The following is a 107,562-nucleotide window of genomic DNA, read 5'->3' as shown; positions in this document are numbered from 1 at the left end:
TAGCTGGGACTACATCCCATGTTCAGACAACAGAAGACAGTCTTCAAGATGCCTGCTTCCTGTCAGAGCCACAGCTTCCATCCAGACCTTTATCAAAACCCAGTGACATGTTACACACAAACTCTCCTAAAATAATGTGAATCTGTTGATACTTTTTTTTTCAAATTAGCTTTTTAATGTGTTTTAGTTCTCTGATGAATTTGACATCTTATTCTATTTTTTGAATGTCTAGATAATGACTGTCTGAAAGTCTATAATCATTGGTATGCCTAATAACTTGATTGCATCATGGAATTGTGCATTTAGCAAGGTAGACGTTCTAGACAGGGTTTTTTTTCTTCAAGGATCTTTTGTTTTTTTCTGAGACATTAGTGAGGAAGGGAAAAGAGACAGGAAAAATTAAAGGGATGAGAAAAGACATCTTACCTGGAGTCTAATTTGTTTTTTCTGCTGATAAAAATCAGGAAAATATAGATCGTTGGCATATATAATACTGGCTTTTTAAAAGACATCTCTGAACAAAATTTAGTACCAGGATGTTTGGGACCTTAAATTTAACATATTAGCAATCCACTCTCATCAGTGTTAGAAATAGGAAGAATGGGCTGTGAATGCTGGTTTGTAGGCATGAGCTACCATTCTGCTGACCAGGTCTTTTAGCAGTGCTGATTACTAGCAGGGATTCATCAACAATCTCTCTAGAAAGACTCTAAGTAGTCAAAACGAGAAAAAAGTTAGAACTCATTTGAGTAAACATACTACAAAGTAGTAATAATGACATTGTGGTACTGTCATAAAGAGAGTAGATCATAAAAACACAGATCAATGGAACAAGGTACACAACTCTGAAATAAAGCCTTTTATATATAGTGATACGTAACTGTTTTGAGGAAAAGGATTATCTCCAACAGCCTCTGAGAAAATGTTAGTATGTCTAGGCTAAAGTCAGACTCCACATTATACTACATTAGAAATGTATTGGAAACATCCACTTTTAAAAAGCCTAAATATAAGACCCCTAAACTATAAAACTTCAAAGTACATGAAAAAGTCTTCAGTACCACTAACCGTTAGGGAAACACAAATGCAAACCAGGGAGAAAACACTACTGCACACCCATTGGCCAGGCCAAACAGTGCCAGGAAGTGGGTGAGCATGGGGGTCAGTGTCAGCCCTTCCCATGCAGTGCGCCTGTAAGGTATCTGTAGTGTGCTTGCCCGATATCTACCATGCATGGGGATAGAGAAAACATGCCTTGCTGCTTAGCCTGCTTAGTCTGCTTAGTACTCAGGTGATCCTGTCTTGCTTGAGGAAAATCACTGACTAGTCTGAAAAGCTGTCTTCCTCCATATTTAATTTTTTTCCTAAAGACACCAACCTTGTTTGTAAGAATTTAACTTCATGTTTAGTCTTTTCTATTCCTGAGATTTAGTGCATAAAAAGAAAAATGTTTGTAACCAGAAAATCTATTTTTTTTAACTACGCTATTTTGTTCACTAGATCTAGATTTGTTCTCTAGATATGTCTGTTACCATGTCACTAATACAGTGGTCTGAAGTAGGGTTTGTTTCCATCAAGGTAACATCCTGCACAGAGGGATGGTGTGATGGCTAGTCTTGATTGTCAACTTGACTCCATTCGGAATTAACTAAAAAACAAATGGAGGGCACACCTATGATGCAGTTTTTTTTTTTCATAATTTGAAGTGGGAAGATCTACTTCTAATCAGGATTTTTGAGGTGGGAAGACATACCTTTAATCCAGTTTTTTTTTTTTTTTTTTTTTTTTTGTTTGTTTGTTTGTTTGTTTTTCGAGACAGGGTTTCTCTGTGGCTTTGGAGCCTGTCCTGGAACTAGCTCTTGTAGACCAGGCTGGTCTCGAACTCACAGAGATCCGCCTGCCTCTGACTCCCGAGTGCTGGGATTAAAGGCGTGCGCCACCACCGCCCGGCTAATCCAGATCTTTTGATGTGGGAAGACCCACCTCTAATCGGGGCCACACCTTCTGCTGGAAGCCGGTATAAGGACATGGAAGAAAGAGGTTTTTGCTCTTGGCCTGCTTGTTCTCACCTAGCAAATCCATTCCTTCACTGGAATTAGAAACCACTTATTTGGGATTCCATCATATACTGAAAACCAGCTGAGATATTTAGCCTTGCAGACTAAGCAATACTTGGGCCTTCTGACATAGACAACCATTGTTGAATTAGCTGGACCACAGTCATTCTAATAAACCCCCCTTGTATATTATATAAAGAGAAAGATTCATTCTAAATGTTGTTACTCTAAAGAACCCTAACTAATACAGGTGAGGAATGTAGCATGAATAATAAAAACCCAGAGACAGATATTGAGGTTCAACCTGAAGATCAGGAAAGCAAAGCAGCCAGCCACTGGCTCTTACCTCTGCCTGTGACCGAAATGGCTATCCTGCCTCCACAAATCCTCAGAATGAGACTGAGCAGGGATTAAAGACATGTACCACCACTGCCTGGTCTCTGGCTGGCGTGGCTACTGGGATTAGAGGTGTGTACCACTACTGCCTGGTCTGTATGGCTGACCAATGAGGCTGTTTTACACTGTTATCTTCAGGCAAGCTTTATTTAGTAAAATACAAATGAAATATCACTACAAAAGAACATAGCTTACATGGTCTTGGCAGTCACAGCCATCTTGTGTTTTGCATGTAAGGATGGAGTGTGTGAGGTAAGTGCTGTCCACACTTCAGGGAAGAAGCTGTTTAGGGAGAATAATGATTTGCCATAAGCCTCAGGATGTCAGAGGCAATGGGCTAGGTTCTGGGAATTCCAGATAGAAAAAGCCACTGAAACTAAACTTTGTAACCGGACAGGGACATGCCAGAGACAATTCTAATGTCAGAATCCCTCTACTCCAGCTGAGGCTCTGAATTCATTGTGGGAATGACGACCCCAACTTAATGAAGAATTAGGATACTTCCACTTGATGTTTTTAATTTTCAAGAAAATTAATTGCCTAAGCTGGGCATAATGGCACATATCTTTAATCCTAGCAGGGAGGCAGGGGTGCGGGGATCTCTGGAAGGCTAGCCTGGTCTACATAGTCTAGGACAGCCAAAGGTACATAGTGAAACTATTTTAGGAAAAAAAAAGATTATCTAGTATAACTACAGATAGCAAAGGGTTTGAGAAGCAATGGAATAGAAGTTCTTCATTATGCAAATAATGAAGAGAAATCAGTGAGGTAGATTTTTCTTTTCCAAATTTCCTGATGACTGAATCTTTTAATATAATTTGCATAATAAATATGAGTTTTAGTCATTATTAATAAGTATATCCATAATAACATTTACCACACAAGTTTACTCCTTGATCTTTACTAAGGGACATTAAACTTTGATTTTTGTCATTATTTCATATGTACAAGACAGGCATTTTGTGCTGGGGTTCAGCACTGTCTGAGGTAAAAATACAGCAGAAAGTAACTAACTGATCATGCTCATTAGCTCCACAGATAGTCCCTGTAAAATATGTGGACCCAATGAAAACTAACAAAGTTCTTTGTTTTCCATATTAACCCTCATACACCATATGCTTGTAATCGCCAGGCTCAGAGGTTGCCTGTAGAGCCCTGGACATGGTGAGAAGTGAGTAGAGGTCCAGAGGGAGAAATGTGATACCACCAGGTAGGGGGTTTAGGAGAAAAATAACAATTTGCATACATGGCAGGTGACAATTTTTAAGAGATGGAGAGAAAGCCGGGTGCACACCTTTAATCCCAGCACTCGGGAGGCAGAGGCAGGCGGATCTCTGTGAGTTCGAGGCCAGCCTGGTCTACAAGATCTAGTTCCAGGACAGCTAGGACTGTTACACAGGGAAACTGTCTCGGGAGGAAAAAAAAAAGATGGAGGGAAAAAAAGCAAAACTAAGTGCTTGAATTTTAGTTTAATACAAACAATGGGAGGATATTAGAGCTCACTTTCTCTAATGCATGCCATTCTAACCATGGATTAGTTATGAGCCCTACTTTTTGTTTTAGATGTTTTAAGTTTTTATGTGTATGAGTTATTTGCTTCTGTCTGTATATACAGCATATTGTGCATCCCAGGTACCTACAGATGTTGTAAGCGTGTGTAAGGTCCTCTGGAGCTGAAGTTATGGATAGCGCGAGTCACCATACAGATTCTGGGAATGGGACTTCCGTTCTTTCCAAGTGCTCTTAACTGCCAAGTCATCTCAACTCCAATCCCTTCTGTGAACATTACTTTTCCATATTGCTCACAGTCCATATATTTTGTCATGCTCAATGAATGGAGACACAGCCTCCAAAGTAAGCCACCAAGGGAACAGGAAGCCTTCTATGATGGTTCTGAACCACGGGGTGATCTTCGCTTCTTCAAGGGCTCCCCCGTCCAGGAGCTCCTGCAGGTCCTCCTGGCTCATGTAGCAGTAGCTTCTTACTTCCCTGGCATCTGGGTTCAGCACAAGGTCTTTCCTCACCAGCAGAAGATAGCCAATCTCGTGGTCTCCCCAGATGTCATTAGAAGGACTCTTGTGGTAGATTCGGTTCATAAAAATTACGTCCTTTATGGAAATCTGTGTCAAAGTTGATACAATATTAATTCAATAAGAGAAAATGAAAATTTAGATAGAAAAGCGTTCACTCCTTTTCACAGTGCCACACAAAGCATTTAAGCTTTAGTTAAATGTTAGGCGGCACATGAAGTCCTGGCCATTCACGTGAAGACCACGTGTATACAGACAGGACATGAGGCTAAACAGGTGTTGGGACATAGAGGAGTGGGAAAGATTTCTTTTGAGAATGGAAATGAGAAATACTTGAGCTCCAGTACCGTGATTTGTTTCACAGCCTGTCCTGTGGGCCAGACTTGAGGCCCTTCCACAGGAAAGGCAGAAGCCATGTTAGCCTGACAGCCACCCCTGAGTCATAGCATCTTGATGGATGAAATTGATAGCAGTCATGTGACACTATAACTATTAAACAGACCCTTGAACGCATGACAAATTTCACTGAGTCCCATACTGTTTAAAGTCCCATACAGTTGTTTAAAGACTTTAGTATTCTAATATGAAGTCTAGTTTTTAAGCTATATAGGTATTAAGAATCATAGGTCAAGACAGGGTAAGATGGTTTTGAAAATTTTCTTGCCCCTGAAAATATGGTCTGTCAGTTACTCTAGGCCTTAGCCAAAGGTGGTTGCTCCAACATTGCAAATGAGACTTTGGGTGATTGCCCAGATAGTCAGTTGTCTCTGCCATTTATTGCACATTTTGGAAGTTACTTGATTGTACTTCCTGTTTATTCAAGTAATATTATTTCCCTTCCCAGGTCTTCGATGGGGTTGAAGACTAGATAGTCGTAGGTACTTTCCTCTCATGACTTGGCCAAGCCATTTCTAATCCAAGACTTAGACTACTTAGACTAGGATAATTATTGAAACATTTAGCATATGTTTCTTGTTTGATATTGTTTATGCTGGTTGTAATTCTATTTTTATACTTGATATTTGTTTTTATTGTGTATAGTTTTGTATTAGGCTTAGAACTCTCTTATTTAGACAAAATGGGGAGGTGCTGTGGTAACTTTCAGCCAATAGCCCTTAAGATACCAGCCTACTTGGGCATGTTCTCTTATAGTATAAATACAGGCATAAAGCTTGGACTCTCTTTCTCCCAGCTACTGGATTCAGTTTCTGTTTCCTGTTCTTGCAGAGATCTGTGATCTTTGAGTCTACCCCTAAATAAATAACCTAAATAATTGCCCCTATTTTACTCAGTTCTCAGCTAGAATGGGATTACTTTATAGTGTCTATCTTCATTAACCTCTCCAGTATCAGTGACAAAAGTTGCACGAGAATTGAAGTATACTGGTTGTGGAGAAGGATGAAGGTTTTATTTATTTATTTATTTTGGTTTTTTGAGACAAAGTTTCTCTGTAGCTGGTGCCTGACCTGGAACTAGCTCTTGTAGACCAGGCTGGTCTGGTCTCAGCCTCCCAAGTGCTGGGATTAAAGGTCTGCGCGACCACCGCCCGACTAGGATGAAGGTTTTAATTATCAGTCAGACAGTGAGTTACACTGGCAACTTGGAGCATGCTCACGAGACTGAGTTTTATTCCTGAATGGTTTTTAAATCCCTGCGTTGAAGGAACTGTCTCATGAAGTCAATGATGAGCCTGTCCTGTATCTGCATCTTTGGTGCCGGTGGGGTAGGTATTTCAGCTTATAATAGTCAGGGAAGTCTGAACAAGAGAGGTAGAGACCTGAGGACAGGAGCCGAGGAAAAGACCATGGAAGAGTACTGCTTATTGGCTTGCTCATGGCTTACTCAGTCCGTTTCCTACAACCCAGGATCACCTGCCCAGGGTTAGCACCATGCACAGTGGGCTGAGTCCTCCCACATCAATCATTAATCAAGAAGACATCTGACAGACTTGCCTGTAAGCCAATCTTATGGAGGCATTTTCTCAGTTGAGCCTCCCTCTTCAAGAATGACTGTAGTTTAATGTCAAGCTGACAAAACAACGGGAATAGCTCACTTCCTGTCAACTTGACATACAATCTTTCCTTTCTCCTTTGTTCCCAAGATATCACATTGATACAAATATCACAATAAAGCATATTCCAGCTTTTAAAAGTTTTAAACATTCAGTTTCTTTAAAATATTCAAAGTACCCCTCACACTCTAAATTTTCTCTTAAACTTCAAAGTCTCTCTGAAACTCCTGTCTCTTTAAATATACAAAGTCTCAACTGTGGGTGCCTGTAATTTTTTTTACTTTTAGTTTTTGAGATTATAATGTAATATGGGAAGGTTTGGAGTGCAGAAAGGGAAAGGAGAAATGTTTCTTTCGATTTCATGTTCTATTTTTTCATTAATTTCTATTGTATGAATGTATGCATATATATATATATACACATATATATTCCTAAATATAACCTGCTTAGTCCATATAATGTTAGTTGTATGTTTGTTTTCAGGATTGATCATTTGGTATTTGAAAACCAATTGGTGTGCCATGTCTGTGCCTTTCTTTAATTCATTATTTTTTTTTTTTTTTGGTTTTTCGAGACAGGGTTTCTCTGGAGTTTCTAGAGCCTGTCCTGGATCTAGCTCTTGTAGACTAGGCTGGCCTGGAACTCAGAGATCCGCCTGCCTCTGCCTCCCGAGTGCTGGGATTAAAGGCGTGCGCCACCACCGCCCGGCTCTAATTCATTATTTTTCATATGATACTTACCTTGTCCACAAAAGAAGTCAGGGAATATGTAGTATTGGAGAAATCAAACACACCAGGGTTTGGGATATAGTTCAGTGGAGAGCATTTGTTTAGCATGAGCAAAGCCCTGGGACCAGTCCCCAGTACTGTAAAATATGTAAATAAATATTCCAATAAGCACCAATGCAACTCAATTCCTAATAGAAGGCGATTTTTTTCCCCTATTAGGTGTTTTGACACAGGGTTTCTCTGTGTGACCCTAGCTGTTGTGGAATTCACTTTGTAGTCCAAGTTAGCCGTGAACCCAGAGATTTGCCTGCCTCTGCCTCCCGAGAGCTGGGATTGAAGGCCTACCTTACCACTACCCAGTCTAATAGAAGGTTATTATTCTAAGGAAGCCAGGAGATAAGAGCGCGTGGTTTAGAGAGATAAACACAGCACTGACAGCAAAGTTCTGAAGTACTACCTACACAGTTGGGCACAAAGACCTAGGCTCTCACCTCCTCTAAAGATGGGTCTCCCACAGCCTCTGAAGCCTGGAAGTAGAGACGGCCATCCCATCTGCCGCTGCCCTATATATGCCATTACCCAAGCGGGCATTCTGTTTGATGATCTTTTCAGATTTGGCTGTCTGACATGACAATCTACATTGTCTCATCCCACTGCGGGAGGGTGTGCTTGTCTCATGCATCAGCATGAAGTGATGGACAACAGTGGCAGGTGTGCAGTTTTATTCCTGGAACCCATACATTCAATACGCAAGTGTAGTTGATCTTGTGTGTCATCCCTGAGGCCTAACAGCACCACTATAGAGCTGTCCAAGAAGACAGTCTTGATTGTACTAAAAACCAAAAGTCAGGATAGCAATTTGAATCATCAGTCATGTGCCCAGGATGGGGTAATAGAGAAAAACAGTGATCAGGGAATACTTTTCATGTCAAATATGATTAGTTCAAATATAAAAAATAAAATTGGAAGTAAGTTTAAAAACAAGGTAACAGAGCAGAAGTGTCTGGAGCAGACACTATGGTGGCCAACTGCACTGCTCACCAGGGACATGGATGTCCATGGCTTTCCCCCAGTTCCTGGTGTATGATGACCCTCGCTTATGCGGCTGCTTTTCTCTATGCAGCCTGAGATTCTGATGTGACTCCTCGTACTTCAGAAGATGCAGGGACATCCAGAAAAGATTTCTAACGTACCTCCCTCTTGTCCTGAGGTAAAGGATATCCCATCCACTACAAAGGGTCAAATTAGAATCTGTCCAAAAAAGATACCTCCCACCCCACCACAGTGTGCTTCAACCCGCTGCTGGATTGAGCTGGGTTGTGGCAGATGGCTGACGTCTCACCAAATGAGTGTCTGCATGCCACAACATTTTGTAAGTTTAAGCGGTCTACCTCCTTTTTCTGGAAAGGAGAAGAGCTGCTACTGTTTTAGAACCATACAAGCAAAATTGCAGTAAATATTATGAACTTCAATTGTTTTTTAAAAAAAGGCCATACCTATTTAGAAAAGTTAAAAATGGACCGACCCACTTTTTCCTGTTTCTACTTTACTTGTTTGTCTATTTACAAACCTCAGCTCCTGGAAGCCACTCTACTATATAAAATAAGAGGTTCTTGAGTTCATTGTTCTATCCCTTCTGCTCCAAACCTCCTTTAAAAATGAGCAAATATGAACATAACACACAAGGGATTTTTTAAAAATCAGTTATCAAATGCTACACATGAGTATCTCCAACAAGAGAGTCAGCTATCAAATGTTTTCTGACTTACTTTTGCCTTAGCCCCTTATAGGCTGAAACTACAGATGTATTCCAACTGTCTGGTTCATGCAGGGATGGGGACAGAACCCAGGATTCATGCATGTCAAGCAAACACACTAACAACTGAGCCATATCCCACCCTCTCCTGTATCTTTTTTTGTGGTCTATTTTTTAAAATTTATATATTTTATTTTTTTGTTTATGGGTGTTTTGTCTGCATATGCATGTACATTGTGCAGTACCCACAGAGGTCAAAAGATGGTGTTGGATCCCCAGAAACTGGAATTATAGTTATGATCTACCATGTGAGTGCTGGAAATTGGACCCAGGTCATTTGGAAGAGCAGCCAGTGCTCTTAGCTGCTAAGCCATCTCTTCAGCCCCTGTCTGTTTATCTAACTTCTATTTTTGAGACAGTGTCTCACTATATTGCACACTGGCCTCATATGCACTGGGTAGCCTGGGCTAACCTTGCACTTGGCTAGGATTACAGGCATGTGTCACCATTCTTGGTTTCAATATTTTTTTATATATATTTCTTGTAATTTTACTTTTCCCACTGTATTCTGATGCATCTCCTCTGTGGAATGTTCAATTTGAGTTAAATTTACCTCCACCCCATTTTCCCGCCAAATATCTACTGTTCCACTAAACATCTAAGCTCTCATTTTCTTTCAACAAGTATATTTTCAGACCTAGCAGCGAATTTCTAATGGTGTGTGATGCCATTTTCATCAAGTAAGTAAGAGATACCCCTCAATATGTTTTATTCTGTTTCATTTTATATTTTGAGACAAGACTGACCTCAGATTCATTATGTAGCTGAGGCTGACCTTGCTTTTTCTGTCTCCACTACGCACACTATGCTATGCACTGTTCCCATTACTATGCAGATGAACTGAAGATGAACCATACATATTCTTTACTTTAGCTTAAATATCACATGGGGTAGGTTACATGGCCATGGCTCGGCCAGTTCTAGAAAAGGAATGATCTTACCATTGTTGGTTTGAACTGGCCAGACTTAAACTCTAACGTGTGAGTGGATCATTGTCCCTGTGAGACTCTGCCTTCAAAGAGCAAACATTGCATGAACATATATACGCCAAGGTTTTTAAATATCTTTTAATTTTTTGTTTTTATCTGTATAGGTGTTTTTCCTGGATGTGTATCTGTGCACCATTTGTATGCAGTGCCCTTAGAAGGCAGAAAAGCATATTGGATGTTCTGGGACAAGAATTACAGAGTTATCACTTTGTGGGTGTTGAGAATCAAACCCAGTGTGTCTGGAAGAGCAGCCAGTGCTTTCAAATGCTAAGCTCTCTCTCCAGGCCCACTTTTAGTTTTCAAATGTTTTCATTAGCATATATTAACTAGGCACAATTATGAGTCATTTTTATATTTTCCATATGTGTGCGTAATGTATTTTGATCATATTCTTCCCTCCCCCAAAATTACTCTGTTGTCCACCTTCCCTTTTCGCTGATCTCTTTCCTTTACCATTTCTACTTTCCTGACATTTTTGTTTTGTGACCAAGTGGGTTTAAATAAGAGTGGCTTACAGGGGCCTGGGTAGTTTTCCATAGAAAAAAATCTCTCTCAGCAATCATTAACTGTCTATCAATTCTCGGGGGTGGGTAGGACTTCATGGCAGCATCTTATAACACTCTTCGCCTTTTTATCTGGCTTTTACATCCTTTCTGCTCCCTCTCCTATGATGTTTCCTAGCCTTAAGAGGATGATGTAGATGTCCTCTTTAGAGCTGAGAAATCAACAGCCACTGATTCTCATCGATTTGATCAACTGAGTCTCTGAAGTTACCCCACTGAAAAAGAAGCCTCTGATTAAAGCAGACATCAACAATAATTTATGAATATAAACATAATTATTTAGAAGGCAATTTGATATGCACATCATTTATAAAAGCAACCATTACTGCAGCATATAGTTTTTGATAAGTTTGCAATGCAGTTATGAGTTCCTTCCTATAAAGTGAGCATCAAATCCAGAAAGCAGTTGGGTCCCTCTATAAAAGGTTTGTGCCAATGGCGTATCTTGCTTGCTGGTCTATAGTATTACTCTCAAGATCCACAGACTAGTCCATGAGTTCAAGCCCACATAGTAAAACCTCACAAAACAAAATGAGGAAGGAGAGAAAAATCCAGCCAAAATGAAACATGAAAGAAAATTCCTTATAAAAACCTGTTACCAGCCGGGCGGTGGTGGCGCACGCCTTTAATCCCAGCACTCGGGAGGCAGAGGCAGGCGGATCTTTGAGTTCGAGGCCAGCCTGGTCTACAAGAGCTAGTTCCAGGACAGGCTCTAGAAACTACAGGGAAACCCTGTCTCGGAAAACCAAAAAAAAAAAAAAAAAAAAAAAACCTGTTACCAGCCGGGCGGTGGTGGCGCACGCCTTTAATCCCAGCACTCGGGAGGCAGAGGCAGGCGGATCTCTGTGAGTTCGAGACCAGCCTGGTCTACAAGAGCTAGCTCCAGGACAGGCTCTAAAGCTGCAGAGAAACCCTGTCTCGAAAAACCAAAAAAAAAAAAAAAAAAAAAAAAAAAAAAAACCTGTTACCTTATAAACTAATTTGAGAAAGAAAAAGAAACATACATAAGATATTTAAAGTATGAACTTATAAATAATGTATTAATGTCTATAATGTGTCTTTAGTGTCATAACAATTGTTGGCTCTGAGGACAGGAACGGAACTTTTCTCAAAAGGAAATAAAATTCATAAAGAAAAATAACAGTTCAAGGACTGCCAGCACCTGGTATGTGTGTGTGTGTGTTTAGGAGCTCTTGGGATGATGCAATAGATAAGTATTCAAGCATTAGAACCTGTGTTCAGCTGCTTATAGCCCATGTAACACCAGGAAGGACAGAGCACATCTACAAGTCCAGCACTCCAATTAGTATGGCGTCCACAGTAGTAAATAAGAGATTTTATCTTAAAACACGTGAAAGATGATGTCCTGTACCCAGTGTTGTTCTCTGACCCCCACATATACAGTGTGGGATATATGTGCTCCCCATCCCTCATATCATACTTATAAACATGGGAGTGTAAGTATACACACACACACACACATACACACACACAAACAAAACATTGAGACAGAGAGGCTCAAGGTAGTAATTTAATAACAGTTAATGTTATCCAGGCATAGTGGCACACACCTTTAATTCCAGAACTTGGGAGGCAGAGGCAGTAGGCAGAGTAAACTCCAGGCAATCTGTAAGTTCAAGGCCAGCTTGACTTACGTAATGAGTTCCAGGACACCCACAACTACGTAGTGAGCCCCTGTCTTCCAAAACAAACAAATAAACAAAGAGTAGTAAAAAAAATATAACAGCTAATGTATGCTAGGGACTTGTGTCTGGCACTGTTAATTTGTGTCTCTCCTCACACAGCCTTAGGGTGTACAGTCAAATACAGAAGCGAAAAAAGAGACCCAACATCAAACAAAAAACCGAGAGCAGGGATTCGAGGCTACCTTGTCTTCTCTACTTCTGAGGTGTGGTCCTTGTATGACTGTAATTCAAATAGCTTAGTCCAAAATCCCCATTGAGACAGTCTTCCTTTTTTACATTAATTTCCCAACATTTTCCCATGAAATACAGTGGAGTCAGGCATATGAAGAATGAATTGCTTCATCCTCTCATCAGGTGTGGCTCAGTATTACTAAGAGTACTATCATTTTTTCACGACAAGAAGGCAGCTGATTGAAAGGGGCTGTGGCTACATTCACCTACCTCACACCGGCCTTTATCTCCTTGGTTCAACTCAGAAATCTCTAGAAGCACCCCTGAGGCATGTGGGTGTCACTGTGCTCCTCTTCCTGCTGTGCCATTCCTGCTGGGTTGATGTGTTATCTGGAATTTTGACAGCCTGAGAGCTCCTCCTAGGTTTCATTGACCACTTCCAGGTAGCTGGGAGGGATCTGAGCAGGAGAAGTATCAGAATGATGAATTCTCTCTGCAAATTGTCAGAGCTGTTGGACCTGCAAGTCGCTCCAAGACCTAGTAGCAGGAGGTGGCATCTTTTGGCTTTCAGCTTTGGTCTTTCTTTACATGTCTGATTTTTATAGCAGCTACAAGCTCTTTGGGAAGCTATTCCTTCCCAGTCTTCTGGTGCACAGGCCACTGGGGAGGTCTCATTGCATAGTTATAGGGCATGATGATTTGGTTGCTGTAGAGTCTAGCGAACCCTGGAGTACTCAGTTTCATGGGTCTCAACGCTTCAAAGTGAAGGGTGCTGAAGAGATGGATCAGTGAGGACGCATGCTTGTGGTGCAAGCATGTGGACCAGATTCCAAGACCCCAGCACCCTGTAAAAAAGCAAAACATGCCTGCTCCCTCTTCTGTGTTCCTGTAACTCTAGCATTGGGCAGGGGCAGGGATGGAAGATAGGAAGATTGATGGCTTTGTTGGCATCCAATCTAGCTCAGGCTCAGTGAAAACCCCTACTTCAGATAACCAAGTCAGAGCATGACAGAGCAGAACATTCAACATCCTCGTCTAGCCTCCACATGTAAATAGATATGCACACCTGCACAGACACATAGGATACACATACACACTGTGGGTGGTACTATGAATGAAGGCTTCAGGGAAGATTGCCCCTGTAACCATTGTGTTACTAGGGCCACACACAAAGTTTCTGGAAGCATCGAGTAATAAGAGGAGATCCAGATTGGATGTGAAACAGACAAGGATATGGCCAGTTTAACAAAGGCCCACACACCTGACTAAGGTCTAAAGTGGAAGAGAGATGGATGCCTGGATATGTGGATAAACAGGCAATTGGAAATATGCATGGATAGAAATATGGACAAGTGTATGTATGTATAGGTAGACTGATGGACAGATGGGTGTAGGGTCCAGTGAACCCTAGATGTATGGATGTACAGATGAATGCATGGATGGATGTACAGACAGACAAATAGCTGGATGGATTTATGGATATATGGCTAGACAGATGAATACATGAATAGACAGATGGACAGATAGATGCAAGGATGTTCATGTTTCTGGGCAGACAGATAGTAGGATGAATGGATGGATGTGTATGAACGGATGGAGACTGAAGTGGGAGGGCTCCTTGGGGATTTTAGAACAAACAGGACAGCAGAGAAATAGCTACCTCAAAAACAAAACCACAGTTCTAATTCCTTGCTTAGGAATCATCCCATTTCTTCTGCCACGTATGTTTGCAGCCTTGTTTTGGAGTACTGCATCAGGTGGGGTGGGGAGAAAAAGTTTAAAGATATGTAATCATTTTGCTAGAGTATGCCTCCCAGCAAGAATTGCATATTCTTCTTGTTAGTGTTCTTCCTCATTGACATCTACAAGAAAACCATGGAAATCTAGTGGAGATGCATACTAGTGAGGGCATGTGAGCCTTGCTTTGTGATTTTACCGCTTCCCTTAAATTTTTTTAAGATGTGTATCTATAATATATTTCTGTATATGTGGATGCCATTTGTGTGTGGATTAAAGGTGTGTCTCCCCAGCTCAAACAGGATTAAAGATGTGTTTACCTAACTCAAAGATCTGAACTGGATGTAGTCAAGTTGACTACAAGAATAGTCATTACAAGTCCGCCCTTGTCAACTTGACATATAACCTTATGTGGTGATTAATTTCCAGATGAAAATAATAACCATGCCATAATAATACCTAAACATGATATAACTATCCCTATACAACCAAAACCGCATTATAAATTTAGGATAGGTGGCAATGTCCCTTGAGGAACATTTTAATACTATCTCAAATTTAAATATGTTAACTATTGATATTTTCTTAATTGATGTCACATCACATGATAAAGAAATTCAGAAGGAAAACACAAATATCTTCACAAACAGATTCTTTACAACTAGGAGATAATCATGTGTCAAATTGACAAGGTGGTTGACTTGTAATGACTATTCTTGTAGTCAACTTGATTATATCTAATCCAGATCTTTGAGTTAGGAAAACACGCCTTTAATCAGATCTTTTCAACTGAGAAGACACAACCTTTAATCCAGATAATTTGAGCTGCAAATGAAACACCTTCAATCCAGATCTTGAGGTAGTAAGACACACCTTTAATGCAGATATTTAATCCAGATAAAATCTGGGCCACGTCTTCTGCTGGAAGCCTCTGTAAGGGTGTGGAAGAAGGAAGCTTTTGTTCTTTGCCTGCTCTTACCGTGCTAGCGAGTCCATTCCTTCACTGGCATTAGAGTCTACTTCTTTAGGATTCCAGCATATATTAAAGACCAGGTGAGACATCCAGTCTTGTGGACTGGGAAAGTACTAGATTCTTGGACCTTCTGTTCACAGTCCCCCATTGTTGGATTATCTGAACCACAGCTTGGATGGATGGATGGATGGATGGATGGATGGATGGATACAGAGATAGATACAGAGGTAGATACTTGGATAAACAGACACACACATATGGAGAGAGGTTCATTCTATAAGTTCTGTTACTTTTTAGAGAACCCCACTACACACATTTTCTCAAGCTGGCCATGAATGAGACTCCTCCTATCCCCAGACAGACCACCATGTCACTAAGAGAAAGCAGTCCTCCTTGCACAGCGCGTCTCTTCATAGCTTGGTCCTGACATCACCACTTGTAACAGTACAGCACATCAATTTTTGTGCTGAATAAATGACCCGATCCAAGGCATTTTGCTGGAGAGCAAGGGATGTGCTGCATCCCCCGTGCCCTTAACAAGAGCACTCCTAGTTACAGGTTTCTGGGCTGACAAGCTTCTCTTGATATCAACCAGTATCTGAGCTCTAGGATTTTTGATGGGACAAATAAGGGTTCTCAGGAGGAAGTTCTGAGGAAACTGCTTTCTCTCAGGTCCCAGATGTATGCAGGAGAGACCGTGGGAAAGCATCTCAGTGTCAGTTAGGGGCTACAGTCCTTTTAAACCAGGAGAAGAAGTTTAAACCCAGAGGGTTTGAACATCCTCCATACTGAGACGGTAAGGACTATAAAAACAATTGCAGTTCCAGAATTTTAGGGCCTAAGTCCTAAGGGTGGTGATGCATCATAGGTTTAGATTCTAGCCAGCAAATGCCTGTGTCCATAACCCAGAGAGGCACAAAGTTTCCTGGGTCCAAGCGCTCGGTGTTCAATCACTTATTATTATTAAGTGGAAAATATCTTTGGTAGGCCTTAGATATGACATGACCTGCACTGAGAAGCCAGAAAACCCTAGGATGTGTGGCTTGGATGAAGAAATAGAACCTTAGGTGATCCAAAAAATTGTCAATGCAATGAAAGCAGTTACTCCATGCCCTACCTCCAGTCCTACCAGCTGAGCCCACCACCATGCTGTGCCCGGTCCTCCGAAAACCTGAGCCAAAATAACTTCTGCCTATCTTAAGTTGAGTCTTGGCATCAATTTGGGAGAAACCATGAGCAAAGAATTCAAAAACTGCGATGGTTTTTAGCTATCTGTGATTGGCCCATGCTCCGTGACCTCACAAGGAGCCATTGTGTAGAATGAGAGTGGCCCACCCATAGAAGGCACCAGCTGGGCCTGGATTTGTCCTTACACTGCAGTGAAGCCAATGGTTGGCTGCAGAGAACTTGACTCAAGACTTTGGTCCTGAGTGCTTTTTATTTATGTTGTCTGTCTTTGGAACTGATCACCATGATCACCGCTGAACCTTGTGAGTGTGCTTACCTGTGGATCGGGTTTGTGCCTAAACTTTCACTTACTGTTTTAGATTTAGTTTGTCCATGTGCTTCAGTTTATTTTTATCACCAACCACTTTCTCTTATTTTCTATTCATTTAGCTTTGGCACATTGTACATTGGTTTAGTTCTTTACCTTAGTTTTTGCTAGTATAGATTATGTGTAAAAGATAAGGAATTTGATTTTGTAATGTGCTTGGAGAATACCCACCTGCTTGGTTACTCCCCTTAGCCTTTCCCTGGGATTAAAACTTCCTTTATCTTGTTAAAGGGACTTCTGTTCACCGTGCCACTCATTAGACAAAATATGCTCTGTGGAATTTTGAGGGGCAACAATTTCCTCACAGTTTCACAGACAGGTTATCATTCTTTTGATGATCATAGATTTTGATGGTCATAGAGTTTGAGAAAAAGGATTGAGAATCATGAGTGTAGAGGTGGAGAGGCCTGCATTAACTAAAGTTATTTGAGAACTTGAGGGTCTAAACAAAAAGGGCCTTGAAGAAGCCTGTGTGTTCACTCTGTCTAGTTCATAGCCATTTCTCTAACCCAGGCTAGCCCAAAGCTGACTGAGATTACTCTTGCTGTAACTGCTGCTCTTATCAAAGTCCAAATGTCCTCCTCAAGGTTTGGATGTGAGAGGTTTCTGAATTTTTGGTCTCTGGCAGAGGGTGCTGTTCAAGGAGTTGTAAAACCCCATGGTGGTAAAACCATTAGGGTCATTAGAGGCAACAGGACATGCAAAAGCCATGCAAGCAGCTACTCCAGACCCATATTCCCAAGTCCCCAGACATGGCTTCCCTGTCCTCTGAGAGCCTGAGCCAAATTAAAACCTATGTATCACATGTTGCTTCTTCTCAAGGAATTGGTGTGGCAGAAAACTAATGTAGTCCTTGGAGACAGAAGGTGAAGAATTTAGAATTTCTGTTTTTTTTTTTTTTTTTTGTGTGTGTGTGTGTGTGTGTGAACAGCTGTGATTGGTTCATTTCTTTCTATGACCTCACTGGAGCCTTTATGAGGAGTTGAAGACTCTGCCCACATGAGACTCAGGCTAAGGCTGGGCTGTCTCACTCTGGAGAGAAGCTATAGCTTGGTTGGCTGCAGAATTGTTAGACTCAGACATTGGTTCACATGAACTTTGATATTACTGATCTCCTAAAACTGCTATAGAGATTTGCATTGGTATGGATCTTGGTTTACTGAAGCAAATTTAAGGTCAGTTTTGTTATATGTATATTTCTGATCTTAATTAAGGTATTGTGATTGTATAGCTCATTTAAAAATGTAATGTATAATTAAGAAATATTAGTTAATAATCATCTATAATAGTCAAGATTGTAGTCATGTTAGTTAGGTTTTCTAGATATATAGAGATATATTTCAGTTAGTTAGGTATTCTTCAAATCTTTCAGAGACCTTCAGAATATGGCATTTAAATGTTTTAAGAATTTAGGACTTTTCATGACAGTGAGACACATCTGCCCCTGGCAGCACAAGTTACTTCAAGAGGATGATGGGCATTGAAGAGGCTCATTATGGAGTTGGTTAGCCATTTGTGCAAGAAACTGCCTGGACTGCTTCACTGGAAATGCAGGACCCACAGAGAAATGACTGCTGAACTTGCCTAAAGGTGAGACGATCCTTCGGGGTTTCTGCTTTGAGACATTCTGCAGGATACAGAAGAAAGTGACTGGCAAACTGCCAGTATAGGCAGAACTGTCTTTGAAATTTCCTGCTTCATGGAAAAGTCTGCTGGATACTATGGGCTTGTAGGCTAAAGATGGATGCCCCAATAGTACAGAAGAACTTTTGGTAACTGTCCAGGCAGCAAGATGTCTCTGTCATTTCTAGAGTTTTGGAAGTTGTTTACAATGCACTTCCTGATTACTTAGGTAATATTATATCCTTCTGGAGTCTTTGATGGAGTTGAAGAATAGCTAGATAGTTATAGTTTAGTTTTCCTTAGTTATGATTAAAGATAAATAGAAATATTGTAACTAATTCTTGCTTGATACCTGTTTTGTTATATGTAATTTTACTATGTTAAAGTTAAAGCCGTCTTTTTTACTTAAACAGAAACGGGGAGGTGATGTGGGAGTCCTCTCTGTGTGCTGTAATTACCATTAATGAATAAAGAAACTGTCTTGGCCTGTTGATAGGGCAGAATTTAAGTAGGCAGGAGGACTGGACTGAATGCTGGGAGAAAAAAGGGTGGAGTCAGAGAGATGCCACGGTGTCACCAGAGTCAGGATGCCAAATCTTTGCCAGTAAGCCCACTGCCACGTGGCAATACACAGATTAATAGAAATAGGTAAATTAAGATGTAAGAGTTAGCCAATAAGAAGCTAGAGCTAATGGGTCAAGCAGTGATTTAATTAATATAGTTTCTATGTGATTATTTCAAATTTAAGCTAGCCGGATGGCTAGGACGAACAAACAACTCCCACCTACATAAGAAAGACACTGATTATCTATTTTGACATCCAAATAGTGAGTTTCTGGTATGTTGGTTTTGATTTATATCTCTTAATTGGTTCTTGTACTTTCAGTTTAGTTTATTTTTCTTTCTTTTCTTTTTTTTTCTAATCCCATATTTCTATTCTTAAGCATGATTCTTGGACAGTTTTAAATTTTATTTTTTATGATTTTAAAAGTTTTATAGTAAGGACAAGTTGTAAAAAAAATCTCGTTACTATGTACACTTTAACACTTCCTAAAAATCTTTGAAACACTTAAATATTCATCTATCCTGGTAACTATCTTCCATACTTTCTATGTCCCACCCAAACACCCAGCACAAAGGACTAAAAACATGTCATTTGTATCATGAGGTACAGTCCATTTCATTACAGCATCAGAGTGTCAGGGAGGGTCACCATCCTTTAGATAACCATCTATATGACTATTAATGAAGGATTTGAATATCTTAAGTTTAAAGGTGATGTCTGTAGTTAAGAATTATTAGAGAACTTAGTGTCTTAATGCAAAGGGCATTGGCGTAGACCACAGGTTCATTCTCTAACTGGTCCCTAGCAGTGTTCCTACCAAACTCAGCACAGAGTTCCTGAGTGTCTACCTTGTTACTATGGCACTTGTTACTGTTACCTAGTTACTACCTTTTTACAGTCAAAGTGTCCTCCTCAAGGTTTGGTAGGAATGATCTCACGCCTTCTCCTGTGTCTGAATGCTTGGGCTCTAGCAGGAGGTGTAGTCTGGGGAGGTCATAAAAGCCCTGGGCTGTAGAAATTAGCAGGAGGAACTGGGTGAATGGATGCAGTAGGGACCTGCCAAAGCCAAGTACCCACCGGCTTCAGACACATCTTCTCAAGTCACCAGCTCCTCGTCTGCCATATCTCTCTGTCCCCTGAGAGCCTGAGAGTAGCATTAGTTTCCCTTTGTCCTTCCAGTTGCATCTTGTTGGGGATTTGCTCACAGCCATGGCAAAGGTTATGCAGTCCCTGGAGCTGGATAGAGACACATCTTTGGGTTATTCTCTAATACTGGTCCATTCCTTCCTGTGACATCACAAAAGGTCTTTGTGAGAAATTATTGAAATATAAGGCCCTGCACTGGGCTGGAGTTTGTCCCAATACTGCAGAGAAACTTTTGTTGTATGGAGAGCTATTGTGTTTTTACATTGGCACCAAGAAACTGGACTATCCTAATCTTTTGGACCTTGACACTGGGAGATTTCCTCTTTGTTGGTTGGATTTTATGTTCTGTTTTCTTTTAGGTTCATGCATTCAATGCTTTTGATGCATGAATATCTGCTTATGTGTTCATTTTGCTTAACATTTCCATTTAAAAAATATTGTGCAGTGTTTTACTTTGGTTTCTTTTTTCTATTTTAAACCTTAACCGTGTCAAGTAGGGAATTCCCCTGTAACACTTCTTTAAATGCATATAGTGAACTGGGATAATTTTCATCTGTTCTGTTATATTGCAGCTACCCCTTGTATGTGACCCTAAAATCCCCCATTTCATTCAAGGTTCCACCTGCTGATCCATGGCTCTAACTAGGCTCACCATATTTCTGGAATTGGGGTGTTATAGACAACAGTCCTTATGTCCAGTTCTACTTCAGAAAATGACAAAATGTCATTCCTCATGTCTGATCATTGAAGCACAATTAATAACTCAGAGAAATTAGGGTTCAACCTGAAGATCTGAAAAGCAAAGCAGTCAATCACTGGCTCTTACCTTGACCTCAGTCCAAAATGGTGATCATCCCTCCAGGAATCTCAGAATGAGATTATGGTTGAGAGCTGTTTCCTCCTGTTTTATAATCCTCTCTAGGGCTGAGATTAAAGACAAGCACCACTGGGATTAAAGCATGCACCACTCAGTTTCTATGGCAAACTAGTGTGGCTACTGAGATTAAAGATGTGTGTCACCACTGTCTGGTCTGTAAGTCTGACCAATGGGGTTGTTTTACTCTCAGATCTTCAGGCAAGCTTTATTCATTAAAATACAATTGAAATGCTACCACAGAGCATGTGCCTCTTCACTTGATCTCCTTACATGTTTGTTGTCAAATACTTTCCCCATGGATTTATCCTAGGGTTCCCTGTTGAACTCACTGGAAACTCTGTCATGTGTTGTTGAACTTTGTGTGAAGTACCAAGGAGTCTGATAACAGATGTACAACGGATGTTCATCAAGGACACGAATATACTAAAGCATGTATATGTATATGTGTGCATACGCACGTGTATGCCTATGTGTGCGCGTGGATGTTGTTATGGGGTCAGCTTCAGGGCAATGCTGGATTTCAGGGCTAAGGTTGAAATGACCTTTCTCATGTCTTTGATGATGCAGCTTGAGGAGCATTAGTCTCCAATATTCTGTAAGGCCAGTAGGTAATATCCATCATACAATCTGTCAGTCCAGAGCTTTCCATATTGTCCCTGTATTGATCACTTTACATGTTTTGTAACAACCAGAATTGATTATCACAGCCAGGGCGTAGGAGCTGGAAGGTAGGACGTGGCATGCATGTTTCTACTTTTTATCAATGTTGGTGTCTGGTTTATGGTTAAGAAATCTCTTTCTTTTAGGATTATCAACACTCTAGAGTTAGTCTGAATGACACACACACCCAGGTTTACTCTCATACTTTATTTCTTGCCTCTCATTTCAATAATTTGTATCCTCTCTGGGTAATACAGGTCAATGGTTTGTCAGATTTGTTCATCCTTTCAAATCATCATATCTTTGTGTTGATCTTTGTTTCTTTGGTCTTTGTTTCAACCTCTAAGAGACCACTTATTTCAACACATATTTCGTATGCTTTGTCATAATTGCTTTGGGATTTGGGTTGATGTTTTTTAATCTCTGACCCCAAGATGCATCATAAGGATGTTTGAGGTAGCTATGATTTATGATGTAGAAACTGAGAAACATGTCTTCTAGACCTGCTTTTGTTTTTCTATCCTAGCATCTTGTGGTGGTCCCATTCCCCACCTGTCACAGTGGTGATCATGGAGGAATAATTTCCATGGACCAGTCTCTGTGATGTAGATATACCACCAGCATCCAGAGAAATAGGATCCAGGCTATCCATCCACCATTGTAGATGCTATGTGTTTTTTAGGCCACATGGGTGAAGAAACCTTGGAACTCATAGGAACAAATAGGCTTAATGATGCCCTGACAAAAACATTATGTTCAAGAGGAGAAAAAGTGGAGTAACATCCTTGGTGAAATAAGGCATGTTCCGAAGATCTGTTCTACCAGGAGTCCTGCACATCCTCCCACCCTCTCTCCCATCCTAAAGAGGAGTGAACCTGCCTTGTCCACATTTGTGGCATCTGAGGACAACAAAGGGCAAGAGGTGAATGAAGAGGGAAATAGCAAGAGCTCCTCTCGGTCCAGCTCTCTAGGTTTATGCTAGCTCCTGGATCTCAGTTGGCCTTGGAATTCTGCCCCACGGTTTTATGCTGTGCAGGTCTATAATATCGGCAAAGATTCCGAGGAGACAGAGATGACTAGCTCATCTGGTGACAGTGACACCTCCAAGGGTGACCTCTCCTACCTGGAGGACATCCCTTCTGATTCTCAGTCAGCCCCACAGGATGATGGTGTGGAGGTTGTCAACTTTATATCCCTTGAGGTCTCCTTTTCATTTGTCCATCTCAGATAATGTCTGTTTTGCTCCCACAAATCAAAGCCCCGTGATCCTAAGAACAGAAGGCTTTCCTAGCTCCTTCCTGTGCTCTCATGTTAACACTGTGAGGAAGCACTGGGTATCCTTGTGGCCATGCTTCAGATACAACTACCAATATGCCATAGGTGCCCTGACCACAGAGCTGCTCCAAGTATCAGTGCCAAAGCTTTGGGGTGGAATAGCTCCAGAAAGTACATGCCACGGTGAGGAGCACACAAGATTAGAAAATTCTGACTGAGAACTTGTGCTGCAAAGCTTTAATTCCCTTAGGATTGGGCACCATAGGTTTCTTTCAACCAGAAAAGATGGGTCAGGATAAATATCAAGGGAGCATTTACTAAAATAAAGGAATTTCCATGTCAGGAAAACTTTGCCAGTTTCATAAATAGTTCTGGTGTGTCAACATCAGGCAGAAATGAACTGTAGCATCCCCAGTACTGAGTTGCTGTAGGAAAGGCTCCCACACAAAGCTAAGCTGCTGCTCTGTGGTGATCCCACAAAGGCAGCTGACAAGGCACACACCTGCTTCTCGGCAGACTCATCTCAGCAGACAAAGATCAAATTGAAAGCACAGTTATTCAGGAGCCTTTTGTTAGAATGCCTTTCACAAACATTACAGGTTGAGAAATAGATCCCACACGTAAGAACAATTGTTTATGAAAGATGAAATCTTTTTTTTAAAATATATTTTTATTTATTATGCAAACAATATTCTGTCTGTGTGTATGCCTGCAGGCCAGAAGAGGCCACCAGACCTCATTACAGATGGTTGTGAGCCATCATGCGGTTGCTGGGAATTGAACTCAGGACCTTTGGAAGAGCAGGCAATGCTCTTAGCTGCTGAGCCATCTCTCCAGCCCCGAAAGATGAAATCTTGATCAATGCTTTTTTTTTCCTGTTTCCTCTTCTTCATGCCTCCTATCTTTCATGTGTGTGTCTGGGTTCATATGTGTGTTCTGGAGCACTTGCACATGTTCGCTCGTGTGAGTGGGTTTCTTGTTTTCTGAGACTCTCTCCTCGAAGCTGGCGGTTGTCAGTAAGACTAGACCATCTGTACAAGGATCAAAGGAAGCGCTTCCCTTCCGTCTCATAGAGGTGGGATTAAGTGCTTACACTGGCATGCGAGGCTTTTATGTGTTGGTTATGAGCTCAAGTCCTCATGGTTGCACACCAAGCACTTGGTGTAGAGAGTTATCATCCCTGCCACAAGGACGACAGTTTGATGGCTAGATTCTCATTCCATGACATCTCTCAGGAGCTCAGTTTCCTGTAATATCGAGGTTTTTTTTTTTTTTTTTTTTTTGGACACATGAGAGCCTGCACACTAAGGATAACTAATGGTTATTATGTATTTCCTGCCATGGTGAGCAGTCTGGGGAATCAGGAAGTCTGGCAAAAAAAAATTTTCTTTGACTTGTGTGAAGATGAGCAGTGTGGATTTGCTGACTGAAAGGGGCAGGAAATTGGTCACATGCTTTCCTGAGCAAAGACCCCAGAGCAGATGAGGTTTGATGCCTTTGAGGCTTTGAAAGGTCTGGCTTATTGGATGTATCCCTAATGGATTCTGTAACCTTGTCTGTCAGGGACAGATTTCTCTCACACTGGCACTGGCTAGACAGCCCTTGCTTTGAAGAGAGATGGCTAGGCATATGCCTCGCTTTCTCTGCTTCCTTGGGCACTCAGCCTAAATTCTCTGGCCACTCCTCCATTCTACTTCATTATGACAGGAAATAGATCGTGATGTAAGAATCACACAGAATTTGCCCTTTTCCCCACTTCCAAGGCCTCATGAGCAAAACTGTGAAAATCAGCCATTGCTTGCTTATTTTCCCAACCCACAGAGCTAATTGACAGGCCACTCCCTAAACTCCAGGGTGCCCTGCACAGGCCCGTGACTTATGTTCACATTGTGCATATGATAATCAGGGACTGGAAGACAGAAGCTATGGCATGGGTTGTTTGATGGGCTGCCACTGTGGGCAGGCTTCATGTCACTTAGGCAGACCACTGATGGTTTTGTGTGTCAGTGAGATTTGTGGGGTGTGCCTGCTATTTGCTCTTTTCCTGAGACATAGTCTCATGATCTTGCCCATTCTGATCTTGTTGGATGGTCACGATCCTCCAGTGTGGGTGCGAGGACCCAAGCAGGACTCCTGGGTGTGAGGGGCCCCACAAAAGAAGCTTCTTGGAGGTAAAAGTGGAGTGCCAATGTCTCTTATATCTTCCTAAGATTTTCATGGAGGCGCAGGTCTGTAACTCTGTGTTTTCTAGAACATCTGCATGAGAAGAGAGACATTGGTGTGATATATGCCCTCTGAAAATGCAGAAAGAGCAGAAGGGTGGAGATATCAACAGCCCGAAAACAGTGCAACACTACGCAAGGGCGTCCTCTTCCAAGCTTGCAATTAATATTTGGTGTTAGTGTGAGTGAGATTGGCCCCATAGATGAACATGTTTGGATACTTATCCCCAGCTTGGAAATTGTCTGGGAAGGAACAGGAGGTATGGCCTTGTTGGAGGAGCTGTTAGTAGGAGTCATAGGGCAGTAAGGATTCAAAATCCCAACCCATTCCAAATAACGTGTGTGTGCGTCTCATGCTTGAGCATCAAGGTAAGCTATCAGCTACAGCTCCAATGCCATGCTGCCCTGCCTGTTGCTAGAGTCTCATCACGATGGTCATGTACTGTCACCCTTTGAGTAGTGGACCCCTCTTGCTCTCATAAATTGCCTTGGTCTGAGTGCTTTGTCAAGGCAATAGATTAGAAACAGAGCCTGAGTGAGCAGATTCAGTAAGTGAATGCCACGAAAAGTAGGTTGTGTCTGTCTGCACCAAGTTCCTATCTGGCAGGCCCTAGGACATCTGGGAAATGTTAAATGAAATAGGGAGACAAAGGTCAAGCTCTGTTTGTGATGATCTGGATGACCTACTGCACCATCACTGCCAGTAAGGCTGGGCAGTGTAGGCTGTCATGGAGAGCTGTGTATGCAAGCTGTCCTCAGCTGTGACTGAGGAAGTGCAGTGCACTCCATTCGCCAAACTGACACGAAGGCCCTTGTTCCTTTAGACCAATGCCAGCATATTCAGAAGAAAAGAAAAAGCCCAGTTTCATTGGTGTATCATGTCAAGATTAGGCTTCAGAACTTTTTTCCACAGCAAAGAGGAACTCAAACTACCTTATCTAAATCAGCAGTTCTCAACTTGTAGGTCTCAAACCCTTTGGGGAATGGAATGACCCTGTCCTAAATCAGTGCTTCTCAACCTGTGGGTCTCGAACCCTTTGGGGGTGGAATGACTCTCCATTGGGTCCCCTAAGACCATCAGAAAACACAGACATTTATATTATGATTCATAACAGTTAGTACTTATGAACTAACAACAAAAATAATTTTATGGTTGGAGGTGACCATAACATGAGGAACTATATTAAAGAGTCACAGCGTTAGGTAAGTTGAGAACCACTAATCTAAATGATTCCCTCAGATAAGACCCCTGGATTCCCTGTCAGCTGGGCAGTTCCTGCTGACTCAGAGAGCTGTTCACACCCTGCATGGTGGTCTTAAGGACTCTGCAGACACCTCAGTCAGCAAGAATGTACTCAGTACCACTGCCTGACATCTTGTAGCTTTATGACAAGGGTTTCCTTCTAATCCTGATTCCAAATGTGGACATCGAATACAAAGTAGTACAAGGATGCTGGCCTTGTCAGGCACTGCTGTTTGACAGCAACTTTTTTACCTTGCCACTGTAGACAGAAACATACTGTAATTTTAATCAATTAAAATCAATAACTCACTGAATTAGAATACTACACCAGGTTCTAGACTTCTGAGACAGGGGAGAACACCATGGGTGCCAAGTGGAAGGAGGCTGTGAAGAAAAGGATACAGATGTTACCAGATCACCCAAGATTGCTTAGAGCAGAAAGAGAAAGGCCCTGAGAAGGGTTTGGCTTGAACTCCCCAGGAAGGCGTGCTTTTCTTCTCCTGGGGACCCATGCTCTGTACCCCACAACTCCTTTTTTCACTGAGTTTGTTCCTGATCACAACTGTCTATGGTCCCTGTCCCTACGTGCTGCCTCCCTGGAACTGTAATTTCCTGTGGTCAGACTCCTCCCATCACCCAGTTTCATGCCCTTTACTCCTCACTCTCTTACTGATTTTCTTCTCTCTTGACATGTCCCACACACCCCTGTGATTTTTCATGATGTAGAAATCGAGAGCCATCAACCTGGCTCCTAGACCTGCTTTTGTTTTGCTTGTTTTTTTTTCTTCTAGCATCTTGTTGTGGAACCATTCCCCACCTGTCACAGTGTCATGGAAGAAGAATTTTATGGACCAGTCTCCGTGGTGTGGATAAACCACCGGCATCTAGAGAAATAGGATCCAGGCTGCCCATCTCCACCACTGTAGATGATAAATGTTGCTTAGACCACATGACCGAAGAAACCCTGGGACTCATAGACATAAACAGGGTTAATAATGCCCTGGCAAAAACTATGTTCAACAGGAGAAAAAGTGATGGCAACATCCTTGGTAAAATAGGGCATGTTCTGAAGATCCGTTCTATTAAGAAGCCTACAGGCCCCCCTACCCTCCCTCCCTCTGCTAAGGAGGCGAGGGAGTGAACCTGCCTTGCCCGCTTTTGTAGCAACTGAGGACAACAAAGGACATGAATGAAGAGAGATGTAGCAGGATCTATCCTAGGTCCAGCTCTCCAGGTTTATGTAAGCTGTTGAATATCAGCTGGCCTTGGAATTCTGCCCCACGGTTTTATGCGGTGCAGGCCTATAACATCCATAAAGATTCTGAGAAGACAGAGAGTACTGTCTCATGTGGTGATCATGACACATTCAAGTATAACCCCCCCTACCTGGAGGATACCACTTCTGTTTCTGACTCAGCCCCACAGGATGATGGCGTGGAGGCTGAGATTGAGGAGACTAGCAGCATCGTGCTCATTCAAATATCCCTCAGTGTGCTGTGGTTTTGGAAGACATCGACCGCAAACAGGTCCCAGAATCACAGGACGATGCTAGGGTTACGATACTATCAGCACTTCTAGAGACCTGAATGAGAGAATGCACAATCATATTGACTCTTAAAACACCAACCGCAAACAGGTCCCAGAACCACAGGATGTTGCTAGGGTTACCGATAGTATCAGCATGTCTAGAGAGAGACTGATGTACACTTCAGTGAGAGAATGCAAGATCATATTGACTCTGTGGACTCTCCCCAGAATGAGAACAGTGAATATGAAAACAGCAAGGTCATGACCCTTGAAGTGCCACCACCTAGCTCTAGCAAGGACTAGCCCCAGGAGGTAGCCATAGCCTCCAAGAAGAAACAAAGAAGGGGCTGGAAAGGGCTGAGGAGGCAGATTAGTCACATGCTTTCCAGTTTATTCTGTTGACTTGTCAACCCAAAGACAGGAGATGCAACCCCCAGGTAAGGGACAGCAAGGCATGGGAAATGGAGTCCCAAGGAAAGCAAGAGGGTATAGTCAGTGACTTTTTCTTGTGTGTTTGATCTTTGCTTTTGCAAGGCCCTTTGGTATTTATGTGCTGCACCCCTTTATGGGTCATGGACTCTAAGATGTTTGTGGCCTTAGAAGGATCTTTCCCACTCTATACCTTTATGTGGATTCTTGGGAAGTTGAGTCTGAAGTAGACAAGAAAAGGATGCAACCAGGCATGACGGCAGGAAGAAGAATGGACTTGGGCTTGGAGGAAGGGGAAACAGGTTAGGGCAAGAAGAATCATATGGAGAGATAAGACAGGAGTGGAGTTCAGTGTTAAGTTACGCTGATGTCAAAGTCACTAGCAGAGTCATTTGTCTGTGTCTCCTTTCCAGAGCTGATTTGTTTTGGTTTTGGATTTTCGAGACAGGGTTTCCCTGTAGTTTTGGAGCCTGTCCAGTAACTAGCTCTTGTAGACCAGGCTGGCCTGAACTCACAGAGATCTGCCTGCCTCTGCCTCCAGAGTGCTGGGATTAAAGGCAAGTGCCACCACCATCCAGTTTACAGTGGCCTCTTACTGACAGATAAGATCAACAGTTTGCAACAAGGTTAATTCTTGGTGCACACTCAGAGTTTAGGTAGATCTATAATGCCATGTACTCCCCATTGGAGTACCACACACAGGAGTTTCACTGTTGGCCTGATGAGTGAATCAGAGTTTCACTGAACAGCCAGAGAATTCCACATCAAAGTCACCCTCTATGCTTACACCCTCCCTTATTTCCACTCTGTCACTTCCAATCTTTTAACTGTCTCCATTTAAAAAATTAGATTTATTTTATGTGTATGGGTATTTTTCCTGCATTTTATACATAGACCACATGCATCCCGAGTGCCCCATTGTCAAGAGAAGGCGTCGTCAGATCCCCGAAACTGGAGTTATAGATAGCTGTAAGCTGCCAAGTGAGTGCCTGGAACCAGGTCTTCTGGAAGAGCAGTAAGTGCCTTTAAAAACTGCTGAGCCTTCTCTCCAGCCCCTTAACATTCTGTTTAATATTTTAAATGTATTGAGAATCTCCTACTTGTAGACAATGTATTTCTATCCTGCTCGCCCCCTCACCAACTCCTCTGATGGAGGACTCTCATTTGCTAATAAAGAAACTGCCTGGCCCATTTGATTGGCCAGCCCTTAGGTGGGTGGAGTAGACAGTACAGGAAGAAGGAAGTGAGGTAGATGGCTCAGTCAGATGACACGCCTCTCCTAAGTGAGATAAATTGCCATGCCTCTGCTCTCTGAGCCAGACTGCCGTGCCTCTCCTCAGGGAGACAGACACGATGGAGCCAGCCACCAGGTCAGACATGCTGAATTTTTCCCGGTAAGACACCATTTGTGGTGTTACACAGATAATTAGATATGGGTTAGTCAAGATGCTAGTAAGAGGCTGAAAATAATGGGCCAGGCAGTGTTTAAAAGAATACAGTTTCTGTGTAATTATTTCAGATAAAGCTAGCCAGTGGCTGGGAGCTGGGTGGCGGGAAGCCAGGCCACAGCTAATCACTACACTCCTCATGGATTCCTCCCTGCAAGTTCCCCTTCAAACCTCATGCCCTTTCTTATTTTTATTATAGAGCCCTGAGCCACCCCTCTTTTTCAAGAATGTCATGTAGTTGGGATCATGTGCTGTGTATCTCTTCTAGATTGACTTCTTTTCACTTGAAGCTAAATCCATGTCTTCTTTTGGTTTGATGGTTTCTTTCTTGTTAGCCATTGACCAGTATTCCACCGACTACAGAGAACACAATAGATTTATTCATTAACCTCCTGGAGGACTCACTCCTTGCTTCTAGATTTTGGCAATTATGAATGGAAGTGCTTATAAATATCCATGTACAGGCTTCTGTGGGGGATGTTTCCAACTTATTTGAATAGACACGTAAGCACACAGTTGCTGGGAGGCTTGGTAAGTATACGATTAGTTTCAGAGCTTCACAAACAAGACTAGAATCCAGATTCAGAATCCATGAAATGCCAGGTGAGAGAGTGTATGTGTGTGTGTGTGGGGGGGGGTCTGCCTGTAATTCCTGCCTCAGAAAGTGGAGACAAGGCCGGGCGGTGGTGGCGCACGCCTTTAATCCCAGCATTCGGGAGGCAGAGACAAGCGGATCTCTAAGTTCGAGGCCAGCCTGGTCTACAAGAGCTAGCTCCAGGACAGGCTCTAGAAACTACAGGGAAACCCTGTCTCGAAAAACCAAAAAAAAAAAAAAAAAAAAAAAAGAAAGTGGAGACAAGGGATCTTGCAACAAACTGGCCAGTGAGTGTGGCCCTATCAGTGAGCTCTGGGTTTGAATGAGAGACCCTGCCTTAAAGAGTAAGGTGGTCTTTAAGTCATCACTGTTGGGTTTTCTGGCCAATGATAAATAAATGCTAACTAATTCTTTGAAAAAAAAAAAAGGTAAACTAAGGTGGAATCACAAGTAAGATTCTTCATATAAATCTCAGACTACCACATTCATGCACATGTTCCCAAACACACGAGAACACATACACACATGCATATGCAACTCACACACATACACATGAAAAGACAAAAAAAGAAAAAGAGAAAATGACGTTTTGTTTCACACAGAATGAATGTACATCCTGTTGTGCACATCCCCTCGAGTCCTGGGTGTGGCCATTCTAATAGACGGTACAGGTTTCTCTATTGTCCTCAGTTGCAGCGTTCTCATGGTATAATGTTGAGTTTTTTGTTCTTTTGTTTTTTGGAACAGGGTTTCTCTGTGAAGCCCTGGCTGTTCTGGAACTCACTCTGTAGACCAGGTTGGCCTTGAACTCAGAAATCTACCTACATCTGCCTCCCAAGTGCTGGGGTAAAAGGTGTGTGCCACCGCTTCCTGGCTAAAAATGAGAAGTTTTAATATTTTTTGAGATCTTTCCCCAGATATCTTTGACCCTGAAATAGGCCATAGCTGTGTTTTTCTTTGATCAAGAATTCTGTCTTGGGGCTGGAGAGATGGCTCAGAGGTTAAGAACACTGGCTGCTCTTCCAGAGGTCCTGAGTTCAATTCCCAGCAACCACATGGTGGCTCGAAACCATCTGTACTGAGATCTGGCGCCCTCCTCTGGCGTGCGGGCATACATCAAGGCAGAATGTTGTATACATAATAAATAAATAAATCTTTAAAAAAAAAGAATTGTCTTGATTAGAGGAAAGAATGGATAGGCACGGTCAGAGAAGCATGGACGAAAGTAGACGGTTGAGTCAGGCGGTGGTGGTGCATGCTTTTAATCTCAGCACTGGGAGCACTTGGTAGGCAGGCAGATCTCTATGAGTTCAAGGCCAGCCTGTGCTACAGAGTGAGTTGCAGGACAGGCTCCAAAAGCTACAGAGAAACCCTGTCTCAAAAAAACAAACAAACAAAAAAGAAAAGATAAGAAAGTAGGCGGTTGATAACAGATTTTTCAGAGTTTGTCTTTAGCTTTGACATGACCTCTAAGTTTTTCTTAATTTCTCATTTATTTTTTAACAGATTCCTTAATCATTTTTCTTGATAAGTTTTTAAATTGTAATTAAAGCAGTTTGTTCATTTATGACCTTAAATTATACTAAAACTTTCAGTATAGTGAGAAAAAGATTCCAAAAATACAGACTCAAATGTCCCTCACTAAGAGGATAGTAAAGCCAAGTTATTTTAGTTAGTTTTCCCATTTTTCTCAAATAGGTATGAATTGAATTAACATAATTATAATACACAGAAGCAGTTAAAGTACCAAATTGCAGTATCCCCCCTAACCATTTTCCTTTTTTCAAATTAGACAACAGAAATGACAGAAGAAAAAGACTAAATAAGTATACAAACAAAATGGATACCTTCAACCACATACTGAAAGCAAATGGAAATGATAAACCCAAATAAACCTAAAAAACAAGCTTAGAGTAAACCAATGGACTATCAACAAAACCAAGGGAGGTCCCAGCCCAGGAAGAACTCCCTAACAATCCACCTGGGAAGGTAATGTCAGAGGACTGAGCACAAGGGCCCATTCTGGTATCTGGTGTCTCGATTGTCCTTAGGGGCCCAGATTTGTCAGCATAAAACGTTCAACACAAAAACACAACCCTCACCTCAAAGGGAATAAGAATCATTATGGAGTCAAATATGAGTGCTTATGGCCTGGGAATAGAAATGCAGGTGGTTTCAGATTCCATGTTCCACTCTGGAAGTGTGGTAGCATGAGATTTTTATTAGTTATGAGCAAAGAAAGAAAAAAATCAGGATATTTACCAAATACATTGGTGAAGTACAATGAATAGGTCTCTGTTAAATGACTTAGATGTTTCTGGTGGCATTGTTAGACTTTCAAAGTACTAAAGACTAGTATTTTTCTAAGAATACATTTTAGAGTCGGATGGTAACAAAGAAGTATTGGATACTTCAGGCAAGTATTATTTATACAAACAAGATATCACTGCAGTACATAAAACATACCAATAATGAATTTGTTGACTCCTAAACAGTCACTTTCTTGTCCCAGGACACAGTCAGCTGTCTAGAGTGAAGAGTTCAGTCTTGTTTTCCATCTCCCCTCACCTCTCTTTCTGAGAAAGAGTCTAACTAGCCTTGGCTGGCTTGGAACTCGATATAGAGACCATGCTAGCCTTAAGTTCTTAAGAGATTTGTCTGCTTTTGCCTTCTGAGTGCTGGACAATGATCTGTACCATCACGTCCAGCTTTAGCCTTCAGTCTTGGCATTTTAGATCCACAGTTAGAGGATACTCATATTCTGCTGAGATTCAAACCAGATATCCTGCCTCTAAGCTATCACACCCTTCTCCTTGTACACGTTCATGTGGATGTGTGCACATGGGCATGTATGCACATGGGCATGTGTGTGCAGGCTAAATGCTGACATTGTTGTCTTCAGCTGTTCACTTCTCTGCCTTATTTGTTGAGACTAACTCTGTCACTGACTTAGAAGTTGGTTGGCTTGGTTAAGCAGGCCAGTCAAGGAGCTCCAAGATGCCCTCTGGTACCCTACCCACCTCCCAGCACTGCCACTAGGGTTACAGGTGCTCGCTGCTGCACTTGACTTCTACCTGGTGCTGCAGATCCGGGTCCTCATGCTTGCAGGAGAGACACTTTGCTGACTGAACCACCTCCTCAGCCCCTAAACTGTCACTTTTCTAAATCCACATTCCCAGCTCCCCACCTCAGAAGGAACTCAAGCTAGTATGAATTGTCGAGAATGTCCTTGTAAATTAAATTCTTTGTTCCTATGACTGTCTAGAAAAATTCTAGGTCAAGCTTTCCTTGAAACTACATTTTTTTAAAAAAAATTTGTGTGTTTATTACCCTGAGGTACACTTACCCTAATGTTTCCTTCCAGCTGATTCTACTCTCAGTGACCAAAGGGTAACTTTGTTCTAAGTAGCTACAATTGGAACACTTTATCCCTATAGAAATCGAGATAATTATTGAGTATATAAAGTTGCACAAACATGGAAGGAGGAACTAAAAGAACTAGTATTGATGCAAATCAATGCACACAAAACCAGAGTTTACTTGGCAGTGGCGTTAGCATTTCAGTAAATTAAACAAAGGCAGAAGAAATGTAGTCATTAGGACCTGGAGCAAGTGCTCAGCGACTTTCAGACTTTCAGATGGGATTAAGGAAGGCTTTGTTAAATAGTACATTAAGTACTTGAATGATGGAATGGTGGCTACACAAGGTAGGCTAGTTCTCTTGGTGTACTGAAGGAGCTGTTTTCACCCCGTTTCTCTTAATAACTCAATCATGTTTTATGTCAACTTGACACTAGCTAGCCATTTGAGAGCAGGGAGCCTCAATTGAGAAAACGCCTCCATAAGATCTGACTGTGGGTAAGCCTGTAGGACATTTTCTTAATTAACGATTGATGGGAGAAGGCCCAGTCCATTATGGGTGGTGCCATGCCTGGGTTGTTAGTCTGGGTTCTGTAGGACAGCAGGCTGAACAAGCAAGCAATGAGAAAAAAGCCAGTAAGCAGCACCCCTCTATGGCTTCTGCATCAGCTCCTGCCTTCTGTCCCTTGAGTTCCTGTCCTGATCTCCTTCGATGATGAACTGTGTTGTGGAAGTATAACCCAAATAAATCCTTGCTTCCCCAAGTTTCTTTGGTCACAATGTTTCATCACAGCAAAAGTAACACTGGGCAGTGTTACTGGCACTTAACAATAGTGGCTGACTTTTTCCAAGCATTGCTGCAGGAGCAGATTAATGATTCAACCATCATCCGTAAGAAGAATTTAGACAAGTAGATTGTTAGTAAATTTAGTTTAAGGTATTTTTGTTAATGGCTTTGAGACAGAAAATCGTGTGGAACAACAGTTTAGAAAAGCTCATTTTTAATAGTTGAGGTCAGGGAATAAAAACGGCAGCCTGGTTACTGCTGGCTGCTGTACCTTTCTTGCTAGGATAGGCTGATAATCAAAGGTGATGGTTAATTCTTGTACCAATTTTCCCCCTCAGCTTACTGATAAGATTTAATAAACTGTTGATGAGTGGGTATGCAGTCTGAGGACATATAGTAGAAATGACTGATTGTTTCTCATATATAAAAGTTGATAAAAAGAATTTCTTTTATAAGAATTTGTGATTCTTTAAGATTTTTTAAAATAAGATTATCTTTTGAGTTAATAACAAAATGATTTATCCTTTCTTTGTAGCTGTAAAATGCAGCTTGCCAGTAAAAGAACTGGCTGAGAAAAATACCCTGCTTGCTTACACTTTGCTAGTAATCTATAACAAGTTGCTTGGATATGAATGTATGTGGGTTCTTGGGGATAATTCGTTTTTCACCTGAAGTACATAAAATGTTTAATCATGTAAGGGAAATGAGAAACACTGTTTTTTACTTGTATTTATTGTAATCATTCACTTGAAAAATAGAATGTAACCACATTGTAATTTTTATATTGATTGAAAGATTTTGCTGGGGCATATAAGCTGTAAGAAAAAAATAAAGACACACAGAAGGGATACATCTGAGTAGAGATAAGAAAAGGTAGAAAGAGCCTGACATGTTGAAGATTTAAGTGTGTTTTTCCCTTTTTCACTGGCCCCAGAGAATTTAGTTTTACTCCCTTAGATAAAATGTCAACTGAGTGATTAGTCCGCCATTTTCCTTTCCATTTCTGAGCAGCTGAGGGCTGTTGCCTCCAGCAGCAGGGGTATAGTGCATGGCTAAAGGGCGGATGGAGGGGCTGGGATTAGGGCGCATGATGGAAAATTCCCAAAGAATCAAGTTAAAAAAAGGTTAACATGAGAACCTAGGAGAAATCTAGTTTCTCAGTAAGTGAGTGACTTCACAGCTCAAGAATTATGGCAGTGGTTTGCATAATGAAGGCTACAGCCTGAATGAGAGCCAAGATTAAGACACGGAAATCAAGTCAATCTTCCAGGCAGGTCTCTTACCAGGCAGGACTTGAGTACAAACGTGTTTCTCACGATGCAACACATACTAGTCAGGGTGGTATAACTTTTCATCCTGTCATTATGTGGTAAGGTCAATCTTTTAAATTTGGATTTTGTTTTGCTTTGTATTTGAGACAAGGCCTCACTCTGTACCCTTTGATTCCATAGCCTGGAATCATGGAGTCTGCCTGGGTGTTGGGATTAAAGGTATGTATGTATGCTCGCTTTCTCCACTTTATTTTTTGAGGCAGGGTCTCTCACTGAACCTGGAGTTCACTGACTTGGTTAGGCTGGCTGGCCAATCAGCTCCAGAAATCCAATTTTGCTTGCTCTCAGACAATACTGGGTTAAGGATATATGCTCAAGTACCCAGATATTACATGGGTACCTAGGATGCAAACTCAAGACCTCATGATTACCAGCAAGTACTTGACTGAATGAGTAACTTCTTCAGCCCCTCCACAACACATTTCTTTATTACACTGGATATTTATCTAAATGTTCCAGTTTGTTCACTCATTCAGTTTTACCAACGTTAACAAATTTGTTCTAAAATTTACATTTGGGAATCTAAAGCTTGTAGACAATAAATTCAGCATAAAGAATGGGAAGATGGGGAAGATGGCTCAGTGGGCATAAGCTCTTACTGTGAAAGCCAGAGGAGAGCTCAACCCTCTTGCACCCATGTGAAAGCCAGGCATGGTCCACCGGTCCCTAACCGCAGCACTCAGGGACAAGAATAGGTGGATTGCAGGAGCTTACTAGCCAGCCAGCCTACCTTCACGTTCAGTGAGATAACCTACCTCAAAAAACTGAGGTGAAGACAGATTGAGAAAGTATCCGAACATCCTCCTCTACTCTTCACATGCATGGCACCCATGCACACACGTGCATACATACATGAATATGAAAATTGCATGGCAGAAAGCTGTTTGTCAGCATACACAAGAATAATATGCTCAAATTCATTCTGTAAAACATACAACCTTATGGTTAAAAAAAATCTTGAAAAAAATATCTTTGTAAGGTATTCAAGATACCTCATCCCACAAGGACCCCTGGTAAGGGTCTGACAGATGGGGCTGATCCCTGTGTGGATCCCACTGCGCCAGCATCTCCAAAGGAATAAAGACAACTTTCACCATTCTAGGCATGTCCTGCTAACGTGTCTCTTCTGTTCAGAAAGCCACTGTTCCCACCCCCATCCAGTAGGGTCAGGAACACAATAAACAACTAAACAATCTTAACTATCCTTCAAGACACATCTTTTAAGTCACAGACCTAAGGGTCAGAGGTAGCTAGATTTTGGGGCAGGGATATATATAATTCCTTATTTTTTAAAGGACGTTGGGGTTGCCCAGAAATTCATTGGGTCGAAATATTTATACACTCCACATCCTAAGCAGCGCAGCACTCCCCAACACTTGATTGCCTTTACACAGTCCCAGGTCGCAGTCTAAGACCACTGTTGAGTGTGACAGCCACTAGATATATAAAGCTACTGAGAAACAACTATATGTAGTCAGTCCCCAATTCGTATAAAATAAAGCTAGAAGTTACTTTAAATACATTTAAGGTATACAACATTTATCATTTTAAGATAAAATATGCAGACTAACCTATTATATCCAGATTATTAACAAACCAGACAATATTAAAATACTTTATTTTTAATTTTCAATAAATATCTGCTACATAGCTGTATCTTCAAAGATAAATCAATTGTCCTGAGTTATCAAGAAATTAAAATTTATAAAGTTTTTGTAAATAAAAAGTATTTATTATACAGCACTTAAGTCTAAAGTTGTCTTAAGATCTCAAATTTGACACACCAATGGCAAGTTTTAAACAGTACATTAATCAAGACACAATCTCAACATATGCCTGTTCTATAACATCAAAATCTCAGTCTAATATATGCTTATAACATCTACCTATTCCTCGTCACCTTCCTCACTGCTATTCCCTTCCGTTTCCACCTCTAAAGTAAGCCCGGCCTACAGAACAGTAAGTGGTTCTCTACCAGAGGGGTCTCTGCTCCTATCGGACACTTGGTATTATCTACTGAAATTCTGGTTGTTGCTGGGCATGATGGTGCATGCCTTTAATACTAGCACTTGGGAGACAGAGGCAGGTGCATCCTGAGTTCCAAAGCTAGCCTAGTCTACAGAATGAGTCTAGAAAAACCAGAGCGACACAGAGAGACCCTGTCACAAAACTCATCCCCCTCCCTGTTTTTTCTGTTGTCTTAGCAAAGGGGTGCTAAATGCTATTGAGTTTAAGGGTGCAGATATGCTACTAAACATCCCACCCAGGTCAGACCCCTATAACAAAATTATCCAAGCCCAGTGCTGGTGGTGCTAAGAGTCTTCTCAACTCCTGTGAAGAACTCGCTCCCACTTTGTGACTAACATCTCTTCCACCCTAATGACGAACAGATTTTGTTAAATGGTAAATAACTATTTAAAAGAATTAACCAGTTACCATAACCACTAAAAAATAATAGTTAACTTTAAGCAATAAAATAATTTCAGGACGGCTAAAGCATAAAATCACCCCAAAATGACAGAAATTAGCATACAGAAAAGGCTTTTCAAAACTGTGGGCCAAGCACCCAAGGGTTCAAACCAATTGTATATTAAATTTGATGTGCACTGATCACAAAGCATAGTATAACCATACACATTGGCATTGACACTGTGTTCAGTGCTACAACCAACCCAGAGATGAGGTGACGTGTGAATACATCAAATACAACGTCATATTGTACAAGACTCGAACTTCCCGAACTTTAGTTTTGAAGGGAGTCCTGAGATTAGGAGAGATGACTGGATACCATTTACTCCCCCTTGAACCTGCTCTGCCTGTTCTTACTGTTATAATTATTTTAAGGACTAGGAACTCAACAACCCATGACCTCATGCCTGCAAGGCAATCATAGTACCACTGAGTGTATCCCCAGCCTTGACCATTTAATCTATTAGTGCTGTTTTGAAGCAACTAAGCAATCTCTTTTGCTCATTTTTTCTGGCCTATAATAAAATTTAACGGTATAAAAACACTTAGGAATAGCAAAGTGTTCTGAAAATGTAAAAAATGAAGAGTTCTACTTATTTCTTCATCATACAAATACATCATCATGTATTTGGACAGGCTAAATTAAGTTTTATTTATGGCATAATTTTGCAATAACCTCTCATATCTTTTATAAACAGCAGTGCATACATACACACTACAAAACTGAAAGACAATTGGGTTTTTTTCTCAAATGAATTTTGGTTGTAAAATACCTATGTATTATACAAGGGAGTCCAGTTCAAAACAAAACAAAACAAAAAAAACCATTCTTACAAGGTAGAAAAATTTTCAATTCATTTATACATTTACATTCTATGTATTTTCTCATGGTCAACAAACTGACTCAAATGGTTTAAGTTATCCCACCATTTAAAGAGAAAAGTGTCTGCAATAATTTTAAACCATGGTGTTAACTTAATTTCACCACTGGCTGCTTTCTGCATCATTTCTTTGAGTTCTTCCTTTGATACATAGCAATAGCTTTTAATCTCATTGGGATCTGGATTCAATGTTACATTCTTCCTTAGAAACAAAATATAATCAATTTCATGTTCACCCCATATACCATCAGACTGAGCCTTGTAGTAAATTCGTGTTAGATAATGCATTTCCTTTGGATCAACCTACAACATAAAAAGAAAACTCGATTAATAAGACTATCAATGAGGTCAGGCATAGGGGTACATGCCTTTAATCCCAGTACTCATGAGGCAGAGGTAGGTGTTTCTGAGTTTGAGGCCAGTTTGATCTACATAGTGAGTGCTAAGCTAGTCAGGGATACGCAGTGAGATACTGTTTCAAAATATTAAAAGATAAACTAATGACAAAAGATAACCTAAAACCAACACATTTCAAGAATGTCTTTGTCTTTTAAATTGTTTTTGTGTACGAGTGTCTTCCTCCATATGTGTCTGTGCACCACCGTGGTTCCCGGGAGACGAGATGAGAACAACGGATCCCTTGGAACTGGAGGTAGAGGATTGTAAGCTGCTGTGCTGGTGTAGAGTACTAAACATGGGTCCTCTGGAAGGCAGCCAGTGCTCTGAAGTGCTGAGCCATCTCTCCAGCCATTTAACAATATCCTGAATAGCAGCAGTGTAGCTTTATAATCAGAGCTTTTAAAGTAATATTCTCCTATTGATGATATATGAAAAATTATTACTATTTTGAGTGTCTAAATTTTTTATTCCCCAGACCAAACATATGTCAAATTTTTTCTAAGTATTAAAAAATAGTTACTCAAACTAGAATGTTACTCAATATAGAAAAGTTTCTCAAAATAGAATGCATTCATATTTTGCTATTAATATTGCTATTACAAAAAAAGTTTTTTTTTTGTTTCAATAGATGTGAGATACTTCGTCTTAATTTTCAAAGAGAACAATTCAGTAAGAAGGCATGGTGGTGTGCATCTTTAGTCCCAGCATGCTGGCTGGAAGCTGAGATAGGCAAATCTCTGTGAGTTCAAGGATAGTATGGTCTACACAGTGAGCGCCAGGCTAGCTAGCCCTATATTTTGGTTTCTTAAAATCACAGTCCTAGTTTTGCTCAATATTGATATACCAGTCTATTATAATTGAGCAAATCAGAGAAGAATGCTGCCTTGTAGACATCCTTAGGAACATGAACCACAAATCTAAGTGAATTGAAACAACTTTTTCCTTCCTTTGAATTGTTTCCTTAAATTATACACACACACACACACTTTATTTTTATTTTATTTATTTTTTTCTTTTGAGGCAAAGTCTCTCCAAGTAGCCCTGGCTAGCTAGAACTTGCTATGCAGATAAGTCTGGCCTGAAACTCGGAGCCACCAATCTCTGCCTCCTGAGTACTACGATTTAGCTCAGTGACTTGCCAAGCATGGATGAAGAGCTGGGTTCCATCCTCAGCACCACATAAACTACACAAGGTACATACTTGTATTCTCAACACTAGGAAAATGAAGGCAGGTGGATCATCAAGATCTTCAGCTACATGAGATCCATCACATCTCAGGAAGAGGGAGGCTGGAGAGAGAGCTCAGCAGTAAGAGTACTGGCTTGTTTTTCCACAGGACTAAGGTTTGAGTCCTAGCACCAACATGGCAGCTAACAACTAGCCTTAACTCTAGTTCCGAGGGACTGAACTCCCTCTCTTTTGGCTTCCTCCGTACTGCATGCACATGGCACAAGAAAAACAGAGACAAAATAAAAATAGATATTAAAAAAGTTTTGAAAAGAGGCTGGAGAGATGGATCAGCAGTTAGGAGTACCACCTACTCTTCCATAACCCGGGTTCAGTTCCAGCATCCATGTGGGGCTCAAAGCCATTTGTTACTCCAGTTCCTGGGGCTCTAACACCCACTTTCTGGTCTCCTTGGGCACTAGGCACATATGTGGTGTACATCAATGTAGGCAAACCATAAAATAAAAAGGTTTTTTTTAAGAAAGAGAAACAAAAATTTGGCTGAGTTTGGAAGGCATGCCAATAATCCCAGCATTTAGGAGGCAAAAACAAGCATATTGTTTGTTGGAAACCAGGATGGGCTATAAAACAAGACACTGTCTCAACAAAAACAAAACAAGTCAGGCGGTGGTGTACACACCTTTAATCCCAGCACTTGGGAGGCAGAGGCATGTGGATGTTTGTGAGTTCGAGGCCATCCTGGTCTACAGAGCGAGTTCCAGGACAGGCTCCAAAGCTATAGAGAAACCCTGTCTCAAAAAACAAAAACAAAACAAAACAAAACAACAAAATGCACATAATATTCTAATATTCCTTATTGAAGGGCTAATTCTATAAATTAGGAAGCTATAAAGCACAGACCTGTACTACTGTAATCACAGCAATTTGGGAGACTGAGGCAGGAGGATTGGGCTATATAGTGAAACTCTGTCTCAAAATAAAATTCTTGGCCTGGAACTGTAACTTAGTGGAAGTGTACTTGTCAGGAATGTACAAAACTCTAGGTTCTACTCAAAGCATTGCTGAAAATTTCTTTTTGGTTATCAGTCAATATTGAAAGAGTGATTTAGATTTAGGCTGCAAGCTATCTGATAGACTAATTACCTCTTCTAAGGGTATTCCCAGTTCCTCTTTCAAGCGCCTCTGTGCAGCTCGTTTTACACCAATGGCATCGTTTTCTTCAAGTTCACCTGGATTACTTAATGGATGACTACAGCAACTATTGGTGAAACAACCTGGAAAATATTAATATGAACCAAGATAAATTTTTCTTCAAATTAGATCTGAAAGATCATGGAAGTTTTATAAGTAGTCAGATAAACAGAGTTTTAAGTCAGTTACAATGGGCTACCTATATTGTTTTATTTGTTTTTCTTCTATATTATTTTCTAAAAGACAGTTATAAACAAGTTTTAGTGCTTTCTTAAAACCAAGAAGATGAAAACATAGAGATAATTCAGATATTAAGGTTATACTCATTGGGTAAGTTTATTAAAGTAAAATATAAATAAAGCCATTTACCAAGCTATTCCTTTTGGACCTTGGCACTAATAAGCTCAATCAGATTAATATAGTTCCCAGTAGAATCTACCTTGTGCATTAAATATACTAACCTGGAAAGGTAATTTTAGCATCTGATCTCTGCTGTAACAAGAGCTTATTTTCAGTATTAAATAAGAAGACACTAAAAGCTCGATGTAATAATCCTAAAAGCAAAAAGAAGTATGACTGGTTAGAAAATGCCCGTTATTTGTCCAGTTTTCCCTCTTGCAGATGAGAATATGACTAGGAATTTGCTGAGAGTTGTGTTATTAACAGGAATTTCTGTACGGCCGTTATGGAGAATAGTTCCAGCACACCAGTAAGACTCGGTCACCAAGCAAAAGGAATGGCAGCGTCGGCAGCTTTGAGGCAGGCCAATCGCTTTTGGTAACCACTAACCCAGGTCATTTAGTTTCCTGCTGTGAGTGTGGTGTGTGGTGTGTGTGTGTATGTAGGTTCATATTTCCCTTCAACACCTAGTCTTCAGAATAAGAGGCTTGAGTAGTCTGTTAATAGTCTAATTCTTCTCTATGTGCCCAGAATAATTCTCAAGCAATTTAGTAAGATACACAAAGTGGAAAGAAATATTACAGGAGAGGTAGCAAGGCAGATTTTATTACTATACTGCTTAACTGGAATGAAATGTAAAGTATCATTAAGAAATGGATCTCTCAGCACTCGGGAGGCAGATTTCTGCAGAGTAGCCATCCAGAGCTACACAGTGAGAACCTCCCCAGCCCCAAAGGGGAAAACATTCCTTTTATCCTAATATTTTTCTCAGCTAACTGGAAAAGTCTAGACAAATCACTTTATAACAAAGACTATATATTAAAACAGTACCTTTGTCAATGTTTTCATTCAGGTGACAATTTTTCTTGGTATCAGCCCCAATTTTATTGTCATTTTCATCAATAAGAATACACATCTCTGCCAGAAGTTGAACCTGTTGTTCATCGAGATGGCTGGTATTTATTTCAGGCATTGTGAGAGAATGTCTGATCTGACCTAAAACACTGACATTGAGAAAGGTCATCATATTAGCATTTTCTAAATAGTATATATGTAGTTAAGAATATCAAGAGTCGAGCTGAGGAACTAGTTCAGTAGTAAGCTTGTAATTATGCTTACTGTTCCCATCTGCCACCTCACCATTCCATGGCCCTTAGGCTTCTTCAAGGATGCCACTGGCCAAACATTCGCCCCTACCTTGACCCGTCATTTCTCTTACAGACAATCACAATTAGCATTCTACGATAGCTGCTCTAACATGGCAACTCAGTGTTCTATGCAAATTACTGAGCAGACGCCTCTTGGAGCATTGGAAAGCCAACTCTTCTCTCTTGGAGTATTTTTCTGTATATATTTTCCCATGCGTGATCTGGCTCCAACCTAACATTTCATTCTATTTTTCCACAACAGTCTCTGGATTCTTTATTATATGTTCCCACAGTCTTCCCGAGTACTTTTACCATTCACTTCTCAGCACAGCTGCTAAAGAACACTACACATCAATGTTCATTAAAATCCAGTTTTCAAATTCCAATTCACAATCATATAGACAATGTCCCAGTAAGATTTTACCCAATTTTCAACCTGGGCTCATAGTTGGAAAAGATTTATGCAACTATTTTGTCAGTTCTCCTATTGGCAATATATAGATGATATTTTTGATGAAGAGGCAAAAACTTTATTCACTATATTCAAGTGGATGCCTTAGAACAGTTCCTGGCATTTTTTTTTAAAAAAAGGCTAATTAATATAGTGTCAATTCTGTCTTTATAAGTGCAAGAACTAGGCAATGCCTAAACTAGACAATGTGAAATTAAGTGCAGCTATGTTCCAATCAGTCTTTAATTTATGGACACTAAAAATCTAAATTTCACTTAATCTCCATATCACAAAATGTTTTAAATTTTCTCCAGAAAAATATTTATAACGTATTAGGTTATAGTTCAAACATCCTGACCTTAGTGTAGACACTTAATTTTCTGAACTCTAACTCCTTAAGTATTTTGGTATTTTAAATATTTCTGTATTTTAACATATTTTGCACCTCTTTATCCAGCACTTTCTAACTTTTGTAATGCTTCTAAGAGTATCTTACATATCTTCCCAGTTTTTTTTAAAATAAGTTTTCCCACACTATTTTGAACAATCCACGTTCTCTAATTTCAAACATACAGATTACTGGAGTTGAAACATACCACTGAACGGCTACCTAATATAACTTTCTAAAACTAAATACAGTACAGAATAAACTAACTGGGGGAAAGGGGAATATCATTGATGACAATGAGGCTAAAATATAGAATACTAAATAAACAGAAAGGAGGTTAATTATTACATAAAAGGACAAGCACTGTAAGAAGTAAAAATGGACTTGAACTCACAGGATATATTTACAATGTTCATAGACTAATTTAAAATCCTAAAGTAGATTTCATTCTTGTGGAATTATTAAACTTTTTGAACAACGTCTTTAACTCATAATGCCGGGATATTAAGAAACAACAGATTACAGAATAAAATTATTCATTTAAAGATAAGAAAAATACACATCATCGAACTCAAAAAAAAGATAAAACCCACATGGACATTTAGCAACTACAACACCTGCAAGTCCTCAAACTAGAAGAAAGCAGCTTAGGAATTGACCTATTTATTCAGTACTGGACGAAGAGGGGTGAGGTGCTCCAAACTGAAGCAAAGACTACATTTTCTCAAGTCAAGTCAGATCCCTTTTTATAATTCAGCGTCCCAAGGGCTATGAGCCGCAGTATTTCTTGTACTTTGGATCGCTCCTCAGGGCATTTCCACGGAAAGCCCGTGGACCCGATGCACTGCCCCTGGGACACAATAGACCACCCACGCCCGTCCAAGTGGATCAAAGCCTAGACTGAGGCAACGGTACCAGGCGGCCAGAACTCAGGTCCCAAATGGCGAGCAGAGGTGGGAAACCGCGTCACCTCAGCCTCATCCTGGCACCCGGCCCCTCCTGGTACCCTCGCTCCATCCTTCACCGAAGTCACACTTACCAGAGATTCCTGCTAGAAATGCTGTGAAGTCCTGAGCGCCTTATTTCAACGCTCTTCGCAGCAAGCCCCGCCTCCAGGCCCCGCCCCCTAAAGGCAAGTCCAATCACTTGCGCCAGCCCTCGTCCGCGCCACATAGCCTCAGCCAATTGCCACTAGTGTAAGCCTGACGTCTACGGCCTCGCCAGGCTTGCGCTCGGTGGCACCACCTCCCTGGCGCTCGGCTCCGAAAAACTTTCCGGAGGTTTCGAGAAGTGGCTGCGGAACTGGGCCGCGGTCGAGGGTGTTGGCGGTTCCTGGTGCACAGCTGGAATGTCCAGCACGTCTGGCTGCCTCGCGGAAGGAAAGCTTTTATACCGGGAAGGCGTCTTGAGGATGGTGCGACATCCTCAATCGCATCAACCAATCGATCAACCAATGGCACCTTCGACCATGCCCGGGCTCTCCAATCAGCTGGCGGCAAGGTCAGGGCGTGTCCCAGACGCTGCTCGGGTGTGTGTGCGTGATGATGTCAGACGCCTTGAGACAGGAGCCCTGGCGAGTGCAGTTCTTTACACCGGAACGTCTCAGCTTTTTTACCTTGTGACAGGGAACCTTGGGGGCACTGCCCAATCCAATGTTCTGTCCTTTAAAATCCGATCTAGTAGGACTTGATGAAAATTATGAAAAATCAAGAAATCATTGTTAATAATGTTAGTTTGGAGGATTTTCCCCTACCTCCCCAATATGCTATTCCAGAAAGAAAAGTTTGTACATTTGCAATGCGGAATAAATTGGAAAAGCTGCTTTGCAATGCGGAATAAATTGTTCAGCAAAGTTTGTACTGGATTAATTGATAGCCATTAAACCATCCCGTGACAATCCATTCTTAATTTAGGAAAGCAAGGTTATACGTTCACAATCTTTCACTACAGGTTAGATGAGGTTTGTGTAAGTGCTTAATAATTATGAGATATGTAATTGGGAAAAAGTTCGTTTATTACATCAAATTATTTAATTTTGTGTAGTGTATGTATTATGTGTACGTTCAGGTACATGATGCCCTCTTCCTTTTTTTTTTTTTTTTTTTTTTTTTTTTTTTTTTTTTTTTTGGTTTTTCGAGACAGGATTTCTCTGCAGCTTTTTTAGAGCCTGGCCTGGAACTAGCTCTTGTAGACCAGGCTGGCCTCGAACTCACAGAGATCCACCTGCCTCTGCCTCCCGAGTGCTGGGATTAAAGGCGTGCGCCATCACCACCCGGCTTTTTATTTTCTTTTTTTGAGGCAGGATCTCACTGTAGCTCTGACTGTCCTGGAACTCTGTAGATCACACTGGCCAGAAACTTACAGAGTTCACCTTCCTAGTGCTGGGATGCACCACTACACCTGGTTCAAGAATTTGAAATTTAAGAGAACATTTCGTACTGATACTTTATAATTCACTGATTTTAGTTGTAAACTTAAAAACATATTTCCTATGTATGATTTTGTGATATACATTGGTCATTTGGAAAATTAATTACTGAATTAAGCAAGTCTTCTTTTCCTTTTTGCTCATGGTTTGGATAGAAAATGTCCCTCAAAGGTCATGTGTTGAAGCTTGGTCCCCAGTGCAGCAACACAGCAGGACTCAGAGGTTGAGCCTGGGGTCATGATATCATAAGCTTTATGATTTTATCAGTGGATTAATCCCCTTAGTTCACTGGCAACTGAAGGAATATGTTAGGACATAATGGAATTTTTCAGACTAGAGCCTAGTTGGAGGGACTAGGTCACTGGGAACACATTCCCATAGATTATATCTTTTTTCTGCCCATGCCTTTCTTGGTTTCAGTAAGGTGATCAGTTTTGCTCTCAAGCCATTTCTATCATGATGACTGCCTTTCTGTCCCCACAGGCTTGAAGTCAATACAGCCTTAGTAACCATGGACTGAAACTTATGAAATGATCAACTAAAATTAATAATTCATCTTCTGTTTACTCAGGTATATGATCACAGCAATGGAAAGCTAATTAACACACTCAGTTTGAGAAATAGTCAATGAGTAGAGTCCGAGGAGCTGGAGAGGTGTTTGTGTACCCCTGGTTGAAGATCATACCTGAGACCTCTTGCATGTCAGGTGAGCATGTATCGCTGGACTACATATCCAGCTCTTTATTTCCACTTTTATAAACTCTGAGACACCTTCTCACTTAGTTACCCAGGCTTGCCTTCAACTCACTCTATAGCCCAGACATGCAGAGAACCTGGGATCCTCCCATCTCAAGTTTCTGAGTAGTAGTGGCTACACACCTGAGCCACCGGGCTGGTTGATTCTGCCTTATGACCTCGCTCCATATTCTTTGAATATTTGGAATCTTTTAGAAAGTGAGAAAAACCATCTAGTGTGTATGTGTGTGTGTGTGTGTGATTAGGTTGGAGGAGAATATTCTTGAAATATGTATTTAAAACACAGCATTGGAGAGTTGGGTAGATGGCTTAGATGTTGAAGTGAAAACGTGAGGACTTGAGTTTGATTCCCAGAACGCTCATAAAAAATATGGGTGAGCCAGGTGTGGTGGCACACACCTTAAACATAGCACTCCGGAAGCCTAGAGAGACAAATGGATTTCTTTTTTTTTTTTTTTTTTTTTGGTTTTTCGAGACAGGGTTTCCCTGTAGTTTCTAGAGCCTGTCCTGGAACTAGCTCTTGTAGACCAGGCTGGCCTCGAACTCAGAGATCCGCCTGCCTCTGCCTCCCGAGTGCTGGGATTAAAGGCGTGCGCCACCACCGCCCGGCTACAAATGGATTTCTTTGAGTTTGAGTTAGGAATGAGTTCTAGGCCAGCCAAGGCTACCTAGGGAAACCATTCTCAAAATCAATCAACAAACAAAACAATTTGAGCATGGTGGGGTATGCTGATAAATCAAGATTTAGAGAGGAAGACAGATGAATCCCTGGGGCTCTCTGGGCAACCAGCCTGGCTTATCTGATGCTATCTAGGCCAAGAGAGACCTCCTCTCTAGTGAAAGGTGGCCAGTGCCTGAAAAATGCCATCCGAGGTTGGCTTGTGGCCTAATGTGTGGGAGATTACAACAACGGTATTCCTGGGTAGGAAGGCAACCTGCTGGAGAATATAGGTCACTGAAGGCATACCCTTGTGGCTATAGCTGACCCTGACCCTCCCGTTCTACTTGCTTTTGCACAAGCTCAGGAGCCCAAGAAACCATGGACAGAAACCTCTAAAACCATGAGCCCAAACAAATCCTTCCATGTTAAAGTTATCTCTTTCAGGTATTTGGTGATGGACATACAAACGCTAGTAAGTAGAAGAAGCATAATCATTGCTGTATCTGACAACATTGGCAGGTTTTGCTTGTGTATGTGTGTGGGAGTCACTTTATAGTTCAGATTGGCTGGAAATATGTGTAGCCCAGGCTTGTCTAAATATCCTGGAATCACCCTTTTCAGCTTCCAAGGTCTGGAATTATAGTTTGAGCTACCATACCCAGTAATAATATGGTTGTTAAGTCTTTGGTGTTGTTTTGCAGGAGAAATTTGTAAGAGTTTGGAGAAGTACTCTAGAAAAAGCCTAGAATGTTATATTATTCTGGTGTGAACTCTGAAGACCAGAATACAGAAGAAATGCAGACAGGAAGCACTGCTCTGGAGGCCTCTGGTGTTAATAGAAATTTCATTTTTTTAAAATATTTATTTATTTATCATGTATACAATATTCTGTTTGTGTGTCTGCCTGCAGGCCAGAAGAGGGCACCAGACCCCATTACAGATGGTTGTGACCCACGATGTGGTTGCTGGGAATTGAACTCAGGACCTTTGGAAGAGCAGGCAATGCTCTTAACCTCTGAGCCATCTCTCCAGCCCTAGAAATTTCAAATACTACATTGGGTATCATACAAGAGGCCACTCACGTTACATTCTAGCTAAGAATTTATATTTTCCTCGCATTCTGAGACTTTCTAAGGTACTAAGTTTAAAGGTAATGAACTCAGGAAAGAAAATTCAAGACAGCTTAGTGTTCAGGTTATACTATAGTCATGACTGGAGGCTTTTTAGATATACTTTCAGTGAGAACTGGAAGTCAAAAGCAGAGAAGAAAGATTGGAGAAGCAGGCAGTCTGGCCAGAAGAGCAGCAAGTCAATGTCTGAGACACAGAAGGGTGTGGTTGTTAAGGAGATTTGTAGCCACAGATCTTTATGTTAAGCAAAATAAGCCAAACTCAGAAAGACAAGACAAGAGTACCTTACTTCCTATCATATGTGGAATCTATATTTAAATCTATCTACACGTTTACACATTTTTGAAGGGCAAATAAGTAGAAGGGACTATGGTTGTGGAGAAATAGGTTTAAAGGAGTGTTTAAACAATGGCGTAAATAATAGAATATACATAAAATGAAACTAGTAGGGACTATTTGGGGGAGAGGAAGGAGACCAATGAGGGGATAGGAGGAGCACAGAAGGGCAATAAAGGGATTTAATAAGAATAAACTATAGTGATTATATGTATAAAAATGTCCCTCTTTTCCTCTCTCCTCCTCTCCCTCCACCTCTGTCTGTCTGTTTCTCTCAGTTTTTTCAGACAGGATTTTTCTGTGTAGTCCTGGCTCTCTTAGAACTTGCTCTGTAAACCAGGTTGGCCTTGAACTCAAGAGATTAACCTGCCTCTGCCTCCCAAGCGCTGGGATTAAAGGTGCGTACCACCACTGCCTGATGAGACCATCTCAAACAAAACAAAACCACAAGCAAAATGAAAAGAGATCTTGCAATTTGCACTGGGATAGTGAAAAAAATGCCTTCAAGGAATTTTGGTAACTCTATCCAGCATGGATGCAGGTGTAAAACTGTAAACCCATTTTGACTGTCCCCTGAGATTACTGCAGAGCCACAAGGTATAGGCCACTGAAGAAATACTTTTCAGAGGTCCAGCTACTCAGAAACTGATGCCAACACTGCTGTGACCCAAAGGGTCTGGATCTGGGCAGATGTCCATATGATGCTGGTTTTGCAGGCTTACAGGATACAAGAACAATGCAGTCATGGAGGATTTCACCAAGTTTTTAAAGGAAAGCTTCAGAGCACAGGGAGTGCTCAGTATCTGCACGGTGATATAGGAAGCCATGAATGTGAAACTCAAGCTGCAATGGAGACCCCAGAGTGCGGGAGATGCTAGAAATGGAATATTTACTAAAGAAAGCCACAGTGGCTGGAACCAGCCCAAGAGAGAGGCATGTAAACTACAAAAGGCTGTCCAGGCTCCACTATGTACCGTAGACGGATATGGAGCTATAAGCTTTAATGCTTTCCATGCTGAACTTTGGTCTTGCTTTGGTCCAATCCAAATGCATCATTCTGAATGTATAACAGAAGTCTTTCCTGTATGTATTGGTCTCTGTATACAATTCAGAGTCATACAGCTACATCCACATGGTTAGTACGCAAAGAGATGAGACTTGGGAATTGTACCTTGGAATCCTTCCCCTATTCATCTCTGTATAACAGCAATATTTCTTTGCTGTTGGAAGATGCAACCTGTTTTTATATGGACTCATAGCTAAGCTCTTGAGGACCTAAGTTCAGTTCCTAGAGCCCATGTCTTCACAATGACATCTTTGTGTACACTCTGAGATGGTGAAATGTATACATGCATAAGCTCTTTTATGCAAGTCAGATTCATACAGCTGCTTCTAAATGGCTAATATTACGTACCAAGAAGAGTTTCATTTCTGCCTCTTACTCTGTAACTTTAGGCTGTTTTTTCTTTAAACTTTTCTTTTTTCTTATTTTATGTGTACAAGTATTTCACCTATATGTATGTACACTGTGTGTGTGACTCATGCCTGAGGTCAGAAGAAGGCACTGGATCCCCTGGAACTGGAATTACAGACAGTTGTGAGCCATCTTATGGGTGTTGGGGATTGGACCTAGGTCTTCTGTATGAGCACTTAGCCCTTCTTTTCTTTTCTTTCTTTCTTTTTTTTTTTGGTGGAACTCTAAATATATCAAAGATAGAGTGTACCTCCATTAACAGTATCTTAAGGGACATCTAAATGAGGTTGCTTTGTTGCAAACAAAGCCACCTAGTGGATACTTGGGTATGGAATTGCAATTCATAACGCTTTCTGCTGGCTACTGCTAGTAGCAGAATCTTATGCATTGTTACTAAATAAAATTTTATTTAAATATCACAGCCCCCAAGTTTGACAATAACTTCCCTGAGAAATCGAATCTTTCGGTTCATTTTATAGAATTATTTCTAGTGGTAAGCTTTGATTATTATACTTAATACACAAGCAGTCCCCCCCCCACTTTCTTGTACAGAATGCTTTGGTTATTTGAGTCTCCAAATAAGATAAATTTGTTTCTTCTCCATCAAACATATTGTATTACTGCTTCTTGAACCTTAACCTTTAGTTCTATTTTATAGGAAGAGGAAGAATGTTGACCTGCATAGGAGGGAAATACTTTCATGCTTTTCCTTTAAGTGAGTTTTAAACACCCTGTTAAAGTTGCTCGTAAAGACAGGGAGGCTGTTTATGTAATGGTTCCAGTCTGTTATGTAGGTCTTCCCAACCTAGATTGAAGTCAAAAAAAAAAAAAAAAAAAAAAAAAAAAAAAAAAGGGCAGCTCAAGTCCCACCTTTTGCAGTGAACAGCTGATTCTGTGTTCTCTTCTTAGCCAATGGTGATCAGATATTTCAGAAGGAAACTGGGTGAGTCATCTTCTGCAGATAAGCTGAAATATTAATAGTTCTATCTCCATCAGACTCTCCTGCGGCCAGATAGCAGGGCTCCCATAGAGCTGCCGGAGAAGTGGTACCCAGCAAGTCAGCCTGTAAAGCGGGTTGGATTCGAGAGAGTCTGAAATCCATTAAGTTAGAGTACACTTGACCTTGCATTTGAATAGATTATTTTCCTTTCCAGTCGTTGGGCTTGCGCTAGTTTTTAGTACAGATGGACTTAAAACCTGCCTGACCGTGGACCCCTCACCGGACACCTGCAGTGGTAAGTACCCACGGCTCCAGAGGCTGCGTGTGGTTTTCCATGGTACCGACGCTCCAGGGTCTCCGGGAGCCATTCCTGCAAGGGTCCTATGTACAACCGTGTTTGTAGGGTTTAGGATTTGGGGAGTAGCTGTAACTGTGTCTGGCATTTTGTGGAAGCGCCTGACAGGGGAAGTGCTGGGCCTGCTTCCGCCACCAGGGGGCGTCATACTCGTTCTCCCGCAGTCACTCGCTGGGTCTTGGCTCTGCTCACAGCTAGGCCACAGTGGAGGCCGCCAGGAACCCACGCCAAAGCCGCAAGCCGAAACAGGAGACCGGCCACGCGCGATAGGCTCGTGGGACTGTGCGAAGGAAATCAGGGAAGAGCTTCCGCAGCCGTTAGGTGTGGGGCGGGGCTTCCGGGCTGTGGGCTGTGAAGTGTATCTGAGGGTGGGACTTCCGCAGTTACCGGAAGTGCGGGCGCGCCAGTTCGGGTCGCCGGGTCGTGCCAGTGAGGGAATTGGCCGATTTTCTACGCTGCCTTGGGTCGGTCGGTCCTGGGCAGCTGCTTGGGGACCCACGACTTGAGTGCAACCCGGGCTGGCTCCAGGAGGAGGCAAGTGCTGCTGCTCTGACAAGTGACGCCATCTTCCCCGCTGTCTGACTTGGCGTCCTTCCCGGGTGCCCGGAGGAGGTGAGGTGTCGGGGTGGCGGTGGGGACGAGCTGGTCAAGGCTTCGAGGTGGACGAGGGATGCGGTCCTAACCCTGCGCGCTCCCTCTGGCTTCCCTGTGTCTCCAAGTGGTGTCTGCCAGGCTGTGTGTGCCCTGGGGGGAAAGCCCTTGGAAGGGCTTTTGAAGACGGTGACCTTCGATCCCTCCAAGACGGGGGGTACGGCCTCTGGGAAAGGATGGGGGACGGAGAGTGGAGGGTGAGCTGATGCTGAAGTGGTAAACCCCCGCCTCGCCTTTGTTTCTCTTTCTGAAGACTTCTCCTTTCCTTTCCCCTGTACACTTCCACCTCCGAAGGTAGACATTAATTTTAAGACATCTCAACAGACCCGTTTTACTAAAAAGTCGCATAGATATGTGATCCCAATTTATGAACCGACATAACCTAGCGATTGATCAGGTTCTTAGAGGTTTTATCATCCAACTTGAACTCAACGACGTTCCTTGTGCTTGAAGACTCCGTTAGCTCTACACCACTGTCTTGCACGAATGTAGATTGCTGGGTAGTTTCTTTGAAGTTCAGATGGGTTTCCGTTAAATTGGTTATTTTGCCTTCAAAGCATTACTGAAACTGTTTACCTCTAAATAAGCAGTACAGCTTAAGATAATATGCCACCAGGATACCATTCCCTTTCTAAGAAATATTCAATTGTGCTACCTTCCCAGCTGTTTTGGTCACTTTCCTGATCAAATTCGAGTGTTTGTAGATTCCTTACGACATCTAGTCCCCATACTTGAGCATAGTATAGAAATATGACCTAAGTGGAGTAGAAGCTTTCCATTAGTGTTGCCCATAGGAGACACTAGAGCAGTAGCCAGTGGCCACATGTAGTGATAGCGTGACCGTAGTGTTTATGTCAGCCACATTTTTGCTGTTGGAAGGTTGTGTATATATCAAGGCTTGTAAAAAGTTCTGAACTCAAGACCTTACTAAGTAAGTTTTCTTCTTGTTCTCTTGCTCTGTGTTGATACTACTACTACTTCTTTTTATTTTTTTTATTTTTTATATTCTTTTTTTTATTAAAAATTTCCATCTCCTCCCCTCCTCCTCCCCCTTCCCTCCCCTTCCTCCCACCCATACCCCCACTCCCTCCCTCTCCAGGCCAGAGAGCCATTAGGGTTCCCTTCACTATGTAAAGTCCAAGGTCCTCCCAACTCCCCCCAGGTCCAGGAAGGTGAGCAACCAAACTGACAAGGCCCACACAGAGCCCGTCCATGCCGTAGAGTCCAAGCCCATCGCCACTGTCCTTGGTTTCTCAGTCATTCTCCACCGTCAGCCACATTCAGAGAGTCCGGCTTGGTCGCATGTTCCATCAGTCCCATTCCAACTGGACTTGGTGATCTCCCGTTAGTTCTGTCCCACCGTCTCCATGGGTGAACACACCCCTCACGGTCCTGACTTCCTTGCTTATGATCTCCCTCCTTTTGCTCCTCATCAGGACCCTTTCTTTCTTTCTTTTTTTTATAGATATGGTTGTCTGTAAACTTACTTTGCCCTTGACTTTAGCTAATATTGTTGGGATTGGGTATTTCCCCCAGCAATTTATTCTTATTCTCCCTAAGAGTTTTCAGTTATCCTGTCCTGATTTCTCTAAGGAAATTTTTTTTAAAAATTTCTATTAAGTTTTATTCTAGATTTGAATTTCTTTTTTCAGTTATTAAGATAAAACGTTGGTGGTAGCTTATTTAATTAATGATGATGGCCAGCTCAGTGTCATCCTTGGAATTGATAAGTTTGCATCCTATGCCTTCAACTCACCAGTGACAGAACATTTTAAGCAACTAAATGCTGGTGACAGATTTCCAAGCTTGCTTGTAGAGACCATTCCCTCTTCTGATACTGGTTAGACATTACATTGGTGTTCCAGTCCTCTAGGTGTTACTCTAAAAGTACTATTATAATAAAGTAGTAATAGTATTAACTTATTGAATTTCTGGATATTCAGTTACATTTTATACTACCATGTACAAATTGTCTAACCATTCTTTTACATATAATTAATATTTTTGAAATAAACCAAATATTTGTTTTGAAATAAGGCAGGTATCTTTTATCTTGGAAGAAAAATAAAGTCCTTTTTGCAAGGTATGGAATGGAGAGTAGTGTTTTATATCATTTAAAGTAAAAACATAAACTAAGAGTTTGCTATACTGCTTAAAAAACTACTTCAGCAAGCTCTTGTTTTGGTCCTGTGTACTTAACAAAAATCTGGTAATGTGGGTAGTAACAATTTAATATTGAACATACATACTAAAAAGGACCTTTTGAGAAGAGAAAGCTACGTGTTCATTTGTCGTTTCATGCTATGCCATTTGCCAAGGTGTGAATTCAGTACATTAATAGTGTATGTTGAGATTTACTCATTTGTTAAATATGCTGCACTAAAGTTGGACATGTATAGTTCTGCCTTGCTTACAAATAGCAGAGAATATGCCTGTGACTGCATGTAATAAGGACAAATGTGTTTGACGACCGTGAGTCAGTTAAGAGTGCGGGAGGAAGCTATATTGTAGCTTTCCCTTTAGTGTTTTCTGTCTCGTATCAGTGCTGATCTGTCTGTTGAATTGTGTAGATGTGTTTTGAAAGAAAACACTTATGTTTTGGAGCATCAGATTTCTTTCCCTTTTTAAAAAAGTGTATATAGGTGAAGTAGTACATAGTAAAAGTAACTTTTAAAAATATTGTGTGTGTGTGTGGTGCTGGTGATGGAATCCATATCAACCATGCTTAGCAGTCTTCTTCCCATTGAACTACATCCTGTCCCAGATTTTTCTTTTCTACTTTTTTTCTTTTGAGACAGAATCCCTCTCCGCGTGGCTCTGGCTGTCCTGGGACTCTGTGTAGACCAGAATGACCTTGAACTCAAGAGATCCACCTGCTTCTACCCAATCCTTCTTCCCTGCAGTGCTGGGGTTAAAGGCATCTGCCACTGTGTCTGTGCAGACCAGAGTGAAGCAGTTTTCTTTCTTTTTTCTCAGTTGTCTGATTAATATTCTGTTTAGTTTGTAAAATACTGTCAAACTACTTATGAATTTGAAAATTCTGCCTGACAGTGATTTTGTGTTTATCGGTCATTTAAGTCTCATAAGCATTCCTTTGTAGTAGTTTTTCAGCCTCAGGTCTGCCCACCATTGACGTTCCTTCATTTACTCGCCATACTTTCTGTTTTCACTTGTCTAGCTTGGGTTTCAGGTATACCATTTCAATAGTTCTTTTTTTAAGTTTTTATCTTATTTATTTATTAAAAATTTCCACCTCCTCCCATCCTCCCATTTACCTCCCACGCCGCCCTCCCCCTCCCCCTCACTCTCCAGTCCTAATAGAAGTCAGGGTGCTTTGCCCTGTGGGATGTCCAAGGCTCCCCCTCCATCCAGGTCTAGGAATGTGTGCATCCAAACAGACTATGCTCCCAAAAAGCCAGTACATGCAGTAGAATCAAAATCCGGTTCATTATCATTGGCTTCTCAGTCCGCCCTCATTGTCAGCCACATTCAGAGAGTCCGGTTTGATCACATGCTCGTTCAGTCCCAGTCCAGCTGGCCTTGGTGAGCTCCCATTAGATCAGTCCCACTGTCTCCGTGGGTGGGCGCACCCCTCGCGGTCCTGACTTCCTTGCTCATGTTCTCCCTCCTTCTGCTCTTCATTTGGGCCTTGGGAGCTCAATCCAGTGCTCCAGTGTGGGTCTCTGTTTCTATCTCCATTCATCGCCAGATGAAGGTTCGGTCTGAATGGTTGTCCTCAGCCTCAATAGTTCAAGTACAAGTGCTTGCAACCTCATTGTCCTTGCCAGGATGTCAACCCCCAAACCTCTGAATTTTTTAGTAAATCAAACATTTAATTAGTTGTATCTGCATAAATGCATGGCACATGAGTGCAGTGGCCACCGAAGCCAGAAGAGGGAATCAAATCCTCTAGACTTCAGAAGTCTAGAGTCTAGGGCTGGCGCTGCAGATGGTGGTGGATTGCCCGCCTGTCCCTACAGTGAACTTGGGTCCTCTGGAAGAACAGTGTGGACCCCTAACTTCTGGCCACTTATTTTTTTGAGACAGGGTTTCACGTAGCCCAGGGTGGCCTTGAGCTCCCCCCTCCCCCTTCTCCCACTCTAATTACTCTTATATTAACATAAGAGTTTGGAATGAAGATAGTGCCTGTAGCTTTCAGGTACTTTTATTTTTTTTTTTTTTGAAGTGGTGTAAAGATAAGGAGATGATAATAGGATCTCCATTAGTTTCTTATCACTTGAGGCCAAATTTCTAACACAAAGCAACTCAAGCAGGGCAGGGTTTATTTTGATTCCCAGTTGAGATGAATCCAGCCCACCAAGGCTCGTTGTCAGGAGAGCTCTGGTCCAGGGCACCAGTCAGGAGCACAGAAAGAGCTGGCGTTTGCCAACTTTCTTCTTCCCTTGCGTTCAGTCCTGGACCCAGGCCCATGATGTTGACTGCAGAGCTAAGATGTCCTCCCCTCTACTCTCTAATACACTCAAATATGTGTCTCCTTAATGTCTCAAGTGTTTCTTAATTAAGTTAGGTCAACAGGCACCGGACTGTAGATTGCTTGGGAAAAGGTAGAGAATATAATTAATATAAGGGCAAAAATAAGGTGAAAAAGGTGTCACAAGACTAACAAGAGACTACAGTTCTGAGAGGGGCTGGTAGTACTTGTGGTATAGGAGCTATAGCTACAGAGACCAAGTTTAAAGCTGTGGGTGTGTGGACACGTCTGGTGGGTTCAGTGCTGGGTTTGACCTCAACAGTACCATTTTGTTTAACTTGAGGGCTAGCTTTAATAAGTACAGTCTGCTTTTCAGACTACTAACCTTACATCAGTGACTGTTAGAGGAAAGACGATGGTAAATGTCATCTGGAAAAAAGCACCAGACAAATTATTGGATTCCAACAGTCACTCATTTGCTCAAGACAACTAAAACCATTGCCAGTGATGCCTAGAATGACAGCTAACAGCATATCCCAGTTACAGAAAGTATGAGGCAGTAATTGGAAATGCACTGTGTACATACTGTGTCAAGAGCTGCACACAGAATGCTAAAGTGAGACTACTTGTTGTATCCTTTAACTGGATAGATGAAGAATAAAGTTCTCGGATATATAAGTGTGAGCTTGCAAATTCTGACTGTGGACTGTAGACCTAGAGCTAGCTACTGCAGCAGCAGTTCAACTGAGTCTACCAGTTTTCTTGAAAGACAAGTGAAAACCTTTAATTGGATATTTGACTTCATGGTAGAAACTGCAGTTTTGTTTGTCTGCTATTCTGTCAGTTATTTCTCAGTCTTCACAAATAGGAGTTATAGGTGAAAATCCTAAATCCAGGATTCTTACAGAAGCAAAGGTTGGCTGACGCCTTGCTGTTCGTTCTAGCAAAGAGAGACCAAATATTGTCATTAGTTTACCAAACTCAGCATGTTACATACCTGTGGGTTTGCTAATAATATACTAATATTGTGGAGGCCCTGGAATGATAAAAGGATCTTTCCTACTCCCATCACTGATGAGGTTAGAACTCCAGAAATAAAAACACTGTTTTTGGGGAAAAAAGAGGAAGGAAAGGCTAACACATTATTAAAATAATTTCCCAAAGAGTACAGTGAAGTACAGTCAGGAACACTGGACATTATACAGAAAACAAAATAAAACTGAAAGATGGAGAAAAATAAGTAGACTGGTTAGGTCCTTTGGGACCTGAAAAGTTACATATAATATAGTTTTCTTTTCCATTGTATATTATATACTCCTAACTTGATGCTATAGAAGTCTGCAGTCAAGGAACAGCAATGGGCTCAGGCAGAAACCAGAAAAAGAAAGAAAGAAAGTAGACCTTTGTGTATGACAGATGGTAATGAGATGCCTTTCTCTGTAGGTTTGGCATCAGAGAAGGGCTGGGTGAAGAGCTGGGGTTTGCTTGTATGCTTACTCTTTTTTCTTAGGTGGCATCAGAGAAAACCTAGCAGAGACTGAAGAAGAGGCAGACTGGAAAGATGGCTCAGCAGTTAAGAGCTCATGTTCTTCCAGAGGACCATGGTTTTATTTCTAGCAGTCACATTGTGGTTCACAACCATCTGTAACTCCAGTTTTAAGACATCTGATGCCCTCTTATGGCCTCTGTGGGTACCAGGGATGCATGTGGCACACAGACATACATGCAGGCAAAACACCCAAAGCATGAAGTCAAAAGAGGTTACCCCTCTGTAGTGGCAAGGAAACTGGGGAATAGTAATGAACACCCCTGATTCTCCAGTCATGATGATCTGAGTGGGGCGGAAGAGGAGGCTGGCTATTGTGCTACCTTCAGTTGTGATAGGAATCCTCCTCATGTGATGGCACATGAGTAGGGGGCCTTAGCTGAGTCTCTGCCTTCCTTGTTCACCTGTCAGTAGCTGAGCAATACTCCTGTTTGCCAAAGCGGCTTTAGGAAAGGTGTGCTGTAACCAATCCCAAGACTGATGGCGTTACATCCAAAAGGTCAAGGTTTCAATTAAAAGTCAGTTGGCATATGAAGAACCAGGAAAATCTCAACCCCAATGAGAAAGAGAGAGAAATTAAGAACAATAGGTGCCTGCACATTTATGACACTGATATTAGAATTATTTGACAAAGATTTTTAAATTCACCATCATAAAGCTGTTTTAAGTTTCATATATAAAGTCATGCAAATACAGGCATCTGATTTTTGACAGGTGTCAGAAACACTTGTGCTGGGAAAACTGTATATCCACATATAGAAGATTTAAATTAGAACCTGTTACTCTGTACAAATTGATTCAAAATGGATCATAGATCTTCATGGAAAATGGGAAATTTGAAACTACTAGAGGAAAACACTTCAAGATACAGTCATAATCAAGAGCTTTCTGATCAGTACTTCAGTTACTTAGGAATTAATTACTATCAAGAATTGACAGATGGAATTGCAGTAATTAAATAACTGGTTCCAGCAAAAGAAACAAAATAGTGTAGAGATACTCTCTAGAACAGGAGAATTTTTTCTATCTATTCATCTAATAAGGGATTGATATTTAGAATATAGAGAGTTTTAAAAAATTAAATACCAAAAGAACAAACAATCCAGTCAGTAAGTAGGGAAATAAATTGAGCAAATACTTTTCAAATGAAGAAATACAAATGTCTAATGTTCAGCATCTTTATCCATCAGAGAACTACAAATCCAAACTGAATTGAGATTTTTGTCTCACCCAATTAGAATGCCTGTTACCTTAGGTGGCTTTCTGTTGCTGTGATAAACATCATGACCAAAAGCAACCCAGGGAAGGAAGGGTATATTTGATTTCTAGTCTGTTCCAAAGCAGGAACTCAAGGTAAGAACCTAGAGGCGGGAGTTGAAGCAGAGATGGAGGAGTGTAGTTTACTGGCTTACTCCCCATGGGTTGCTTACCCTGCTTTCTTATACAACCCATCTCATCGTGGGCTGAGCCCTCGCTACATAATCGTTAAGCAAGACAGAACTCCCATAGACTTGCCTACAGGCCAATCTACGCAGGCGTTTTCTCAATTAAGAGTCCTCCTTCCAGCTGGGAGGTGGTAGTGCATGCCTTTATTTTAATTCCAGCACTCAGGAGGCAGAGGCAGGCAAAGCTCTGTGAGTTCGAGGCCAGCCTGGTGTACAGAGCAAGTTCCAGGACAGGCTTAAAAGCTACACAGAGAGCCGGGCGGTGGTGGCGCATGCCTTTAATCCCAGCACTCGGGAGGCAGAGGCAGGTGGATCTCTGTGAGTTCGAGGCCAGCCTGGTCTACAAGAGGTAGTTCCAGGACAGGCTCCAAAGCCACAGAGAAAACCCTGTCTCAAAAAACAAAAACAAAAAAAAAAAAAAAAGAAGAATGCGAGGCACAAGCCCAATACACAGTAATCTTTTGTATTTTGTATATTATCAGTTAACATGAAAAACGAAGAAGTGTTTAAATGCTAAAAAATATAAAAAAGATACTTTAGTGAAATTAAGAAATAGGTTGCTCATTTAGAAGTAAACTGGAAACTGCTGAAAGAGCAAATGTTTTCATAGGTTTGAAGTCCCAAATTGATAAACAGATTTAACAGAATTCTTTTTAAAGTTACAGCAAGAATTTTTTTTTAAAATATATATATATATATATATATATATATATATATTGTGTATGGGTGATTTGCTTTCAGGTGTGTCTATGCAGCATGTGTGCCAGGTGCCAAGTCAAGGCCAGAAGAAGGTGTCAGATCCCCTGGAACTGGAGTTACAGAGGGTTGTGAGCCACTATGTGGGTGTGGAGAATTGAACTCAGGTCCTCTGAAAGAGCAGCCAGTGCACTTAACCACTAAATGATCTCTCTAACCCATAAAGTAAGAATTTTTGATATTAAAAAAAAATCTTGTGAAAATTAGATTTGATCAAGGAACTGAAATAGCTAAAACAGTTTTGAGAAAGTTTTAAACAACAGGATTCACTGTAAGATTTCAACACTTGAGTTCTAAACTGTATAGTGGGTACCAATCTTAGCAAGAGCTCAAATTGGAAAAAAATCTTCACCTTGTCTGCTGGTTGTTTCAATTGGCTGTATCAGAAATGAAGTACTTGTTTTCCCTGCTGCTTTTAGCTTATTGCAGGCGTGACCAGGACACTACCTTCTAGAAGTAATGCCCACAGAAAGCGGAAGCTGTTCAACTGCTCGCCAAGCAAAACAAAAGCGCAAATCTCATAGCCTTTCCATACGAAGAACTAACAGCTCAGAACAAGAGAGGACTGGGCTACCGAGAGAGATGTTAGAAGGACAGGTAAGTCAGTGTTGGTCAGTGCCCATTTTAAAGAGGGTTGTTATGCTGGTAGTGCATGTGGGTTTCTGAAGCAGAAGGAAGACTTAAACTGCCAAACCTTTAAAAGAACACAGTAAATTCAGCAGCATACACAGAGATAGAATTATATTTTTTGGTTTATTTTGATTATTACTATTATTATTTTGTTTTTGAGACAAGGTCTCTCTATGTAGTCCTGGCCATCCTGGAACTCAATATGTGGATCAGGCTAGCCTTGAACTCATGGAGATTCACCTGCCTCTGCCTTCCTAGTGCTGGAATTAAAGGCTTGAGCTACCATGTTTGGCTAATATCACTATATTTATAATAATAACAGAAAGATACAGCTATGACAGCATGGACTCATTTTACTCTTTGTACATGTTAGTTTTCTCTAAGAAGTTTAGCACTAGACTTTTCAGACAGGTTTTCTGTTTCTAATGGTCTAAAGAAAAGGGGAGAATAAGTTTTGATGCTCTTTTTGTTCTCTGAGGTGACTTAACTTGTCTTTGATTTTGTCTCTGCTATAGTGAGTATACTGTTCTTTGATGAATACACGACTGATAACGTTCATTTTTGCATGTATTTTTCTAGTGCCTTTGTAGAAGTCAAAATGTTAGGATATTTGAAGAGTATTATTGTAAAGTCTAGATAAAGTATATTTTATTAAAATAATCATGCAGTATATGTCTATATAAGTATGCACCTATGCTTTTTGTTGCAGGATATTTGATCACACTGTGAACCTGAGATTGTGTTATTTATTGGGAAAACCTGTTTCTAATTGTGGTATGGCTCAGGCCTAGCAGATACCTTTAATTCAAGAGCTTTCTGCTTGACCTATGGTTGAAGTAAAGTCAACCATAGGTCAAGAGGCGGAACAAACAACCGGTTCACATGAAGTAAACAAAGGATTATTAAGAAAAATCATAGCCAGGTGGTGGTGGCGCACGCCTTTAATCCCAGCACTTGGGAGGCAGAGGCAGGCGGATCTCTGAATTTGAGGACAGCCTGGTCTAAAAGAGCAAGTCCCAGGACAGGCTCCAAAGCTACAGAAAAACCCTGTCTTGGAAAACACACACACACACACACACACACACACACACACACACACACACACACAAAACACAAAAAGGAAAAAACAGAGAGTAAGAGAGAGTCAGGAGGATGGATAGAGAGATGCATAGGCAGGAGAAGGGAGGGACATTGAGTTTGAGAGTTTTGTTTGAGATGGCGTACGAGAAAGGAGAGTTTTCTGGGATATTGGTGGAGGAGGAAGGTCAGCTGGGTGCTTTTTCTGTTTTTCTGAGCTAGCACACTTTTACCCCAGCATCTGACTCCTGAGTCTTTATTCGTAAAATTGAACAATTGAGATTTAGTCAAAACAACTTTTATCACCATTTTTTCCACAATTAGATTGTACCAGCCATAGTGCCGTAGGATAAAAAGGCTTGCATCTGAAAAATTGGCCCTCATCATCTTATTAGAACTGTGTAAGCAACTTCTTGCAAGGGCCTTCTAGTATATAAATTCTATAGGGGCAGTAATGTTCACCTAGAAACCCACAGAGTAGATATTCAGTTGAAGCTGATCCACTGTGGATGCTGGGAACATAATTGTTACACTGTGTTTAGGAAGTGATGATGAAATGGTGCCCACCCTGATCAGTGCAGTTTTTTTTTTTACAGCCCCCCCCCAACCCTTCAGCACATATTTTACCTCTGTTGTTTTAACAGAGGATCTTGCTATATGTAGGCCAGTCTGGCCTGAGATTTGGAATTACTGTCACAGCTCCTCATATACTGAGATTACAGACATGCTGCACCTTATCTAGCTTTTGCCTCAATGCTTCTGATCTCCAGTTGGCTGACTCTACAGGTGTAAAACTTCTGACTATAGAGAGTCAACTCTGCCCTTGTCTACTTTCTATATAAAGTTAATCTAGTGGTAGATATAAAAATAGCTTTGACAGTATTTACTTTGGTGGTTGCAACAAATACCATAAACTATGTGACTTAGACAACATAAATTATTTTTTTTTCATAATTCTGGAGGATGAAATCCAAGATCAAGGTGTGGAAGGGCCTCCTAAGGCCTTACTTGTAGTTTGTAGGTGACTGCCACCTTCTTGCATCCTCATGGTCTTTCCTCTTCTTGTGTGCTTTCCTTAACTCTTGTAAGGCCACTAGTCATAATTAATTAGGATTATCATTATAACTGCATTTTACTGCTTGCTTCAGTAAAGATCTTTACTCTTTTTTTATAAATAGTTTATTTTTATTTTGTTTGCGTTGGTGTTTTGCCTGCATGTATGTGTGAGGGTGCCAGATCTTGGAGTTACAGACAGTTGTTAGCTGCCATGTCCGTGCTGGGAATGGAACCCAGGTCCTCTGGACTAGCAGTCAGTGCTCTTAACCTCTGAACCATCCGTCCAGCCCTTAATCTTGACTCTTATAGTCACATTCAGGGCATTCAGGTTTGAGTCACTATTCATCCATTTGAGAGAATGATAGGATTTCCTTGATGATGGAAGTATTATAAACTTTGATAAAAGTGCCACAAGGTCAGTGTAACATGTAGGCAGTTAAACATGATTGGTATGACTTAGTATTTAAAATGTAGACTAAACAAGAACATAATTACATTGACATTTAAATAGTCATGTGTAGCTGGTGGCTACTAATTGGACAGTGTAGGTAGACAATCTAAAATGGTTCCTAAAAGTTTTTTGATTTACCCACATTACTAGCAGTGAAAATTCTACTTTGTTTGCTGGGCATATTCTAGAGTTACTTCCCACATGAGGTAAATTTGTTCTTAGTATTGCCTTCCATTGTGATGTAGTATAAGGTAGTAACTGTCTCTCACAGTAGGCATTTCATAGGCAGTTCACAGTTCCGAGCAGCCTAGACATGTGCACTGCTCTACTGGCTTTCTGAATTTTCCATGTTAGATAGACAGTTTGTTTGCTGAAGTTCTTTGGAGTGGAACCAACTAGCATGATCTCTGAGTGGCCTCTGTGCCCTTCCCTTTCCAGGAGGGAAGAACGTGACAGTGTCTGCTATTGCAGCTGGCATGGTAGGTGTGAGTGGACTGCTGCGGGAAACAGAGATGGGCTGAGTGTCACTATCTGATTTACAGGAGTAATCACTTTAGACAGTGTGGCGGGGCTCCTTCAGTTACTAGACAATAGAATCCAAAAGAAGGAGAAGGTTAATCACCATGATGCTGTATTAGGTTAATGTTCTATATCTTAATTTGTAAGTGAAATTTTCTAGAGAGATGTTAAGATTACCAGTTCTCAGATTCAGTGTTTAAGCTAGCATGTATATATTTTAAATAGTTTACAAACTTTAGGGGAAAGCATATGACTATTAAAAAATTCAAAGTGTAGAAATGTTCATTGGTTCCTGAAATTTATAGTCTTAAGAAGTTAACCTGAAGCCGGGCGGTGGTGGCGCACGCCTTTAATCCCAGCACTCGGGAGGCAGAGGCAGGCGGATCTCTGTGAGTTCGAGACCAGCCTGGTCTACAAGAGCTAGTTCCAGGACAGGCTCCAAAGCTACAGAGAAACCCTATCTCGAAAAACCAAAAAAAAAAAAAAAAAAAAAAAAAAAAGTTAACCTGAGGTGGAATTTAATAAATATGTATGTATAAATTTTTTTTTTAATTTGCAGTTTACCAGGTCTCCACATTTGGTGTTGTATATAAACTTGAAAAGTCATTTGAAGACTATACTGATCTTACTCAAACATTAGAACATTAATATAGAAGTATTTGAGAATTTATTTTTGAAATATTTTTTTTGTGCTGGGGAAGGATGGTACACACATACTAATTATTTAGATGGTGTCCTGAAGATAGGCATATCAAGTAGTCTTCTGTCTATTAGCAGTGTCCAGAAAATGTAAATTATTTTGTGAACTTACGTGGTACTTGGAAGTGTTTATATGTTTAACTTGGAAATATGTTATAAGTGTTGCTTCCTTTTGCCTTCACTTTACCTTTTAGATAGAGACCGGAAGTTGGAGGGGAAGTGTGCAAAGGCATGAAGGATGTGACCAATTATGTGTTCTCTAAACTACTAGACATTTTGTTCTCTTTTTATTGACATTTAGTTCTTGTCTAGAGTTATAGGAAATCTTTAGTTTGTTTTGTTGGAGCTCAGTGGATCTAATTAGGTGATGAGTCACATCTTTCTATTCGTGTATAGACCATTGAAATGGTGAATAGTTTTTTTTTGTTTGTTTGTTTTTTTAATAGCATATGGTAGAGCCTAAAGACTATTTGTAGCATAGCTTCACTTTTGGGAATGGCTTTGCTTCTCTGTGAATTTAGAAAATTTGAATAAAGTAAGCTCCTGTTTCCTCTGTGTCATCGCAAAACAGAACTTTTCCATCAACGTAAAAAGTTTACTCTGTGTCAAATCTGTGTGACCAGGGCCTAAGAACACAGATTATGTTCACCAAATAACCTGTTCTACTGTGAAAGAGGGTACAAGACCGACCTGTTGAGTCACATAACAGAAGAGTGGTATATATCAGTGCACTGGCCGTCTCATAGGCAGGCTACAGCAGAGCAGGGGAGTCTTTGCTGTGGGTTTCAGATGTTCTGACATCCTTAGCTTAGGTTGGTGGGTGCTTGAGGTGTGCCCAGTGCACTCTAAAGGTTTACCTGGCAATCAGGATGATAGGTCAGCTACCGACGTTGATAGTAAATGACTGTTAAAAAAACACTGAAGGCAGTTCCAGGTTGTTTGGGTTCTCATTCTGAAACCTCACGGATCCACAATCACGATGTTCTGGTTTGCCAGTCTTTAAGATCTTTAGTACATATTCAGCTTCTTCAGAGAACTATGTTCACATATGTAAAAGGAAAAGTTACGTTATTTTGTAAAATGTTTGCTCATAAATCTTGTATTTCTCTAGGAATGCATTTTGATTATTGTTTCCTTTGTAGAAACTTGAATCTTAAAAAATGTTGAGTGTTGGGAATTGAACCCAAAGTGCATGCTAAGTACATGCTCTCATTGAGCTACATGCCTAGCTAAATTTTAAATTCTTTAAACCTTCATATTTATAAGCAATAAAATACATAATGTTATAAAGTAAGCGTTTAAGATAAATGATAATTCACTTTGAAAAAAAGTGTTGGCTGGTATTAAAGTGATTCATTTGTTCATTTTAAACGGAAACATTTGTCTTGTACAGGATTCCAAACTGCCTTCCTCAGTTCGCAGTACGTTGTTGGAACTGTTTGGTCAGATAGAAAGAGAATTTGAAAACCTTTACATCGAAAACTTAGAATGTGAGTATCTCCTTTCTTAGCGTATTTAAAAAGTGGTTACTTCTCCACCGAACTCTTTGAGAATAATATTTTGTGGTTTGAGAGTCATCACTCTATTATTTTCTAACCTGATGTTAAACATGTTGACTTAACCAGATTATTGGGGCTGGAGAGGTTGTTCAGCAGTTAAAAGCTCTTCCAGAAGTCTTGGGTTTAATTCCCAGCACCCACGTGACTGCTCTCAACTTTGTAATTTCAATTTCAAGAGATCTGTGCCCTCTTCGGACAACCAAGGGTACCAAGCATTCATGTGGTATATAGACATACATGCAGGCAAAATATCCATACACATAAAAAGATTATCTTACGGTTCTGTGCATGATTCTTAACAGGATGATGTCAAATTTTGGCAGAGTTGTCTTCCTTTCTAGAGCCTGTAGGGACAAACATTTCCTATTTATTTGTATGGCGACAGAGTGCAGTTAATTGTGTTTTTAGGACAGGCTCCCTTAGCACTGTCGTTGGCTTATGTGCCCATCTCCTTTAGTGATGTGTGCTTTCTCTTGTTTCCTCTCTGACTTACCATTCTCTGTCCCAATCCTAAGAAAGTGTGACTTGCTTGAACCCCTGGATATTCTAGGGTGACCTCCCTACTTGCAGAGCCGTCGAATTTATAGGGTAACATTGTTCATAAACTATAGGGCTGGGCCTTGAGAATCTTTGAGGGGGTTACCAGATCGACCAATCAAAATCACAGTTTTATACAAAATGAATGACTTTTATTTTTTATATACCAAGTATGTCATAAATTATATATATTATATCATCTCTTCAAAATTTTCAAAAATGTGTTGACATATATTAAAGAAATTTATATAACTCTTTGGCTCCATCACATTCTTCAAAGGAAAAGATTTTCTGTATTTTTTTGCTTTGAATTCTTCTGTTGATATTTCTTTGAGGATGAGCAGTTTTCGTCTAGTTTTAGATTAGGCAGATGTGTTGTTAATGCTTCACCATTGGGAATTTAATATCTTTTATCCCTTTTGGTGTTATTGGGTAATTTTCATTTTGGGGGAAGAATGGTGTTTATAACATGTATACCATTTAAACTGTAATGAAACTGCTTTCTCTAAGAATTGATGAATATTAATAAGCAACAATTAAATTATAGACTGTTTTACACCTTTAATCTGTGGTTAGATAAGTCATAAGAAAATGCAATTCTGTGTCATGCACATTTTGCTCTTGGAAAATTTAATTTTTTTTTTTTGGTTTTTCGAGACAGGGTTTCTCTGCAGCTTTAGAGCCTGTCCTGGAGCTAGCTCTTGTAGACCAGGCTGGTCTCGAACTCACAGAGATCCGCCTGCCTCTGCCTCCCGAGTGCTGGGATTAAAGGCGTGTGCCACCACCGCCCGGCTAAAATTTAATGTTTTAATATTGGGTTCTCTACATTACTTTTATGTATCTTGAGAACTTAGAGGAAGAACCAATTCTAATTTTGTTACAAAATAAGATTAGGGCTGGGTGGTGGTGCATTCCTTTAATCCCAGCATTAGGGAGGTGGAGGTAGGTGGATCTCTATGAGTTCAAGGTTGACCTAGTCTACAGAATGAGTTCCAGGACAACCAGAACTACACAGAAAAATCCTGTCTCAACAAACAAACAAAAAACAGAGTTAAATAAAATAAGGTAGTTACTATCTATAGCATCAGCTTTTAAGGATTTTTTTAAATCTAGAAATGTATTTTTTATTGATATTTATTGAGCTCTACATTTTTCTCTGCTCTCCTCCCTGCCTCTCCCCTCCTCTCTTCAGTCCTCCCCCCAGGTCCCCATGCTCCCAATTTACTCAGGAGATCTTGTCTTTTTCTACTTTCTACTTCCCATGTAGATTATATCTATGTAAGTCTCTCTTAGTGTTCACATTGTTGTCTGAGTTCTCTGGGATTGTGGTTTGTAGGCTGGCTTTCTTTGCTTTATGTTTAAAAAACCACCTATGAGTGAGTACATGTGATAATTGTCTTTCAGTGTCTGGGTTACCTCACTCAAAATAATGTTTTCTAGTTCCATCTATTTTCCTGCAAAATTCAAACTGTTGTTATTTTTTTCTGCTGTGTAGTACTCCATTGTGTAAATGTACCACATTTTTCTTATCCATTCTTTGATTGAGGGGCATTTAGATTGTTTCCGGTTTCTGGCTATGATAAACAGAGCTGCTATGAACATTGTTGAACACATGTCCTTGTGGTATGATTGAGCATCCTTTGGATATATACCCAAAAGTGGTATTACTGGGTCTTGAGGAAGGTTGTTTCCTAATTTTCTGAGAAATCGCCACACTGACATCCAAAGGGGTTGTACTAGCTTGCATTCCCACCAGCAATGCAGGAATGTTCCCTTTTCCCACAACCTCTCCAGCATAAGTTGTCATCAGTGTTTTTGATCTTGGCCATTCTTACAGGTGTAAGATGGAATCTTAGAGTTTTGATTTGCATTTCTCTGATGACTAAGGATGTTGAACATTTCCTTAAGTGTCTTTCAGCCATTTTAGATTCCTCAGTTGAGAGTTCTCTGTTTAGGTCTGTACTCCATTTTTTTTATTGGACTATGTGATCTTTTGGTGTCCAATTTCTTGAGTTCTTTGTATATTTTGGAGATCAGACCTTTGTCTGATGTGGAGTTAGTGAAGATCTTTTCCCATTCTGTAGGCTGTCGTTTTAGAAGCTTTTCAGTTTCAGGAGGTCCCATTTATTAATGTTTCTCTCAGTGTCTGTGCTTCTGGGGTTCTATTTAGGAAGTGGTTCCTGTGCCAGTGCATTCAAGTGTATTTTCCACTTCTATAAGGTTCAGTGTGGCTGGCTTTATGTTGAGGTCTTTGATCCATTTGGATTTGAGTTTTGTGCATGGTGATAGATATGGGCCATTTTTTGTTTTTGATATCCAGTTATGCCATCACCACTTTATGCTTTCTTTTTTCCATTTGATATTTTTTGCTTCTTTATCAAAGAACAGGTGTTTGAAGATGTGTGGATTGATATCCAGGTCTTCTATTTGGTTCCATTGGTCCTCTTGTCTGTTTTTATGCCAACACCAGGCTGTTTTCAGTATTTTAACTCTTTAGTAGAGTTTGAAGTCAGGGATTGTGATGCCTCCAGAAGTTCTTTTATTGCATAGGATTGTTTTGGCTATCCTGGGTTGCTTTTCCAAATGAACTTCAGTATCGTTCTTTCGAGGTCTTTGAAGAATTTTGCTGGGATTTTGATGGGCATTGCGTTGAATCTGTAGATTGCTTTTAAGGACATTTTTAAAGATCAGTTTAGCAACGGAAATATTTAGGGTGTTTTCATTGTGACTACGGCATTCGTGTCACAACACACCTCCTCCCCCTGTTAAAAATAATAAAAATAAATCTTTAAAAATTATTCATATTGGAAGGTAACTTTATATTGTCTAGCACATAGAGAAAGGTTTTGTTAGCTCCTTGGTACTGATAAGTCCCAGTTTCTTAGCATGGGTGCTGTGTAGGGTGCTTTTGTCCTCAGCCTATTTGTGACCTTGACTTGTTTTAAACTTTGGTCAGACAAGTACCCTACAGTTCCAGGAAGCTTCATGGTATTCTGGCAAGCAGGTAGGGCCTACAGTTGGGTGAACCTGTTTGGAAGTCAGGTTCCAGCTGTACCAGGTTTAGTACTTGGTTACTTCCCTGGGGAGTCTCTTTCAGTTTCACTGTGTGGATGCCTGAGGCCGTTCTCAAGGTCCTTTTGATAGTAAAGAGAATCATAGTTCTCTGTGTCTTCAATGATTGTGTTCCTTGGAATGGTCCCAATCCTGCATTTCCTACTAATTATTCATTCTGGAATTTTAAAATCTGTGTTATACATAATCCTCATGTGGAGATTTTCCTATGTCATATACCAGTAGTTGCATATTTTTACTATATTTTTTCTTCAGTTTCAGTATCCACAAGTAAACTGTAATTATTTCACTGAATTTTAGGCAGTACCAGAATGTTTTTAAGTGCATGAAATCCCAAAAAGGAAACTATGCTGGAATAAGAATTTGGATATGCAGGGTTCTGCTTGAGATCCTGATAGTTACATTGTCACAGGGTCACAAGAGTGAGCTTTCGTTTATTTATTTTTAAAGATTGGATCTCATGCAGTCCAGAATGGCCTTGAACTTGAAATGTAATTGAGAATGACCCTGAGCTTCTGATTCTTTTGTCTCCACCTTTTAAATGCTGAGATTCTAGGCATCCACATCTCGTAAATATGGTGCAAGGATGAAACCCAGGTCTCATGCATGCTGGGTGAGTGCTCTACCACCTGAGCTGCATTCCCAGCACTGACTTTTATTCTTGGAATGATACCTGGTATGATGGCTTGAGTGTTTGGACACTATAAATTATCACCTTGCTTTTTAGAATATTTTTCACGTCTTATTTTTTTTTTTGATAGTCCTAACTCACAACATTCTCATGTATGTAAAGTGATGAATACATCTGAACATAAGACCAAATTTTACATTTTTTTAAAAGGAATGTTTTTATTTCCAGTGCGCAGAGAAATTGATACTCTTAATGAACGCTTAGCTGGTGAAGGACAAGCCATTGATGGGGCAGAATTGAGTAAGGGCCAGCTAAAAACAAAAGGTAAAATAAATGCTTGTAAAGTATTGTGTGTATATATAATATATACATATATATATATATATATATATATATATTTTTAACTTGTCAAGGGAACTGGGATCTAATGGAGGACACTGACTCCTTTGCTCTCTGCTGTCAGCCAGACTTGGAATGCATAATTCAGATGTAGGTCAGATAAGAAGAGCTTGGGTCCCTCTTCCAGCTCTTCTGTTGTTTGTGACTTGGTGGGGTTTCCCTTTCTCCAGCATAGCTGCACTTTGTGATGCTGTGGTTTTTGAGTTTAAGTGTATTTAACTGTCAGTTCTCTGTCTCCACAGCCAGTCACAGTACCAGTCAGCTTTCTCAGAAGCTAAAGACCACCTACAAAGCTTCCACCAGCAAGGTATGCAAGGCACTGGCTCTTGAGCCAGTCATGTGGTGCTTACGGTGTGCAGATGTGTACTTTAACTTGCATATTTTCCAGTTAGAAATGTGTAATAGAAAAATGTCTGGCTTCTAGACGCAACCATTGCTAACTGACTGTAGTAAGTATATAGATGCTTAAATACTAACTTAGATACTAACTTCAGTGAGATAAATATATTGTGCATTAGTAATTTTTTCTCCTCAGAAAAACAATATATTTTTTATTGTTAATTGGCTTGTTAAAAAATATATGGATTCAGAGAGGTTATAGATAACTTTATGGAGTGAAATTATATTTGGGCTAAAGTTACATTTTCATTATTTTTCAATTTTCTAAGTATAAGAAGGAGGTGAGCATGTGTTTCTGAGCCATCTACGGGCAGTCAAGGAGTTTTCGTATTTAAGTCCCTAATACTGACTTGAAGTGCAAGGATTTGTTTGGAAAGTTATTGTATATTATTCATTATACATCTCTAATTTGGAGTATTTTGAGTATGTAAAAGGTAAATTAATTCCCTAACTTTGGTGAATGTATACTTCTTGGGTTAAATGTGAGGATAAAAATTGAAATTTGTACTATGATTTCTATAAATATCACCAGCTTTTATTTTTACAATCCATTTTCTTGGGCTTACAGTCGTTTATTTGGCAGGAACAGTGCGGTTCATTGTCACTAAAAGGGGAAGTCTAGCCTTTCTGCCTTCTCTCCTTATTTAAAAATTCTTGGTAATCATTATTTAGAAGAGAACATGAGTATTGTTGATATATTCTACTGTGTACTTAGATAACATCTGGAATGTAAATTGCTGTTTCATTGGATTTTTGTTTGTTGTAATGTCTAGTTCACCCTAGTTTTGAAATTTGTAATTAACTTGTCTTTCTTCAAAATGAAGTATAAAATTATGTTCTTCACTTCTTGTTACATTTTCTTGAATTAAATAGATTATTCTGATGCTTACAATTCTGTGTATACAATGTGTGGTCTTAGGATTCAAAACTTTCTGGTTATTTCTGAAGTAGAGGAAGATATATATAGCAGTCTTTTATCATGGGCAATAAAAACAAGGTTTGGACAAAGGTAAGGGCATGCACAATAGTATTTTGCTTACAAAATATACTAGAACTATTTAACAGCAGTCATTTTAGGATTAGAATATGTCAGAAGCATATTCCTAATGGACTTTACAGCAGTTTGTACACTGTATGTACTCATCTAAAAAATAATGAAACACAAGACATCTGAACATTGAAGAAATACTTTGGTAACGATATATTCTGATTTGTACCACAGCATGGATTCTTGGTATTAAAGCTAAGCACGAATGCAACAAGAACATGCTACAGTCTAGATTCATTACTTGCCCTCCTTGTGACTCAGAGCCATGAAAGGCAAGTAGCATGTTTGGTGAGACAGTGGGAGTGCAGAGGTGTATGAAGTAAACCTGGAGAGGTTTTATTCCTTCCCTGGGCTGCTCATGACTGATTGCTGCTGCTTATGGGGTAGGGTCGGGGCAAGACAGTCTACCTGAAAACTACTTTAAAGAAACCCCACGGAGATGTTTGCAAATATTCTTTAGAAAGGTTTTTTTTTTTTTTTTTTTTTTTTGTAGTGGAAAGGGTCTTTCTAATTTGTTCTTAACATACTTTAGGTTGTGTTGTAGTTAAAATGATTTAGGATGATGGGAAAACATTGTGCCATTGTTTTATTAATCTGCTGTTGTTCATTCAGTTGAATTTCTTTATAATCTTGACCAAGTCAGGTAGTTTTTTTTTTTTTAATTGAGGCAGGGTTTCTCTATGTTGTCCTGGCTGTCCTGGAACTCACTATGTGGACAAGGCTGGCCTAGAACTAATAGAGATTCTCCTGCCTGTTTCCTGAGTGTTGGAATTAAAGGCATGCACCACCATGCCTGGCTTAAGTCAGTGTTTCGTTTTGATTTTGAAGCATAATGAGCATTCTGGAAGTGGCATGTGAGATGGTATGCCACGGTGTTCATGAAAAGCATATTATTGTGTTTCTGAAGTATACAGTTGTATTCCCATGGTGCCTCTTCCATTCTACCTTGTGAATGGGTAGGTAAGAAATGTGGCTCAGTAGTTTCTTATAATAGTATTCTTTATATTAGAAATGTTGAGAGATTTGGAAAATGAACCACAACTTAAGGATGGTGGCAAATTTTGTATGGTCTGTAACTTCTCTCCCCCTAAAATGTAATGCTATTTGGCATCTTGGTGATATTTTCTTAAGTACAAGCTTACATATAATGTAGAGGGATACTTTTGTTGACTTTAGGAGGGAGACTAGCTTTTAGAATGATAAGATGACAATAATGGGTTTGAGATTTGAACTAGTCATTTTCTATTTTCTGTAAAATTTAAAACAAGTTAAATAGAATTGACTTATATTATTTGTAAAATTTCAGTCTCTTAACTAAGCATTTTGTTTTTGTTTTTACTGTGTCGGGGATAATTTGAAAGCACATAACTAATTTATGTAACAGATTATGACTGCATATGTTTATGTAAGAGTAAATTTATATACATGTCCTAGGCTTTGCGGAATCATTGTTAAAAGCAAGCTGTATGAATCCATTCATTTTTGTTTTCATTTTTTTTTGCTTGATTTATAGATTTGTTGTTTATATTTTTTTCCAGATTTACTTAAAAGTTAGAATGTTTTCATTTATCTCAGAGCAGCTTCATGACTAAAGTTTAAAGAAATCTTTGCATTTATTTCCTCCTCACTTTATAGTCTTCATTACAAGGGAAATGAGAATTGTTGTGTGTGTCATTATATGGACCAGTACCTTACTGTGTGTTCCTCATCTGTATCATCTCATGTCTGTTTCCCATTAGAATATGAGCTTCTTAAAGGCCTTTGTATCTCCCAGCTCTGTCTCCATCTAGCATGGCACGTGGCTTCCAGCAAGTGCTCAATAAACAATCTTTAACAAACCTCCTCATCTGCTACAAGTGTGGTCATTTGATTCCTCTTACAGCCTGGACTTTTTTGTTTTGATATGTGGTTGGTGTAAACTGATCAAATTCAGGAAAAAAATGGAAGTTCTTCTGTAAACACATGCTTTAATGTTAGTAGTTTGGGGTATGTTTTTCTCAACTTTTTCATTTCTGTTTCTCTATCTCTCTGTCTGGTCCCTGTCTCTCTGTCTCTGTCTGTCTGTCTGTCTGTCTCTCTTTCTTTGTGTGTGTATGTGTGTTTTAAAGATGGAGAATTTTATTTGGTGATTGAGGTTTGGGGAAGAGTGACTTCCAAGGCCCACCTGTGCCTTCTTCGCAGTGAGACATTATCTGGATAAGAATCCACTAGTGGAGTGGGAGAATTTTCTGCAGCCTCTGATAATGAGTGCAGTGAAAACAGCTGTATTGTGTGTGGCAGCTCCCTTCTGTTCATGCTTGTATTATATTCCATTAGTGTTTACAATATCCTCTTAAATTACTTACACATCTTTCAAGACATCTTTTTGCTATTTTGCCTCTTTTTAGCTTAGAGAAATTCAATTCAGTGTTTAAAAGTGCTTCTTTTCTTCTTAATTTAGATTGTCTCCAGCTTTAAGACTACCACATCAAGGGCCATCTGCCAGCTTGTGAAGGAGTATATTGGCCACAGGGATGGCATCTGGGATGTCAGTGTTGCAAGGACACAGCCTGTGGTTCTTGGGACAGCGTCTGCTGGTGAGCCAGACACTGTTGCAGCTGGCTTATAAGATATGGCTTTGATTGAAAGCTCATGGAAGCGACTTACAGTTAGCAGTGGCAGAATAGTTCCTGGAAACAAAAACATGCTGGAAGAGTTATTGAAACCAAAGCTTTGGATCCAGGTTTGGTGGTATATGCTAAAGTCCCAGCACTCAAGGTAGAGGTAGGAGGACCTCAAGTGCCAGGCCAGCATGGACTGTGTGATAGAAAGCCCTGTCAATTGTCTCTCAAACAAAAATGAAATTAAGAGGAAAGAAGGGAAAAGAAAAGAAAAACCCTTTGCCTTGGCATGGGAGCACCCGCTTCTCCTGAGACCTGTAGTCTTCCTTTGCAGTAGTTCCGTGGGTCGATGTCACAGCTAAGGCTAGGCTAATGTTTTTAAGGAAGGAGAGACTTGGCTCCAACTAGTTATGTGAGTGTCTGTATCTGAATAGTCGATACAGCATAGGTGAGATAGTTTTTAAACATTAGATTTTTTTTTATTGGCTTTGTTCTTGTTCAAGCCAGATATGCTTCTGATTTGGGGACAGGTTTGTCATTTTTCTTCTAGCAGTCAAAGGGAAGTTTCTGCTAGCAACTGAAAAATGCATATCCTCTAGACTGTTGAGTTGTCACAGGAGGCTGCTCTTCAGGGGAGGATGCTCTTCGGGGGTCCCAGGGTAGGTCTCCCCACTAACAGGATAATTCATGAACGTTCAGATTAGTCTAACACACTATCTCTTCAGATATAAATGATCATTGGTTGTTGAAAATGACTTTCTTAGCTTATGAGAAGTTCCTTTCTCATTAGATTCTGATTTTTTTGTTTTGTTTTGCATTTTGAGAAAGGGTTTCACTATGTAGCTCTGGCTGTCCTGGAACTTGCTCTAAAGACCAGGCTGGCTTTGAACTCACATAGATTTGCCTGCTTCTGCTGCCCAAGTCCTGGGATTAATGGAGTTCATCACCACCACCTGACCTGGATTCTGATTTTTAAAAGTAAAAGACACAGGAAACCTAGTTAGAGTGTTAATAGTGTCTTTGCCTGTTTGTAGTTGTAGTCATACTAAAATATCTTGGATGGTTTGAAAATATTATTAAAAAAGGAGGAGTGACTTCTAATAATTCTGAAATTTCCTTTGGATAATTGCTTACTATTTCATTTTAGAATTTTCTTTAATTCTCCCTTTACCCCCTTAATGTTTATGAGAAGGAAAGGTCCAAAGGGACAGCCATCATTTCATATAATTTGACTGAACTAGAGGCGAATTGACTTTGAGAATCACAGGTGTTCTGGAAGGCTCTGGTTTTCGGAGAAGATAATAGAACTGTGATGACGTCTGCGTGCCACTTTTCCACGTGATGGCCTCAGTGTCATAGTCCACTAGGATGTCAAGTCCAGTTGTCCTTTCCAGTTCCGTGGCTTCAGACAAGTCACAACACTTTAGGATAATTGAATTGTACAAAGTAGTAGAATCAAAGTTGCAAGAACTGTTCGGGGGATTGGAGAGATGACTCGTGTAGAACACTGGCTGTTCTTCCAGAAACCCTAGTTTGAGTTTTCAGCACCCACGTGGTGCCTCCCAGCTGTTCTTAATTGTAGTCCCAATGGATCCAGAACCCTCGCCTATCCTTCAAGGGTACATAGACATACACGCAGGCAAAAATGTCCATACACATAAAACTAAATTAAAAATACCTAATAGGGTATATGGCTTAACATTTTTAGAATATTATTGTATTTTTTAAGAGATTGTAAAATTAGTGATGGCTAAGTTCTGACATTTTCGTTTTTTAGATCACACGGCTTTGCTGTGGAGCATAGAGACGGGCAGATGTCTTGTCAAATATGCCGGCCATATGGGCTCAGGTAAGCATTTACCTACAGGGGCACAAGCATCAGAAGCTGGGTTTCTTTGGTGCCTTTTTAATTTTCTTCATAATACTGTCTATATTGGTAGAAAGTTTTATACTTGATATAAAATTTTAATATTTTGGTGTTTGGGGACAGTGTAATGCAGAGTAGATAAGCTTTACCTTGTATGATTAATACAGGGAAAAGACAAGCTGTGCTATATGTAACTTTATAATTATTTATTAGGAACCATGTGTTAGAGATTAATGCTTAATAGTTTGGTCAGGCAAAGTAAAGGCCGTTCCCACAGACTGTGTTTGGACCTGCAGTTTCTGTTCTGCAGTAGCTCTCTCCCACCTTTTCAGTGAGTCCTGGGGGTTAACAATGTTTTGACCAAATTTTATTTTTACATTTTTCTTCCAAACATTTGTAAATTTCTTCCACCTAGAATGTCTTCGTCCAGTCTCTCTGCAGGGCTGCCTACCAGTTCATTCCCCTCCTTTGCTAGCTTCCCTGTTCCCTTAGTGTTGATAGATAGTCTTGTTATTGGGCACTTTGGTCAAGAGTGTGTGTGATTTCTTCTTTGCTGTGCCTGTGACCATCCTAACAGTTCCTAGAAATCAACAGGACAGAGGCTAGAACATAATGTGAGTTTAGGGAAGGGACTTGGGCTCCTGTTGCCTCCATTCTCTTACAGAAACTTCTTTTCCTTCCTTCCTCCCTCCTTCCGGCCTTCCTCCCTTCCTCTCTTCCTTTCCTCCCTCCCTCCCTTCTTTCTTTCTTCCTTTTTTTTATTTTGTTGGTGCTAAGTTTAACCTGAAAACAGGGTTTAAAGATCCTCAGTTTTGAAAGAGTCTTCTTTTTTTTTGATATGTAATATCCCCACTCATTCCAGTCCTGAGTTTTTTAGTCCCTGGATCCATTCCTTTGTTGGTCTTTTATATAGATTGGAAGCCTCTTTTGTTTTTGGAGGTCAGCTTCAGAAGGACTCCTGCATGTTGTTAAAACACAATAATTCTCCCGGTTGAGAAAAGGTGACAGTTTGGTAGCCAAAGAGAGGGACACAGTGTGTGTCTCTTGAGAACATCTCTGCTTATGTTGGAGTTAGGCTTATGCTCACATTTATAGACTCAACCTCACCTTTAGCTTGTGCTAAGTCACACCCATGAATGAATCTTCATTTAACTCAGCCCCTTCCCGACCATCTTGGTGGTCTCCTCTAAGGCTAGGCCTCTCCCCCACCTCCTCTCTTAGCACCTTCTCTCCCTTTACAGTATTAACATTGTCATACAATAGCAAGCTGTTCCTGCTGCTGCTTGTCTCTTTTGTCCCTTTCTTATTAGTCTGTTCTTTCTTAGTTTATAAATACAGTGCCCCAAATATAGTACTAGGAACTCAAAAATATGATAAAATTTTGTAGAACATGTGGTACATTCTTCATGCTTTTAAAAGAAAGATGTGTATATTTTTATTTTATGTGTATTATTTTTGCCTGAAAATTTATATGCACCATATGTGTGCCTGGTGCTGAGAGGTCAGAAGAGGGTGTTGGATCTATTGGAACTAGAGTTTCAACAGGTTGTAAGCAGCCATGTTGATGCTGGGAGCTGAGCCTGAATTTTCTATAAGGACCGTAAGAATTCTTAACCACTAAGTCGTCTCTCCAGCCCATTTACCCCTGATTTATTTTTAAAATAAATTTGCTTATTTTTAGCATTTAACATTTATTACTTATAAGATAATAGCATTTTCACCAGCTCTTTTATATTATTTGTATTTCAGTATTGAAAGAAAATAGAATTCTCTCTTTTTTATGTAGCTTCTTAGTAAAACATAATTTTAAAGGCATAGCTAACAAAATTGTACTAATGGATAATTTTTTGAAATTTGGCAAAATTCTCAAACTGTCATAGTTTTTTAAAATTTATAACTTGTAATACAATAGCTAATAAATATTGATGACATGGTTTGTTATCTTAAACCTGTTTTTGTAATATTTTGTTTTGCAGTAAATTCTATAAAATTTCATCCCTCAGAGCAGTTGGCTCTTACTGGTATGTTTGTTTTTCCTTTCTTGAATGAAATTATTAGTAATCTTAAAACAGCTGTAAATTTTGTATTCTTTTGTTAGTACTATCAGAATTATCCATAGCACTTACGAAAGTTAGACAATCTTTAGTAAAATTTTGTGAACTATTTCCATTCCTTTCTAGGTAATTTACCTAAGCTGCAGTAGCTTGTGTATGCTGTATTTTAGACTGGCTTTAAAAACATAGCTTCATTTACTGCTTTAGCCTTTTTTTTTTTTAAAAAAAAGATTGATTTATTTATTATGTGTACAACATTCCTTCCATGTGTGCCCGCACGCCAGAAGGGGGCACCAGATCTCATTATAGATGGCTGTGAGCCACCATGTGGTTGCTGGGAATTGAACTCAGGATCTCTGGAAGAACAGTTAGTACTCTTAACCACTGAGCCATCTCTCCAGCCCGAGGGTAGCCTTTTGAACTGAGGATTATTTCTACAAAATTGTCAGGTAGCTGTGGAGTCATATGTTTTGGGGTACAGGCTATAATCTTAGAGAGTATGTGTTAGCTTTGGTGGGCTTCTGAAAAAGACCAGTTAGTAAGTTAGTAAGTAATATTGTCTTTGACAGATTGTATGACGTCTGTCCCTGCTTTGTCCTGCTTTTATGGCATGAAAGTGTGTCTCTGTAGGAGGTGATGAGACATGACAGTTTATTTACAAAAATGGGGAACTTTCTCCATGGCCCAGATTCTACTGACCCAGGATAGAGTGTGCATGTTGAGATGACACAGTGCTCTGTGCAGGTGGAAGGTTTAAGAGGGAGCCCAACATCAGTACTTTTAATGTGTAGTGAGCAAGACTTTTCACATGTGATGGATGGAAAGCTTACTCTAGATCATTTCCCAGTCTTTGATGAGCATAACCAATATTTACCTTACTACATATCTGAGGAGTTGAGGTGTGGAAGACACTGAAGGTTTATTGTTTGATTGGTAGAGAGGAAAGACACTAGGAGTATAGAAGTTGGATATGTCTAGATATAAACCAAAGCCTGAGAAAGGAGAAGTGAAACCAAGTGACATCTAAGAAAGGAATACCAACTTTGAGACAAAGGAGAAAAAATTAGACTGCAATTTTTATATAGTGTTGATTTGAAGAGAAACTGGCAATTGCCAATCAGTTGATTTCGGCCATAACAAATTCACTATCAGCTCATAGAAACTTATTTAGGTATGTTGTGCAGCAGTGAAGACAGATGGAAAGCAGACCACTTAGGTGAGGGCTGAGAATAGCACTCAGGAGTCTAAGAGGGCCTGTTCTTTGTCTTCCACTCCTGATGAGAGCATTTTCTTACAAATTTCTGCTAGAAAGAAGAGGAATATGAAAGCAACACAAGTAATGCTAATAGTAACACGATAAGTAAAACATATTGTTAAGTCCTATTAATGACGAATGGATGCAAGTATCATTTCCTTTCCCGAAACATTTAAGGCTGTTATAGTCACAAATGTAATGCAATAGAATACTTAATACATAGATTAAAAATAAACTCTTTAAAATTATTTTCCTTAAATATAGAGAATTTAAGAATATATTTTCTTAAATATTTCTCTAAATATAGAGAAATCAGTTTTTCTAAGGTAAAAGAGGAAATATTTTCTTTAGTAATTGTAACCCTAATTTTGTATATTGTTCTAGTCTTAATAACCTTGTACAGTCTGAAATCATTATTTAAATAAAGTATATTTATTTTGCTAAATGATCACTAAGTTAGAAAAGCATGATTGATGTTTGGCCACAGTGTAGGAAAGAGCACATTTTATGCATGTTTTGCCCAGTAGATAATCTTCCCCCATTTGTCTCTTCAGCTTCTGGAGATCAGACTGCCCATATTTGGAGATACGTGGTACAGCTTCCAACACCTCAGCCTGTTGCCGACACTAGCGTAAGCATGTTTAGTTACTCTGACAGTTCACTGTTGGTCTGCTCATGCAGGACTCTGGATGTTTGCAAATTTTAGAATAAGCTGGTAGTGTCTGATGTGGTTGGATGTGGCGTAACTGACCTCCATTAAGGTGATTGGTGTAGACATGAACTGTGAATTTAATCAGAGTTGTACTGCTATGGGTAAGGAACAGAGCGTAGGTGACATGGAGGAAGACTGTCAGAGAGCTGGGATTCTCGTAAGCACCAGGAAGTGGACTGCCTGGATATAAGTGTGTGTCTTCCTTTGGACAAGGGACCAAGGATCTGAAAGTGATTTGGAAGTTGCCATAGGCCTGATGTTGGCTTCTCCTCATATCAAAGGGCAGGCTTCTTGGTTTTCATCCTCCCTACTTCTCTGCTTCATTTTTTTCTTTTCTATCCCTCTTTTTTCTTTTTAACAGACATGATTTAATTGTAACCCAACCCAAGCTGGCCTTGAATTTGCATTTTCCCTCAGCTTCACTAGAGCATGGCCTCTCTTTGGTTTGAGGCCATGGGGATTGGGGGACAGAGTGCCACAGCCCAGTGCCGTAGCAGGGATGGGACTGCCCAGCTAGCTGTCATGTGAGGAAGCTCCCTTAGTGGTTCTAAAAGGTAAAGAATGGAGCCTAAGAGGATCATTGTTGACTTAAGATCTAATGGAATTTGCTTGACTAGATTTGGGGTTTGTTTGAAACCTGTTTTTCTTCCCTCCTTTTCTTTTGCTCCCTTTTGGAATAGAATTACTTGTCCTGTACTTCTGCAGTATTGTATTTTGAATGAATATAGCTTGTTTGTTTTCTGTGCTCTATAGCTAGTTAGGAATTTTGCCTGGGGATAAATTATACCTTGATTCTCATTTAGACCTCCCAGTTTTTTGTAATATTATGTCTGTTTGTCTGTCTGTCTATCTATCTAATCTATCTATTATCTACCTATGGATGCTGGGAATTGAACTCAGATTCTCTGGAAGAGCAGTACATGCTCTGAAGCACTGAGCCATCTCTCCAGCCCCAAAGTTCCTGATTTAAGTGGGATTTTGTTAAAACTGTACTTTAGATTGAGAGTTAATGTTGGAATGAGCTGATGCCTAGGGATAGAATGAATGTATTTTCCAGTGTAGAAAGGTGTAATTTGGAGGCCCAGTTTAGAATGTTATGGATTGCGATTTATGTCATCCTCAAATTTGTATGCTAACGTGGCTTTAATTGGAATTAATACCTTTAAGAAAGTAGTTTAATAAGACCATAGGGTAGGAACCTGATCTGATAATATTATTGTCCTTAAGACACCAGAGGGACTGCTTTCTATTCTCTCCATTACATGAAAGGCAGCTGTTCACCGGGTGGGAAAGCCCTTCTATCAGAAAGTGAACTGGTTGGTACCTTCATAATGGACTTCTGCTCTCCAGAATTAACAAGTCATTTCACCTTCTAAAACATGAGGTTTCGGAGCCTTTTTTGAGCCTTTTTTTCTATGGTCTCTCCAATGGAACACATGTTTAACATTACACATGGCCCAAACTATACACATAATCTTGACACTCAGATGCTTTCCTCATGTTGCTTGTCTGAGGAGGTCGCTCCATCCTATATCTGGGTGTTCATTTCTTACTACTTTTTCTTTTTTAGCAAAAGTCTATTGTGCTCACTGTTGTAGGTCAGGAGTCCGGTTAGTTAACAAACCTGTCATGAAGTTTGGAATTCTCTGTGACACACTCTTTTGTCTCCCTGCTCTGTTCCTAGCTACTCCATGAAATCTTTTGTTTGTTTTTATTACTTTAAAAATAACACCAATCAAAATTCCCACTTCCTCCCCTCCTCCCACTTCCCTTCCACTGTTCCCCCACCCTCCCTCTACCCCCTCCAGTCCTAAGAGAGGGCAAGGTACCCTGCTCTGTGGGAAGTCCAAGGCCCTCCCTACTACATCCAGGCTGAGCAAGGTATGCATCCAAAGAGAATAGGATCCCAAAAAGCTAGTACATGCAGTAGAGACAAATCCCAGTGCCATTGTCATTGGCCTCTCAGTCTGTCCCAACCATCACATTCAAAGGGACCAGTTTTGATCCCATGCTCGTTCATTCCCAGTCCAGCTGGAATTGGTGAGCTCCCATTAGCTCAGGCACACTGTCTCAGTGGGTGGATCAACAACTCGTGGTCCTGACTTCCTTGCTCATATTCTCCCTCCTTCTGCTCCTCAACTGAACCTTGGGAGCTCAGCCCAGTGCTCCGATGTGGGTCTCTGTCTCTGTCTCCATCTGTTGCCGGACAAAGGTTCTATGGTGATATTCAAGATAGTCATCAGTCGGGGGCTGGAGAGATGGCTTAGCGGTTAAGAACACTGACTGCTCTTCCAGAGGTCCTGAGTTCAATTCCCAGCAACCACATGGTGGCTCAAAACCACCTATAATGAGATCTGGTGCCCTCTTCTGGCCTACAGGCAGGATACTGTATAGATAGATAGATAGATAAATAGATAGATAGATAGATAGATAGATAGATAGATAGATAGATAGATAAACAAACAAACAAATAAATAAATCTTTAAAAAAAGATAGTTATCAGTCTGTCTATGGGACAAGGCCAGTTAAGGTACCCTCTCTTCCACTGTCCAGGGTCCTAGGTGGGATCATCCACGTGGACTCCTGGTAACCCCTCCAGAGCCAAGCCTCTTGCCAACCCCCAAATGGCTCTCTTAATTAAGATATCTTCTTCCCTGCTCCCATATCTGTCCTTTCTCCATCTCAAGCATCCCACTCCCCCAAGCTCTCCCCAACCCTCCCCTTCTCCCTTCTCTCTCCCCCTCTCCCCTTCCCTCCACTCCACCCTCATCCCCATGCTCCCAACTTTTGCTTGGCAATCTTGTCTGCTTCCAATTTGTAGGAGGATTTATATATATTTTTCTTTGGGTTCACTTTATTACTTAGCTTCTCTGGGATCATGAACCATAGGCTCAATATCCTTTGTTTATGGCTAGAATCCACGAATGAGCGAGAACATACCATATTCATATTTTTAGGTCTGGGTTATCTCACTCAGGATAGTGTTTTCTACTTCCATCCATTTGCATGCAAAATTCAAGATGTCATTGTTTTTTACTGCTGAGTAGTACTCTAATGTGTAGATGTGCCACACTTTCTTTATCCATTCTTCTGTTGGGGGGCATATAGGTTGTTTCCAGGTTCTGGCTATTACGAATAATGCTGCTATGAACATAGTTGAACAAATGCTTTTGTAGTATGATTGGGCATCTTTTGCATATATTCCCAAGAGTAGTATTGCTAGATCCTGAGGTAGGTTGACTCCCAATTTTCTGAGAAACCGCCACACTGATTTCCAAAGTGGTTGCACAAGTTTACATTCCCACCAGCAATGGATGAGTGTTCCCCTTACTCCACATCCTCTCCAGCATAAGCTATCATTGGTGCTTTTGATTTTAGCCATTCTGACAGGTGTAAGATGGTATCTCAGAGTTGTTTTGATTTGCATTTCCCTGATCACTAAGGAAGTTGAACATGTACTTAAGTATCTTTTGGCCATTTGAAATTCTTCTGTTGAGAATTCTCTGTTTAGTTCAGTACCCCATTTTTTAATTGGGTTATTTAGAATTTTAAGGTTTAGTTTCTTGAGTTCTTTATATATTTTGGAGATCAGACCTTTGTTGGTGAAGATCTTCTCCCATTCAGTAGAGGTTGCCTTTTTGTCTTAATGACTGTGTTCTTTTCTTTACAGAAGTGTCTCAGTTTCAGGAGGTCCAATTTATTCATTGTTGCTCTTATTGTCTGTGCTACTGGGGTTATACGTAGGAAGTGGTCTCCTGTGCTCATGTGTTGCAGGCTACTGCCCACTTTCTCTTCTGTCAGGTTCAGTGCGGTCAGATTTATATTGAGGTCTTTAATCCATTTGGACTTGAGTTTTGTGCATGGTGATAAATATGAATCTATTTTCATTACTCCATGAAATCTTAAGGAATCCGTTGTTCAGTCTTTTCTGTGTCCCTCTTGTTGGAGGGAGGTTGCTTGTTGGTTCCAGGCTGCCCGGCCAGCTTAGACCCGAAATAATCACACAGAAACCATATTATTTAAATCACTGCTTGGTCCTTTAGCTATGGCTTCTTATTGGCTAACTCTTACATATTAATTTAACCCATTTCTATTAATCTGTGTATTGCCACATGGCTGTGGCTTACCGGCTAAAGTTTCGGCATGTCTGATTCTGGTAGTGGCTCCATGGCTTCTCCCTAACTATGCCCTTCTTTCTCTCAGTATTCAGTTCTGTCTTCCCCGCCTACCTAAATTCTGCCCTGCTATAGGTCCAAAGCAGTTTCTTTATTCATTAGTGGTAATCACAACATACAGAGGGAAATCCCACATCACCCTGGGAAACTATTTGTGAAAATTATTTTATTTTATTTTTTTTTGTTTTTCGAGACACTTTCTCTGTGTATCTGGCTGTCCTGGAACTCACTCTGTAGACCAGGCTGGTCTCGAACTCAGAGAGATCCACCTGCCTCTGCCTCCTGAATACTGGGATTAAAGGCATGTGCCACCACTGCCCAGGGAAACCATTGTGTAGCATACAAGAGAGATATCCACTGAGTTTCTCTATGGACCACCATTAGGAAATACAAATGGACAAGACTGTGTCAGCTGTCACATTCCATATTCTTTGCTGGAGCTATGTTCATCACCTAGTCAGAGAGATCCTTGTTCACAGAGCATCCAGAACTGTGCAGCAGCACAGATACAGGACCACCAGACTCCTTGGGTGCAGGCATGGAAGCTAAGAAGCCCCATGACAAGGATCCAGGACCTTCTGGACAGTTTTATGCGTAACAGCAGAGGCAGGAGGCATTTAGACACTGAGCTCAGAGCTACAGCAGTGCTGTAGTATTCCCGTCAGGCATTTCCTGTGATTGTAGCAGCCCTTCCTGTCTTGGTATGATTATCTGCCAGGACTCATTCTTCTCTTGAATAGCGTGGCCTGGGAACAAAGCTCTCATCTCATGCAGAAGGGAAAGGGTTTTCCCAGCCTTTGCTTTCCCACAGATTTCCAGGCTCTCAACTTCTTTAACCAGTTGAATCTAATCTAGTGGCTGCCTACCATAGCTCCTTTTCCATAGTTCATCAGGAGTATCTTTGTAGAATAATGGATATCTTGATATCCAGATAACTCCCCCTTTGCCTTTGAGATGAAGTCCTTTCTTTGCTGGGCTTCCCCTCCCCTTCTCCTGTAGTTCGCTTTTGAAGCAGGCCCTCACTGTGTAGCTCTGGCTGCCCTTCACCTTTTATGATATCCCTGCTTCAGCCTCTACAGTGCAGGGATTATAGGCATGAGCTATTAGATTCCTAGACTACAGGGTCTGTTCTGCTTTCCCTTCGCAAATCTCTCTGGTCTTAGTTTTTATACTCTCGCACTTCAGCTCATACTGAAAACAAGTATGCTTTTCTAGTTAGCACATTCTGTCCTTTCTTAGCTGTACCTACCGTCCCCAAACTTCCCTTCCTTCACATGTGAATTGCGTGTGGCTTCATTGAAGAGTTACACTACCCTGTGTACTATGTGTTCTGCACTCTTAACCAGATTTTAGCATAGTCTGATAATTCCTTGTTGTCATCATTAGAATTCTACTTCCTCTCTTCCTGATAATGTTTCTGCAGTGCTTCCTTCTGTCCTTAGAGTAGTTCTTACCATCAGCACACATTTGTCTCAGAGCCCATCCAGAACTACCACCTCACGGGTTTTCCTTCCCACACCAGCATCTTCACAAGTGTCGTGTGAATTTACTCTTTTCCCTCTTGAGTCACACTCTGTCTAGCTTAGTGTCCCCATGACTCTGCTGTTTCTCAGTCTTTGCCTTCATGATTGCTCATCCAGCAGACTCCGAGGCTACTTTTTGATTCTATCAGATACCCTTTCCTTCTGTTTCTTCCTTCCCTTAACCCTTGTTGGGTGGCACTCTGCTCTACTCACGGGTGTAAGTGTGAGTCTGCTTTTCATCTGTTGTTCTCCTATACTAGTCCTTGTTGGTCTCACTCAGCATCTATGGCTTAAAGGGCCTCCTGTTACTATGGGTTTCAAAATTTGCATACTGACTTTCCTCTTAACTCCAGACTTTGGTTGTCATCTAATTACTTTGTATCTCCCTTGGGTGTCTTATATTTCCTTCTGAGTTCTGGACATTCCTTCCAACCTGCTACTTTTATCTTATTATTCATCTCTGTTTATGCTGTTGCCATTCACTTAGTTTGGACCATATGCTTTTAAAGTGTCTTCAAATTTTGTGCATGTACACGCATGTGTTTGTAATCTATGTGGATCTTTTGGCAAATTCTGAAACTTTCCTGAGAGGGTATATTAGTCAGCCTTTCTTCTCATCTTTGTTACTACCACCCACATCTAGATTTCTCTTTCCTGTAGTTACTTTTTTCCTGGTGCTTCCTGGAACTGGTGGCTTCAACATTAAATTTATGTTATCACAGTCTGTAGACTAGAAGTCTAAGAGCAAGGTAGAAGAAGGATTAATTTATTCTAAGGCCTCTGTCCTTGGCTAGCAGAAGGTCACTTTTTTACTGTGCCCTTGCATGATTTTTCCCTTGTATGTGTCTCTGTTGTAATTTTGTATTGCAGTACGTAAGTCATGGTAGACTAGGTCCTATACCCAGCCTGATTTGAATTTAATTGCCTCTTAAGGGCCCTTTTTCACTAGGTTCACATTCTGAGGTCTTGGGGTTGGGACTTCAGCATATGAGTTTGTGGGTGCTACAGTCTAGTGCATTTCCGCCCCTTTCATTTTCCTGTGTTTAGCAGTTTAATTTAGGTGATACCATGTCTCTGCTTAGAAGTGAAGATTTTCCACCACTTGCATAATAGAGCACAGAGTCATTTCCATGGCCTACCAGGTTTTCCATGACATCACCTGCTACACTGCTTCCCCCACCCCATCTCTGTGTCCCTCCACACATTGCAAGCTCAGTTGCCTAGCAGGGAAAGAGGATTTTATACCTGTTCCTTCTGCCTGGAATGCTTTTTCCTTTAGTATCTGCACACTCTTCTTTGTTCTCCATAATAGAACTCAGTTGTTGTTAGTCTTTCCTCTGTGTGTAATTGTGTGTACAACAGCAACCCCTCAGCTCGTTCTCCTGTCCCCTTTCTTACTCCTCACAGCACTCACTGCCACCTGATTGTGTGTGCCATGCATTCCATACCATGTGAATGCAGATGACACAGACGACACACTTCCTTTTGTATATTGTTCATGTGTCATGTTCTCATACTAGTATGTGCATACGCATGACATTCATTCTTACATTAGTCAATATGTGGGTTTTGTGAGTGCGTGTAGTCTTCCCTGTAAGGACAGGAACTTTACCAATTGTGTTTATGCTGGCATTCTTATGATTTAGAGTAAGCATCATTTTACGTATGACAGATGTCCCGTTTCCTTCTCTGCTGTATAAACAACACTGTTTATCAGTATTTATTGAATGAATAAATATTTTCTTTAAGAGCTGATGTATAGACTTGCAATACAGTTTTTTGTTATCTGACTTTTAATAAAAGATTTCACTGATACAGGAAATTCAAGTGATCTCTCATTGTTAGAACAGTAGAATTCTAAGATATTATAGTTTAGAAGTTTTAAAAGTATTTTAAACAGGCTCCTAAGAATTAAAATGCTTTTTGTATTGTGACATGTTAATGACTTTTAATGTATTCATTTTAATTTCATATTGTATTTCTAATAAGTGGTAAAATGAAAATGTTTGAAGTTTGCTTTATTTTCTATTTTATTGATTAGTGAAAATGAGTTTTAGTTCTTTCGGTGCCATAGTAGCTTTACTATTTTCCAGGATATTGGCATTCCTTTTATAACCAAGCTTTAACATTGAGAAAGCATTCCTTGAGCACCAGTTACATATCAGATACTATAATTACATTGGCTCTAATGGTACTAAATCTAGAAAAAAATCTCAAGAGTCCTACAAAGTCTTTCTTTTCTGATTTTTACCTTAGCAGCAAATTTCTGGTGAAGATGAAATAGAGTGTTCTGATAAAGATGAGCCTGACATTGATGGAGATGTGTCCAGTGACTGCCCTACTGTCCGTGTCCCGCTGACATCTCTCAAAAGCCATCAGGGTGTGGTTATTGCTGCTGACTGGCTGGTTGGTGGGAAGCAAGTGGTGACGGCCTCATGGGACAGAACTGCCAACCTGTATGATGTGGAGACATCTGAACTTGTTCATTCTCTCACAGGTATCTTGCCGTAAACATCTGAAGCTCTTCCTAGCTGGGCTGCTTTTATGTCTGAGCTTACAAATTACTTACAGGCCAGGATTATGTTTAGTGCTATTGGCTATTTGGTTGCCATTTTTGGAGATCCTTTCTGATTAATAGAACTCTTTGTAGCTAAATTTATTTTTATCTTCAGGAGATTAATTGTAGCATATAGTATTTTAATATTTGAAATATGGTTGCTGTGTTGGTTTTCTGTTTCTCTTTGACAGTTTTCTTTCTTTCTTTCTTTCTTTCTGTCTTTCTTACTTTCTTTTTTCACACTTAAATAACAGGAATCTATTACCTTGATGGTTTCCTTGTCAGCTTTTCTATGTCCATGGTAACTGCTCCTCAACTGTGAGGGTCTGCTTGGTTGAAGTGAAGGTGTGTCTTGGGCAGGACCTCTGGAATTTGTAGTCTTCTGTGCTCACTGGTTGCTGTAAAAATTCATCCAGTTTCTTGTAGCTATGTGACTGGGGCTGTACGATCTTAGTAGGGGTCAGTTAGGGTCTGTCCTGAGCATCCAGGGCTCCCACCAAAAATCCCTTTCCACATAGCAGGTTGCTGGCTTCCAAGCCAGTAGGAGCATGCCTCTGTTGCCCTGGATTCTCTAGCTTTTGAGAGGACCTTGGCCCTTTGAATGGTTCCTGCTGTTTAGGCCAGGCCATTAAGGACAGCCTTTCTTCAATTAACACAAAGATGATTGATTTAGAGACCTTAATTACATATGTGGAATTCTCTTTGGTCTGTTGTATACTCCATTTATAGAAAGATATTTTTATAGGCTCTGTCTAAATTCAAGACAGGATGTTGTACTAAGGACCCACAAACTATACCATTAGAAGTTATTCTTGTTGTGTTCAGCCTGTTAAAGTGATTTGTCTGACCCTCTAGCTGTTAAGACCAGAAATTGAGTTATGGTGTATCTAGTTCCCTATTTTTTTTTTTTTTTAATGTGGATAGCTGAAATGACCTCAGGCATCTGAGGGGACAACCTTCCTTCTATACCACTAAGTAATCCCTTAAGGTTTACTTTTCCCCTCAGCTATTAGTGGTGTCTGTAAAGATGATGGATACTTTTGGTTCTTGTGTTTTTAAAAAAGCTTCACTTTAATTGTGTGTCTGCAGGTGGATGACCTTGTATTTTTGTTGTATTTGGTTGTAGGGCATGACCAGGAGTTAACACACTGTTGCACTCACCCCACCCAGCGGCTCGTGGTGACCTCTTCCCGTGACACAACTTTCCGTCTTTGGGATTTCAGGGACCCTTCCATCCACTCCGTGAATGTTTTCCAAGGACACACGGAGTGAGTTACAGTTGTTTAGAGATCTTAACTATCCATGAAAAAAGTTTTGTAGGTTATCATTGAAACTTAAGTCTAATCTTAATTTCTACTGTTTGACACTTAGCTCTTTTTCACAATGATGACTCTTTCTCTAAACATTTTGGTATGTCTTTCAAAAGATATAGAATACTAAGAAGGCTCTGATGGGCTCAAGAAATTGAATGGGATAGAGTCTGTCAGGGACTGGGAATGGGTAGTTTAGTAAAGGGAGAATCGAGAAGCACTCCAGGCATGAGTAGTGAGAGCATAATCCTATTATCCACCAAGAGGCCTGATCTACTGTCTGCAACTACTCACAAATTATTGTAATATGCCTTTTTAAGATTAATTGATTAGCAAATTAGACTAATTTAGATTAGCAAAGAAAGTATTGGGTTTAATAATGGCATCATTATACCCATGTGTCATTATACTCTGTTCTCAACTCTTTCTCTTTCCTTATCTGGTTTCCTTTCTTCTCCCAGTTTGCCCTCTGTCTTAGGGTTTCTATTGCTGTGAAGATACATCATGACCACGACAACTCTTATAAAGTAAAGCATTTAATTGGGGCTGGCTTACAGTTCAGAGGTTTAGTCCATTATTATTATCATGGTAGGAAGCAAGATGTCATGTAGGTAGACATGGTCCTGGAGAAGGAGCTGAGAGTTCAACATCTGTACCTGAAGATAGCAGAAGAGACTTGTTACATTTGGCTTAAAATGTTCTTTCTGGCCTTTCTTATGTAGGTTTAGGACTTGGTCAGCAGATGGAGCTGTAGATATCTTTATTGAACACAAAATATTTCTAATAATAATCAGCAGTAAGTCTTTAGAAATACTTTATATTTAGAAGGACAGGAAATGAGACATTTCATATGTTTTTATCTGAGAATCTTCATAGTGACTGTTGGCCTTTTACCTTTGTCATGGATTCTGAGAAACTGAGCCCATATGACCAAATAGCAGGTAGCAACTGCATATAGATGTACATCTGTGATCCCTAAAGGGCACGCTTTTATTAAAAGCAAACTCAATTTAATTCCTCATTAAGAGCAGAAGGATAGTCAGTGTCTGCAGCGTGTGTTCTCTTTAATTATTAGTTTGCTGTTCTGAACGTGACATAAGAAAATAAGCCTTGGCTCTCCTCCTTTATCACTCTGGCAGGGTCAGACTCTGCAGGCTGCAGGATCTTCTGCAGTGGACTGAAACCTTCCTGGATGGTCTGTTTTATCACATACACGTCTCATGTATTCCACCTAGCACCCTCTGAAAAGGGGCTTTTAGAAGCAAAGATGATTTTCTGGATTCTTCACTATTCTTTTCCTGAATGCTACAATACAAAAAAGTCAAATTCTCCACTTTTATGTTTAATATTTTTACTGGTGTATCTCTAAAAAATTGTCAACTGTTCACATTAGAGACGGGGGCGGGAGCTACACTGAGAAAAACCAAAAAGAAGAAAGAAAGTTGTATTGTAGTTCAAGTTTTCATTTATGAGAACTCAGCTTAGTTCTTTTTTTGTTTGTTTGATTTTTTTTTTTTTTTTTTTTTTTTTTTTTTTTTTTTTTTTTTTTTTTTTTGAGACAGAGTTTCTCTTTGTTGTTCTGGCTGTCCTTGGAACTCTGTAGACTGTGTTGGCGTGGATCTGCCTCTGCCTCCCCGAGTGCTGGCATTAAAGGTGTGTGCCACCATGCCTGGCTCTACATAAATTCTTTAGTTAAAGAACCAATGTCTCTAATGTCAACAGTTGACAACTTCTAGTTAATCTGAATTTCTGTACCTTGGATTTTCTTAAGGCAAGGTGTAGTTATATAAGCATCAAAATTATTAGCCCAGTTTTGTGCTATAATTTCTCAAGGAGTTGAGTTTTTTTTCTCCCTTTTTATTTTCTCTTTCTGTTATTCATGTACTTTTACATGACTTTGGTGTCTTTTTGAAAAACTAAGATTTGAGATATAATGCTTCTCTGTAAGATTAAAAAAAAACTGTAGCCAAATGGTCCCTTGAAATTTGTACTGTCATTATGTTTGCTGGATGCTGACAGAGCTCCTTGATGTCAGCTGTGCTTAAGGCTTTTACTTTTATCACGTTTTTAGAAAGCACTAATAAGCCCTTTCCGTCTGTGAAGTGTTGCATTGATTTTTACCCTGTATTATGACATCTCTTCATTATAATAGGGATTCTACCATATTAGTATTTATTGAATGTAACGGTGTATCTCTTACTGGATCAGTCTTTAGTAGCTCTGTGTAGTTTGTCTGAAGAATAATTTTAGGTACACCATATATTGTTTTACTAATAGCAAGAAAACAAAATTGTGTGCCTTGGTCTTGGAAAAATAGATGGCCACTTTGAAAATTTTGACATCTACAAATTTTGACATCTACAAATTTTGACATCTACAAATTTTGACATAGGAATTTCTCCTGGAGGTTGAAATGATTGTTTACCATAAATTTCTATTATGATTATCAACAGCGGACACTAAAATTCAGTGCCTTTCTTCTTAATTAGCTAACTCTTCTGTATAATGATATGGTTTTTACCTGGTAGTGTAATTTAGTAGCCCAGACATCCACTTCCTAAGCCAATGTTTCCCGTCTTTATCTGTCGTCCTCCTGTTCAGCTGGACTCCACACAGATCTCGAACTAAATGGTTGTGCGAGGAACTCTTCTATTATGAAAGTTGTTAGTTTAAATCCGCTTTCTGCCCTTTGAGAGGAGCATGTGAGGTAGATAGGTGCCTATTTGATTGCTTATTAATAACCAAAGGCTTCCAGCGCCACACCTCTGAGATTAATTCCCCTTGGTACCATTGCCTTGTCTAAGAACTTGACATTTTTTCCTTTCCTCTCCACTATCCCCCTTTCCTCAGGTTCTGATTCCCCCTTTTGTTGTGTTTCAATTACTAAGAAAAGAAACTGACAGTTGAGCAGTCACTGGTCATTAAACTTCCTCCATGGGTGGCAATGACTGGTTTATATACCCACTGACAGTATTTGTTTACAAGTGTGAATAAACTTTGGCATTGGAAACAGTCGGAAATTAGCTCAGCATGGATGAATATTTGAGAATGGAAGGTTTTATTTCTTTTTGGTTTTCTTTGTACACAGTTGTAGCTTTATTCTCAATGTAAGATTTGGTAACTTTTTCTAAGAAAACTGAAATGCATCTAACAAAACAAAAATGTCTCTTAAAATTGTAATGATTATTTTGAAGTTGTGACTATGGTGTCTCTTCACAGCAGTGGAACAGTGACTGAGACAGTTTAATCTTTCAGTCCTCATTTCCTCCATTTATTGCTCCATATATATATATGTCAGGACCCATAAATATATGTGAGTGTATGTATAGGTATATCTACTAGGTGATGGTATTGAATACCAGACCCTGGCCCTCATATGGTAGGCAAGCATTCTACCACCGAGCTGTGTTCCTAACTGCTCCTAAAGTGGGCATATCAACATATGTCAACTCTGAGTAGTAGCTTAAGACACATTCCACTATAAAGCAACAACTTGATTGTATGGGTTAGGAATTTCCTTCTGTATTCTGAAGGACTGTATTATAAAACAAGACAGGAGCATACATTTTTAAATTATGTGTATTTAGGCTTGTGCACATGCAGGTAGTTGTGAGGAAAGCTTATTCTCATCTCAGCCTTTGTCTTCTGGGAAGAGAGGACTAGTACACCAAATAGGTAAATCGGGAGCTTAGCTGAGTGCTGTTGCTTAATCTAGAGAGCACAGAGGTGAGTACTGTTGCTTAGTCTATTGAGCACCAAGTGAGTACTGTCTTTAGTCTGGCGCTATGGTTTGGCATTTCTACAGTGATAATGCTTTCCTCTGTAAAATAACGAAGATGATAGCTTTTCTTCTGCTTAACTAATAACTCCAAAGGACTGCCATTGTGTCTGCAGTGTTGAGGCTCTAAGGTAGAGCTTCATTTGGAGCCATTCGGAGTAAAAAGTAGAAACAGTTTCAAAAAAGTAGCTTACTTTGGTAAATGCTAAAAGTGACATTTACCTAACTTTAAAAGGAAGCTGCTATGTCTTGTAGGCATTGCTCAGTATTGTAGCTTTTCAAGTAGCATTTGCTGTGGAGAAGGGTTTTAAAAAGTGAGGTACTGTATTTGTCTCAGGATGCATCTTTTCCAAGAAGGAGCTGATTTGAAACATGTCACGTTACACAACTTGTAAATTGAAATTTCACAAGGAAAACTATCTATTGCATTGATGAATATTGTAGGTATGAATTTCCATTTTAAAAGAACGAGACAAAGTTAATTTCTTCAGAAGTGTGAAATGGACAATGACTAGCAGTGAGGTGCAAAACGAACAGGCCAGCTGCCACCATGGCTGTCGGGCTAGCATAGCAGTAGGGCTGCATCCTTGTGGTCTCACTCTGCGTATCTGCTGGCAGTCCTTCTGCCTGTTCTTTTTTGGGGGGCAGACACAGGTTCCTGTATAGGGGTGGTGTAGAGGGTATGGAGAGGAATCTGAAGGTTTGTTTTCAGATGGAGAAGAAAGAGAGGATGCTGTAGAGCTGAGGACTAGGTGGGAAAGCATCATCATGACCATGTTTTCTGAGGCAGAGGCAGACAATATTTCAGATTCTGGTGGATGAATGGTCTCTTTGATTTTTGGTATTTCTTGGAAACTGGGTGTGGAAGTCTCTTCAGGTAAAAGGTGAAAGGAAGAAGTAGGCCCCTGAGGCTGGGTAGTATGGTCCATCTGCAGGTATAGGCCTGCATTGGTCTAAGGCCATGAGGCCCATTGCATGATGCAAGTGTGCAGTATACAGAGTTGCTGGACTAGGTTGTGGGTTCCTAGGTGAACTTTGAATGAAGTCAAACAGGCTAGAGGGTATTGAGGAATTTTGTAAGGTGTAATTATGAAGATTATAGATCCATAGCTGATTTTGACTCTTCCAGAATGTAGGCTAGACTCTGGAACTTTTTAGGAAGAAACCAGTGGTACCGTGACTGTCGTTCTCTACAAATCAGTGCTGATGGGACCCTTGCAGGCTTGTGTTATACAGAGGATGGCAGAGGACAGACAGGCTTTCCATCTTTAAGAAGTCATTTGGCTTCTATGTGTCAGTCAGTGATGTCTGAGCCTTAGCTTAAAAAGAATATATCTTAGCCCCAGCATGATGAATGTAAGTAGGGGTGGTGGAAGTTTCTGCCTGATGTATGGTGGCTCCGTTCTCAAGTTGGAAATCATTTTTGGTCAGCTTCCTTGTTTTGGGAATGAAGACCTTTGTCAGGCCCTAGGACAGTCATTGCTGACCCAGGACTGGGCGGGCACAAGGACCCAACTGGCACACTCAGCTCTGTGTGGTGCCACTTAGTTTTGGTTTAGCAGGAATAATTTTCTGACAACTTGAAAGTTTTGCTAATCTGTTAGTGTTTAAGAGTAAAGAAACCTTATAGTACATTGTAGTGGCTTTACTTTCTTTAATCATTGTAATGAATAAATCTTATCTACGTTATATTAAGATAGTTATTACATCTTGTATGTATTGTGTACATACATGTATATGTATGGTGTGTGTGTGTGTGCACTTTAACATGCGTCTGGAGGTCAATTTTTTGAGAGTTAGTTCTCTCCCCTCACCATATGGGCTTGGGGAATCAAATTCAGGCTGTCAGTCTTGGTGGCAAGCACCTTTACACACTGAGCCATCTTATCAGCCCAAGTATTATAGTAAAAGTTGTTGTAAAATGTAATTTATAATGTTTCAGAAACAGAACCTTCAAAATTCTTATTCTTCTAGAATGAATGCATAATGTCTGTTATTGAAATATTGGCCACTACTAATTATTGACAGAGTCTTGGGTCAAGAAAAGAAATAGAAAGTTAAATAATCAAAACCTGAGGGAGGTCACTTCTCACCAAGTTTAAACAATACATTTGTTGCCAATTTCTTTAAAATTATTATATTTAATTAAAATATTCTAAAATTACAATGTTTTTAAGCCAGAAAGACCAGATTTCAAGAAAGCAAATGAGCCTTGACTCTTGATATTGCAAGAATGACATTATTGCATGATATCTATCTATCTATCTATCTATCTATCTATCTATCTATCTATCTATCTATCTATCTATCATCTATCTATTTTCTGTGTTGCCCTGGCTGTCCTGGAACTCACTATATAGACCAGGCTGGCCTCACCTGCCTCTGCACCCCAAGTACTGGGATTAAAGGCATGCACCACCACCACCACCCAGTTTATTGTATGAATCTTATTATTTTAACTTTTTTAGTAATTTTAAATAAATTTGTATTTTAAACTGATTTTTAATCTTTGAATTTGAAAAGGGTTCTTGCTAATATATTTAAACAGTCTTAAGAATTTAGTCCCATTGGGTGTGGTGATACACGCCTATAATCCTAGCAGAGGCAGGTGGATCCTTTTGAGTTCCAAGTCGGCTAAGGCTGCAATGAGGTCTTTAGTCCTGTCCTAAACACCCTGCTCTAAGTGCTTAGAAATTCCTGCAGGTCAGTGGACCAGTCATCGCCGTGACTGTCTCAGTTGTGTTGGGTGCAGCTTCACATTGGCGGCTGGCAGTGCAGGTTTAGCTCTCAGTTATATCCTGCATCTCAGACTTTCATTAAAAGTGGACAAACATCACTGGCTTCTTAGAATGGAGGTCTCACAGGCATTGGTTTCCTCCTCTTCTCTGGTCCCTGTTTCCTTATACAGAGTGAGACCTGACCCACAGAAGGTGCTTAGTAAGTACTTTGTAGATGAGCAGGTCTTTAGTAATCTAGATTGCAGAATTCTGTTATCCTGAGGAGGGAAGGTTACAAAGTCACGACTAAACAAGAGTATTAAGGTAGTGTTAGATGCTAGCAGAAGTAATTTTGTTCCCCAGGGGACAGTTGAATTCACTGAAAAAGAATAGTACAAATTCAGCTTCTTCTTTGTTTTTATTTTATTTTCTAAATTTGGGAAATTGGCCATCAAGAAATACTCAGAAATGCTTCCTTTTTCCTGTTGGTTAATTTGGCATCTGATCTCTTTGAACACAGGTTGTGTAAGTCCTGAAAAACATTGATAATAGAAAAAGCAAAAAAGTATTACTTCTGAAGATGCTGACATGTCTACATGATTAGACTGCTAGGGTGTGGGCTGATGTTACCTGTTAGGAGTTTAGTCTGTACAGATAGTTTGGAAAGCAGTCGTCAAGAAAGAAACTGCAGGTACAGACTTTGGGTACAGGACATGCAATTAACCCACTTACGCTCCCCCTCCCCCCCATAACCCCTCCCCATCCCCTTTCTGTAGCATCGTGCAGTGTTCTAGGTACCTGCTTGGCTGGTTGGGATATAGTTTGGTTGCCAATTCCAAACTGGTTTGTGCGGAAGTTGGATCTGTTCAATCTAGGTGGAGTGTATGCACTTGTATATTAATACTGGAATACACACGAACAGTTGACGGGTCAGAGCAACAAAATCCCAATGATACCTTCATCTATATTCTTGAAAAGAATTTTCTTAATAACATGTTTTTAATGCTTATGAGTATTTTTGCCTACATGTGTATATGTGCACCATAGGCATGCCTTATGCCCTCTAAGGTCAGAGGAGGGTGTAGGATCCCCTGGAACTGTAGTACAGATGGTTGTGAGCTACCATGTGACCTCTGGGAAGCAAATCTGGGTCCTTTGCAACAGTAAGAAGTTCTCTTAACTGCTGAGCCATCTCTACAGCTCCACATACATTTAAAAAAAACCCCAAAACTTCTTGTTTCTTGAGATTAATATAATTATATCATTTCCTTTTCTCTTTCCTCCCTCCAGACCCTCCCATGTACCCTTTCTTGTTTTCTTATAAATTCATGGCCTCTTTTTAAAAAATTGTTGTTATATGTATATATGTTAATCCACAAAACAACTCCCGAGAGATTTTTAAAAGCCAGAGAGAGAGTCAGGGAGTTTCCTATGAGATTGTGTCTCCTAGTATATTAGAAGCTATACCATAAGTTGCACCAAAATGACTGTCTAAACATGAGCTGAACAAGGACGGCAACAATCGGCATCCTAACGTTGACCAGTGGAAAGACCGCATTCTTTTGAAAGATGGATTATGTATGTTCTGTACACTTAAGTTTCTACTCAGGGAATGCTTACTCTGTAAACTTCAGATCTATTGCCCTACATATATAAAATTGTTCTTTTGTAGGAACTTATATTTTAAAAATAAGGAAAGGCAACTCAGTAAGTAGTCAGTTTTTGACACGATGCCAGAAGAGCACACTGCAGTAGCATTTCATGCTCCAGCATTTTCTACATCATACATTTTTTTCTTAGCTGTGAAGTTTCGGCAGATTGTTATGCAAAACAGTTTTGTGTCTCTGTGTGACTGAGAAGACAGCTGTTAGTCCTAATGAGGAGTGCTAGCATTACAGTATTTCCGTTGATTGAGACCCACGGAGGGAGCAGAATATTCCAGATCAGGCAGTGGTGTGTGGTGAGAAGGTACCATACTGTCAGCTGGAAGTACATGCTCGGCTGCTCTGCACGACAAGATAAATGAGTTTGCTGGAGTTTGGCAGAGTCTGAAGCTTTTCCAGTGAGTGGTTGTAGCTCACTAGCCTCCCTGTGGGACCCACAGTCCAAGGGTGCCTTTAAGACTACTGCATCTTTGCCATGCTTGTCTCTTGATGTCCTACGATACCCGTCAGCATCGTGATTTATTAAGAACCTCATGTCTTCTAGCATTTCATTAGCATAAGGTCGGATAATCTTTTGTTGAGGCTTTTTTCTCTACATTAATTGAGGGAGGTACTAGCTGAAATTTAACCTGGCCAAAACCTCCTGGAGCACACTGCAAACAGAAGTCAGTGGGTGTCTTTACCTCATGCTTCTCAATCTCGACATTCCTGTAACCTTTTCTACATCCCATTTATAGTCAGGCTGTGTGCTGTTATTTTTTTAAATAAAGAATACGTGGGGCTAGAGAGATGTCTTAGCTGTTAACAGCTCTGTCTGCCTTTCCAGAGGACCTGGGTTTAACTCCCAGCACCCACATTGCGGCTCACAACTATCTGTAACTCCAGTTCCCAGGATCCAACACCCTCACACAGACATACATTCAGGAAAAACACTCTACAAATGCATACAAAATAAAAATAATTATTAAAAAAGTACAGATAGGTCAGTCATGATTGTACAGTTTGTCCATATATCCGTTTCTCCCTGGTCATATATTGCTGTATGCTGTGTCTTTTATGCTGCATCCAGATATTGTACAGTAGTCTTCTGGAGATGCTGTTGATTGACACATATAGAGAGGAAGTACCCACTGGGATCAGATGAGCTAAGACAGGGAGGCTTCAAGTGCCATTTTCTCATTTCAGTCCCGTCTCCCAACAAGTGACTGATGACTTTGGTTTGAAAGAAAGAGTTGCATTACAAGTTAGCCTAATAGACCATGGTCACTTCTAACTGGGACAATTTTCCCAATGACTAGTGGTGTTGTGTGTGTGTACTTTGAAGCCATAGGTCACCATCTAGTGTTTTTCTTCACCTTAATTTTTGAGATCAGTTACCTTACTGAACCTGGAGTTCACAAATTTCAGAGGACTGGCTGACTAGCCACTTCCAGGGATCTGCCAAGCTCAACCCCTTCAACCCTAGAATTACAGGTGTCTGCTGCCATGCCTGTGGGTTTTTTTTAAAATAGGGGATCTGGGAATTGAGCATTGGACCTATAACTTATATGGCAAGTACTTTATTGACAGACCTATATCACAGGTTCAACTTACTTGGACAAAAATGTCAACTGAACTTCTTTGCCATTTTTTTTTTTTTACTAACTCCAGTGTTTTGATTGAATTGGAAGTTACAGTTGGAATGGCTTTTTTCTTAATTCATCCCACCAGACCTAAATATATAGAAATTTTGGTAGGCTGTGTAATCCATATTTTTCTAGTAACTTCTTTGCTGCACTGTCTGAGGATGATAGGACAGAGTAAACATAGACTGCATTTTCCTGCACAGCTGGGAAATAAAGCAAGGGCCCTTCCTTATGTAACATATGTACAAGGAGAGTTTGCGAACAGGCACAGGTTGCAGAGCAGAAGATGCTGTAAACGTGCACATCTCCCACATCCTTGCCCTCTGTTGCCTCTCTGGAAAAGCAAGACGTGTGTATGTGCACTGTGGGGGGATGGTTGGTACATCCTGCATTCTAACTGCTCATGCTGTCTGACCTTTACCTGTAGTACTGTGACCTCTGCTGTGTTCACTGTGGGAGACAACGTTGTTTAGGGGCAGCGATTGACCGCACAGTAAAAGTCTGGGGATTTAAAAAATATGAGATCTCCAATTGCGACAATTCGTACAGACTCTGCCATTAATAGGTAAGGAGTAATTGTAATTTATTACCTTGTTTAATGATACAGCCTTTGGGAAGGGAGTTCAGCCTACCGGGAAAATATATTTTATTGATCCTCTTATGTGAATTCATGTCTGTAAGTACTTAACCTTATGTAACACAATAAATATCACATTGATGTAGTAAGACTTAAGGACGTCAGAATGGACCTTTTGGTAGCCAGATGGCGTTGAGCTTTCTTTACTCCTGCGAGGCTCTGTCTGCTGTTAGTCTGTGTGTGGAGTCCACGTGTGATCTGGCAGTTAGGTGTATCTTAAGTTTCTTGTCCAGTGTTATAGGCAGACTACCCCTGTGATTTGCTAATTTAGTTTGCCTGCAAGTGAAAATGTGGCCTTTACTACTGCATGATACTAGAATGCCAATATTTTATATAAACTTGTTTTTATATCTTTTTTTGTAGAATCAACGTATGTGTTGGCCAAAAAATCATAGCCCTCCCCCATGACAACCGGCAGGTGCGATTGTTTGATATGTCGGGAGTGCGACTGGCGCGTCTTCCCCGGAGCAGCCGGCAGGTATGGGGATGTGCAGTTCCATGTTTTACGTCAGTGCTGCTTCAGGAAATACAACAGGCCACATTCAGAGACTTCCACATGTAGAAGAGAGAAAGATTAGCTTTAGCATGTATTTTATGAGATGATGAGCTAGTTATAGGTTGGTAGGAACTCCTGGAGATGGGATACCTTCCTGCACCTCCAGCCAGAAAAATATCTTCCTGTGGTTAGGTGTCACTGGAAAAAGAAGTTCTGTTTTTTTTTTTTTTTTTTTTTTTTTTGTAAATTACGGAATTGCTCCTTGCTACCATCAGATGTTTTAGTGGGTACTTCTGTGTGCTTTATTTAGATCACCCCAGAATGCCTGCATTCATGGCTTCAGCTCAGCTGAGCAGAATCAGAATGTGTTCAGGGAACAACTAGCACCATGTCTTTAAGCAAGCCCTTAGATGATTTTGATGCTCTGTGAAGTGGGGGCTGGGGTCTCAGCATGTATTGTTTAAGCTGATAAGAAGTGGAGGCAGAGGTCATGAGGAACATTCCTTTTCGGGTTGCGTGTTTAACTGAGATTCCAAAGCATAGCATCTTAGGTCACTATTGCTGTGATGAAACACGGTGGCCAAAGCAACTTGGGGAGGACAGGGTTTCTTTAGCTGATGCTTCCACATCACAGTTCATCATGGACAGGGACCTGGAGGCAGGAGCTGATACAGAGGCCATGGAGGAGGGGCTGCTTACTAACTTGTTCCTCATGACTTGCTCAGCCTGCTTTCTTATAGAGCCTAGGACCTCCTGCCCAGGGATGACACCACCCACAATGGGCTGGGCATCCCACAATCACTAATTAAGAAAATGCCCTACCACTGGATCTTATGGAGACATTTTTCTCAACCAAAATCTCCTCCTTTCAGATGACTTTAGCTTGTGTCAAGTTGACATAAAACTAATTCTGCTTTTTTCCCCTCTTTGGATCATCCCTGGATGTCACTAATGTCTGATGAGTCAGCTAAGACAGTCTGTTAATGGATCCATTCCCTGTTCCTTCCAGGTCACTTGCCTAACCTTTGAGCATTGCTTGGGCCTTTAAAAAATTCTCCTGTTGCTGTCTTCTGTCTGCTTTTTTTTTTTTGATTCCTTCTTGTTGCTGGGATTTTCACTTCATCATGAAATGCTTCAGAGTACAGTTTCCAAGCCACAAGCCAGCTTTGTATCAGTTGTGTACTGCAGACACTGAAGACTAAGGATGAGTTTGGGGATGTAGTATGAAGTAGGAATTAGCTATCAGTATGCACCCTTTTCTCTTTAAGTGGTGCACGGTTTCTCATGCATGGTAGTCCTTCCAGCAGTGGTGTTTCAGCCGTTTTTTGTTGCCACCCACAAAAGTGTGCTGCCCAGGATAATTACTATCTTTTTCTTTGAGTGTACATTGTAGGAAAATTTCCATAAGATCATTTCACAACCCTGCAAGGCCATGAGTTACCTGCCTACCAGAGTTTTAATCATGTCTTCAACAGGGTAGACTGCTTATGTGTGTCCTAAAATTGCTATTAACATATAAAGAAAGCATTTGTGAAGAGACTGATGACAGTGTATGCTGCTTTATTATTCTGAGGAGTTCTAAGTAGAACTTTGTGGTCGGAATTCCATGTGGAATTATTTGTAAGATATTCAACTTTGCTGGAATTGTAGAAATGTTGTGCCTGGGTTTATTTTTCATATAGTAGTATGTGAAATAGGTTTATTTTAAAGTTAATGAATAACATCTAACTTCATTTTAGACCTGTAATTCTTCTTCAAATAAATAAGTATAGTTTTAATATTATATCATTACAGCTAGCCATCACTCACTCACTGTTGTAGGTGCTTTCAGAGCACGTGAAGCTGGTTCTCAGCCTTCCTAATGCTGTGACCCTTTAATACAGTTCCTCATTGACCCCCAACCATAAAATTATTTTTGTTGCTACTTTATAACTGCAATTTTGCTATTGTTATTCTATTTATTTATTTATTTATTTATTATGTATACAATATTCTGTTTGTGTGTCTGCCTGCAGGCCAGAAGAGGGCACCAGACCCCATTACAGATGGTTGTGAGCCACCATGTGGTTGCTGGGAATTGAACTCAGGACCTTTGGAAGAGCAGGCAATGCTCTTAACCTCTGAGCCATCTCTCCAGCCCTGCTATTGTTATTTAGAGGGCCAGTTGGTCTACAAAGAGAGTTCCAGGACAGCCAGGGCTATACAGAGAAGCCCGTCCAAAAAACCAAAGGGGAAAAACTTAATCATAATATTAATATCCGTGTTTTCCAATGGTCTTTGGGGGTTGTGACCCAGAGCTTAAGAACTGCTAATGTATGGGAAGCTTGTTTTCTTCACTAATGGGTTTTGAACCCAGAGCGGCACTCCTGTTAGTAAGCATTTTATGACTGAGCTACACCCCCATTACTTTAAATTTTACTTTTAGAGAGTGTCTTACTAAGTTGCCCAGACTGGCCTCAACTTGGATCCTCCTGCCTGAGCCCCAGAAAGTAGCTAGTCTACTGGTGCATGTGCCACCATGCTCAGTGAAAAGAATAAGCGATTTTAGATTATTTTACTTTGGAGATAGTGTAAGTAGCGACCCCAGGTGTTTCAGGGAAGCATGTTATGGGGACTGTTAGGAAGAGCTGCAGAGTCAAAAGGCACTGAGGTCCAGTGACTTCTTATGTGTTCGTTTGTAGATAAATAAGTGGGATCCCGTATGACCAGAGCCCTAGAGCTTTTAATGAAAGAAGGCCTGTTGTGACTATCCACAGAAGTGTGGAATAGCCCTTCTTTATGTATGTTAGTGGTTGATCCCCTTTTCCAGGCGCTTGATCGTGATGTGAACACATCTCCAGTGACATTCACTTGTCAGACAGATGTGGCTTTCAGTGTTCTCCCTGGGTAGTCTTGGCCTAGATGGCCATTTTTTCTCACCGATTTGTCCAGTACCAGATTGCAGTATTATTCAAGAATACCCTGCAGTTATCTTTTAAGTAGTACCTGTCTAAAGGCATGGCTGTACTGCCAACTAATGGATGTAGATGTGTTTTCCTTAAAAACAAAACAAAAGAAAAACAAAACTCTTTTAACAAAGAATCAATGAAAGATTTGTTTTAATAGTTAAGACACCATAACTTGTCACACAGGTTTTTCTTTTATAGGTAGTTTTGCAACCTGGTTGAATCACCCATATGTATAAGCAGTATTTATATTGAAATTTTTACAGAAGAACATCTTGTCCGACTCTTGCCGAGTATTTCTTTTACTTGATAAATACCTGTCAGTTTACTCAATCCTTGTGCTTTATTGTATAACAATGACAACAGCGTATTAGAACTATTACACTAATTTATTGGTAGTTCCTGCTGTGTAGCGTGCAGACATTTTAAAGGTTGGGGTTTATCTTCTGTGCTCAAATATCTGTACATACACAGTATATAACATTACAAGTTTTGTAAACTATTTTGTAGTAATTTCCTCCAACATTTTGATACTTAATTTGAATTCCTGAGGATTCTAAAATTAGCTGAAGAGGCTATTCCATATTTATGTTTCATGTATATGTTTTATTTTATTATGCAAACTATTTATTTACTAAATAATATTTGAGATCTTTGAATTTGGTTTAATGTGTCTGAAAATACATCTTCTAGCTTCATTTGTTCATTTAAAAATATTGAAGTGAACATTTATTTTTTATGTGTGACTATAATCTTACATTTTCTTGAAGAAAGACTAATGGTGACATTTGGTACGAGCCCCTCATTCTCTGAGTGGTGCACATCTCGCCTTTGCTCTGCCAGCTTGCTACTGACATGTTCCCAGTGCGTAGTAGTTTTTGGCTCACTTGAGCTATTCCTGTGTTGAGTTTTCACTCTTACTTTATTCATCTGAGTACTGTAATTAGCATGGTGAAAGTGTTACATTTTGTTTCAGGAATAATGCATTAATCCTGTTTCATGTATTTGTTCCTAGGGTCACAGGCGAATGGTGTGCTGCTCAGCATGGAGTGAAGACCACCCCATGTGCAATCTGTTCACATGTGGCTTTGATAGGCAAGCTATTGGGTGGAACATCAATATTCCTGCATTGTTACAAGAAAAATAAGTCACTGGTGTTCCTTAGTTTGAAGTTTGCCATGGACCTTTGATTCATGCAGGCTCTTCTGCATATTGATCAGCCATTATAGTGAGAATTTGGCCCTGGGAAGGGTGCCTTGTATATGTTCTTTTTACATTGTGGCCAGCTTGCATGAAATCTACAGAGAGATGTGTGATTCTGTTTTTTGTTTTTGTCCTGTGTATATTGGCATCCTCTGGTCAGTAGAAGTGAAGCTCACCTCCCATGTAGCATACAAAATGCTCTGAGTTGTTGACGTTGACAGATGAGCAGTAGGGCATTACATTACATTAAATGAATTAAATGTGAACTGTGTACCTGTCATGAGGCACAAACAGTCTGTTACATTGTCTGGAGTAACTATCCATACCTACCGTGTCCTGGGAAGACTGCAGAGCTCATTTGCGTTGGCTGTCGAGAGGCAGGCTGATAAAGATTTCATGTTTGGTTTGTGTGAATTATAGCATGTGCTGTTGTGTAATTCATTTCAACTCTTAACTTCTGTTCCAGTTTTGTAAATGTAACCTGGATTTACAAACATTTGTGCAGAGTTTCTTTAAGAAAAAAACATTTCTGTTCTTTTATTATACAAAATGATTTCAGTCTCCCAAGGTCTCATACAAGCAAAATTTAAAATATGATTCTCATCACTGATTTTAGACATTAAAAAAATTCAAAGCACTTTAATTTATAGCTGTGGTTCTAAACAGGTTTTAGAAGTTTCAAATGACTTATCCATTGAATGTGACTTGACCTTTATACAAAGGCCTGCTACCTGAAGACAGAATCTTATTTATTTTCTACACCTTGAATTTGCATATTTCTAAATGAGTTAACTTCTTTGGTGGTATTTGAGAGCCAAGGATGCAAATAAATGAGCACTACCTCAAAATAAATATTGGGAAAACTTTGGAGTCTCACTGTTGTCTAGATAAGCGCTTGGATTTAAAGCTGGAATACTGGATTCAAGGTAGAAGGCAAGAAAGACAATCATACCAAACATGTCCTGAAGGTGAAAGGCTCTCTAGACAGGCTAGAGAAATGATGGCCATGGTGGGTAGTTCATAGGCAACAAAAAGCATTTGTCTAGAACAGCTTGGATACCTCTCAGTGCCAGTCCTACTACTGCACAAGTGAGCCTCTCCTTCTTGCCTTCTAGAAACCAC

General features: G+C 40.3%; 2 protein-coding genes across 2 annotated transcripts; one reads left to right on the top strand and one right to left on the bottom strand.

Moving 5' to 3' along the window:
* Positions 1-37,421: 37,421 nt before the first annotated feature.
* Idi1 (isopentenyl-diphosphate delta isomerase 1) lies at positions 37,422-45,707 on the bottom strand. The gene is made up of 5 exons (XM_038334248.1): positions 45,375-45,707; positions 43,180-43,352; positions 42,411-42,503; positions 41,902-42,032; positions 37,422-39,473 (listed from the first exon to the last, which is right to left on the bottom strand). The coding sequence occupies exons 1-5, from the start codon at positions 45,506-45,508 to the stop codon at positions 39,156-39,158; spliced, it is 849 nt and encodes a 282-aa protein (XP_038190176.1). The 5' UTR covers positions 45,509-45,707; the 3' UTR covers positions 37,422-39,155.
* Wdr37 (WD repeat domain 37) lies at positions 45,553-107,306 on the top strand. Its single transcript, XM_038334246.1, is given in 16 exon segments — positions 45,553-45,835; positions 47,335-47,469; positions 52,275-52,355; positions 61,665-61,842; positions 67,071-67,167; positions 71,705-71,800; positions 72,118-72,182; positions 75,763-75,898; positions 77,700-77,771; positions 79,766-79,810; positions 81,653-81,729; positions 89,765-90,005; positions 91,192-91,333; positions 101,587-101,724; positions 102,160-102,274; positions 106,253-107,306. Coding segments are annotated over 13 exon segments (1,494 nt in total). The 5' UTR covers positions 45,553-45,835; positions 47,335-47,469; positions 52,275-52,355; positions 61,665-61,704; the 3' UTR covers positions 106,385-107,306.
* Positions 107,307-107,562: the final 256 nt, after the last annotated feature.

This window comes from Arvicola amphibius, chromosome 6 (assembly GCF_903992535.2).
Source record: "Arvicola amphibius chromosome 6, mArvAmp1.2, whole genome shotgun sequence".
Lineage (NCBI taxonomy): Eukaryota > Metazoa > Chordata > Mammalia > Rodentia > Cricetidae > Arvicola > Arvicola amphibius.
This window is presented reverse-complemented; position numbering and strand designations above follow the sequence as displayed.

What these genes read in the sequence shown, in the direction of transcription:
- Idi1 (XM_038334248.1), bottom strand. Translation starts at nt 45,508, where the DNA reads ATGTGGCGCGGACGAGGGCTGGCGCAAGTGATTGGACTTGCCTTTAGG. An exon ending in TGCTAAAATTACCTTTCCAG is followed by an intron (nt 42,033 to 42,410) that starts GTTAGTATATTT and finishes AATATTTTCCAG; the next exon opens with GTTGTTTCACCAATAGTTGC. An exon ending in TGGGAATACCCTTAGAAGAG is followed by an intron (nt 39,474 to 41,901) that starts GTAATTAGTCTA and finishes TTTATGTTGTAG; the next exon opens with GTTGATCCAAAGGAAATGCA.